Source organism: Engraulis encrasicolus, chromosome 23, assembly GCF_034702125.1.
Source record: "Engraulis encrasicolus isolate BLACKSEA-1 chromosome 23, IST_EnEncr_1.0, whole genome shotgun sequence".
NCBI classification, from domain to species: domain Eukaryota; kingdom Metazoa; phylum Chordata; class Actinopteri; order Clupeiformes; family Engraulidae; genus Engraulis; species Engraulis encrasicolus.
In genome coordinates, this window is record NC_085879.1 from 4,365,372 (window position 1) to 4,485,935 (window position 120,564).

Here is a 120,564-nt window from a genome sequence, read left to right on the forward strand (position 1 = left end):
AGCATAGTTGCAGTACCTTTTTTGACCATTTCCTACACAGTGTACCTTTAAGGACCCAGATACAGGGTTCCCACACCTTTTTCATTAACAAATTCAAGCACTTTTCAAGCACCTTCAAGCACCACATTTTCAGTTTTCCAGCACCTTTAATAGGTCATGAGAAGGGGATGTTGGGGTCCTTCCCCAGAAAATTTTGCGTTTTTAAGATGCAATTTCCTGCATTTTAATCAATTTTAGGGTGTCGAATGGCAAATCCCGTCTGACATCTCAGTCCCTCAGATTTTTGATGTACCTGAACAATTTATTTATATTATTTGGCTTACTGAGTTTGACTTGACACAATTTTCAAGCATTTTCAAGCACAACACCAAACATTTAAGCATTTTCACAACCTTGAAAACACTTAATTGAAATTCAAGCATTTTCAAGGAATTCAAGCACCAGTGGGAACCCTGCAGATAGCAAGTGACGCCTCATGGTGTGACCAGGTCCAGATTTACATATTTGCCACCAGCATTTTGGTAGCATTTGGTTTGTTTTCCACACATGCCATATTTCTAAACATTCATTCGTTAAAACAGCATTGCACCGGTAACATAAACACACATAAAAACACATATGGCCGTTTTTGAAGTTTAATGTTTTGGCAAACGTACAAATGCATAGATGTTTCTATAGACTCTCCAGGGGAGTAGGGCTGGGTATCGCAGCCATGTTTCTGTATCGATTCGATTTCGATTCTTAGGTCTTTGAATCGATTAATCACGTTTCAATTCAATTGGATTCATTCCAAACCGATTCAATCCGTTCCCTTCTTGGTGCAAGGATATCCCCCAAAAGATGCTGCTGCCTATTTTTTATATAAAAATGTCAAAGGGCTTTCTAATAAGAAGGCCTAGGCCTAATTGACTATACCATATCATCTCCATCTGAGCACGCCTATGGTTCAGGATCAGGGAGATCTAAAGAAGTTGCTGGACGACAATATGAATGAAATGAGTGACTTGAAAGTATGTGTAGTAAAGTGGCAAGGACAGGGAAAGTTTTAAATGTTAATTTACAAAGTTCACCTTGCATTGAGAACCAACTACGCCACCCAGGGGAAATATTAGGAATTAGAGAAGACCTCCCTCCAGGATTACCTACACCTGCACTGCAAAAATGAAATCTTAGCACACTTATTTTTTCCTATATTCAATCTAAGTCAAAATCACCTTATAACTAGTATTATTGAACTAGAACTTCGACGATTTAGCTTAGTTGTAAGTGTAGTTTCAATTTTAGTTTAGTTTCAATTTAGTTTTAAGACATTTGTTCATTGACAAATGATCAGATTCACTCATTTTTTCACTCATTGCTTATAACAAGTAAAAATAAGTCATAATAGCACGTAATATTTTTTTTCTTTCTCGAATAACTCATTTTTCAAAAGCATTCTTTGATCATATAATTTCTTGACACCGCCTAAAACCTTGACACAGAACTGTATGTGCTGGTTTTGTTGATGCTCTTCTGACTTAGCTACACTGTATTGTTGTTCATCTTAATTTATTTTTCTATTATTTTTTTGTTACTTGTTATACTTAGGTAAGAGCGCAGTACCTTACTACTGTACATGTTTTTTTGTCATGAATAGGACAGTGAGATACATAGTTTTGATTCCTGTATGTGTCTAATGCATGTAAAGAAATGAACAATAAAGAACTTCGAATGTTAAAACCATAGCTTGTATTAGTTTTGAAGACATGTGTACAGTACAGAAATAGGAAAAATGCATACAAAGCCATGACATAAAATATTGCTCTAAACACAATGAAGCATAAATACAAAAAAAATTACACACAGAAAAATACAATGCAAAAAGTATCCTCAATGTACTCCACTTCTTTTCAGGAAATGGACTACACCTTTAGAGTTCGTCAAAAGGTTCCTCTGGGCAAAGGGTAGAAATGCAGGATCGCAGCTGTTCCACTGGGGCCTAGAAAAAAATGAGGCAGATATGTGAACAAAACAAACTCATGAAATAGGAAAGTCACTTGCAAATATTTTGTGCAACCAACAACGCAAAACCAAATACTTTTGACAGCTTAGAACAATATTGTACCACATTACACCTCTCCTTCAGTTAAATAATTGAGTTATTCCTTTCTCCAGTACTTGCTGTCGTTCTCTGAGTCTGGCAGTGCAAATTTTACCTTCAAGCTACCAATTAACATTGAATCCTATGGGTCCTGCTAGAGGAGAGAGGTAAACTTAATAATTTAACTCAAGGGGATTGTTAAAAAAAGGGCACTGTACTGCTTTAATTACACTATGTCCCTTCAGTCTCCCGGGTTCCAGTGGTGCACCTAAAGCAACCCTGCCCTGTGGCCAAAAGACACCATAGGGTCCCCACTCTCAGTCAGATGTAAAATCCCATCAGTATTCCTCCACCTTCCTTGGCCTACCGTAATATCTGATTTACATTACTTCCTGAAAAAAGAAATTTGTCCAACATAACAACCGGGAACATTTAACAACCCAAACCATTTAAACCAGCCAAACTAATCCTAACGTTCTCCACTGTTTCCAAGTCGTAATGACATGCATGAGTCGATCATAAATCATCAAAGTGAACTTATTAAAAGCACATGTTCTTATAATTTAGCATGAGACATATACACCAATGCACTATTCTGGCTTTGATCAAAAGATATCCCCCCCGCTTTCCCTGAATGGAAGACTGGGATTCAACAGGAATGCACAGGCAGGCCTCCACACCAGGGGGAGACAAAATCACTCTTCATAAGAACCAACTCAGAAAAACATTCAAACATACTTTAGGGTTCACTAAATGGGACTCGGGACCCCTAGGGGGGTTGCAGAGTCTAGAGAAGTAACTCTGCAAATAATCAACTCCACTGGTTAAGAGCTAACATAACTTTATACATTGGTTAGTAACGCAATTCACTTGTATGGTTAACTTCTCTGGAGTAAAAAAAATCAAGTAACTAACAACAAAAATGTTGTTTCGAATATGGGGGGTGGGGGGGGGTGTTTGGTTGTGGAAATATTGTAGGTCCAAAATAGGGTTGCAGCAGAGAAAATTTGGGATCCACTGCTTTAAGCAATGCTGTACGAGGAGTGACCACCTGCGTACAGATTCAAGCAGTGCAAACACAGATGCTGCAGACATATGAAAGAATCTTACTTAAAACGGTGGCCCTGATAATGAGCATAGATCATAGATAACATGAGAAGTGTCTTGGCCAGATGCATCAATACATGATACAATAGCTGCTCTGTAAACCTGAGGGAGGCACTACAGACAGTAGTGCATACAACAGGGCATTTGTGGATGCCAACTACCCTCCATATCAGATCTAATGCACAGGAATTTGAGAAAGTTTGGACACCCCTTTGGTCGGTGCCCAAACTTCAGGTTATCTCTTGTTAAGTTTTTGAAGCAGCAACTTTATTTTAACATATACTGTAGGCATGTACATAATTATGGGCACCCCAAAGACGTTACTCCCGATCTAATGCAGATCAAATGGCCTGTGGACACTTGCTACAGAGGAAGACAAGTCCCAACAGTTTGTTAGTACTGAATGGTTGCCAATTATTCTATCCGGAACACCTCCAATTCAATCTGCCTTGTACAGACAGGCTGTTTCAAATGATTTTTTATAAAGTTTTCAATAATGTTAATGTCTCAAAGTCACAAAAGATGGGAAGAGTCCTGCGTTGACAGTGTGCGCTCCCGCCTCACAGTGACAACTTGGAATTAAGGATTGCACTGGCTGTGTGTGCCTGCATGTGTGTGTACGAGTGTCTCTCTGCTGCTGGATACCAGATATACAGCTCCAGGCCACTTTATTAGAATAGCATGAAAAAATTGATTTATTTCCCTAATTCCATCAATAATGTTAAACTGTCATGGATTATAGATTCATGGCCCAGTTTTTTAACTATTCCAATCATTAAATTGTTTATTTTTACATATTTTGGTCTTCTAGCTCAAAAAAACCCCATGAATTGGGGAATTCGCATCATTAGAATATTTGTCTTCATCAAAATTCGTTTCACATCAGTGCACATCAAATCAGTTGAAATTTGGTACTTTCTACATAACATGCATTGTTCAATACTTGGTTAGGACTCTCTCTGTCTTAATAACGGCCATGATGCGTTTAACATTGAAGTCAATGGCAGAAACAGTGCATGGGAGTAATGGAAGGCCAGATATCCTTGATGCTTTGCCGTCAGCTGTTCTTGTTTGTTGACCTGGTGTCCCACACTTCACTCTTCAATATACCCGTAGATACCCATGCTACGTTTTGGTGTTAACTCACCAGTTTAATTCTAACTCACCAGAAATAAAACCCCATTCATTTTCAATGGGGTTTCATTTCTGGTGATTTTGAATTAAACTGGTGAATTAGCGACAAAACGTGGCATGGAAATCTACAGGGTATACTGAAGAGTGAAGTGTGGGACACCAGGTCAGCAAGCAAGAACAGCTGACAGCAAAGCATCAAGGATATCTGGCCTTCCATTACTCCCATGCACTGTTTCTGCCATTGACTTCAATGTTAAACGCATCATGGCCGTTATTAAGACAGAGAGTCCTAACCAAGTATGTAGAAAGTATCAAATTTCAACTGATTTGATGTGCACTGATGTGAAACGAATTTTGATAAAGAAAATTGTGATTTTATTACAATATTCTAATGATGCGAATTCCCCAATTCATGGGTTTTTTAAGCTGGAAGGCCAAATTATGTAAAAAGAAAAGCTTTAATGATTGGAATAGTTAAACAACTGGGCCATGCATCTACAATCCCTGACAGTTTAACATTATTGATGGAATTATGGAAATAAATCAACTTTTTCATGCTATTGTAATAAAGTGGCCTGGAGCTGTAGATGAATTTCTCACATTTGCAAACATTCTGCTGCGTGCAGAGACAAGAACTCCAAAATGCTAAGCGGGTAGGTGTTTAACATTGGAAGTACCATTGGAGATCTGCACAGTGTGTGATAAAAACCTGTGTCGGTAAGAACCTGTTGTCTTGTGGTGGTTTTATCTGCTTGTGTGGATTCTGTACTATTGATGACACCGTTTAGGAGAAGACACAGGTATTCTCATGTCACTCAGAATTGTAGTATGCTCCCTAAATAACACTATATTGACAATAATTGTGTAGCCAAGCGGTAGCCACTGGTTACAAGGTAGGGATGTACTGTACCATGACCCCTATAAGAATACATGTAACATGCCATGCGTAGTAAGTGTGTTTGCTATCTTTAAAAAACTGCTTACCTCTGGTACAAAAGGCATTTTGTATGAGAATGAAGTCCAGTTATTATTACTTTTGTTCTATACTCGTAAGCCCCTTTGGTCCTCACCTTCCACTTCTGCACTTGAGTAGCGATTAACTGTTCCGCGTTTGCGATGGCACTTCGGCCTTCTTGCACCGTCCTCGCCAACTCCTCATTCTCCTTCGTCAGCTTTTCCAGTTTCCTTCTCATGACGAGCTCCTGCTTTCTGTAATAAGGCATCAGGAAACTACTGATGTCCTGCTCTGGCAGGCCACTTGGACGCCTGGAACAAACCAAAAGGTCAGTGAGAATCCCCAATTATATGTCCACTGCACACTGGGTTACAACAACGATGCACAACTGGAGGACTGAACAGTATCTGCACACCTTTCCCCACATAGTTCACACCCTGCCATGTTCACTAAACATGTGAAGGTCACTAATTATTTCTTCACAATCATGTTCCTCACAGGAAATGAGCCAAAGCTAGTGAATCTCAATGTGAAAGAATAATAATTCATACAATTTTTCCCCAAGTAGAAAACTGAAAACGGGTCTAAAAAACCCAAACACCTTACATAAATCTTAATTAAAAATATATATAATCCCATGAGTCTGAATGCTGAGTAAAGCATCGATGGGTTAATTACATGTAACTTTTCATTAGCCAGTTCAGCAGGGCTCACCAGGCAGTTTCTGTGTTATCTTTGGCCGCTTCACAGAGTCTGTCCAACTCCTCCAGTTTACACTGCAGTTCACACTCCTCAATCACGATATTGATGTCCTTCTGTTCTTGGACACACACACACACACACACACACACACACACACACACACACACACACACACACACACACACACACACACACACACACACACACACACACACACACACACACAAATAAACAGTATAAAGAATCTGACAAACATCACACTTGACATGCAGGACGGTCCTAAAATTCATACGTACATAAAAATCTTAATTACTGTTGATGTATCTTCGGTATAGTACATATACCAGAGTTTTATAAAGTAGAAGTAGAAGTACTCTTACAAATGTAATTATAACACAAGTGGTATGATATTACAAAGTTGAAACCATGTAATATCATACCACTAATGTTATAATTAAGTCTGTAAAAGTACAACTTACATACAACTATGGTAAATACTGTATATTAAGAATTGAAAATCTGAATCAAATATCTGTTAACCTTATGAACTACATGTTTTCTGTTGTACATGTGAATAGCCCTTGCCTTGACACACGAGTACTTCACACAAACCTGGATATGCTCCTGAAGACTGGCAATAAACTGATGGTGGATTTGTTTTGTCGTTTGTGGGTTGTCCTTGTAGAAAGGATGGAATGACTGTGCAAATCTGTGGAAACTTGATAGCAGATCGGAAATAAATGAGGAGCGAGTTAATACACAGTGTTCCAAGTTATTGGCTACATTTTTCACTAATTTTCCTAAATAGTCAATACAAACATCATATTTTTCATCAACCATTAATAGTACAAATTAAATGTTTTTGCATAGTTAAATATCGGCAGCACAGCTTCACAACTTTCAATGAGCAGCATAGTACAACATAGTAGCCCTACATACACCTACTCTGGCCACCATCACAGTGTTTTTATAGGATGGTGACCAGAGTAGCTTGTGTAGTACTATGTAGTGCTATGGTACTCATTGAAACAGTGCTGCCTATTGCCAAATGTAATCTTTTCATGAATATTAAATGAGTTTTGATAAATACTAAATAATAAACTAATATTTCATAGTATGCCCAAAGTACAGTAAGTTTTGCAGCTACTAATGTCTATTTCTTAACACTGAAAATGGCATACATGGAGAAGATCCATTTTTCATGGATAAAAAGTGCCATTTTCCTGTTCATAATGAATACTTAGAAGAATGTATGGTGTTGGGGAGTACCAACCCATGAAAAACATGTTTGAATGGGCAGCATGAACTCAGGAAAGAAAATCAAGAAAGAAGGAAATATTGCATTACAGTACATGCATTGTAGGACAGTGCAATATTTTGGGCAGTATGCCTTATTAGCGTCCAAAAAAGCAATTTATTGCAGTACTGTGATTTACTTTAGTACATGCATATCGTAACCCATGCTATTTAATTGAAGGGCCTTTTCAGATACCAATAACCGGTGTCACAGACCCCGTATGGTAGGTATATGGCCTAATTGAGGGGCACTTTGTCAATACCAAGGAGGATAGATTTCCAGTCTGTGGTTTGTTTGTCTGTCTGTTTCATACAAGTGGAGGTTTGGGCTCCAGGGCCTCCTTTGCTTTTGGCCCTGGGCCCAACCCAGGGCCCGTTAGGCCTGTGCAGTAACCCGTCCCTGTGTAAACAACGTCTGGGAATCTCAATGAGAGAGAATTTGGGATGTGCTGGGAAAGGCTTGCACTCTGTTCAAACTCCACCACCATCATCAATATGACATCTTGGCGAGAACTTGATGTAACGCTGGGTGAAACTAAATCCAGACACTGCAAATGTATTAAAACAATGCGACACCCAAAGCCAACACCAAATGTGCGCCGTAATAAAGGTAACAGACGGTAAAACATTAGTGTGTGTAACCTTTCTTTGGTGCGACTTTTTTGGCCAGACAGTGAACAGTATAATACTCAAGTAGATGACAAATGAAATATACCTGGCGTCCGCTATCAGTCGTTGCAAACTTTTTTCCATGGCTTTGTTGAAAATCTTCAGTCTCTTTCCCTGCGACACCGACGCGTTGTTGTCAGTAGCATTCGCTGAATCCATGCTGCTAGCCTGGTCCCTTGTGCTGTCTTCTGTTTGTATATTTTGTACCGCATTATCATCCATGCTTAGAGCATCACACACAAAGTCCTTCTGCAAAGTCCAAAGTTAGTGAACAACTCTAGTAATGAATCAGGCAAAAGTTGCACAGCTCCACCATTAAACCCTCTCGCGCCAAAACAAAACTTGCGCTCCTCCGTTCTACGGCGAGTCTTGAGGTCCAAACTACAACATTTGCCGGAGGCCTGTGCCTGTGCGTGCGCATCGCGCACAGCTGACAGATTGACAGCAACTGCTCAGCCGAGTTGTCCAACGAGAGGGTCCACACTTGTGCCACTCATTCCAAATCCAAACTTGGAGACACGACAGCTGTGCCATGTGCCATTACCCTCGAGCCCTCAGCTTGAGTGTTTCTTTTCGACAAAGTACTGCGTTTCAGCCTTTCATTTCACCATGGGAATAATAACGGGGGTGTTTAGTTTCTTCTATCACTTACCACGGATTTATAAATGGCTTCTGCAGCCATATTATATCACATCATTTTTCTTATCAGTTGCCTTTCTCTTCACAAGGAAATGCCCAGGTCTGTGCGAAAACCTAACTTCGACACGAGAAGACGGGGACTCGTGCGCATTGGACTGGGTCAGTACAAGTTCGGTTCCACCAATGATAGACTCATGTCGCTGTTTTAATGACAAATACCACACTTTGTGACTTTGATCCAGTTCCGATACAGTTTCCTCGGTATAATAACATTGTTTTGTTTTCAGAGAGAGGTGGAGATCTTGATGTTTCTCAGTGCCATCATCATGATGAAGAATCGCAGAGCATGTGAGTGTGCCTGGCTGCCTGCATGTGAGTGTCAGTGGGTCTTGAACCAGAACAGTATAGGAAAGAAGATCAATCTATCTTTTGGGTATCTATTCGATACTGGATATAATGAGATAAAGACTACAATTTCTGATCACCTCATCACAAGTTATGTCTGAATGTGTCCTTTATTCAATAGCCTATCAATAGGCCTATGCAATAAAGTGCTATTCAGCTTCAACTCATTTGGGAAGGCTGTCCACAAAGTTGAGGAGTGTGTTGGAGGATTTTTCAATTGGTTGAAAAAGCCTGGCTCTCAGTCTCCGCTCTAATTCATCCCGGTGTTCTATTGGGTTCAGATTAGGACTCTGTGCAAGTCAGTCAAGTTCATCCATACCATTCTCTTGACACTTGTTAGAGTACCGTAAATTCATGTGTGAGTGAATACAAATTAGTGTATACTTTTGGCAATATAGTGCATGTTTTTTAAAAAGTATTGTCTATATTGTCCGGATGATCATGAAGACATCACCAAAAGTTTGAAGAGAATGTACACATACATCACAAGTTCTGGGCCTTTCCGTATTGAATATTGACCCAGTTCCAACACAGTTTTAATCTAGGGGTGTAATATTTATGCTGTTTGCTGTATTATTACATTTGTGTTGCAGTTACCATCGAACAGCACATTGGCAATGTTCTACTCTTCAGTAAAGTGGCAAACATCATCCTATTCTTCAGAGTGGATCTTCGTCTTGGACTAGTTTACATTGCCCTCTGTGTTGGTGAGAACTTTCCCAACTTTCTTTTTTTTTCTTCCAAACCAAGCCTATCAAAAGTTGCTTGAAAAGAAAAAAACTTTTCAAGTGGACATAATTAATGGTCATAATAATAGACATTTTTAACTATACTTTTTGGAGTGCCTTGGTGAAGAAAAGTTTTTTTTTCTTTTCAAGCAACTTTTGGACATTGAACCTTGAACCAAAGAGCACCCACAAGAATACTTTTTTCATCTTTCTAAAGGGACTGAGCACGTGTCCAAACAAGGCCTATCAAAATTTAGAAATGAGCATGATGTATACTTTCCATCACAGTCATCCTAATATGAACATCTATCTCTCAACAGTCTTCATGATAACCTGCACGGCTCCAGTTTATATGGGGCCAGAGTACATCACATACTTCACTGACAAGACAATTGAGGTAAGGGCACCACAATATGTAGACCTACAGATTGGTGAGTACAGTATGTAACAGAGGTCATCGCTTGTTCACCACTTGAACCAGCGACCTACCAGTCAACGCTCCGGTTCGGGTATGGGAGGCACAGCACGGTACCGCTAAGCTTAAGGTCCAGACTGAAAGCTCAGCAGTACCAATACTGTATGAGGCTTTGAGAGGGATGTTTACTAATGTTCTACACCAAACTCTGCCAGTTGGCATCTGTTCCATATAAACTTTTAAAAATGTTCCATTCAAGGGTTAACTTGGGATATTATGAGGAGGGCTGTGGTCTGGGGATGTGTTGAACAAGTTTTTTAGATTGCTGACAAGTGTGAAAAACATATTTACTGCTGTTGATTCCTCATAAAGCAGCATGACCTTGCATTTGTGTGCTGGGGCTCAGCTCCAGCCCAGTTTCACCCCTGAGTCCACTGATGTGCTTCTGAAACCAACCTGTCACTCCATTAGGAAGAGCTGCAGCGCGACAGCCGAATTAGATGGATTGTGGAGTTCTATGCCAACTGGTCTCCTGATTGTCAGTCTTTTGCCCCTGTCTTTGCAGAACTCTCGCTGAAGTAAGTAACACAACAGAACACATACACATGCAATGAATGCATCATTTTTGACTCTGAGCAGAATTTTACTTCATTGGTTTTCTAGTTCTAGGCATGCATGGATGTACAGTAAATGTGATTTCCCCCCCCCTCTCACAGATATCACAGTACTTTTCTGAGATTTGCGAAGATTGATGTTGGCCGGTTTGCAGAGATGGCTGAGAAGTAAGTTAGTAGCATGTATGATTATGCGTGTGTAATCAGTGTGCAATACAGTCTAAATAATGTGCTAGGAAACAATGTGCTTGTCATGTTGTGAATGTTGATCGGTTTGCAGAGGTGGCTGAGAAGTAAGAGGGTGAAAGACGTTTTCTGAGCTCAGATGTCAAGTGGAGTAACAGCAATTAATGCCCATAAATTAATTAGTAATTGGTGGTTCATGTTTCAATGAATATGCTTCCTAGATAGTAGGGGTGGTACGGTCCACAAAATTCGCGGTTCGGTCCATATCACGGTATGAAGGTCACGGTTTTCGGTTCTCTACGGTTCTCGTTTTTTTGTGTTGTTGTTTTTCTATTCATAATAAATGGTGCACTGGGAATATTAAACCATATTTATACAATTGCTATTATAAAGTGATGATGTCAAAGTTGAATTTGACCTTTTATATGTGTCTGAGAACCGCCTCTTGTGCTAACCTGTGCTTGCACTTAAGCTGTCGTCAGCTGATATCCTACATGTGGTTTTGTGTAGGCTTATAATGTGAAATGGTATTATATGCTAATGTTTTAATCAGAGAGACTGGATAAGATACTCCTAGGATCTCTGTTTTACATATTTTTATGTGCAGTACATGAACTGCGGTTTGCCACGGATTGCACGGTTCGGTTCGGTATGTATATGGATTGTACAGTTTCGGTTTTCGGTGCGGTTTGTGCCATCCCTACTAGATAGTCCACTAAAAACAAACAAACAAATAAATCCATACAATACTGAAGTGGCACTGGCTGTTGTTGCGCCGCCCTGACATGTGCTACTGCTGAAACGTCACTGACCCAAGTCAGGAGCATGTACTGTATGATTATGTGTGTACAATCAGTGTGCAATACAGTCTAAATAATGTGTAAACCAGTGGTTCCCAAACTGGGGTCAGGACGGCTAGGGGCGTCGCGGAGATAGGCCTACAGCAGGCAGGTCGCAAACAGAATGGATTTTTAAAAAATATAAAAACGGGGGAAAACACTGGTTAATAGTAAACGTAACTCCAAAAATTAGTAATAGTATTCACTTATAAGACCACGTTTTTACTATTCCTGTGAAAATCAAATAAGAGTTTAGCAATACAGTAGTAACAGATAGTAAAAGACAAATACTGGCGTTTAGAAACTGAGGTCATGAAAATATTCTAAGGTCCAAAAGGGGTTCCTGGCAGAAAAAGTTTGGGAACAACTGGTGTAAACAATGTGCTAGTCTTGTTGTGAACTTTGACCTGCTTTATGTCCACAGATATCAGGTGAAGTCTTCCGCTCTCTCCAAGCAGCTGCCCTCTCTCATCATGTACCAAGCCGGTCGCGAGGTCATGCGGCGTCCTGTGGTGGACAGCAAAGGGAGAGCCGTGTCCTGGAGCTTTACAGAGGTAGGGGAGGCCAGTGGGTTTCAAAGGAGATGCTAGGGGGCCACAGCAGGTTGGCAGGGAAAGTACAACACAACAAAATAAATAACTGAACTGAATAATTTACATAAAATAAACCGAGGAAAACAATATTCTTATTGTACTTAACAGTGTTATAATAATCTATTGTATCTCTGAACATTACACTATTATCGTTATTATTTTATACACAGTGGGATACTGCCTCACAGGCATAGACTATGGTTGTGAAAGAGGTGCACAGAAATAGTGTGGCCTTGGCTGGAAGGTACCGATATGTGGGGGGCCTTGTCATGGTAAAGTTTGGGAACCCCAAGGTTAGGCTACGATGTCTTGTAGCCCTTCCATGCAGATGGGATCAACGGCGATCCCCTTAACTAGTTACTAAAAATGCTTAACTACATCATACCACATAGGACTAACTATGGCATAACAGAGAGTGTAAAGTAACAGACTATGACATGGTCATTACCATTTTGGTGATAAGGTTATAATAGAGGCTCTGCATGAAAGGGTTAATTGCCCCAAAGGGACTATATGTGGAAAATATCCTAAATAAGATGGGTAATGTCATGAGATTCTGAAACGTTTATCAGGGTTTTGTGCACTGCTGGGCGGTAAAAGCCCATGTCTCTAAATTGGTATTCTCAAAATGGTTCCTGAAATACCTGAATGACAACTAGAAACAATCTGTTGTATGTCATAAACATACTCTGGCCTAAACTTGACATATTAACTTAAGACTTGTGATACACTCATCTCTTTATCTGGATTTCAACCTCGATGTGCAGGATAACATCATCCGTGAGTTCAACCTGAATGAACTCTACCAAAGATCCAAGAAGCTCAACAAGGGTAAAGAGGAGAACTCTGCAGAGGCGGAGGAGAAAGTTCCGGACCAGCCAGAGCCAACCGCAGAGCAGCAAGAGGATTCTGATTCCGAAACCAAAAAGGACAAATAAACAGAATAGAATAACCAACATTTTGGACTTTGAGGCCTGTACAATTGTTGAATGGTATCAGTATACATACAGAGCCAGTGGTATGATGGCTCCACTTCAATGGTTCAATATGTACCTCCCTTCATGGCCACATTACATCAAACAGGAACAACTTTCAAAAGAGGTCATGAACAGCTACAGATGTGTGGTAAAATGTAGAATAGATTAAATATAGATCTACAAAGGCATAACAAGGACCGTGCCGAGTTTTGGGTGAGTAGAGTAGTTTTGATGCTCCATTGGAAGAAAGTCTTCACGAGATCATTTAAAAGTCAGGTGTGCAATTTCTCTCCCATCCACAAATATCCTCTTTTTCATGAATATTTGCAACCACCATTAATTTCCAAAAAAGTCAAAGTACCCTGGAGCTTGTCAAGTGAGGATGGATGACCTTACTCTTGCAACTGGTATTTTCCTTCAGCAGAAAAGGACAATGATGTAGGACACACTAGATAAACCAATGTGTGGATGCACCTTAAGAGCATTTTTGTTTGAGTTAACACAATAAAACTCATTATTATATGTATTTTTGCTGCTTTTATATCAGATTACTTAACATAAATCCGAATTGTAATGCCAAGCACACAGACAACACCAACAAGTGACTGCTACAACTGCATATCGTCTTAATTTTTTAATCTATACATGTAATATTATATTTTATATCTTTTGATCAGTTTTTGACTCTGTTCAAATCAGCTGTTTGAAAACAGACCAACTTTTAAAGCAATAACAAATAAACATGTCTTGTGTTGACATACTCCAACTACAAATGCAGAGTCTGTCTACCCTGGGCTTAAAAAAAAAGAACAAACACCATGATATGTTCCAAATAATAAAAAAAACACACAATCTCTCATCAAGAATATGTCGTAGTCTTTATTTCTTTGTTGCCTCATGGGAAAAAAACCTTCAAGGTCAGTAAAGGGACAAAAAAAGTTGAGGAGGGATGGGGGTGTGGAGTCTCTTTATCCAAAAGCCTCTAAGTCCATGATGTGCATCCGCGACAATTTAAACCAGACCAGTGATCATTACAGCATAATTATGTTATTAAAACAAACCTATCATCAAATAAAAAAATGTATTTCTCGCTCACACACACACATGGCCATTCTCACTCACACATGGTCACAACGGTCTGGATGATTACATGGAATGTTTTTTTGTATGTTTTTTTTTAAATAGTATTCCTCTGTTCATAACATCAAAAAAGTGCATTGGTCTGTTATAACACCTTGCCAATAGTATTCAAACTCTCTAATATTTGTTCACAGCCCAAAGAACACTTATAAGGCATTATAAGGCCAGAATGGAGGTGGTATTAAGCTACTGTGATTTTAAAAAGGTACAGTTTTAAAAACCATGTTGATCTTTGTTAAGATTTTCTGAAGTTTAAATATCTCATACTTTCTGAGCCAGTCAAACCATAGCTAAAAAGATCTGTCACTTAACTTGATCAACACATAATGAACTCAAAATAAAATTTAAAAAGCTGAGTTTGCAAAGGATGAAAGCCTCTGCAAAGCATGTCGACTTGGAAATGACAACTGTGTCAACATTTACGACCTACACAAAAGGTGTCGCACATTCCACCCAAAATGGTTCTGCAGGCTCCTCAGTAAACATTCTGATTGCATTGCCCAAAAAGCCACACAGGCAAACACAGACAAACACAGACTTGCACACACACACTGTGCAAAACAGAACCCTTTTTATATATATCCGCGTACCACACAATGTGGACATAATGTCCGCCATGTGCATCAACCTCATGCTTGCATCAACTGTAACAGGGTCGCGCGAAGAAAATCAAGATGAAACAAATTTAGGGGGGCAGGGAGAAGCCACCTCAAGTGTACAACACTCACCCCATCCCATCAGTTCAAACTCACAGACATGGACAGTGTCAGATCACACCACTGCACTATACTACAAAAGAACCACTTAAAAGGCCGTTGAGACAAAAAACATTAAAACAAAGCATTAATCCTATGATGATACAGCAATAAAAAAATACATCGAAAAAGTGCACAGCAACATCATATAACCTACAGCAACATTCTATGCCTACTCATTTTTGATTTCCTGTCCGGTCAGCCAACCCAACATGGCTCTCATGACAATTCCTTACAGCAAGGAAGAATAAAATCATGGCTTTGATTAGGCAACGCCACCAAAGGTTTGCCTCTGAGACGAGAGGTGATCCATCACAATTGACACTGGCAGAACAGGAGAGGCTGGACAAGCCAGGGGTTTCTGTGACACTACTGCAATAGTTTTTGAAGGAGAAAGCCAACGCACACCAGAAGTTTTGAGGTGCAGGTAGCAAGTACTTGTTCACTTCAGAGGGGAAGATACTGCACACTCTTGTTCATACAATGCTGAATTTGATTAAACAAACAACGTTTCGGCAAGTGTGGCCTTTCTCAAGTTTTTAAACTTAAATAAAATTCAGCATTGGATGGACAAGAGTGTGCGGTATCTTCCCCTCTACTGCAATAGTTCCCCAACGGAGGATGTGGATGGGGGTGTGGCATGGCATGTATGTGGCTGATGGGCTGGTCCCCATTAAAGGTGCACTGTGTAATATTATTTCCAGAATCAATGCTGCCCATTGACAAGTCTCCTTTTTCATAAATACTTACCACCACCATTGACATTCTAAGTATTCATTATGACTGGGAAAATAGCACTTTTCATATATGATAAGGTGGATATTCTCCATGCTGACCATTTCCAATTTCCAGAAAGTAATTTTAGCTTCAAAACTTGCTGTACTTTTAGTCATACTAGTAAATATTAGTTTATTATTTAGTAAAATAATAATGAAAAGATCAAATTTGGCAATAGGCAGCAGATTCAATGAGCAGCATAGTTGCAATACCTACTCTGGCTGTCATCCAACAGTGCATCTTTAAGCTCCATTTCTTTTTATCCTTTCAAGATTCTCTGAAATGAACAAGGCAAAGCAAATGAGTGTCTTCCCTCACATACCACAACAGTACCACCAGCATGTTCACACACCCACTCAGACTCATGGGCATATTGCGAAACGGTGCTTTAGTTCCTAACCCAGATAGGTTAACCCCGAGTGTTGTGAACCTTCTAATAGAAGAGACTCTTAGTTTTTTGCTTTTATTCAATAATAAACACTAAGGCATCTTCCATTACAAGAGTTATCACTTGCTCAGATTTAAAAGGTGCACTGTATAATATGTTCAGTAGTTTATTTCCAGAATTCATGTCGCCATTCACAAATGTTACCCTTTTCAAGAATATTTACCACCACCGTCAAATTTTAAGTATTCAATGTGATGAATGGGAAAATTGCACTTTTCATACATGAAAAGGTGGATCTTCTCCATGTCTGCCATTTTGAATTTCCAGAAATAGACATTTTTAGCTGCAAAACTTACTGTACTTTGGTCATACTAGTAAATATTAGTTTATTACTTGGTAAATATATATGAAAAGATCAAATTTGGCAATAGACAAGCAGAGTTTAAATTAGCAGCATAGCTGCAATGCCTTCTCAGGCCACAATCCTACACAGTGCACCTTTAACCTACCAAGGTAAGAGACTAACCTGATTTCTGGAAAACCCCAGATAATAACAGTGGGATGCAGAGGCTGGGGACTACACTGGTGATTAATCAGAGAGAGACAGGACAGGGGCATTTAACTCATTTAGGACAACGCACAGAATATTAACCCCTGAAATGCCAAGCATGCACCACATTTTGCATTATTTGTTCTCAAAATAGATCTTGTAAAATAGCTTGAAACTTTGAATAGACTTTTCCCATTTTTTATCAATTAGATAAAATCAAACGTTGAATTTATGAGAAAAGCACACCGAAGGCAACACAGCCACCTATCATCATGCATAACTCCTGGAGCAAATCCTGATGCTGTTACAAGAGAGTGGCAATATTCCAAAAAAGCCCTTCTCCATAAACTAGTGTTATTTACAGGCATTTTGGATATATGGATGAGACACCTTCAAACATTTAGGGCCAACGAATGAGTAGTGTACACAGTCCTCACTCAACCACACTGCTGATGTCATTGAGAGCAACGCAATTGTTCTTAATTTTGAAATAAGACAACAGGTGCAAACACTTCTTCCAAATTCTCTCAGTGGGACATTTTGCATAAAATCTCCATGACAACACATTAAGATACATTCTGACAAGCTCTTTTTTTGTGCTGTGGAGCCATGGATAGTTATCAGTCCCATTGACCTCATGTGCTGTCCGTCAAAATCCAGATCCCTGATCAGACCTAACTCTTTGGCTGAGATGTTAGTTAGACAGGGTGCACACGCAAGAGGCTGATACAGCCATCCATCAAACAATATGGAAAAAACACAATTGCACTCTTAACCATTTACTACCTTTCCTGATTCAACTGCCACACATACAGTAAGTAACTCTTTAGATAGATATATATATTTGTAATATTTGTATAAAAAGAACATTTGAAGACAAAAACAAAAAAAATAAGGTAAAGCAAAAAAGCAAACAAACAAAATAATATTAATAAAACAATCTAAAAACAACAATTTAAAGGAGCCCAGAGGCCATAAACATCAACAGCCATTCAGTGTTCAGTACCTTGAACTGTGTGTCGAGGCTTATGAGAGAGACGGACCTGTGCCAACAAGAGGTCCAGTGAGTGAATACATCCAGCCATGTTGTCCTCCTGTGATTCCATATGCTAGTCCACATGGCCTGGTGGTTATCATTATCATTTATCATCAGCCTCCCACCACTCAGCCCCATTGTGGACCCAAAAAAAGTTTCAATTCATAACTATACACCACAGGAGAAGTTAAATCGTCTACTGGCTGTGGGGGAAATCCGCTTTTATGACCATGACTTTGGGAGTTTATCTCCAACCCCCAGCAGCATGGGAGTCTTTGCTCGCCTGTTGTCCCTGCTTGTGTTCTTCACAAGCATTTGTATCAGTTCAGCAGGGCGTCTCCAGTGGGAAGCGTTCGTAAGATGAGTGGGCGTCATAAACCGCGTTGTATGGTCGCCGGTCCCGCTCGACCAGCGAGACGCCGCTACACCGATATCTCAAAGGTTGCTCCCCCGATGCCAGTCAAGCTGTTCACTTCGTCCCCTGTTTGAGAAGAGGGTTTAAACGATGAGAGAGCGGTGTGATTGGCCGTGCTGGGTCGGGTGGTGGTGGAGCTGGTTGGGTGGGTGAGAGACAAGACGGTTGGGAGGGTTACTACATTAAAGCAACAATCCACTATTTTTTTGGGAAATGTGCCAATTATACACATCCATCAAGTTAAATGACAGAGTTTTACCTTTCTCCTGTTTATCCAGCCTAGGGGTGGGCGATTTGGCGATATTATATCGTGAATCGCGATATTGAGTAAAATATCGTCTCGAATCTGCCAAAGTGGAGAAATCGTATAGATCGTCTTGCAGTGAGGATGTTTATTATCAGTATCAGAGTGACATTTTCTCACTTGTGTTGTTGTCTTCACTTTATTCTTTACATTATTGTATTCCAATTGTACACTTTATGAGAGTATCATCAGTGTGTTAACATTTTATTGACTGCAAATTACAAATTGCAAGTATATGAAAGTTATTTTTTGTTGTTTTTATTTTTTTGGATGGAAGATCGTGATAAAAAATCGAAATCGTGATTTCATGTTAAAAAATCGTGATACAACATTTTTGCCATATCGCCCACCCCTAATCCAGCCCTTCTCAGAGTATGCCAGTATTACTCACACATTTCTGGAAAGGCTTTTTGCCTTTATCATGAAGGTGGTGACAGGAAGTAAGTGGGAGAGAGAGATGGGGCAGGGTTGGGATATGACGCAGGCCGGACTCGAACCCGGGTCGACTGAATATGGTGCGATGTCTTTGCGCGCTGCGCCACAGCACCCCCAGCTAGTATGAATCATTAAATTGGTTTGGCAATGATGCATGCTAGCTTGAAACTGACAGTTATATGACCAGACTCACAGACCGACTGGAAGAACAGTAGAAAAGGTAGAACTCAGCTCATTTAACTTAAGGGGAGGTGTCAAATTAGCATATTTCCACAAATGGTGGGGTGTGGCTTTAAACAAAACCACTGTACCTGCTGTAATCACAGTGAGAAAAAAGTGCATCTCGCCAACACGCACACACGCACACACACACGCACACGCACACACACACACACACACACACACACACACACACACACACACACCTTTATACATAACCCATGCACGTCCTTCCTTCAGAGACACAGTCATTCGAATGACGACATACATTCACAAGAAGAGCACAGACATACAGTACATACACACCCTTACACAGCCAGTGCATGCTACGGAAAGAGGGAATAAAGCACAAGAGGTGAAAAGGAAAGAGACAAACAAAATCCACTACAGGTACAACTAATAAAAACGGACTAACAGGCTTTTAATGCCCAAGTTTTCCCCACATAACGGGCTGTGCCTGGCCCCGAGATAGGTGAGCTGCTCTGGATTAAACTAGCAGTCCCAAGCCGTTAGGAGAAACAAAATCATGGCTGTTTTTTAAGGCTGCGTTTTCAATAGTTATGTTCCAAATGAAGCTTGTCACTTTATATGATTATGTAGTGTGTTCAAACAGGAGTTAGAACAAGACACCATGAGCGGCAGAGAGAGAGAAAGCAGGAGATGGGGAGAGAGAGAGAGAGCTCCCAGAGTAGAGGAGGAAGAGAGGAAAAGAAAAGAGAAAAGAGAAGACTTAGTTAGCTTGCTAGGCGCTACTCACTTTGCCACTTGTGCCCCTCCCGCCACCGCTGTCAGCGGAGGGTGGCGCTGGCCTGCGGCTGCTCCAGCCGTGTACGATAGCGATTTGCCTAGCGCAGACGGCAGGCCAGAGCCTGGCGGAGGAGAGCCGAGGGAGCGAGCGCGAGGAGAGTGGGACGAAGAAGGCTGCGGGGCTGGGGGGAAGGAGGCCAGGGCCTCGGGGGACGAGGGCGGAGGGCTGGAGGCCCGGAGCAACGAGCGGCGGGACGAGCAGCTGAGGCGGGCGGGGCAGGCCCGGTGGAGAGAGCCTTCCCGCTGCTGAGCGGACAGGAAGGGGGAGGAGTATCCCAGCATGGGCGGTGGCTCCTGGGGCTCGCGGGGTGCCGAGGTCTGGCTGAGCACACCTGGCGGAGGATGGGGCTTGGGAGGGGAGAGCTCGGGAGCGGCCGACTCAAACTCGGGGCTCTCGGACGGCGTGAGCAGGCTGTCGTAGGACAGGCTGCCGTTGCGCGTCTGGTTGGCCAGGCTCTTATAGCTGGTGGAGGTGGTGGTGCCCTCTGAGAGCAGCGGGCCCAGCACGTTGTGGGTGGTGTAGGCCGAACGCATGCTGGAGGAGCGGGACGCGCCCGCCGACTGCAGCAGCGTGTCCGTGAAGGACGACGGGTAGGAGCGCCCGCCCAGAGTGGAAGCCCCGCCCAGCCCCCCCGGGCCTGCGCTGCCCGCCCCAACCCCCAGCGCACGTCCCCCCGCCCCCACGCCCATCCCCATGCCCACCCCCACCCGGGTCGTAAGACTGGGGTCAGACACACAGCCGTCCCCACGACTCATCTACGAGAGACAGACATAAGACAAGAAGATACAGAGGGCAGACTGAGTGGACAGGCTAGGCAGGCAGCTGTGAGGTCCCACAGAGGAGGAGGAGGAGGAGGAGGAGGAGGAGGAGGAGGAGGAGGAGGAGGAGGAGGAGGAGGATGAAACCAGAGCGGAAGAGGAAGCACAAGGGGGCGACAGTATTTAGTAAGGAAACAGTTAATCAGTCAAAGGGACCACTTCACTTCTTTTCTGGAATTGGCTCATTTTCCAACTCTTCACAACAGGTTCAGATAAGCCAATCTGGAAATAGAATCCGTTGATCAGCAGCTAGATTCAGAGATCCTACAGCCAGATTTAGGGAGCAGCTAGGTGGATTGAAAAAACTGCAGTTGGAAATTGAGCTAAAATCTCCACACCAAGTGAAATGTTCCCATGAAGACAGGCAGGCAGGAGAGGGTGGGGTGGGGAAGCACGTGTCTACCATGTCAGAGCACCCCAAACAGAAACACTGGCACTCATACATCAAGACACGCACAGATCGATCAGATACAGAACATCCACACATGGACAAGTGGTTCCAGACAGACAAAAATAGACATACACAGAAATTCCCAACTCTAGGACTTACTCATCGACACACTGCCAGTAAATAATGAAGAAACAAGAAACAAAGATAGACTTTAACAATCGGCTCTACGACCAATGCAAGAGCTTCATATACCTGTCCCTATGTATTCACAAGGCGATAGGGAGGTCTCCTACTTTTTTCTGGGGACCCTTTTTTAAATCTAATCTAAACCTAGCCTTCAATGTCATGAACCTGTTGTGAAATGTTGGTGTTAAGTTCTTGTCTTGTCATTTCAAAGATAATGTGACTTCCCTAATATTAGTGCCAGATTCATGCAAATCGTGTCGGTCGGGCCCCAAAGTGTCTAAATTTTCCCATTCAAATAGTTTACTTGAAAGCAAGCAGTTTTCACCTACAAAAAGCTGAGGGTCCGAGTCCGTAGGTCTAATATAATCTATTTTGTGGCTGTGCAAATAACATTTTAAAAATCCTCTAAAATGTCAAAAATAGCGTGGCATTCAATATGTTACATTCAAAGTACCGGTTAGGGCAGTACAGCTAATAAAACATTCATAATGCTAGATAGCATCTGTTATCAACAAAGCCTTGAAAGAACACTAGATCATGTGAAGACACGAAGATCATGTGAAGGTGATGTCAATCACAGACAAGAGCCTTACCCCGCAAACAAAATCATGGATAGTGCCTGTGTCTGTCCCTTGATGCATTGGTGCAATACAGTACAGATTTTGACCAAATCTTGTGTATTAAAACTCATAAAATAAACTATAACCAACACTAAACCATGTCAGAAAATCTCCCTGAAATTGCAGGTTTATAATGTTGATTTCGGAATTAATCTGGGTGAATCCAGACAGTATAAGCCTTTTTAGTAGTATTTGTTCAGACATTTTTTAGTAGTATTTTTTTTTGACATGAGTGAAAATAAGTTGTAAATGTGTTAGTTTCCAAACCAAACTGAATAAACCCTGAACGTTCTCGGTCAGTATGTGCATTTCTTGTGAGTTTTTAACAAAAATATCTTATTTGTTGGTTTTAAGATGTGCTCCACATACACAAAATACATTGGCATACAAGTTGGGTTTCACTAATCTGTTAAAACACAGCATACTGACATCAATGATGAGAAGGTTGCCATGTTTCTGGAGGACCAGAAGGAGGGATTTGCCGCATACTGTAGTGTCATCACATTTCAACACAACAAAACGAAAGCGTAGTATACTGGAGACTTAAGGATGTGTGCTCAGTACTTAAGTGAGTTTTACTGCGTTCACCTTGTGGCCTGTGGTGGTGTGGTTCCTCGCCGGGCTGCCCCTCACCGGCCGGTACTTGTTCATGGAAGGTGTGGGTGGGGCTTTGTTCAACAAGGTGCTCTCTGGTTGGAGGATGAGAGCAAGTTTCAGAATGGTGGACAAACTGGCAGACCGTGTGGTGGGAGAACATAAGACGCTGGTACATGGTTTTTCTCTCTCTAGGGGTTAGGGTTAGCTCACCTACTCTCTGTGTGTGTGCGTGTGTGTGTGTGTGTGTGTGTGTGTGTGTGTGTGTGTGTGTGTGTGTGTGTGTGTGTGTGTGTGTGTGTGTGTGTGTGTGTGTGTACACATGTGCTTCAGACCTCTGCATTTCGAATGGTTTATATTTCACTTAAGTGTATTTCAGCCTTTTAGTCAGTGCAGCTTGTCCCCTTTCTTCAGAGCGTCAGGGGGAATGCCCAGCGTGCCTCATCTTCCTGGGTTTAGTTACACTACAGTGAGCCCAGTCAAAGCCCAGTGTACAGTTTCCTGGTGTGTGCATCACTCAGGGTCTCTACAAACAGGGCAAGCCAGCCCGGAACACTACACGTTACTTTCCCATGTCACTCCTAGTGTAAGCAATGAATCATGTGGCCCTGTGACAGTAAGTCCATGGTTAACAGCTGATTATAATTGTGGTAGGTCGGAGGAATTGGACCGGGGTATTATTAAATAAGCTAGTTGTTCAAGCCTTCATAGATAGCCCTGACATTCAAAACATGATACATGGTGACTTAAAATGCGTACAAAACCATTGATTAAATACATTTTAGAAAGACCTAGCACAAGAGATGTAGCCAAACAAATGGCACATCAGCCAATGCTACATGTTGACAACTAGCCGATAGCTGTAATCATTTGAGAAGTAAAAATCCAAATTTTGTCAGTTAAAAAAATGATGGAAGAGGGGTAACACAACTTATTTGCTTTAACAGGTCGGAGAATAGTTACATTTATAAAAATATATAGTGACTGCTTGTTTTCATCAAAATGTGGGTGATTACAATGATGTACAACATTCATGCAGGTTGTTTAACAGCTGCATGTTAGGCCATACAAGAGGACCACTGAAATGCAGTATGTGTTGTCTAGCAACCAAGGACGCCACCTGGAACTATTATCCAGAGCAGAGGAAGGAGGAGCAAAAAAAAACAAAACAATGAAGTAAAAGTGCAGACATACCTTTAAATCTATTAACTAATTTTGTTGGTGAAGGAGCTGTCGTATAAAAGCAATATAACTCTTGTGGTTGTGAGGTTGTTTGTGGAATATCCTCATGGGTGTGGTTACCTATGGCACTCAGCCCCTTTGTAAATGCAGCGAATCCCACCCATGAGGAGTCTTTAGAGGTCCGTGTCACTTACCCTCTGTGTGTGTGAGGGACAGTCCCGTGTAGTGGAGGTCTGGCGGTGGAGGAGGGGGTGGCTCCGCATCCGTAGACTGACTCTCAAGCAGCTCCAGACTGCTTTTGGACTGAGGAGCAAACGAGCAGATTGCATGTTTTAGTCTATGACACCAGATCCAACTTATACCTGCTACGAAAGCTTTGAAGCAAAGGCATCTGATGTCACCAGAAAAACGCCCATTACAAGCACATACAAGGCAATGCTCTCATTGCAGTAAGCATACTACACAATGCTAGTGTTTCTGAAAGAACTCAGCCAGCACCGTAAACACATACGTTATGGATGCCGTTATCCAGCGCTTTATCGGTCTCATCCTGAGGCGACGGTCGTAGAAACGGCGGCTGGATTTGGAGAGAAACAGACTTCCGCGAGCGACCCATGTACCTGTGCACAGCACGAGTGAGTGGAGAAAAGTTGGATTGAAATACATACCAGGAATGCTTGAAAACAAATTTGCTTGAAAATCAAGCAAAAATAATGCGGTCTGATCAAAGACTACATGTTACATGTTTTAATTCAGAACATTGGGGGAAATAGTATAGTTCATCAAGCTTGGAAAACAGAATTATGCAATTTAAAAAAAGTGACATAAATAATGTGGGGGAGTGTAAAGTGAAGAAGTGACATTGGCCAGGGGGGCAGAGATGTTAACTGACCTGGGAGCTTGGGAACTGCACAGCACATGAGACACGTTTCTCAGACAGCCTTTGCTGAAGGGATTCACTCCTCCCTTAAACTTCCCAGTCACCTGTGAGCGAATCATTGACAGCAGACAGAGATCGATTTGACTCACGCAGGTTAAAGTCACAATAAATCAGACAATAATTTTCCTTGACTTGAGGTGGACTAATAGGTTCACACAAAAATGTCTGCAAAAACTCTGGCGACTTGTCATTATACAAAAGACAAAACACACCTGTTGCAAGGCATATTCTGCCTCATTTTTTTTGTCAGGGTATTGGTGAACACCACTGACCGCTTGGTGAGGTTTACGTCTTTGTTAACAAAAGTTTAATGTGTTTTTTAAAATATAGTTCCAGTGCATCGTGCTTCGCTGATGCCCTGCATCCATGGGAAAAAAAAACAAACATTTTCCCCACTCTCAGACTAAGCACAACAACGTGTGGGGGATTACAAACGGGAAAAAAAAAATCACCTCTGAATTGTGCTTTTGCAAGATACTGAAAATAACTTCCATCATCAATGACGTCTTTACTCACAAAAACAGAGGACGTGAGGTTAGATATTGAGTTGCACCACAAATTTTCTTGGAAAAGCAGCATGTGTCAACAAACATCAATCTTAACCGTTGCATTTCATCATAATCTGAAAACAAGACCAAGCGTAAAACACATTTCCTCTTCAAGTTAACGGTACAATGTGTGCAGGTGTAAACAGCTAACTATACATTGCACAAGCATAGGAGAGCATACCATCAACCCCCGCACGCACACACGCACGCACGCACGCACACGCGCACACACACACACACACACGCACGCACACGCGCACACACACACCACACACACACACCTGTTCATTGGTAGTTCGTCCACGTGCTACCAGAACAATGTGAAATCCTGTGAGCCCGGCGACAGGAACAAAGAAGAGACCAGCCACACACATGACTGCTATACTGGGACACATAGGTAAGGAATACAAACACAGGATATTTTCACACCCTCCTTCCAGGGCTTGACATTAACTTTTTTTGCTTAGTGGCCTATGTGGCTAGTGGTGTTCCTGAGCCGCTAGCCAGTCAGAGTTTCTACTAGTCACAGTTTTGTTGCATTCTTTCTTCATCAATACGTCTAAGTTCTGAAGACGACGAACTAAAAGAAGATCAATGCTATGAACATAGTGATAATATTTTAGATAAATAGACTCCGAGTATGATCTTTCTCGAACTTCAATATAACCAACTGACATAGAGGGGCAAATAATAGGATAAACTGTGATACGTCTTACCCGAGAAAAAGTTGCCTGCCAATATGGCTTACTAGCCACAGCCAAGTTTTACCAATTTTTGGTCGGTTGGCTGGTGCCAATGTCAAGCCCTGCCTCCTTAATCAAAGACATGACTACCAAAGGGATGCCAAGGTTGTAGGACTCAATGACTGTTAAAAACTTTACAGACAATGTTACACACAATATACCGGTATATGAGACAGTATGAAGTGAAAAGTGAATCATTAGCATCATACATTTAAGCACACACCCATCGATGAAAAGCCTGGTTGAAACCCCTATAAAAAGTTGATTTATATCATGTTTTCATGGCTGTTATAAAGTTAAAGCTTTAAAAACACTATCCTTACTGGCTATTTTGACACTGCACAGGTACGAACGATACTTCAATGTTGGTGCAGGAAGAACAAACCTGCGAGATTATTGAAACACAGCTTGTTCAGTTCGGCATATGAGTGGTTGGTGACGATGTAGCAGACGGGATGTTTGCTGACAGTCACCTTACTGATTCTGTCGTTTGTTCGAACATTTTTTTAAGTGCTTGGTCTCTTCCACTAGAAACAGTTTCTGTTGCACCTAAGTTGAATGTCTTGATCAGTTTGATGGCCATTTTGGAAACAAAGGATACGAGATGGCTGAATGCAGCGTGTCCAGCTGATGTGTGTGATGCAGGATGTACAGCAGGCTGAATCCAAACACGCCCATGATGTGAACGGTGAGAGACAGCAGAAACAGGAAGAAGTAACGGTAGTTCCGCCTCCCGATGCAGTTGTTAACCCAGGGGCAATGATGGTCAAAGTCCTAAACATAAACAACAATAAAAAATACATACCGGTAATTAAATTAATGAGTACAAATAAGCACTCTTAAAGAACTTATGTCATGAGGTCAGTGACATTCTACCAAAATGCTTGTAGTCTGAGGATTTGGGATTTTTATTAAGTCATCCATGTAAGAGTTATCAGTGATGAACAGATATTTTTTTTAAAAATAAGGAGTGCCTTGGTCAGAGTTCTTTTTGTGTCTTTGTTTTTCCTTTTTGTCTTGGCGGTAATGTACAGACTCAGTTTGTTTTGTTGCCTATCCATGTTGTTGGAACAACAGTCTGCCTTGGCTGTAATGTGCATTCCGGGGCTGGAAGAGTTTGAACGAACAGCATAAAAATCCAGCCTGGATCATTTCCAAACACCTCCCAATCTCTCCCCCACTACTGCCCAGTATTGATGTTTTCAACCCATTGATGCCTAAAGCACCTGCAAATAAACACCTGCTAAATTCCTAAGCCTTATTTGGGAAAACGTGCTCTCAGCCTATAAAGACCTAAATATCTCTTAAAACATAAAATAAGCCGTTTCAGGCAACCGAGTCAATGTTGTGTTACATAGTATCCAGCATCAATGGGCTGGATCTAATATGTGTGTGTGTGTGTGTGTGTGTGTGTGTGTGTGTGTGTGTGTGTGTGTGTGTGTTCTAACCTCGACACAGTTGTCACAGACGGAGCAGTGGGAGCAGCGAGGGGGCCGGTAGAAGCGGCAGGTGGAGCACCACTTCATGCGCACCTGGATGCCGCGCACGTCCACCGTCTTGTAGAGCGGCGCACGGAAGTCATCCTCCTTGTCTTCATCCTCCTCCGCTAAAAACACACAGACACACACACACACCCCAACATGATGTTTCAACAGCACAGAGAAGTGTTTGCAAGTATAATTTCAGTTATTTTCGATCAAGACAGAAAAAAACAAACACACGCACGCACGCACAGACATTGATGGAAGACATGCATTTATTGGAGGCATTCTGTACCTCTGGGGAAGACGCCAGGGTCCATGAATGTGGCCATATAGAAGTTGGAGAGGGTGAAGAGGAAGAGCAGCGCATTGTAAAGAGGGATAGCAGACGAGTAACCCTCAGACAACCAAGGACACCTGGAGAGAGAGAGAGAGAGAGAGCACATATTCATGATGAGAGTCAACAGAGATCAGTACTAACCGTCTGCACATGACTATGAAGTTATGTTTACTGTTCACAGACTTACGTGAAACACAGAAATAGAGTTGTTGAGCCCACCAAAAACGCGGTCGCCGCAGACACGGGCACGTAGCGACTGGGTCGGAACGGACGGGACGGGGAGGTAGGGGCTCCGAGGGCCCCACCCATGCTCAGACCAGCCGGCATTGAGACACAACAAGAGGTAGTGCAAAAACAAAAAAGGCTAGAAAGAGAAATATGGTGGCAGGGTGTGTTATGTGTAAAGGTGAGGGTTTTTTTTTTTTTTTAAAAAGGCAACAGACTTTTAATCTCTCTTTTGGTTGAACTGGCAGACTGTTGCCATGATGGAAGTCAAGGGCAAAGAAGACAAAAGGGGTTGGGGACACAAAGACACAGGTGGAAGTTATCAGGAACAACACAGAAGGATCAGCTAGTATGTTTAGGGGAAAACAAGTGGAAAAGAACATAAATCCGTACAGTGTATTTAGAGAAAACAGTAACAGTAAGGTTCTCGCACTGGATCACGATGTGTGAGAGTCAGTTAGAGACATGCATTGTGGCGCTATTATACAGCAAAAAAGATAAATGCTATGTGTGACAAAGAAACAAAACAAAATTAGCTGCAACTTCAATTCAACATAATTCAGCATGGCTTTGTTTCTAGCTTGGTATCTGTACAAAAGATGAACATTACTGGCAAGCACTGCAGTTAAACACTCAGTAACAAGTACACCGATGCAAGTCTGGCTGCTAATTTCCATGCATTTATATACTAGCACACATCCAACAAAAGAGCCTTACAAAATAACACAGATACATATATTAAAACAACTATAAAACAGAAATAAAAAAGAAACTTAAAAAAAAAAGTTATTTAGCGCTCGAATTAGAGTGCAGTGTCTGTGGCAAAAGAGACAGTACTGTGTTGTTAGGCATTCCAGTCGTGAATATCCTCCTCCTCTTCCTCAGAACTCCGTGCTGAGTGGCGTCCGAGTGCATACGGGTCTCCCTCGCCGACCCGGCCAGTCACCGACCCCTGGCCACGCTCCCACGGCCCGGACCATTTTAAAACGGCATCGCATCCCATCGGGGCCCTTTACGCTCGCGGGAAAACTTAACAGGTCACCGGCGGCTGGGAATCACCTAGTTGACATGAAGGACATCTTTTTTTGTCCTTGTCGTTGCTGCGTTGGCAAGGGAGTTGGGGGGTTCCTGTTCTGCAAAACATTACACACGGAACAAAATAAAATGCAGGGCATAGCCATAATAAACGCATTATACATACAGTATTTCTGAAGGTTCCAGGTTGGTTGGAGGACAGCATCAGGGCTTGACATTATTTTTTTTCTGATTGGATAGGTATGCGCTTGAGTAAAACAAACATTGTTGTTTCATTCTATTAACTACCTACAACATTTCCTCTTGTCATGGTCATTTAGAGCATTTATTTGCAAAAAATCACAAATGACAAAATAGGCAACAAGATACTATTCACTTCTAAACAACATAAAAGTAATGTTTAAACTTGGGAAGGGTTCAGAAATTAATATTTGGTGGAATAACCCTGGAGTTTGATTACGTGCATCTTTCATGCATCTTGGCATGCTCTCCACCAGTCTTTCGCATCGTTCTTGGATGACTAAATTCCCCTCCCGGCGCAGAAAAGTCAAGTTGCTCAGTTTTGTTTGATGGCTTGTGGCCATCCCTCTTCCTCTTGACCACATTTCAGTTTTAAATGGCACTGAGGCCTGGGCGGCCATCACAGGGTCTTGATCTGGTGGTTCTCCATCCTCACTATTGACAAAGCTGGGTGGCTTGGAGCATTGTCCCACTGAAAATGACAATCCTCAGCGGTGTGGGACATTGTCAAGAGTAAGGGAAGAAAGTTTTACAGTATCCCATGATTACGTTGTATGTGGCTTCAGTAACACACCTTTTGCAAAGACGAAGCTGACCGATTTCAGCCTCGCTGAAGCACCCTGAGATCATCACTTATTTCCTGGCAACTTTCACAGCAGGTGCAAGACACTGAGGTTTGTAGACCTCTCCTAAATATTGGATTGACCAGTTCTTGGATTAGATGTGAAATTTGGCCAAGGATTGGTGATGATCAGAGTGCTTCTGCAAGGCTTGAATCGGTCAGATTCATCTTTGTAGACAATGCGTCACTGAAGCCACATACGAAGTTATCTTGGGCCAAATTGTTTCCTTCTGTTCTGACAATGTTATCGAACAGGACTGTTTTTAGAGAAGGACAATGCGCCAGCCACTCAGTTTGGCCAATGAAGCTGTGGATGGAGGACCACCAGATCGGTACCCTGACATGACCACCCCAAACCCCCTTGAAAACCTCTAGAATGTGATCAAGAGGAAGCTGGATGGTCACAAGCCATCAACCCAAGCTCAGCAACTTGAATTATTGCACCAGGCCGAGAACAGTCATTCAAGAACAATGTGAAAGACTGATGGGAAGCATACCAAACAGCATGACAGCTATGACTGAAAATCATCTTGTTTTCTTTGCCTTTTTCGAGATCTGGAAATATTGCATAGTGTTATTTTGACCATTTTAAATTTTCTGCAAATAAATGCTCTAAATTACAATATTTTCAATCAAGATTTGGAGGAAATGTAGAAATGGAACTCAAACACATACCTATCCATAGAAAAATCAGAAAAAACTGAACATTTCGAAGCGGTCTCAGTTTTTCCCATGGCAGTATATCCTCAGAAGATGTTATTGCTAAAGCAAGATGATGAGCGCATAACTTTCTACAGGGAAATCAATCAAACAAATAGAAACTGACCAGTGAGCCTTTTCTTGAACTTGATACAAACAATTGATACACAAGGGGGAAACAACAGAATAAGCTTATAGGCTACTCTGATGTCAAAATAAGGAATAAGCTACCCGACAAATTGGCGAGTGACACTGCAATTATTCCTACCACAGCCAAGTTTTACCAGCATTCGGCTAGTTGGCAGGTGCCAATGTAAAGCCCTGGGCAGCATGTAGTAAAATATTTTGAAGGGAAGAACCTACTCTGTGTCAAACAATCACATATTCAATGGTTTCAACTGACCAGTTAAAAAAAGAGAGACAGGCTGCCTTCAATTCTCAACACTCAAACACTGACTTCTCAGATGACATAGGCATGTGATACCTGTTGTTGTTGTAGAACTACATGGTTGGAGAACGGCTATGGCCAGGGGTTCAGCACTCAGTAATGATACAACTGGTTGTAGTGCACTACCTTCTTAGCGGCAACGCCTGGCAGAATACAATTAGAGTTCTGATGTATAACTACAGATAGAACTGAGTGCCTGGGTGCGTGCAAACTGTAATGTCGAGTCTGTGTTGTAACCTGTCCACTAGCTGATGTGGTTTCCACAAACAGTGACTCACGCGGAAAAGGGTGTGACAGTAACGAACCACTTTTGCGCACACGCACACACACATGATATATTCAGTCTCTCAAAACACAAACATGACAGCTAGCTCTAATGGCCTATCCATCAGACAGAACTACTCTGACTCTACATACTACAGAAAACCAAACCAACATACAGCAGTATACCATACCTTTGTCGACCCCCTAGTTTGCGTAACGAACTGCCCCTTGTGCAAACCAGTCGCCTCTATACTGAAGATTAGCCGGGAGTCTGGTTATTTCCTACTCTTATTCAGATGGACGAAATCCTGTTGTCAATGGGCGCTAATCCTGACGTGCCTCTTTGCAGGTGCTTGTCTGACTGAATGACACCGGGGGGGCAAGGGCAAATCCCACCTCTCACATTCCTTGAACCAATTATGTCCGCAATTATTGCATGACAATTCTCAGGCTGTAATGGGCAGAGATGTAACCCATGCATCTGTGAAAATGTCAATTTGGCATTACATCTCTACAACGTCTAAGTGGCAGAGAAAGCACATCAATTAATCCTAGCTGGCTAGCTAACATTCAGCACCAACTTCGCTAACCTGAACATTTGCTAGGAATGGCCCAGTGGCTAGCGATCAGCTAAACTTCACTTATTTAGCTCCCACAAAACGTCCAAATTAGAGTCAGTACCGTCGCAGATACTTATAAAACCCCTCTTTTGTGTCACCTCAATAGCTTACTTATTGAATCGATACACCCCAATTAAGACATACGAAGACAGCAAAGGCAGACTTGCTAATCAACCTGACATTAGCCTCCATTACTGGGGTCTGGATGTTTCCCATCTGGCGCGACTTGCTCCAATATTGCCATAGTCAACACAGACGTCAGTTGTTATAACATAATGAACAGACGTAAATTGACATTGGAGCTAAAGTAGAGATTAATCGAAAGTCGCGCTTCGTCGAATCGCAATGGTTAACCATCCAATACTTTAGCCAAATCCAGCAATTCCATTAGTGACAAAAACATTACCTGGCACTCACCGCAGGTGTGCGGGTCTGGGAACACACGCGATGTTGCTGTTTGTCTATGCAGTTCCGCTAGTTAGCTAGCTAACGGCTAGATGTCCGAACTAGTTGAGCTCGCTGCTCTTTTAATTTAAAGGCCAACTTCCGATAAAACTCAGTTTTACTCACTCCTTTCGAAGATCGGACGGTCACCCCAAGTTAAACTCACTTGCAAGGCTCTCATAGCGGTGCGTCAACTCTCCTGGCTGTGTTTCCCGGTGTTTCCCAATTTACATCAATAATGCAGAGAAACGAGCGAATCACGAAAGCCTTTCTGTGTTTCGTCACGTCGAAAGAAGGCGTTGCCCACAAAGGTTTATATCGACCCATTTATCTAAAAACATGTCGAGTAATTTTTTTCTGCTTGTTTTCAAAACAAGCAACGTCTGGTGGTCCGAAACATAGCTTAGCTTAGCTATCAGCTGGTTGCTACTCTCAGGTACACACACAGCACAAAGCCTCATACATAAAGCCTGCTCACTCCGGTTGCTCCGTGCCTACAGCTCGCCTAGGGGTCGCTGTCGAAAGAGCACAGCCCTGAATGGAGCCTGCACGCCTCCGTTGGCGCCCCTATAGTGCAGTACCACCCGGAGAAGTGGCGACTCTGTTTCCCATTACATTCTCTCCCAAGGCTGGAGGACTGAGCCAATCAGAGACGCGTTTCTTTGAGAGCAGGAGGAGTGAGCCAATCAGAGACGCATTTCCACGAGAAACACGGAACACTCTCTCGTTTCTCCACAAGCCACCTTGCCAGCTTGCAAAAACGTCTTGAAACAAAGCAACCAGAACGTTTTTTAAAACAGGACCAACGCGTAACACATTCAATAACAATTGGGAACACGGCAATATTAATTAAATTACGTTGAGAGGCGATCTTTAAACAAAACTGCCACTTCATCATGGTTCACCCACAAACTATCCTGTGAGTGACTTCATCGTGTAGTTTCCGCAAGTAACTTCTGAGGGATGAAACGGCAAGTCCCCTGCTGTGAAGTGTGTGGCAAGTCACACCCTGACAAAACAGATCCTTCAGATAAACGACTTGCAAGCGAATTCCTGTTTTCGCTGTTGTCACAGACTCATCAACTCACGAGGGCAGCAGACTAAAGATTCTGCCTATATTTCACTGACCGGTCCAGAGGTATGTTATTTGAAGAAATAATCCAACTAGGTTCATTTCCTTTGATATGGCCTAAGAAGTCCTTAAACACTGTTACAGTATTGTGAAATTAAAAACACTGCTCCCCAGGGCGGTCATGAGCACACAACTGGACAATCTAACACCCTTTCCGGTTTTAATTTCGTCCCTGATGGAGTTGCGCAGACAAATGTTTGCGGATAATGCGCCCATGCGGTCGATAAAGGTAATGTTTTTGTTAAAGACTTGCACCATAATATAGTGAACAATCCAAGTTGCTACACAATTCTTCAAAAGTACAACCCAAAATACAGTGGTAGTAGTACAGTAGTAAAATATTTTATTAGAAAAAAATGAGTAACAATTATCAATCTAAAACAAATTATGTACATGTTTAATGGAAAATGTATAGCCTCACTGCCAGCATTGGCAGATCAAACATTTAACCTAAATTCAACTGAAGCAATGCATTTAGCAGCTTTTAAATGTACATGTTCAATCCCAATGGGGATGTGTTGTGTTTACACTTCACTGATTGTCTCTCGTCTGCTTCTTATCTACTTCAGGTCAATGAAGCGGATGTCCATGATCAGCAGCGTGTGCCTGGGCAGAGGTCGAGGTGCCGGTGACAGGACTGTCATCACTTGGGCCTGCGTGTCCACTGCCGTCACCACTATGAAGCCACACACAGGGTTCTCCAGCACCCCCCGGCCCCGCGCTGATCCCCCGTCTCCCGTATCATCCTCCGCACAGCTCACACTCAGAACGTGGTGCGTCAGGTCCCGGCCCGGGCTCACCGGGACCAGCTTGAGCTGTGTGTCGTCCTGGGACATGCCCAGTGGCAGGCACGAGTCTGGGATAGACGGCGCGCCGATCTTGTAGATGCGCACGTCCGAGAACCGGACGTCGAACGCGTGGGGGAAGAATGTGTTGCCGCGGAAGCCGTAGAAGTACTCACGGATCTTCTCGTCGCGAGACTCACGGCGGCAGTCTTTGGAGCGCTCCACCACGCCGCCGGACTTGGGCAGCAGCACCACGCGCACAAAGTGGGGCAAGTCGCGCTTCAGCTCATTATACAGCCTCTCCTGGTCCAGCACCAACACCACGTCCACCTAGACAAGGTTGGGAAGATAGGTTTGCACAAGAAACCCCTTGTAAATAGATGGCTTTGTTTACAATATTCATATGTAACAAAATATATATATACAGCCCCAGGAAAAAGTTTGTACACCCTTTGAAATTTCTTACCTTTCTGTCAAAATTGGTCATAAAACATGGTCTGATCTTCCCGGAAATCACAAGAAGGAACAACCAGAGTCTGCTTTAACTAATTCAACCCAAATATTTACAAGTTTTCATATTTTCATTGGCCATAAGATGTAAACATTCACAGGACAGCAAGGCATAAGTAAGTACACCCTTGCATTTAATCGGTTTTAACCCTAAGTTAGTCACAATAACCTCAACCAGATGTTTCCTGTAGTTGCAGATCAGATGAACAAAACAATCTGGATGTATCTGGTCTCCCTCTTCTTTAGAAAACTGCCTCTCGTAAGCAAGGTTTGTGGGATGTCTGGAGTGCATAGCTTTCTTGAGTTCATGCCATATAATCTCATTTTTTTGTCAGGGCTTTGACTGGGCTATTCCAGAATGTGTATTTCATTATTATGAAGCCATTCTAAAGTCGATTTGCTTCTAAAGTATGGGTTTTTGTCACATTTCAGCACCCATCCTCTTGTGTGCTTCAACTGTGTGACAGACTACCTCACTTTTTTCTGCAAAATATCTTGATAAACTTCTGAGTTCATTGTTCCACTGATAATAACAAACTGAAAAGGGCCTGAAGCAGCAAGGTAGCCGCATATAATGATGCTCCCGCCACCATACTCAAAGGTGGAGATGATGTTTTGGTGAAGGTGTGGTTCTCCAGTTCTCCTCCAAACATGACATTGTGTGTTCCCCTGAACAATTCAACTTTGGTTTCAACGTTGGTCTACAGAATATTTTGCAGTAATTCTATGAAGCATATAAATGCTTTTTCACAAACCTCAAAGGTGCAGCAATATTTTTTTGGACAGAAACCCCATTAATTTTAGATTGGCAGAATGAATCCCATTTTTAGCTATTCTTGGTTACATCTCCTCTTCTGAGTATGGTGGCGGGAGCATCATTATATGCGGCTACCTTGCTGCCTCAAGCCCTTGACAGTTTGCTATTATCAGTGGAACAATGAACTCAAATTTATTGTGATATTTTACAGAAAAAATGTGAGGAAGTCTGTCGCACAGTTGAAGCACACAAGAGTATGGGTCCTGAAATGTGACAACAACCCATACTTTAGAAGCAAATCGACCTTGGAATGGCTTCATTATAATGAAATACACATTCTGAAATAGCCCAGTCAAAGCCCTGACAAAAAACAATTGAGATTATATGGCATGAAGTCAAGAAAGCTATGCACTCCAGACATCCCACAAACCTTGCTGACGAGAGGCAGTTCTCTAAAGAAGAGGGAGACAAGATACAAACAGATTGTTTTGTTAATCTGATCTGTAACTACAGGACAAGTCTGGTTGATGATATTGCAACTAACTGAGGGTTAAAACCTACTTAATGCAAGGGTGTACTTACTTATGCCCTGCTCTCCTGTGAATGTTATGGCCTTATGACCAATAAAAATATGATAACATGTAAATGTTTGGGTGGAATTAATTAAAGCATACTCTGATTGTTCCTTCTCGAGATTTCCGGGAAGATCAGACCATGTTTTATGATCAATTTTGACAGAAATGTAAGAAATTTCAAAGGGTGTACAAACTTTTTTCCTGGGACTGTGTATATATATATATATATATATATATATATATATATATATATTTCCGTAAGTAACTGTAAATTGAATTGCTTTTCTTGTTGTAACTGCAACTGATTGCAGTTCCATATTTATTTTGTAGTTAAATTACACAATCCAGTGACAATTAGTTACTCCCCAACACTGCACCTGGAAGGCTGACGCGCAGTGCACCAGGGCCTGGTAGCCTGAGCCCTTCACCCAGCCGCAGGTGTTGATGATGCAGCCTCCCACGCTGGCTTTCCTGTTCACCTCACAACGCTGGGAGAAGACGTCGGCCAGGGTTGACGTCAGCTGCAAGACATTACGTTACATTACACTTAGCAGGCAATTTTATCCAAATCATCGTCTTACTTTTATTTAGGTACAGGGCACTGGCACCTGCCAACCAGTCAAATGCTGATAAAACTTGGCTGTGGCTAGTAATGATTCCAGTGTCACTAGCCACTTTGGCAGGTAGTTTACCCATGGACAAGATGCACAGTACTAGTATTTTGTTGTTTTTGCATCATAAACTTTTTGTATTTGTATTTTCATGCAAGACACCATGTTAAAGGTACACTTTTCTTCTTAGCTTAAATATAGACTGTCATGGTAGAAAAGTGATAAGTGTGGCTACTAGAAAGGTTGAAAGGCTAGTGACTCTGTAAAGCCACTAGCCACACAGTCCCAGTGAGCACAAAAGTTAATGTCAAGCCCTGGGGCAGGGATTCGAACCTGCAACCCTCTAATCCTACACTGTGTAACACAAATGTTGGCAAATTAGCAGCATCTTCCGTCAATGCATCAACACATATTGACACTTGCTATATTAGGAAAAAACAGAATAATTTATGAAACGGGTCATCTGAAAGTAAGCACTTCAAAACCTAATAGGTAATTTTAAAGCTAGGTGATTTTAGATAGAGAGGTTTAAGTGAATGTGGAACCTACTTTGTTATAGAGTTTGATGTTAGTTCCTGGGGTGGTGGAGCCGAAGTGATAGACGAGTGGAGCCTGGACTGAGAAGCCCTCCTCCACATCAGCTGGACGCTCAATGCACAAGGCTGACATTGTTCCTGGAACTGACACCTTCAACAGCAACAAGAAATATTGGTTAATCGTAGGTGGCGAAAAAAATGTACACACTTTAAATTATTGTTAAGTAGGTGTTCATAAAAGCAATTAAATTAAAATACATCAGTTAACTGTTTTGTCACCGCCTGCTAAATCTGGTCCAGGCACTGCTGAGTGCCAACATTTTTTGTGCATTCATTTTCAATGGCTGCATTCACTTTCAGTGACATTTCAGGTCTCCCAGAGAAGCCATTATACATTATACAGTTTGAGAATAGGTGGTCTCAAAACAGTAATTTTAGGTCATTCAATTCTATTTCATTTTGCAAACTACCTGATTGATTTATTAACACCTACTTTATAACAATTTAAAGTCTACACATACATTTTAAGTACATTTGGATGCCCTGTATTGAACATCCCACAAATATGTTCATGATCTGTTTGACACATTGACAGTAAATAGAATGGACGCCAAATCAACGCTATGTGCCATTCAACGCTTTGAAGCCAGATTTGGGAACATTCCAACTTACATTCCACCTTAGCAACGCCAAACGCAGGTGCTGATTGGACAACAACAAGACTTCTAACGGTCAATCAAACCATGTTCTGATGCTCATTGGTCAATTTAACTTTTAATATCTCTCTAAAATAAAACATCACCACAAAAAATCACCACCCTGGTAAGTTGGAGAGCAAGGGGACCTACTAGTTGAGCGAAAAATGATCCCCCTGGAGTGGCATTTAAGGGAGATACAGGGTTTTATGTCTCTCATAGGAATGAATGGGATTTGGCCATTTTTTGGTCTTTTTGGGTCCAACCTTGGCTCCAACTTGGCTTCAACAATGAAATAGAATTTTGGCCTCCATTCTATTTACTCTCAATGGTTTGACAGCTCAATTCCTGCTCGAGCTAATATTTGCTGCAGTTGTCATGGGAACTTTTTTGCAGTTCAGTGGTCAACTGTACTTTGAGCCACATAATGACTATTTCCGACCAATAGACTAGTTTGAATATTTTTCTAAACCGTGATATACTCACACCACTTTGACCGACATCCAGTTCAACCAACGTCGGCCTTCTTCCAAGTCGTACAGCATAGTTCAGAAGCAGGCGGCACACTGTTGACTTCCCCACATCAGTAGGGCCAACCACCATAACCTACATAATCATGCAACACAAGTACATGCTGTCAAGGATGCGTATAAAGAAATAAAATAATAATAATTAAAGTATCAAAATTTCATAAAACAGCAGAGTATTTTTGGCTTCATTGTTATGTGTTAAGAAATCCTACACAGTGTCCATTCCACCAGCAAACTTTAATACTGTACATTTAGTTCATCCGACCCTCTTCAGGTAAACCAGGTCAGATGACCGAAACATTGCATAAAAGTTTGCTGGACGAATGGACAGTGTGCAGGATTTCTTAACACTTGAATGACATGCAATTACAATGATACGCACCTATTCAAGGTAAGGGGTGACCCATACTGACAAAGACTATCACAACAGTGCACAAATGAGTATAGTGGGTGCCTCGTGGAAACGAGAGAAATGGACGGATGTCCGACTTAGTGAATTCATTAAATGGGGAGACCCAGACTGACCCGTGGTCCTCTTTCATTCTCTCGCTCGGCTTGTTGCCTCATCTGTTCCAAAGCAGCATGGGTGTTGAGGTACAGGAGCATAGGAGTGTCTTTGGAAACATAAGCAACCTGAAGGAAACATAAAGACAATAATAGTAGTAGTAGTAGTAACGACACTTGTAGAGCACAATTCATACAAGACATGCAGCTCAGTATGCTTAACAGTTAGATTAATAGCAATATTAAAGACCCATAATAGTGCACATGACTCATCTTGAGAGCAAGATATATGGATTTATTATTCAAGACAGGTAGGCACAGACATGCGGGAAGAAGTCCATTAAAATGACACTACACTCACAAACTTCTAAGACTGTATTCTTTATAAAATAGGCAATTGCATTGAAATGTTGTCCAACACTTCCAGTGACTAACGACCTTTGTAAGTTTAACATGACGGTTTATTCAAGACAGGTGGGAACTACTTGACAGATGTCACGGTTCAAATGACCCTAGGTTGAATCTACTCCAAACCATCTCTTTAAGTCAAGAGTCAAAATGATAAAATTACTTAAGGAGTCATGTGTTAACTTACCTCAGTCTTTCCTGAGAGGGAGACGCTACAGCCCTGCCATGTGAATACAGCGATTTTTGAGCCAGGACCAAATGTGTATTTTTTATTCTTGTTGAGTTCTGAGCCGAATATTTCCGCTAGCCCAGAGAGAAGTTCTAGCTGTACCCTTTCCCCAGCTTCTACTTCAAAACGAAGTTCCGTCTCTTTCTCCAAGTCGAAACGAGTTCCCGAGGGCGCAGTCGCCCCACTGGAAGCTGCTCCGTCCTCGGCTGATTTTTCAAGACCTTCCGTAGTCATGGCTGCGAATAGAGAGAGAAGTTCGTTGTGCTTACCACTTTCCTACTCAAATTATCAGAGCCAAAAGTAACGATTAGTTGGACATGCAATACAGTTCTCCTGTGTGCTGTTGCAGGTCAGAACATAATACCAAAGTTCTCTTCCCTAATAAAATCTCTGATAATACACCCAATACAAGTACCGAGGTACAATCGGCGGTCTTGTTAACCACATCTAAGAGCTTGTCTAGCCTACACTCAAGCAGGTGAGGACAATACAGACACTTAAACAGCTCGGTAAATATGTCATACGAAATCTGGAAGGAAATGTCTAATCTAAAATGTGTTTACATATTTAAAATTTCACTTACTTTACTTTTCACAGTGACAAATGTCAACGTGCCACTCAGACAATACAAAACACAAACCGCACTTCCGGCCACTGTTGATGATGTCACGGGCCTCATTCTGCGCACATCCCCTGGCACATCCAGACCATTTTATTTTACATTTAGGCTATATTTCAGGGAAACTTCACAATATGTGTGTGCAAAATGACATTAAAATGAAGACACCAACACTTTGATGGGTTTGAGCAGATGCAGAGGACCTTTGTTACTTTCAGACTGCCATTTACTCAATTTTTGTACCCAAAGTGAATGTGCTGTAGGCAAGGCTATCTGACCTAACAAAATACATTTGAGAGATCAGTGTTTCCTCTAAAGCTTTCCTGTAGAAATTTGAGCTCTCTTACAAACACACACACACACACACACCTTTGCTTTATTTTATTAGCCACTTAGAACACTGCATTCCTTTCTATTTCTACACTTCCTTGCAATGTGTCCTTGTGTTTTTTCTAGTCACTGAATTCTACTGAGTCATCAATAGTGCCTTCATTTAATCATGGACTATTCAAACAGAAGCATCCTAACACGGATAAGGTGACTCACTGTTGAGCAATAATACATTTGGATGCTTCAACTATTCTAACTACTCTGTGCTTACTTTACGTTCCACATCTTATATTGTCCTACAGCCATCTGTACCACTCATATAATATACACCGTATACTGTTGGAAGTTGCTGCAAGTTATGGGCTATACTGGGAAGAAAAGAGCAACGGTGAAGCCATTTTGCACACTATAAAAATATACTAAAATGACCACTCGTGTATATATCACTCAAACTTAAGAATGTATTTATTTATAAAAGAGGTAAGTTTCATGAAACACAGTCCAACACTTCCACGGACAACATTTATGAGGTAAACAATAGTTTAAGAGTTACATAATGGTTTGAACATAATGGTTTAAAGTTGCACTACACAGCATCAAATAACACAATCTCTTACAAAACACAGCACTGTATAGCATATAACACAGTCAGCAAGGAGCCATGGCACCAAATGATCATACTGACAGGTTCCAAACACTGCAGCAAGGCCATCAGGGGAGAGACTGAAAAGATCCTTTGGTCCGTCCCAATCATTATGCATGCAGTTGCTCAGATCCTACCGACAGTATCTGCAAATATACAAAAATAATAATAGACACTGAGTCAATCAGGTTCAAAGAAGGTGTAATGAAGAGCTTTGTTGCAAAACGAAGCAAGTGCCATTTTTTGACTAACATTTCATTATCAGAAATGACTGTTCAGATATCCCATCATCTATGTGTGACTTCTTGCCATTCGATATTTTGAGATCACACTCGATTTCCAACAATGTTCCAAAAAGGATATAGGTCAATTTTGCGACAAAGCTCTTAAAATGTTCTTCTGTGCATTGGTAAATTAATAATTCTAATTGACGAACCTCACTGGTGATTATTTACTGTCCATCTCCTTACTCAAGGCAGACAGCACCTCTGCAGGGTCAGGGAACTTGAGTTTACGAGGAGGGCCCTTCTTAATTCCCGACCACAGACAGGTCTCTGAAAAGATAGAGGCAGAGGGAAAGATTTTGTAGATACTCAAATGAATGAATGAATGAATGAAACCTTTGTCAGGAAGGGAATTTGTCTTGCGTTCAGGAGCCATAGAACAAACACATTGACATACAGACCATCACAACAATACACAGGCATGTCTAAAATCCTACAATAATGGCAATGAAGTAATAAAAGTATCATCTATAAAAATGCATGTAATACAGTACACATAACCAGGGCTCTAAATTAACACACGCCAACACGCCAAACACGGGTGAAAATTATTTTTGGCTAGTAGAAAAAAATACCTACCCGCCAATTTGGCTAGTAGGCCTAGCGCTCGAGTAGGCTACAGTAACTTATGAACGGTAAACCGCTGCTCTGACGAACGTTATACGGCGAGATTTCCTACATTACCCACGGACACTAGCGTCACGACGTAGCCTCCCACCGTGGGCTTTCCAGTGCATCGAGCGTCAACTCCATGCTGTTGCGCGCGCCAGGAGTGAAAACATTTCAGACGACCAGCCTTCTGTCAGCTAAGCTGCGCTGACAGGCAGCTCTCCTCCTATGCTCTCGTCGCTTTCGCTACAACCTTTTTAACGTCACTACTGTTATTATTACTATATGAACCTTGCTTTAACAGGCTGCATTTTTGAAGCAGCGAGGCCCTGACCGTTTCAATAACAGGATTTACGCAGATTATGCATAGCGCTACTTCTGTTGTGTAGACTATGTTTTGTGCGAGTGATGAGAATGTGGCGGGGGTTAGAGCAAGGTTCTGTGTGTTGGTGAATGCTAGTAGAAATTGTAAATAGTGACGTTAAAAATGAGTGGTTGTGGAACGAAATAGCGACCAGGGCAGAGGAGGAGAGCCGACTGTCAGAGTAGTGTGACCGTAGTGGTCAGTTCAGTTGTCTTCTGAAATGTTCAGAGTCCTGGCGCAACTAAGTTGGAAAGCCCACGCCATCGGAAAGAAAAAAAAGCAACCAACGACGAAGCTGTGGAAGTAACAAAGGAAGCGAAGATTCCCGAGATATCATTTACTTTTAATTAAACTAGGCTTCTTGTCATTTTGTTGCGCATGGTAGAGAAGAGCTCCTCCTCTCTCCTCTCCTTTTCCTCTCATCTCTTCTCCTTCCTTTGGGTGTGCGTATGTGAGGTTTTGTAGTGTTTGGCTGTGTGCTTGGTTACTGTATGTTAAAGGTCTGTTATGTGAGTGGCTTGTGTGATGTGATTCAGCTGTTTTCAGATGAATTGAACAAAAATTAATCAAATTAATTAGGATAAGTAATGAAAGTAAAAAATAAAGCATAAGTTAAAAAATAACGAAAAAATATATAGCCTATAATATGCTTATTATGTAGGCATAGCCTATAGTAGTCTATGCAGGCCTATAGTGTATCTGTGTTGTAGAAACAGTTGGACAAAATGACCATTTAATTAGAAAAAAAATAACTAGCCTAATGCATAGTTTATTTTGGCGAGATTAAAAAAAATGGCTAGTTGAACTTCTATTTGGCTGGTAAGAAAAAATGTCCGCTAGCCAAATTGGCTGGTGGTGGAAAAAGTTAATTTAGAGCCCTGGGCACATAACCTATATGCATTTATTTCATGGTTGAATGCTTCCAGGCACAATAGATGTTAAGCCTCTTCGTTCTACAGTAAGGCTGGCTGTACAAGATTCCTGAGAGGAGAGTTCAGAGAATAGCTTGTAGGATGGATCAATTACCAGATCTGAGATATTGCACTCTGTCTGTTTTTAAAATAATAATCAAAGATCGATTTGTCCCCTCTATTGTCCCTTACTTATGGATGAGGGTATGAGACTGGATGATGTTAAAATCTGATAAAAAGTCAGAATTTGGACATGGATGATAGCAAATCCAGGTGCTTGCAATTTCCACTGAACTTTGTACTAACTGTCTTCCACATGCCTTCCCTCTGTGTGTGAAGTGCAGTGTGCCCATTTGATTTACAGTTTCAAGCAGGTCATAACTGTACAGTGTCCTTGAGAGTTTTGAAAGGCGCTTTCAAATAAAATGCATTATTATTATTATTATTATAACAATCCACTACAAACACTAAATTATTGCCACAGAGGTTAAAGCTACTTGCTAAGAATAGCCGGTTTCAGTGTTTTTTCCCCCCTGTAGTAGCAGAATATCAGCAATGCCTTTGAACATCACTCAAGGGGTCATCGGCCTCTAAGCTTTGTTTATTCACCTCATACGGAATATTTAGGTGAACTCTTACCATTGCCAGCGTCTACCAGGGTGACCTCAAAACTGTTTCGTCGAGGTTTCTGGGGGTTCAGTACCACACACAAGTCTGGGTGTGCTTCCTGGATTGCAGACTTCACTGCAGCGGCATTTCGCCCATACACTTGTCAGCTTTTGCTGAAAGACAAGAGAACACATCCAGATATATCGTTAATAGCAAAATCAAGTTTACAATTGTATTAATGCTATTGATTGGCAATGGGCAAAGTTAAAGTGAATGTTGTGTGTAAACACTGTAATGCAAAAGTGCATAATAAGTACAAATAGATTGTGTCTTTACTGCAACAAGTGCAGTGGTGCTTTCTTTAAGGTGCTTCAATGAAATTTCATTGTGTAGAAATCCACTGACTAAAACGTTTGCACAGAACTCTACCATAGCCTATATATATATATATAGGGCCACACATTTTGCAGACAAATTCATAACAACATGGGCCTGTATGCATGTGTGTTTGTACTATTTTTTCCACCAAGTTAATCAGCTTAGCATTTCAAGCTCACCAATGCTCAATGACGACTCTGCAACCCTCCTCCTCCACCACCTCCAGTTCTTCTTTTCCTTTCTTGTCGACCACAGCAGCAATAGGCGCAGTTTCTTCACTGTCGGCCTTGCGCTTCGAAGCACGGGCTTTTACAGTCGCAAGGCATAACAGTTAACAACATAGTAGTTAACTCATATCATCAAACATAATTGTTGGAATATGAGTGCCAGGTTTGACTGTTTGGGTGTTTTGCTGTAGGCCAAAACATGGTGGCATGTAAATACTCGGTAAATCTCGTCACAACAAAACATTAAGGCACAGTACAACAAACTTTCACCTTGGATTTTCGTATTGCATATTAACACTTTTTAAAAACCCCACCTGATTTTGGTCGCGAGGCCATTGTCAGTATTGCCTTTGTAAATTTTGAACCAACACCACTGTAACACCAGCACTCAATCTAGAAAGCTTCCATTCGGCCACTTTCTGAATTTATGTCCTCGGTTGTTGTGCCATGTGATGACCCTGGTTGGAGTTTTCGCGCGCTGTATACGAAGGCTTCACTTTTGAGACATCGCCACCTACCAACCTGGAGCACCAACGCCCATAGGGCCTAATGATTTTTTTTTTGTTCGCAATCGCCTCTCAAGAGTGAATTTGCGAAAATGTAGGCCTATGCACAGTGAGTAGGCTAGGCCTATAAGAGGTTGGGTCATTGTGTAGTTCTTGTATGACAGTCAAGTCCTAATATCATGATATGACCAGAAAGTTCAATGGCTCTAAAAGAAAGTAGAATGTGAGCCCCCCCCCCCCCCCCCCCCCCCAAACGTAGGGACACCCTGGACCACAGGACCTAAACCGAGACCTACAGTACTCACAAAGTTGGGGATACTCGGGGTCTGTGTGTTGTGGATGTAATGCAAAGTGTTTATTTCACTTCAGAGATGTTTTGGGATGAAAAGGCAAGTGTTTTGGGCGATTATGTTTTCTATGCAATGCTCTTAATGTGTACAGCGTGCTCTAAATATCAGTGCCAAGACCCATGCCTAGTTCATTTTAAGATGCTGAAATTGTTTATTCTAGATGGCTAGGCCACTCTTACCTCATAGACATCAAACCATCACCATCCCCCAAATTCACCTGCACTCCCCCAACTTTCTTTTCATAGATGATATTGCTCCACCACATCTTGCCAGAATCGTGTCATAGCTGGACTTCAGGAAATGAGAGTGGTATGGCCAGCGATGTCCCCTGACCTGGATCCCATAGAGCAGTGATTCTCAAACTGTGGGCCGGGGCCATGAAGGTATTCCCAGTGGGCCTAAAAATAATTTTCTAAAAATCTAATTTTTGGGTGTGTTGCTATTGATTTATTTGGGTTTTATTGTTTATGGGGTCATAGGTTGTTCCCAAACAACATTTTTGAAAATTTCAAGTGGGCCCCACGTTGGAAAAGATTAGGAACACTTGCCATTGGGTACATCTGGGACATCTGGGACTGTCATACTCCACCCCAACAAGACCTGCGGAATACTGGAACACATTGAAATAGGCCTATTGGAACACATTGGAATACTGGAATACATTCAGAACAGCATTATGAGGCGCATGAGCATGTGAGGTCGCTGACCTGTCAGTGGCAAATCGTGGAAACATCCTGACTTTCTCCATTTTTTGTTATTTGGGTGTATCTTTATTGACTAAAATTCAGAGAAATCAATATTAAATTAATGAAAATATGGGTTTATTATTATTCATTAGTAATATCAAAGGGAACATTTTCTTGTTTATTAAAAAAAAATCAGGCCATAAAGGAGAAGCACCTTGCAGGCCTACACCTGCAAAATGAAGTAGTATTGTCACAAACATATCCAAGTTGTAAAAGGAACAGTTTAAAATCATGTACAGGTCATACTCTGGAGTGAAATTGCAGCTTTTAGACCCGAACAGTTCCAAGCGACAAAATAAAGCTTGTATTAACTTGTGTACAAAATGCATGCGTGTTAAGTGCATGATGATCTGTGGGTCTCAATCTGGGAGGAGGAGAGCGAGAACAGTCAGGAGTTTCAGACATCAGGGCTAATTATTTATCCTGCACCAAGAACAAAACGGCTCCAAAGTTCAAATTAAATTAACCAAATGAAACTCTCAAAGTTCACCGTTATCCAAACAAGATGACTTAACACCTGAAGTAATTTGACAAACAAAGCAGCTTTGATTTTTTTTGTTTCATTTATTATTGGCATACACTACATTTTACGAAATTTCTCAATGGAATCTAAAGTGCCTTGTTGATTTGTTCATGATGTCTGCTGTGGACGACTGTGCTATTCCTCTTCAAGATGAAGCGTTCAATCTCAGCCAAAAGTGGAGTTGTTATACGCCACATTCTCCCCTTTCATGTCAGTAAAGTTGATGTAGATCCTGGAAAAAAAACCAATTCAAATTAAAAGTGTAGCAGCACGCTGTAGCAATACAGAAAAAAACCCTTGTGCGATCTAACAATGAATGCAGTCTCTATGTACTTATACATGTGACAAAAGGATGAGGCACTACTGAAGGACCTTATTAAAATAGAAAGCGATATAACATAAAAGAAAAACTTCAGGGCCTTCTCGTGTCCGCTAGTGGAAAGTGGAGATCCCTCATCTACTTTCTTTCAGTTAATTTATTTATTAAATTTGACCTTATTTATCCAGGGGGTGCCATTGAGATATTGCACCTCAGCTATCAAGGAGTCCTTGCCAAGTTAGCACTTGAAGACTGATCATTATGAGAAGAATTAGGCTTGAGTTGCGGTCGCCCCTGAGGAAATTGGGTCCATATTCATTGATGAGATTATCGAAAAACAGGTGATGGAAAATTAACTGTGATGGGTGGTTTTGTAAACTCTGGAGGTGAGTAAATAAATCCTATACCACCAGAGAAAATCTGATGCTCATAGTTCAAACTTTATAATACGCCCTGCCTGGTTAACAAAAAGGGGATATAATAATTCACATGTGTGGAGACAGCACAGTCATAGTGCATTATGGAATTATATTCATGCATAGCTCCAGTGCAGAGCTGCATGGTGTAAGAGGCCTGCCAAACAATCAACCTAGGCAGGGATTCACAAACTTTACCATGACAAAGCAATGACCTTACATTGGCCAAGCCACATTATTTTTTCTTTGCACCCCCGGCCTTTCACAATCATAACTCTAGAGATGGAGTAGGGTAAAACAACACTTTCCTAATTGCTGAAGGCAAGTATAGATTTCATTGGCATGGCCTCACACAACAACGTTTAGCAGTCTTATACATGTGTATGCCATGCCTACCTGTCAGGAGAGATGCCCAGGTGTTTGTTGAGCATGCCGCACAGTAACTGGGAGTACTGTTTGTTCTGAGCGCCTCCGATTTTACCGATGCTGATCAAGGAGCACAGGGCGCACGGATCCGACTTCCCACCGAACATCATCATCTGATCCGCGTTAATGTGTACAGCGATATACTGTGAATGAGCACAAGCAGGACAAATATAAGCTAAGGGACATAGCAAAGAAGCGTTCAAGTTGAGCGCAATGCATCAGAGCCATAGATATACAGGCTCTGCAATGCATCACAAGAACAAGTGTATTGATCTCTACGCTAGTTCGGGTTCATGAGGACACGGGCCTATCATTACATATTTACAGGCTTGGTGGCTAGCTGCATCGAAAGTAAATTCAGCTTCATAAACTCACCTGTGCAGGTTTCCCCATTGCTTTGGACAGTTCGTTAGTAGCTTCTGTCAAGAGAGCTTCTGGAACAGAACTTCTTGCAACATTGGTGTTCACCACGAACATCGGCATGATTGCGTTTAAACAGAGAGATTACTTCTGCAGAATGTATGCCTGACAGACTGCACGGATGCACAGTAGAGAAGATCCGTTTTGAGTTAAATCGCGCATGCGCCTTTTGAACCTACTCTGATGTTGGGCGCGTTCGTGAAGGTGCATGCAGAAGCAGTATGCGCTGCGCGCAAGCTGACATTCTGGTTAGAATTTTCGGCTCCTGCGCGCTGCGCAGCGGATTTGCGAGATGGTGAATGTACAAACCCCAACTCCGGGGAAGTTGGGACGTTTGGTAAGCTGTGAATAAAATCCAGAGATGCTATCCTTTTCAAAACATTCAATCCATTCATTTAATGGAGAATTGTGAAAAGACAACATATTAAGTGTTAAAACCGAGAAAAAAAATATTGTTCCCAGGTAGCAAAAACCGTTAAGAACAGTCGGCCCGATCTTGGCAGAATGTCGGCACTGTCGGCTGAGAGTCGGCTCGGCTGGAACACTGGTTACCGTGACTCAGCCAACACTTCATAGAACACTGAAAATAACTGTCACTTCTTGCAGTAACTGAGCCAACACTCTGCCGACACTGAAAATAACTGTCAGTCTCAGGCAGTAACTGAGCCAACACTGAGCCGACACTGTCGGCATATAATAGGACCATTATTGGGCTGCGGCAAAGCCAGAATTGGGCCGACTGTTATCACTCGCGAAAAAAGGATCGGGCCAACAATGGGCCAGATAAACTTTGCTACCTGGGTTTTGGGGGACATAGCACTAATTTATCATTTGATTACTGCAACACGTCTCAAATAAGTTGGGACGGGGATCAGTGAAATGTAATAAACATCCAAATAAGATAAGACAACAAAGAAGAACATTTCAAAATGAATTGTACTGTTGGACAATATGAGTGTCCAGGTATGAGACCATCACAGAGACGCTGAGTCACTCAGAATTAAAGATGCAGAGGGAATAATTACCATAGTTATTACATACATTTTTGAATTCCCTTTGATTTACCATTATTAATATTGAGTGAATATAATAATTAATATCATTGTATATGTTCATGACATCATGAAATACATATTGGCTGTAGTCTCACTCTAGCACTCCAAGAATTACAGCTATTGAAAATTGACCATATTAAGATCGCTCCATGTGTGCAAATGATAGAGGGGTTTAACATTCTCCTATGCACCCGAGCTCACTTGAAATAGACCCAGAAGACATGGGAAACTGTCCTTTGATTACAGAAGTCAGAATAAGTTGCAGAAGTCAATTCGTTTTGAAAGAAAGGGTCTTGCACACCCTGTGCTACAATGAAAATGGACCTTCCAACTTGTGTTAGTGCTAACTTCAAAAGTCAGCCTCCATGATGGCATGGGGGTGCAGTGGTGCATTGGTTAAGTTATTCTCACTCATCTGTAGAGTTAAATACAGTGCTGAATGATATAAATGGGTTTTAAACAGCATAAAACGCCACCCATGCATTATATTTTGAAGGGGGATCTTCAATTACAGCCACATAGCAAGGACAGATTACAGTCTCTACTATGTTTTAACAGTTAAACTCCATCATAAGGACCAGCAGGTGATAAAATGGCAGGCTTTTGGTCAAATACCTGTCACACTGTAAGCACTACAGAAAGGAAAATATTGCAAAACATGACGAGGAATACATCCACAATTTAAGCTAGTGAAATCACGTCCAAGATAGGAATTTAAACTGTTTTTTATATAAAATGTTCTCGTCAGTTAATGTAATTAACTGTTAAGTGTTGTCTTATGTTTTGTTTTTAGTCTTTCTCGACATTTGCTGCCTTTTATTGTCCCTGTCCCAACTCTTTTGAGATGTGTTGTTTTTACATATTCATGTATAACCCCCAAAACAATAATTTTGGTCAGTTTTGATGGCTGATATGTTTTCTTTGTGCCGTTCTACATCTAATGTAAGAATCAGACGTTTTGAAAATGGCAGTATTTTGTTATTATTCACAATTTACCTTGTGTCCCAACTTCTGGAGTTGGGGTTTGTATGTAGGCTATTATTGAAACAAAAACTGTTTATTATGAACTGCGCTGCATGGGATTTTTTAGATCAGAAATTGTGTGTTCACACACTCACCCCGCAGCAGGAAGTCACTCTGATTGTCCACCCAAGGATGCATTCCATTGTCCAAACTCCCATCCTCCCTTGTGCTTGTGGTCTTGTGATGACGTCACAAGACGTCATTGATGATAGAACTTCTATCATAAAAGTTTAATGCAATATCTCTCAAAATCATAATTCAAAGATAATTTTCTCTTTTGCAATTTGGGATGTTGAGTATGGAAAAGTCCCCCAGCAGTTTTTATGCCTGTAGGCTAATGGCGAGGAAACTTTTTGTGTTATCCACGGAGGAGGGGCGTCAACGGTGTGTAAGGCCAGCAGAGGATGGGAGTTTGGATAATGGAAATGAATCCAGGTGATCCAGGGGAAAAAAGGTTGCCCACCCCCTTACAAACACCTTCAGACAGAGGTGGTCTGCAAGTTATCCTTATAGTGCTGGCATTGGTTTGGGACAATATTATCCAGTTGCTCGAATTTAGATTAGTTATAAGCTGCTGGCAGCCTTGTTTGACTGCCCCAACTCAATAGGCCTACACTGCTAAAAAAAACAAAACCCAACAACATTCGTGTGACTGATAAACTTGGTAGATGAAATCAGTCTGCCCAGTTAGGAAGCAGCATTGATTCCATGTTGCCTACTTTTGGGCGAATGTAACAGGGAACAGTAATGAACGCCATCCCCATCGAGATCCATCGACTCCTTAAGAAGCAGCTGAAGACCCACCTTTGCCTACTCCTAGCTGCCCAGGCGTCACAGCGTCCCAGTTGCTGCAGCGTCCTTACTCTGTTCACAACCAGCCCTGGCAGGGGGTTCCCCCTAGGTGGCCGCTGGTCTCTGCCAGAGGTTTCTTCCTGACTATGTATGTTTTTTCTCAGACCTCATTGAGCTTTTCCCCCCTATAAGTATAAACCATGAATCAAGTGAAAAGGGAGTTTTTCCTCACCCCTGTTGCCACCAGGGGCCACATCTGATCGCCCAAATTCAGTGTGACTCTATCCATCACGGACCCAGCCACTGTGGACCTATGCCAAAATCCTGGGCCCAACCTATGTGGACCTTAAGCCTCTACAATCTCTATCTATGTCTCCTTCGTTTGTCCTCTTGCTATTCTCTTCTTGCTATTCTTTTTGAAACGTGTTCAAAAAATGAGTCTGCTGTTTGGTGTCCACCGACCATTTCGCTACTTTCATCCTATCTGGATGTTTTTCTGGTCACATTTTCATTCTGAAAGTGTGCCACCCCTGGAGGTACCATGAGGTGGTGTCTATCACACAATGAAGTCTCTCAAGTGCTGCTCAGCCAAGATGTCACATCATTACGAGGGGTGAGAAGGTTTGCTGTGTCCCCCAGCTCAGTGTTGAAAACTTACAGGTGATACCTGGGGGGGGGGGGGGGGGGACACAGCCATACACCAGGTGATGTGGAGGTTCCATGGGAGGATTTACAACCCAGCAGCAGGATCGCCATCTCCTTGTTCCAGGTTGCACAGGAAACACTCCCAGGGCCCTGCAAAATGAACTTGTCAAGCGACTGTAATTTATGTTTCTGCCCAAATGGTCAGGAACAGACTCCATGAGGTGGGTCGGGCCCAACATCCTTACATTTGTGGCTTATGGTTACAGCCAGTTGCGGTGGAGCGTCATTTGGATATGAGAGAACATCAAAATTGGCATGCTCACCACTGCCCAATGTTTTTCACAGATGGGAGCAGGTCCACACTGAGCACATGTAACCTGTCTGGAGTCTGGAGGAGAATGTCATGCTGCCTACAGCATCATTTGTGAAGAGCACAGAATGACAATGGCGAATGCCAATTTTGATATTCTCTGGCATAGACAAATCACGCTCCACATTAATCGCCTGTAATAATAGGCCTCAAGTGCGGATATCAGGCTTTCATATGCCCCTCATGGAGCCTGTTCCTGGTAACTTGAACAAAAACATGCACCTTAGTAGCCAACAAAGCTCATTTTATAGGGCTCTGGCACTACTCCTCCTTTGCCACCTGGCACAAAAACAGTAGTGATACCGCTACTGGGGTGTAAACTCTCCAATAGCACCCTACATGTGAAAGCTATGAAGGCCCAACTGGGAAACTTCAACTCCCATGGTCATTGTGACACAGCACTCCACAGCACAGAAGTCTTCTCTGCACACAACAAAATTGCATTTATTACTCACCCGTGCAAGGGGGCATCCCTCAATGGCGCCCCAAGGGAGCAGTGGGGCGGGACGGTCACAGCAAACCTTCTGGCCACACCTCACATTGATGTGACTTCTTGGATGAGCATCACTACCTGAGGGACTTCAGCCTGAAGGTACCTCCAGGGGAAGGACACTGTCAGAATCCAAAAAGTGAGCAAAACAGGCAAAAAGAATGAAAACGGAGAAATAGACTGTGGACATGCGCTAAAAGAATAACTTTTACAAATTTTATTATAACATGTTTTGGACATTGCCTCTCAATTTAACCTGTTGCCTGTTACATTTGCACAAGAGTATACAAAAATGATTCATAATCAGTGCTGTTTCCTAACTGGACAGGCTGTTTTTACAGAAGTATAATTAACTTGGAATAGCAATGCATTATTTTGGTGTCACCTTTATTGTTTCAGCAGTGTACACAACTGTCCTCTTTGTTCCCCTGTCAGCTTCCCTGAATCTAGGCCTATTTTTTGGGAGTGCATTTGAGTGCAGTCCTCTTTTTGATGCAGCTGAAATACAATAATTGCTGAAGCTTCCTGGGGCTTAAATCACCAGCTTGCCCATTGTGTTTCTAAGAAAGGCGCGTATGTATGTATGTATGTATGTATGTATGTATGTATGTATGTATGTATGTATGTATGTATGTATGTATGTATGTATGTATGTATGTATGTCAGCTATTTAGCTTTAACACCTTTATTACTCCCAGAGTGAGAGAGACAGGAAATGTTTGGGGAGAGAGAGAGATAGGGAAGGATCAGGAAAAGACCTCAGGACGGAGTCAGCGAAACCAGAGGCATGACCAAATTCTCAAGACCATCTCTGAAACCATCAGCACAGGCATGGGCACAACAGTTTTGCAAGGGAGGAGCAGTTGTTGGCTGACCTACCTAGAACAGGGCAGGGTGGGGAACCTTTTTCATTCGAGGGGTCATTTCAAATTCCTCCTAGGGCCATAAAGTCCTCCAAGGGCTGTACTATGAAGAGAAACCAGGATTTCTCTTCAGGCCTATATTGAAGGCAGCTACCTTTAAAAACAGACCCCACCTTCTCTAGGTCCCCATATGACGTGACTGTAATGCAAATGTAATTTCTAAGACTCCTTTACAAAACATGTCATATTTCATGTGAAGGTGCATAACATGAAAATTATATCGGGGGCCCTCGAGACATAGGTTCCCAACCCCTGACCTAGAACATCAACTCAATTTCCCCAGCCAACCACCCTCTTCCTGATACTGTCCTGATATCAGAGGCCACCAAGCAACTTTCAGTGCTGGAGCTGACGGTGTGGGAAAACTGCCTCAAAGAAACCGTGGATAGGGACCATGTCCATGGTGGTATTACACTTTAGTTAACGGACATTAACATTGAGAGGTAGATCTCCAAGTTTGCGGGGCAGGTCAGTCAGTGACTGCCAGTGTAACGGAGGCTAACTAGCACAGAGTTGACGTGGAACGTTGGTAAACCTCCCTCCGATAGCCTCATACAGTCTCGTGCCGTTGGGCCGAGAGACTAGTCTCTTGGCCCAGCGGTATCGTACTGTGTCTCCCATTGCCGAACCGTTGTAGTTGACGAGGTCGCACGCTCGATCCCCGAGGGGGGTGAACAGGTGCAAGATGACCTCCGTCACAGTGGTGCCGTGACCCGGATGGGAGTGAGGTTTAAGGGGGAGAGTGTAACAGAGGCTAACTAGCACAGAGTTGGCGTGGAACGTTGGTAAACCTCCCTCCGATAGCCTCATAAACAGGTGCAAGATGACCTCCGTCACACCAGCAGTCAGGATGGAGGGTGATACAGGCCTACCCACAGAGGTTTTGCAGCCTTGATTGATTCTAGGAACATAGAGCGATGTGTCCAAACTCAATGATGCATCAGCAGATGTATTAAAATCCTGAAAAGCATTAGGTTTACTATCCACATTCAAACCAGTAGGCCTAGGCACAAAAGAGAGAGAGAGAGAGAGAGAGAGAGAGAGAGAGAGAGAGAGAGAGAGAGAGAGAGAGAGAGAGAGAGAGAGAGAGAGAGAGAGAGAGAGAGAGAGAGAGAGAGAGAGAGAGATTAGGGGCAAAATCAAGAAATAAAAGTTACAAAGTGGGAGGCCTGCAGATATTTTGAATTGATTGTAAGACATCCTTCACCTTAGGGTAGGGTAAGTCTATGTTAGGCTATGGATCCTCCTAGTTGGAGCAGTATCAAAACTGCAGTTTTTACTACATTGTTGTGGCAGAATAGGCCTGCAGCATTATTTCTATTGAAGTAGGTCTATTCTGGACATGGGCATTCTATATCAAATAGCCTACTGCTGTGCGTTGTGTTTTGTGCACAAAAGCGGCATTCCCACTGAACAAAGCAACGGTAGTGGTGTAGCAAATTGCTTTCCCACAAGAAATACAGTAGTAAAATAAAAGTTTAAATGTAGGCCCCTACACAAACGTTTTTAAAAACGCGCTTTTTTGCCCCTGTCTTCTCTGTGCGATGCGCGTGTCGTCCTACAATTACGGTAGCACTTACGCATGCTCACTATTCAACATCCGGAAGCGAGAGTGTTGCGGAGAACGATAAGTGCCTAGAAGGAGAAATCCTTTTAAAAACGAAAATATGTCTTAGATTGTTAAGTATTGTCGCTCTAACGCAGTAATATACCATCTGGGAAAAGCAACTTAACTCGGAGTAAACAATCGGAGCTTTTCGGCATCGCATGATACACATAACGGACAACCACTTGAGCTTCAAGGGTCTTGAGATCTGGAGTATCCAACCAACGTCCGCCTGAACAGCTGTTGTCTGAGCTGTCCTCTTTATCCATCGTTTGCCAGTGTTTTATTCAACAATTTTAAAATAATTTTCAATATAAAATATATACTTCCATGACATTTATCTATCGAGCGTAACGAGGTATCGTATCGCGTAAGGTCAATGGACGTGTGCTTCACTAAGGCTAGACTTGTTTATCGAGCTACATGGTATTTGCTTAGCCTTACAGTTAAATCACGCTTTATGGTGTTATATTGTTTTGATATGGATTAGACTAGCTCTATGTGTGAACTAAGGGATAATACTTTTGACCACTAAGGTATATTTATGACCATTTGAGGAATAAGGGTCGTGATTCGTTGGTACAATTGTCAACGCGACTGTATGATATCGGAGGCTATTGTTTTCTTTAATCGCTCTATTCCATAGCCGGTGTCCTTAGCGCGTTTAAATTTCTACATTTCTCCAAACAATTGGTTTATATTACAACCGGACAATGGCCGACTCTTTGAAGACCTTCCAGGTGCATCTCACAGCCGTCATGGACAGTTTGGTCCGCGCGTCGGTGTGTGAGATAACCAAACTGTTCCAGGACACCGTCAACGACTACTTGGTGGAAATCTCTTTGAACAGGAAAGAGACTGAAGCTCTGAAACTAAGATTGCGACTAACTGAGAACAAGCTTAGGAACGAGCGCAAGTATGGCCTCAGTTGGGCGAGTCGGCGGGCCGGAGTCCTGGCTTCGGATGAGACGGGTGGAGGAGGACGAAAAAAACGCAAAGGGGACACAGCCAGTAAGCTCAAGTTCTCTTTTGTATTACAACATTTTTAATGTATTTTCACTGTTGGTCAATTTTCAAAACTCTTCACTACAGTGTGTAATGATTACTCCAGGAATTGTGAGCTGAGTGCACAAGACCTGTGTCGAAATGTAGTAGAGCGTAGTCAAGGCCTATTTCTTTCTCCCATTTTTTTCTCTCCTCGCTCGTTCTCCTGATCTCCTCCTCACCACTCCTGCATTTTCTCCCCTCCCCCAGGAGGAAAAGCAGCGAAGGAGTGGAGCAGGAGAGCGTGGGAGGAGGGGGTTGGAGAAGCGAGAGAGCAGGAGGAGGCGGGAGCGGAGGCGGGGGGCAGGGACGTGTACCTCGTTCATCTGCCCGAAGGAGAAGCGGAGGAGAGGGAGGAGAGAAGACGCGCCTCTGGGGAGGGAAAGGAGCCAGCCAACATCAAAGAGGAGGTGAGGAGCCAATCGGATGGCTAGAAACTGGAGTGCACAGGGAGGGAGGGCGAGGAGGAGGAGGAGAAGCACAAGCACAAGCAGGAGAAGGAGAACCAAATGAGAGGGAGCGAAAGAGAGACACAGCACACCACAGTGTAGCTGCAGTACTCCATCTTCTCATGCATCATACTTGTGCATGTGAATATTTTGGGATGTCATTCATCAGTGTAATCTTTCTGTACATGTGTTTTCCCCCTCTTTTTATATTTGTACGTTATCAGTCTGGAGAGAATGAGTCAAGGTACAGGCCAGACTCTCTCAGGCTGATCAAGGAGGCTCTGCAGATGGAGCCAGCTGATCCCAAGACTAGCAGTGCCCCTCACAGCCACACCAATGGTAAGACATCAATATGGAGGACAAGGATGCTGAAAGAAGAGAGCTTGTAAATGACCATAATAACAATAACAACAACAAAATAGTAGTTGTAATAACAACAGTAATAATAATAGTAATAATAACAATAATAATAATAGTAATAATAATACCAAATTATTATTCATAATAACAACAATATTTACTACTAATAGTTATATTGTTGTTGTTATTATTGTTATGTAAGCGATTTTACCTTTACTGGGGCAGCACATTTCATTTAAAGATGTAGCACAACCTTCAGTTGTAAGGTCAAGTACCTCCAGAAAAAAACACAAGGGTGACGTTTTGAACCTACCCACAAATACCTTCTAAAGCTTTTACCTACACATGCAAGCATCCATTTACATTGTAGATAAATGTGTCAATTGGTGTTATAGGCTACTAGTTCAGTCTAACTATGCGCTTTGCCGCAAACAAGAATAGTGTTTTTTATAATCTGGGCCACTTTTTTTATTCACAAGATTGTTGAAAACATCATTGGCATACATGTAATCTGTTGGTTGGCAATGGCATTTAATGTATGCCCTGCATATATTCTGTATTTTAACTTAACTTGTGGGGACTTTTCCAAACTTTTGAAACTTCCATCTTGTCTCCGTAGTAGATTTAGACCCTGCCTCTGGCTCGGTGGGCTTGGCCTCAGATGACCGTAGCCCGTCCGGCCTATCAGGTGCCCAGGAGGACTGGCACGGCGAGCCGGCCTGCGCTGACGGAGCGGAGGAGGGAGGGGCCAGCGTGGACGAGCTGAGCGGCCTGGAGACGGCACTAAGGGCCGAGCGGGAGCGCGAGAAGGCCCGCTCAGGCCTCAGCAGCCCCACCGGTCAGCACATGGCCATGTCCGGCACGCGCAGCGACCTGGACTACGTCATGAGCCCCAAGTACATCGGGCTGGACGGGCTGTGCAGCTCCACGCAGCACCCCATGTCCCCGCACCGGGCTGCCGGGCCCGCTTCCACCGGCTGGACCAAGAGAGGCAGCCGAGAGCCGGTCAACAGCTCGCCGCCGCTCCTGGACGAGGGCGAAGGACTACAGCTCCCATCGGCCACCGGCAGCATGGAGGAGGAGTCCAACGGCGAGGCCGGCGACTTCCTGCACTTCTGCACGCAGTGCGGCGGCGGCTTCAACACCACGGAGGACCTGGAGGAGCACGCCTGCCCAGCGGCCGGCAGCGCCGACGAGGACCTGCCCTTCCAGTGCGCGGCGTGCGGCTGCGGCTTCACGCACGCCTGGGGCCTGAAGAACCACGAGTGCGTGCCCAGCGGCGAGCGCCCACACCGTTGCGAGCTGTGCGGTAAGCGGTTCATGCACTCGCGCTCGCTGGAGCGCCACCAGCTGGTGCACACGGGCGAGCGGCCGCACCGCTGCCCCCAGTGCGGCCGCAGCTTCAGTCGCCTTGGCAACCTGGAGCGGCACCAGCGCATCCACACGGGCGAGCGGCCGTACGAGTGCGGCGCCTGCGGCAAGCGCTTCAGCCGCGTGGAGTACCTGAAGCGCCACCAGCACATCCACAGCGGTGACCGTGAGCGGGCCGAGGGCCAGGGCCTCCACCAGTGCGCCCACTGTGGCAAGACGTGCGCCGACGCCGAGCAGCTGAAAAATCACCAGTGCTTCTACAACATGTAGAGCGGAAGCCGGAATCAAGTCCACTCTTGTTTAGGAAAAAAAAGAAGGAAAGCGGGAGAGAAAGAGATGCATAACCTCAGACATGAAAATAAAAAGACCACCTGCATTCTGCATTAGCAGTTACACTCCCAGACACCAAGTCGCTCCCTCTCTCTCTTTCTCTCTCACACACACACACACACACACACACACACACACACACACACACACACACACACACACACACACACTGAACAGACAAAGATGACCAACGCTGTCAAGACAATTCAGTAAACAAGTAAACAATCTCCTGACCACAGCCTACAAAAACCAGAATGGTAAAACATGACAGACTGTTGTTTTCTTGTATGTAACATGCAACTTGATTTTAAACCTGTATACGCTCCATGTAGGACAACATAGTTCTGCCATATCATAGCATCTTGAGAGAGGCGGAAACTAAAAACCATTCCCCCCTTGAAATAATTCATCGGTCTAGTTAAAAAAAAGATGAAAACATTAGAATGTGTTTTGTGTTGGAAAGATCCTGTATGATGAAGTTTAAACATTTTTGCAAAATATTTCTCTTCTCATAGGCTCTGCATACTTTCATAAGAAGTTATAATGATAATCGGGGCTCTAAATTAACACCAGTCAACCGGCCAAATGCTGTCTAGTAGAAAAGACCAACTTACTACCCACTTTGACCCATTAGTAAAGTGCGTGTGTTTGGCTAGTAAGATTAAAATCTACTAGCCATTTTGGCTGGTGATGGAAAAAAGTTAATTTAGGGCCCTTATGATGATGGTTTTTCAGTTCTCTGTTTGAAGGCTCATAACCAGTGTAAATGGACGTGCTATTCATGCTCAACCTGTGTCATGTCTTTCATCTGTCCACTAGAAGGCAAGCAGAGCTTTATGGGGAGGCGACAAACTTCCTCTTTTGTACAAGTTTACATAATGTACTATGTGACAATAATAAATGAACACACATTAAAATAAATGGGATGTTTATTTTGTATTTATGTAGTTTTGCTAATGTAGCTGGAGGTCTAGCACCTGTATGACGCAAGTTAAAAACTACAACATTTCCTGACATAATTTGTATTGCCTATCCAGGTTTTAGAAAAACCAGCTGGTAACCTGACTTTGAATTAATCAATTGGCTCCAGAAATCATATGAAAGCCACATACACACACACATATACAACCCTCATGATATTGAATACACTGAAATAAATTTGTTTTGCTGAAGAAAGATTTATCGTTTACACTTTACTTGACACAGGTGTCATATGCATGACATGACATTGTCAAAACAGTGTCATGACAGTCATAGATGAGTCATAAACATGCCAACATCATAAATGGGCAGTCATAGGTAAGCGGTTAGCGTCAGACTTGTAGGCAAAGGTTGGTGGAGGGAGTAATGAACCAGTGCTCTGTCCCCCATCATCCTCCAGGATTGAGGTACCCTGAGCATGACATCGTACCGCTGCACTGCTCCCTTAGGGCGCCATTAGGGGCTGCCCCTTGCACGGGTGAGGCATAAATGCAATTTCATTGTGTGCACGTGTGCTGTGGAGTGCTGTGTCACAATGACAATGGGAGTTGAAGTTTCCTGGGTGAGTTTTCACTTAAAATGTTTTATGTCATGAAAAGTTCACATTGTTAGGGTTGTCTTTACCACAACCGGATATCACTTAATGCCAACAGTCATAAAATGTTAATGACATGGACATAATGTGTATGGCATGCCCATGACTGTGTTTACAACACTGTTATGACACTGTAATGTCATACCTATGTCGCCGGCGTCCAGTAAAGTGTTACAGATTTATCCAATTTGTCATTAAATGAAGAGGAAATGGTCAGATTTTGGCAAGTTCTGTTGCATGCAGGAAATAATGTGAAGAGTAAAGAACGGCAAATAACTCAAATACAAAAATTGATTACTAACCTCAGCAAATTAAGTGGTAGTGCTGTGAGAGAAAAAGGTAAGTACACCCTTTGACATGTCTTACTTTCCTGGGATTATTGGTCCTAAAAATCCAATCTTTACGAAAATCACAAAAATGAAAGTGTCTGCTCTATTACCACTCAAACAATTACGTTATGTTTTTGATGATCATAACATGTAAACATTCTCAAGAGAGGCGATGACTAAGTAAGTACAGGACAGCTTTGGTCGTTCAGGAGCTGGACTGTAGATCACAGGGTTGCAGGTTCAGTCCCCACCCTTACCACATTAACCCCACATTGCTCCAGGGACTGTAACCAATACCCTGTAAATAACAGTAAGTCGCTTTGGATAAACGTGTCAGTTTAGTGTAATGTAATGTAGTAAAGTACACCCTTGGATAAGGATCCTTCAAAAGCTAATTAGATAAGTTCAGATAGACAAAACTATTACACAATTTGAGAGATTTCCAATCCAGTCGCTCAGGTGTCAAGATGCTTTGTCCAGGAAAACACACCAGGGACCTCATTGATAACACTTTGCGTAAAACTGTCCCTAAAATATTGCATACGAACACACCTTACTTTTGGGAAAGACTTTTTCCAATGCACAAAAATATGAGTAGCTTCAAGTAGCTTGAAGACCTCAACTTGCACATTCTGCAAAAAAAGAAAATCACAAAGAATGGGAAAAATATCTGAAATAGTGATTTTCTCTGTTTGAAATCCAATCCAAGTTTGAGTTACCGCCAATTGTGTTACGCATGGCACAGCTGAGGAGTTGCATTTTCAGTAACTTTTTAAAAATCCTGTCAATTGTGTTACATTGCCTGTTAACTTTTTTTTGTTTTTTTGTGCTATAAATCTCTAATGTGTTGCTTAAACTGTAAAAAAAACAATATTGGGGGTTATCTCTGGAGAGGCAAGTCTTTTAGGAGGGGAAACAACTTCAAATTCGACATAACAGGGATTTATGTTGAGAACAGTGTCATTCTGCATCACAGTTTATCACATAATCCCATTTATCAAGCTCATAATTCATATTTTCTATAGCAGTTGTACAGATTAAATAAAAAAATAATATACATTGAAATCATATACATCATTGAAAAATATATAGGCCTATAAAGATTCACCCCTTAGCGCAGCACTATGGCTCTCTGTAATGTCATCGCAATGTTGTTATGATGTAGTTAAGCATTTTCAGCAAGTGAATAGGGTCGCCGGCAACCCCAGCTGCAGTAAGAGGCTACGCTTGGCAATTAGACTGTTTGGAAACGTAAGGTTGTACACCATGGAAATCTATAGGTTATTTATTGACAAAGAATACTGATATTTTGAGATTTTGCTTTACATGAAATGTACCCCTAATAATAAAATGACTCAGGCACTTGTGTATCAGATTTGGTATTTGGTGTTCTAGCGATCAATGGGGCTGTTGAGCCTGCATGGCAATAGGCTGTTACATAACTCATATGTTCAAAAACACAACCTAAATGTTCAACTTCAGTTCCAACTCTTTATGGCCTGCATCTTTTCAGATCACTTTGAACTGAGGTGTAGACTTTTGCATGGAGGTGTGACCTTAAAGTAAACCTCAGTCGGAGGTGAAGTTCTAACTTCTAAGATGTCTTCAGGTTTATTTGACTTGAGTTGGTCTGTGTGTACCGACAGGGGTGTGTGCCTTAAGATAAAGCCCACTACCCCACGTTCTTCTCCAAAACAAGAGCCTAGATGCCATAAGTGACTGCCATAAGTTTATAAGAATTATTCCAACGAACATTGCTTATAAGAATGACTTGTGAGTAAACGCTGGATTTGAGGGTCATCAAGTGATTTTGTGGAACATTATTGAAATTAAGAGCAAATGTCAGCAATTGGTCAAATGTCGTAGGTGAGCTACTGAATCAGCGAAAATCAGACCTACTTTTGAAGTTTTTTAGAATAATCAATTTGGGGGCAAAAATGTTTGTAGTCAAATAATTCTGCTGTCTATTAGATGCTACCTGCACCTGCAAATAGGCTATGGATGCCACAACCACAGTGATGCAGCTTTGGCCTAGTCGGTCAAAAGGTCACTGCTGTCTGTAAGGGCATTGCCACTTGTTCTCCAGTTACTCTGTCTAAAAGTCTGCTGAATGTAATGTATCATTATAATGTCCTGTGTTGATCAGCCTGATCATTTGTGATTGTTGTATGATAGTCTATAGTTGTTTGCAAATAATCTGCCAATCTACAGTAGGCCTACATCAGAAGTTATAGGTCTATGTACATCACAAGTGTCACTCACCGTGCAATACAGCATGATTTGCATGAACTGCAAACGTTTTAAAATTAAACACACCTTGGCCTTTTTCTTTTCATAATCACTGGAGAGCCCGAGATGCGTGCGTTTTTTGAAAATTGACTGTACACACCAAGCTACCGGGTATGTGATTTCCACAGCCTGCTTTGAGAAGGACAGGTGGAATTTTGATGTATAGTTCTGACATGAAATTCAGTGAAGTGGGGAGGGGACGACTAGGCCATGGCCACTTCGTCAACACTTGTGATGTTGACGCACGTTCAGTCACGCTTTTAGGAGTTCTTGGTGCCTTTTCACATGGACTTGCACGGACTCCGCCTAGGAGGCGGACTGAAGAAGTCATCCTTGTCCAAGCGTAGTTTGGTGTCATTTCTCGGGCCAGCATGGATACGGAAGGGTATGCGCTCGAGGAGCTTCACAAAGAACTGACATGTCCCGTGTGCCTGGACTTGTTCCGCGAGCCTGTTATCCTGGAATGTGGCCACCACTTCTGCCGGTTGTGCATTGGGAAATTTTGGGAGGCAAAGTCTGAGGACGAATCGACTTGTCCCCAGTGCCGCAAGACATGCTCCAAAACATTGAAACCAAACTCGCTACTTTGTAACGTTGTAAACAGTGTGCGTCGTGCCAGAATGGTGGATGCGGAGTGTCAGCGAGCACCGTCACCTGAGCCGGCCACTTCCAGCTGTGCTGTTGGTGAGGAGTGCGAAAGTAGAAGTCTTCCTTCCGATATGTGTGTTCAGCACGAAGAGAGACTAAAGCTGTTCTGTGAAGATGACCAGGTGGCTATTTGTCTCGTGTGTGGGATGTCTCGCGACCATAAAACGCACAGCGTTATCCCCATTAACGAGGCATTTGAAAATTACAAGGTAAGCGAGCATAACGCATCTCATGTAGCGCGCACAATTTACTGCTGTCTACTGTCAAACTTTTCAACAGTAGGCTATTGCTACTGCATTTTGCAGCTGGCACAATAGTGCTGTGAAAGTAGTTGGGCGCGAAAAATGTTGCACTTCAATATAGCATTCAGTGATTTGGCACACAAACATAGAGTCCTGTTGAGCAGTTTTTTCCCACAAGGGAAACACTTCTGAAACCTATTTACACATTGGGTATAGGCCAAGACCTAGGTCATTCAAACATACTATTTAAGTGTGTAGACTTTTGGGCGTGGTAGTCTAACCTGTGGAGTCAGAAGGCTAGAACTCTAGACATTCCGTAATCATTGCATAAGCAAGTCATCCGTCCTCAACTCCTTGATTACTCGTTGACTCCGTCCTTGCGCCCCCCCTCCATGGAGAAAGCCTAGAAGGAATCAAGGGAAGATGGTGGAACTGAACCTCACATCAAATATAAAATGGCTTATAGTGAGTGACATTGATACAGTTCACATAGGCTACTAAACCCCAAATATTACCCCCAAAAGGTAGAGCTGTTTTGTAAGGTGTCTGCTGATGTTGCACAACAGAGAAGGCCTTTGCCCCAGTTTGCTGGCTGAGTAAAGGAAGGATGCTCCTTCAGTTAAATACCAGTCAAGGGTGAACAGCTAATTCCCATATACTGACATTTGTTATGCCAGAAGCCGAGGGTTTACAGAGGAGATGCAAGCTCAGCAAGATGTTGCATTCCCAGCAGAAGTTGAAACGCTTGTCCAAAGTGTACCAAGTTAGGCAAATGTCATCAAGCAGTGGAATTTGACTTCTGGCTATAATGACAAACTCGTGTCCTCCTTGGCTTGTTAATTGGTTAAAGCAGAGAAGCTCTGGCTGTATCCTTGAGAATCCCTCATTGGAACGGCAAATGGAGGTGATGCTGGAAAAAGTATAGGCCTACACATTTATTACACATCTTTTGAACTTGAGTCACTTCACTATGTGCCCTCATGCTGTAGGCTATGTGCGTGCATAGTGTACATACCAGCGCAAAGGTGATCAAAGAAATGGTTGACTTCACACGGTAGCTGGTTCAGGCTGTCCCCTTTTTGATGTACTTGGAGGTATACTCTGTTGGCCTATACATTAGCATTAGGGGTGTGAAAAATAATCGTCATATCGATGCATCGCGATACTTACTCTCACGATACAATGCATCGATTCATGACAAGGTATCGTGATACTTATTTTCTCAATATACTGCATGGATTCATGACAATTGATTATTTGATAACAATAAAATTCGATTTGCCACGAGTTATTTTGTTCAGTAGAGAATAGGTAATATTTCTGTTGTGATGTAAGCTCTCTCCCAGATGATAGAATGCTTAAATAGAATGAACTGACTTAAGAAAGCTACACAGCAACTGACAAATAAGCTGTATTTTACACATTTACTGAAGTAAATATCGCAATGCATCACAGTAGTACATGAATCGCAATGCATCGTGATAGAATCGCATCGTGGCATGTGTATCGTGATGCGGATCGAATCGTGAACCCTTTGCCAATACCCACCCCTAATTAGCATACCTCATTAATTTGGGACAGAAGCAATTAATATATATATATATGTCAAGTAGGTGTACACAAAAAGCAGAGGAAAGACCAAAAAAAGAAAATTGTTTACCATCAAATCGGTCTCCTCCAATTCCTAAATGAAGGTGATTTGGGAAGCACAGGTGCATACGTTTAAATGTGTTTTCCTCAGAGGTCATCACAAAGTAATATTATGTCCCCTGTTTCAGACTCTGAAAGGATAATACCATTCAAAAGTTTGGGGTCACCCTAATTTATCCAGCTATTTTTTGCAATTCAAGTTGTTGACGTCTATTGAGTAGCTTGGCATAGTACAAAGGTGCTGAACTAGCCTGGGCGAATAGCCGACTGTTGACTCCGATGGAGTACAGAGGATGGCGTCGCGAGGCTAGTGCTGAACAGCCAAATATGTAAAAAGGTTTGATTACCCATCAGATTGGTTGAACTGGACAGAAGAGTGAAATCTAATCAACCTGTTCCACACATTTATTAGGAACATGTGGTTTAATCAATTTTTCTACAGACATTTCTTTACCACTGGAAAGGCCAATATCTGCCTGCCCTTTCCAATGGTATGTTTATGACATTTGTTCCTACAGAATTTACAAGATGTGTCTGCTCTTGTGACTTTATTACTTTATATGACATGGTCACATTGGTGATGTTGCCCATTCTTTCAGGGAAATCTGACACAATATCTAGTCATCATGCAAAACTTGAAAAGTGAAGTGAAGTGAAAGCCCAACTGGGAAACTCTAACTTGTCATTGTGACAGCACTCCACAGCACACAAGTGGATACTTCACACTGCACACAGCGAAATTGCATTTATGCCTCACCCGTGCAAGGGGGCAGCCCCCAATGGCGCACGAAAGGGAGCAGTGCGGCAGGACAGTACCATGCTCAGGGTACCTCAGGCATTGAGGAGGATGGGGGAGAGCACTGGTTAATTACCCCCCCCCCACCAACCTGGCGAACGGTAGTCCAACCGACAACTGACGAGTCTGACGACCTAACCACTTAACCATCACTGTCCTATGTTCAGTTTCTAACCGTTTGCTCCCATCAACAACATTCCTGCACATCACAATGATCACATAACACAGACATTATACAGCAATGCTTATTGGGTGAAGTAGTTCAAACTGTCATTCTATGGATCGCCAAGTTCATGGATTTTATACTTTCTTACACAAACTCAGGGATTACAATGTTCCTGTTTTTTTTAGGAAAAGTTGTGTCTGGCTCTTCAAAAAGCGGTGGACCAGAAGGAGGATGCATCTGCTTATCAAAGTCAGACTGATGAGAAGATTTTGGTGCTCAAGGTAAGATTCACATTGTCTTTCAGAGTGCTAACATATTAAGGCTTAATGGGTCCATTTTTCGGGATTTTTCATAAAAAAAGGGGCAAACACAGGTCAATAATAACCATGATTTCATAAATTGGTTAATAACAAAACTCACTTATATGAATAATAAATGTGTTAACTTTTATTGTGAATCTGACTCAAATGTAGCAATATTAGCAAATAGTGTTTCTTGTTTGGAATATGGAGGATGGAGGTCGCAAAAATATTTGTAGGTCCAAAAGGGTGTCTTGGGAGGAAAAGTTTGGGAACTGGTATAGGACATTGGCGTCATGCATCACTGCACCATTTTTCTTTGCATTACATTACATTACATTACACTTTGCTGACGCTTTTATCCAAGGGTAGCCTATTTGTTACAGTCCCTGGAGCAGTGTGACGTTAGGTGATTTGCCCAAGGGCATCTCAGCCATGGAGTGAGTTAGGCAATGGAAGGGTGAGATTCAAACCTGCAACCCTCTGATTTAAAGCCCATCTCCTTACAGCTAAGCCACAGCTGCCTTTTTGCACTTTGACCTTGCTTGGTATTTAAATGTGTTATATGATTAATCAAAATGAGGATAATCATTTTTTATTACCTCAGCCAAGGAGGTTATGTTTTCGGTCGTGTTGGTTTGTCGTTCTGTCTGTTTGACTGTCTGCAGGACAACTGATAAAGTTATGAACGGATTTTGATGACATTTTGTGAAGTTATTGGTAATGACAAAAGGAAGAAGTGATTCAATTTTGGTGGTGATCCGGCTCACGATTTGGATGAAGGATTTTTAAAAAAGATTCTTCACCATTGCAGGATAGGGCGAATTATGCCATTCCAGTCTCTAACTCCACAAAAACAAGGCAGAAAGACTTGGAAAAAATAGGGTGTAACAGTCAAATGTTCTATAGTTTGATAGAGGCTTCCTCGGTGGAGGTCTGCACTCTCTGAGTGCATTTGTAGTGTCAAGTATTTATTCATGCACTTCTCAGAAGTTTCAACACAATTGTTTTTTTTCTCTGCAGGGCCAAGCAGGAGACTTGGATCAGCAGATCAGCTCTGAGTTCAAGGAACTCCACGGCTTCCTGTCACAACTTGAGGAGGAAATGAAAGCCGGTCTGAGACTCGCCAAGGAGAAGAAAATGGGACAGCTGAACAACTTGCTCACCAGAACAACTGAGCAGATAAGCCAATTAGACCTCACTGCCCAGACCATACACACCAAACTCAACGAGGAAGAGGACCCCGAAGTACTCACTGTAAGCCAACCCAAAACAGTGAATTAATATCAAAATGATTTTTCACTTATTTGTGTGTCTAGCTACAGTATCTTCCCCTCTGGAAAAGACTTGTTAGTGATTACAGTCTTTAATTAACCCCTAACCTTACTGTCACCAAGATTGTAATGACTAAGTCTTAATCTGTCACTTTAAGGCCCTCAGTAATGTCATAGCAATGTTGTTATGATGTAGTTGAGTATTTTCAGCAGTAAGTGAACAGGCCCGTCGTCAGGCCCATCCGCACAAAGATGCTAGAAATTGGGGTGTTAGTGGAGTGCTATGTAAAGAAGATGAATAAAAATGACAAATAAAAAGTCAAAAAGCGTTGAATTGCAAGGAGAGAGTAAAAGTACAGGAATGAGATTGAAATTGTGATCCCTTGTGTCCATCACCACTAAGTGACCAATGTTTTCTTTTTTTGTCAGGGAATCAAAGGCTTCATTGAGAGGTGAGTAGACCTGCAGGAATTTCCCTTTTTTGCCCTTGTACAATTCAGTTGTATTTGCAGCACTGCAATGGATCTCAAGTATGTCTGTAATGCCTACACCATGGATACAATGTGTGTGTAGGCAGATTGCACATAAGCACATGATGTTCATGATGTGCTGATACTTATGTTTTGCTGTTCCTTCCTCCTCGTGGTGAGTGTGGAGTGCATGTTTGTGAGGCCCAAGCATGACGTGGGGGTGGAGCTGCAGGAGGGGGAGTTCTTAGGCCCACTGCAGTATAGAGTCTGGAAGAAGATGAAATCCACCTTGAAGACAGGTAAACAGACACACACACACACACACACACACACACACACACACACACACACACACACACACACACACACACACACACACACAGAAAGAAGAACACGTGGAAAGCATGCCACCAGCTGCCGAGGTACATGAGTGGTAAATGTAATATAATGTAATGTAATGTAATGTAATGTAATGTAGTGTAGTGCTATGACTAATATGTGTTCAATTTTGCTTAACAGAGTCTATTGGGGTGGGCATGTTTTTGCCAACTGCCTGCTGCTTTATGCATCCTAAATGAAAGTGAAAATGAAACACAAGAGCTTCTTCGACTGTACGTCTTAAGTGTGAAATGAAAGTGTGAATGAACGTGTGTAAATTCATTGCATACAAACTGCAGTAGAAACGATCAGTGCACAAGGGTGATACACATATATTTTAGTGATGTTAAGCAAGCCTAATCTCGTGTGTGAGTTGAACGTAGTGTATATTTTCATAATCTCTCCCTCTCAGAACTAGAGTCGGTAGTCCTGGATCCTTCTACTGCCTACCCTCGCCTTCACGTCTCCCCATGTGGACGGAGTGTCAGCGTCGGTGACATCCAGTCCGATTTGCCCAACAACCCCGAGCGCTTCACCCTCTACAACATCGTGCTGGGAAAAGAGGCCTTCTCCCAGGGCCGCCACTACTGGGAGGTGGGTGCTGTGCACATTCCACATTGCACATTCCACACTGCACATTCCACATTGCACATTCCACATTGCACTGTGATGAAGGGCTAAAGCTGGGCATACACTGTGGTGCGCTCTTTTCAGTCGCCGGTGTTCAGCTCCTGCTCGTACTGTAAAAGTGAATCGCAGGGTCTAAAAGGTCACATCTCACTACTCACATCCTCACACTATATGACCCGAGGGTCAGATGCGAGCAGAGTGTTCACACTGTGCGACATGACAGACTTGTTTACCAGAACTGCACACACACATGCATACGCACATGCAATTACATACAGTACATGAGCATTCAGAAACACACATGGACACTAGGAGTTTTATTTGTCACATGCTTACAACTCCAAACATAAAACATGCAGTGAAATGAGCGCTTGCACTGTGCTTTAGGTGTGTGTGGCGGGCAAGACAGCCTGGGGTCTCGGCGTGGCGGCTGCCTCGGTCAACCGTAAGGAGGAGATCAGCCTGTGCCCGGAGGACGGCTTTTGGACGCTGGTGATGCGGAATGGCGGTGAGTACGAGGCGTGCACGAGCGCCGACGAGTGCCTCCTGTCCCCCAGCCGCAAGCCAGACTGTGTGGGCATCTACCTGGACTATGAGCGCGGCCTGGTGGTGTTTTACGACGCCGGAGACATGAGTCACCTGTTCACCTTTAGCGACGCCCGCTTCACGGAGCCCGTCTACCCCTACTTTAACCCCTGGCCTGTCATCAATGGACGCAACCGCGAGCCCCTCACAATATGCACCCCTCATCTTTGATGGCTGACAGACAAGTCTGAAAATGAACTTTTTTCATCACCAGTCAAAATGGTTTACAGATGTTAATCTTACTAGCCAAACATACACTCACGTATGGGTCAGAGTGGCTAGTAAGTTTTCTTTTCTGCCAGCCAAACTGAATTTTCACAAGCACTTGGCCGGTTGGCTGGTGTTAAATTACACAGCTCACAGATAAAACAAGGACTCAAAACATTCATCAAGCTGAAGAGGTTGTCCGCTTTCTTCATTAGCAAGAGTAACCAGAACATAAAATTGTAACTGTTGAACTATGTCGAAATAACTCAAAGGTTCTTCCAAGATGGTTTGCTGTTGCTAAATTATTAGTACGAACATGTGCATGAGATTTTACAGTCATGGGCAATCTCTTATATGCTAGGCCTCATTATGTGGCACATTGACAGTGTTCTGAAACTTGAGATAATACAGTTTTGGAAGTGAAGAGAGTGTCTTTTAAGGCAATCATATTGTGGGGTGTGGTGCCGCATCGTGAAGAGGACCCTTATCATACAGTATACATGGTGAACAGGGTTCGAATCTGGCCTGGTTCATATCCCAGCCCTACTCCATCTCTCTCTCCCGCTGCTTTGCTGCCACATCTTCACTATCGTAATAAAGACAGAAAAATGCGGAAAAAAAGACAACCATATCATGTTCTGCACAATACATAAATAAAAAAGTTTACACACATTGTTACTGTTTTTGCAACTTCTGCTGCTGCTGGTACAATAAGGTTGTTTTTAAAAAATAAATGTACTTTATTTTAATTCCATTCAAGCTTTTGTGAGCATCGAGTTTTTTTCTCATTCTTTTTAAAAAAAAGTTTTTTTTATGCTTTTATTTGATAGGGAATTTTCATGCCTTCATTTGATAGTGAAGAAATGTCATTGCTTGGGAGAGAGAGATGGGGGGAGGATGGGGAAGACACCTCAGGCTGGAATTGAACCCAGGTACCATGTGGTGGCCACAACTGCCTTTTTATTGCATTCTTGGACAGGGATTTTTGCCCCATCAATGCCTAACGTTTACACCAAATTACAAAATACAGGTCATATGTCCTTGTTAACGCAGAGCTGGAAACATTATTTTTAGTATACCGTATACCCAGTATGACCAAATCATCACTTGACAGTATGCGGTATACCACAACTAATGTCATCTGCATCAGCTGTGGTATACCGCATAGTGTGAAGTGGTGATGGGTCATACTGGGTATACGGTATACTGAAAATAATGTGCTCATGGTGCTACACAAAATCCGAGTTGCATGTGTTACATGTTTTATATTTTAACGCATTACAAGAGGCTTACATCAAAATACATTTTCCTTTTGTGTAACCGTAAAAGTAAAGTGTGTCCGATGATGAAGATATTTGATCAATGTATTTGAGAGATTTTACAACCTTGTCGGCAAAGATATCCGAGTCACAAATTTGCATTCAAATCTAGTAAATTATCTTTTGAGAATGTTTTATTAACAACAGGATAAGAAATTAAGAATATTGTTGAAGAACCCCATGGTGTTTGTGATCAACAAAATACTATGATTGTGCAGTACTATGATTGATGAACTCAAAGAAGTATGGGGAAAGATAATGTCACAGGAGATCAATGCAACTGGTTCTCAGGCATCACATGGGTGACAAAATCAAATGACTCCAACAGACAGTTACAGTAAGAGCCAATAGAGTACAGTAAAGCCACTGGAAAATTACAGGAAAAGTTCATGGATCTGTTCACCATAACCTACAAAAGAAATAGTTGAAGGGAAGACAGGCAGTTTTTGATTTGTTGTGGTTAGTGTCAGGTCAGAATTGTAGAGCTCTGCTAATGATTTAATCATGTAAATAGTGATTTGATCATTTATTCATTTATTAGTTGTATGTGTTGGACAAATAAAACTGTTATATTCAAGACTTGGACACCATGCTCTCCGATTCTCAAAAAATACAGAATGGATTATTTACTAGACTTTATCTGACATTATCTGATTTAGTCTGATGAAGAGCGAAAGCTCGAAAACGCTCACTTGAGAAAAATAAAAAAGCAAGCAGTGTGCGGACATTCTTCTTTATTTTTACAATATTTTGGCCTTTTATCATGCACCTGCGTCTTGGATGTGCGCACCACTAACCTACTGACATATAATGTCAATGACCAATGCCTGCTCTCTTCCTAGTTGTATTTAAAAGCTGCGTGTTAACATGGCAAAACGTATTATTTTCTTTGTACGTTTCCTGCTTGTTTTTAAGCTGCATCAGCCAGTATAACAGTAGCCCCTCTATCACAGCCAGATTTTAAACTGCCATCGGCCATGTTTACTAGAGGCTTTTAATTCCGCATCAATAATTCAGAATTAAATAGTTCAGTCGTATTTACATTGCACTTTCATTTAATTCCAAATTGTTAAAGTGTGTACATTTTGTCTTCAAAGTGGAATTAAGCTGTATTCAGAATTAAATTGAGTTAATTTTGAGTTAATTTCCCATGCAAATGTGGTCATTGCTGAAAGCACAATTATAGCTGCCTGTCTGAATTTCCCATCTGAATATGTAACTTTTCGAAGACTCCATTTAAATTTTCAGTTCCAAAAAAGTGTTCTCCATTTTTTGGGGGGTTAGTTAAACTTACCTTGTTCACTTGACCACCAGATGGTGCAAGAGTCACTCTCATCGCTGCCAACTGGAAGTCAGAGTAGTAAACAGTAAGATCCCGCAAAACTAGCAGGGTCTGGGTGGATCTAATTATTACGCACACTCTTCAAGACCGGTTTGATGGCAATAGCTTACTGCTTTAATCTCTCTTCTTGTGACGTGATTTCCTTTTCCACCCACCCAAACACACACACACACACACACACACACACACACACACACACACACACACACACACACACACACACACACACACACACACACACATTACTAGTATTAATTTCTCGTTCATTTCCCTAACATTTAATGATGTTTCATCTCTGTGTCTTTGTATTCCTCATGTCTATTCTCATGTCCCTATGTCCACCCTCCTCTCCTCTCGCTCTGTAATCTTTCTGTTGTGTGGGATTAGGAAGGAAGTAAATTGTGTTTTGAATATTGACTTCCAATCCCTTGGAGACTAGCGGTTGCAGTGTCTTGCTTAAACACTTCTGTCCCACACATCAGGCCAAACACTGTCTACACACATTTTCACAAGTCCTGTCATCCTAGCAGCCATCCTAATACACACACACACACACACACACACACACACACACACACACACACACACACACACACACACACACACACACACACACACACACACACAGAATGACATACATGCTTGCGCGTGCACACACACACACACACACACACACAGCGATACATGCGATCTCTCTCTCTTACACACTCTCTCTCTCTCTCTCTCTATCTCTCTCTCTCTTACACACACACACACACTCTCTTTCTCTCTCTCTCTCTTTCTCTCTCTCTCTCTCACACACACACACACACAGAGTCAAGAGCATATGCCACAGTGGCACATATGCCACATGCACGCAACATCCCTCATGAATGCACATGCGCAGACATGCACACAGCACGAGGCACATCCGCATACTTTATCCACAGTTTATCCCTTGCACGCAATTCATGACCACTCACAGCAGGAAATCAATTATCAATGACCAGCGTGTACTTTACACACTCCAATTTCTCCTTATAGTGTCAGAGACTTATACAGCCTCTCATAGTATGTCTGTCATGTCTTATGTATTGTGTACACTGTCAAAAATATCCCAAGTTTACCAACTGCCTTGAAGTTCATTTAAATCCATACATTGTGTGAAGCTTTGAATCGCAGCTTTGGTTCCAACAACACACACAACTCAACACAACTTACAAAAATGATTTGAATTAACTTGGAATTCTGAGGCAGCTGGTAAACGTGCAATTTCAAGTTAAACCATGCTGTTTTTTTACAGTGTATAGCAGAATTAATTAACTATATAAATTATCATGACTTATCACTGATATTATTTTTCAGTGTAGTGTGTATTGCACACTGTGGATCCATCTATTCTGCTTGGCACCTTAATTTCCTACGGGATTAATAAATGTCACTCTACTCTTTAATCTACTCTACTAAACACCCCCCACTCCCACCCCCTCTCCTTCTCCCTGTTCCTCCCGCTATCTCTTGTCATTCTTCCTCTTTCAAGGGGTAATGAGATATCATTGTGAGGTGAACGACATGTCGTAACACAAGACCTTAGTCTTCCATTACTGCTTTATCACCCGTCAACTGCACACATCTCTCTGTCTGCGTCTGCCACTCTCCTTGCCCTTTCCTATTATTCATCCGTCCATGTTATTTAACTCAGTCATGCATACCGGCATGACTTAATGGAGGTGCTGTGTGGCCAACCTTTAGTTATTTTCTTGGACAACACGTGCCCATAACTTTCGATGGGACGACGGGAGGATGTCAGAGTCCTGGAATGTGAGATGTATAGCAAACGAATAGATACTTAACCTGGTCTTATACTGGGCCCTTGCCTCTTTGCATCTCGTTTTGTTCTCTCTGTGACTCTGTTTCCCTCTTTCTCTTTCTCTCAGCCTTTTCTACCTTTGAGTCTCTCTCTCTCTCTCTCTCTCTCTCTCTCTCTCTCTCTCTCTCTCTCTCTCTCTCTCTCTCTCTCTCTCTCTCTCTCTCTCTCTCTCTCTCTCTCTCCCCAAGTCTGACTGTCTCTGTCCTCTGCTGTCCTTTGACCCTGGGGGTTAGTCTGCCTACTTTAAATACCCTCCAGCATCTCTAATGTCCATCTGGGTTTTTCCAGAGACAGATCTTTTTCTCCGCCTCTGAACCACAACAGCATCTTATCCATCTTATTAAGGTTTGATGAGTGGCAAGATGTTTTTGTCGGTTGGCTGACATCCTTCCATATCGATGAGGTATTTAAGTATGTCATAGGCCATTCAAAGTGTGATACCATAACATCCGAGATGCTACATACTACGTGTATGCTGATGAGGGGTCTTGTCATATAATATATAGCCTACTGTATATAAACCTAACACCTGCCATTATATTAGCACATTACATGTTTTGGTCCACATAGGCTACAAGCACTAATGCTAGCAAAATCTCAGAGGGATTTTATTTCTATAATAGTTCAAGATCTATTTGCAGGCCCCTATTACATAATATTTGATGTAAACTATCAGATATGTAGGCCTAAATTATAATGTAAATCACTACTCACAATATATTCTATTATTATTCTTATTTTTTACTTATTATTTTTTAATTATTATTTTTTGTTGTTGTTCTTAATCCCATTAGTGTTTTTTGCTGAGCTGAAATTGAGCCGTATAGTGTTTTCTTATTTATTTAGAACAGTGTCAATTGCATGAAGGAAAAGTTGTCTAAAGCCTAAACAGTTAGTAATGCAAGCAGTCATGTGAGGTTGTTTGGGAGTTCTCTGTTGCTTATTGTGTATTTATTAGTATGTCTGCCATGATTTCAGTTGCCCAAATGGTTGGTGCCCTCTCATTCACTATGTTTACATGAAGTTTTTAATTCCGAATAACTAATAATTCAGAATTACATAGTTCCGTCGAGTTCCCTTTGATCTTTAATTTAATTCTGAATTGTGAAGTGTTTACATGACGTTTTCAAAGTGGAATTAAGCTTTATTCAGAATCAAAGTGAGATAATTCAGAATTAAACGTCCCATGTAAACGTAGCCAATATCTAGTAAAGTCTACCCTTGACATGTCTCAGTGACATGTTCAAAACCTTGGTTTTAAAATGATTCCAATTTTAACATACAGTTGTTTTGTTGACATTACCCTCCCTTAATTTATCAGTAAGAATATGGCATTTTTTGTTTGCCTTCGTACAAGATCCTAGCCTGTGACCTGGGGGCATGGTTTGTTTACATAACATGTTAACATAGCCAAATATCATCCCGAAAGTTATGCAACATCAGCAGGCACATAACAACATATCACTAATGGAATGAATGAATGAATGAACGAATAGTAGAATTGTCTATGTGTAGAATTTCAAATTAAATATGACTAAATCATCACTCCTCACTAAAACTGCTAGTCAGCCATGGAGGGATTTCCTCTTGTAGTTGTTTTACTTGGTTTTGCCAACTTTGGCAATGCCTACTGTGCCAGGGGGTGCCAGAGGTAAACTGATCTGAACAGCCACCTTATGTGAACTCGCCGCTGACTGGCCAGAGATTAAATTCGACATTCACCTGACATTTACCCCCATGTTGCAGGGTTAGCAGGTTTTAACATCTTCTGTTTCACGCCCCAAAGTTAACCTCCAGAATTTTGGATCACATTTGGCATCACAGATTAGTGGAGTGGGGGAAAAAAGTAATACCAGGATAGCGAGGCAGATTTGGTTGGCGTAATTCAATGAGATTAGACATGGCGTATATGACACTCTGATATCACTATGAGTGATACAGCATTATTTTTCATAACTGGATTGAACCTGATGATGTGTGTAATGCCAGTGTGAGAATCTGCAGCATGGCTGTATATCCTAAATGTTCTGTTGCTCAGCAAATGTAACAGAGTTGGACATGTACTTTGCAAAATATAAAACATTCACCAGTCCCTTAAAAATGTGATGGCCCATGATGGGAGCTAGTCAAATAACTTAGCCAAGTATCACAATTAAAAAACTCTTCTAAATCTCTTGAGCTTGACAGTGTAGAGAGTCATGTCATAGGTCATCATTTGCCGTGTATTGCGATTGGAGAAAAGCATCAATTTTTAGTTGAATGGTTACTCACATTCTGACTTAAATATGAATATAGGGCCTACAGTGTACATATAGGCCTACACATCCTATTCATACACATGTAGTAGTAAAATATTCCGTCTGACACTCACCAGACCTCTTTCAAATTTTCAGAGAATTGAGAGCAAAAGCAAACTCTTGAAAGGCTGTTAATCCAATTGTCTGGAAATGTAGTGTATTCCATGTGCAGACAATCTCTAATTGCGTTAAATCTTTTCAAAAGCTTTGCACTCCAAGGCTGCACTGAATATGACACTGAATAGTGCTGCCTGAAAATATGTGAACCCCTTGAGCAGTTGAGATGTTTCTGCTGTTTACCTTATTTTCTTATTGTTTCATTGTTTCTTAATATATGAAATGTCAAACATGTCTCATCAATTGCGTGTACTTTTTTTAGCGGAACTTGTTTAATTAGCCCAAACACTACAAGAAAATGAAATGATGGTATGTACAAAAGTGGGCGAACTCCCAGAAGCATTGGTTAAGTCAAGCAGGTAACAGACTCGGGTGACACACATGTGAGTGCTTAAATTAGTCATTTCAGCAGACCAATGAAATAAGACATCATTGGGAAAGGAAGAGGGCTGAACTCATTAAAAGAGAGAGGAAACAAACCAAACTAACTTGGTCCCATACACATCAACAATGCCACAAGGAAAGGAAATATCCGAGGACAAGAAAATGGAATGAAGCGAGGACATGAAAAAACGAATTTTGACATTCCAATTTCTAACTCCACAAAAAGAAGGCAGAAAGACCTGAAAAAATAGGGTGTAACATGATCAAATGTAAAATAATCAAACAGCTTCCTTGGTGGAAGTCTGCACTCTCTGAGTGCATTTCTAGTTATTACCTCCGACAAGGAGGTTATGTTTGGTTAGATTTGTCTTTCTGTTTGTTTGTTTGTATGTTTGTTTGTCTGTCTGTCAGCAGGATAACTCAAAGAGTTATGAACGGATTTTGATTAAACTTTGTGGAGTTGTTAGAAATGGCAAAAGGAATTAAAATGTGATTAAAAGTGATGAAATTTTGGTGGTGATCCGGGATTAAATTTTGGTGGTGATCCGATCATGATCCAGAACCAGGATTTAAAATTAAAAAAAGATTCTTCACCACTGTGGTATAGGACAAATTTTGACATTCCAGTTCCTAACTCCACAAAAACAAGACAGAAAGAACTGAAAAAAATAGGGTATAACACAGTCCAATGTTCCAACAGCTTCATTGGTGGAGGTCTTCACTCTCTGAGTATATTTCTAGTTTCCAGATGTTTAAGGCCAAGCCCATATGCAGACAGCATTATTTTAGTGTTATGTTCATCTGTCCTGTGCATGGCCCAGGATAGCAGCAATGCATTTTTATACACTGTCAAGAGTTGTCCATAATCTTGCTTACAACACATTTGCCGGCAAACACGACCTTGAATGCAATGTCTTTAAAAGTCTCACTGTATTTCTGTAACATCCAACAAACAACTAGCAACGACACATTTTTAATCCCTGGAGATGTGTCTTTTTTTCTTTTTTTATTGTTCACCTGCACTTTTCCAAAAATAACTCCCCAGGCTCTGACCGCAAGTCCAAAAAAAGAGGAGAGGAGGACGGAGCGGGCGAGGAGGAGAGGAGAGGACGTATAGAGTATCACCTGTGGAAGAGGGAGATAGGGAGAGGAACCCTATACCTCTTGCCACTGATTCGTCTACAGGATAAAACACACACGCATACATACACACCTGGGAGAGAGAGAGGCAGGAAGCACAGAGAGAGCACCACAGGAGGACAGCCAAGGCAAAACAAACCCAGGCTGTACACACAAACAGAAACCAGAGAGAAGGGGGAGAAGAAGAGAGCGATAAGGCAAAGGAAGAAGAGGTGGAATACCGCAACAGGCACAGAAGACGATGGGTTAAGGGGAACGGGGACAATGCAAAGAAGATCCAAGATGTGCCAGGAGAAGATGTTTGGATGTTTGAGATAGGACTGGTCAGACAGACAACTTCATTAAACAAGGCTACAGCCTGACCTTGTCTTACCTCCCAGCTTATCTCACAGACAGTTCAAGAGGGAAAATACACTAAAAGGAAAGATTTCAGGGCTTTTTTTAAAAAAGTGAAAAGGTGGATCACACTCAGGTTCTTATTTTCTTCTTTTTTTATTTTCTATTTTTACATAGCAGCAGAAAACAGACAAACATTTCGGCTGTTGCCTTCGTCAGTGTCAAGGGTTTTTTTTTAACAACAGGGAAGATAAGTTAGAGAGGGATAAGGGGTAGAAACATTGGGGAGGAATAAGGGGAAGAGGAGGAGGGGGGATAACAGACAGCACGTGGAAGAGAGCGGATGTGAGAGAGAGGGAGAGAGAGAGCTTGGCAGCATGTTCATGCTCATTCGCGAGGGCAATGATGGCGCTGGTGGCGGTGGGCCGGGAGCGAGAGGAGGAGGTGTGCCGGAGAAATCTGCTAAACAGGTGGGAGTGTCTCTGAGCCCTGAGCCCTGGGCTGGCTATCTGGCTATCTGCCTGCATGCTTGCATGCGTGTGTTTGTTTTGCATTTCTGCATCTGTCAGTGGGCATGTGAATGAGCTGAGCAGCTCCCTGACAGCCCTGATTACCGCAGGAGTCGGAAGAGATTGGTGAGTTTTTAAATTATTTTAAGACTTTTGGTGCGTGTGTGTGTGTGTATTTTTGTGTATTTTCTCTGGCCATTCTTTCAATGTGTGTGTGTGTGTAGTTTTGTGTATTTTCTCTGGGCATTCTTTCAATGTGTGTGTGCATGCGTGTGTGTGTGTATAATTTTTTGTGTATTTTCTCTCAATGTGCATTTTTAAATGAGGGAAAGGAAAAATCCGTCAGTGAGAGGTCCCCTTTAAAAAGGGAAATGCCCAGGTGTCAAGTTCTGTGTGCACGTTTGTGCCTGTGACGATATCACACAGTTCTGTTTAAAATGTCCATGCTGTTTTAAACCACATGTAATTCGGCTGTTAAGTGAGTTTTTGAAAGGTAAACTGTGAATGCTTAAGTACAAATCACAGTTACCTTGTGTGTCTGAATTTTACACATCAAAATATAATTCACAAAAATGGCATATTTAATTATACCAAAATATATTTATATAGTTAACTCATTGTATTTATCTATTTATCATTTATTGAGTGTGTGCCAACTTTGAGTTGCTTATATGTCAAAATATGAATTAATGGGCAGTCATGGGTAAGAAGTCCAAGGATAAGTGGTTCCACTCCTGAAGTAATCACCCAGTGTACCCCATCCTCTTCCAAGAGGTACCCTGAGCATGGTGCAGTCTCCCCTTGGCATAATTGCGGCATAAATGCAATTTCATTGTGTACACTCTATGCTGTGGTGTGCTGTGAGGGTCACAATGGCAGTAGAACTTTCAGTGTGGGACGTGGTCAATTCATAGTCTCTTTTAGGCACCTGATCTTAAACAATATTTAACCCCTTTGTGCAGAGCCTGTCTTATAATACTGTCACCAAAATTGTAATGACCAAGTCTTAATCTTTTATTTAAGGCTCTCTATAATGTCATAGCAATGTTGTTATGCAGTTGAGTCTTTTCAGCAATGAGTGAACAGGCCTGCCGGCGGGCCTATCTGCACAAAGAGGCTACTAAATAAAAGCCTTCCTCTTCTGGTTCTCTGTGTCATAGCAGGTATCTCTTTATTTATGCAAGTATGGCTGTTTGATAAGCCTCCTGCAAATTGTAGCCTGCCCCTATTTGTAGCTTTGTCCAAACTAAATGTTGTTAATGGTAGCCCAAAAGCAAATACATGCAATGCAATCATTTTCATTTCACAATCACAATTAAGCAATGTAGCGAAGAGGAGTGGAGTTTACCCGCCAGAACTCGAACCCAGGCCTTGCGGGGTACCACACTGTGGCTTTGACCACGACCCAATAAGAACCATACTGATTGGCATGACAGTCAGAGCACACCCACAAACCCTAGTGATGCCCGCTCCATCACACACAATCATAATCAGTATGAAACAATTTGCAGTCATCCTCCACAAGTATTTGTTTCAAGTGCAAGTTCTGAGCCAGCAAGGGAAGGTTCAGAGTGGAGAGGCTAATAAAAAAAATATATCTTTTTCGACTTTATTTGATATGACATTGTGAGAGGTGGACAGGAAGCGAATTGGGAGAGAGACAGGGAGGGGTCGGCAAAGGACCCGGGCCGGGAATCGAACCCGGGTCAGCCGCATGGCAGGCGAGTGCCCTACCAGTTGGCCACGGCAGGGCCGGAGAGGCTAATTAAATTAAGCGCGCCTCACCTTACTGTTCAACTACTCATAACATTTGCTGAGGAGTTGGCAGCCTCATTTTTCCGAGAACTCTATCAGCCACCTGACCCTGTCAGCCCTTACCCATCCCTCTCTCTCTCTCTCTCTCCCTCACTCCGTCTCCGTCTCTCCTTTGTCTGGGCCGCTCACTCATAGGTGCAAGCTGCCATCAAAAGAAAGCTAGAGAAGCAGAAGAGGCGGGAGTCGATTGGCACCGTGGGCGCCGATGCGTTCCTAAACACCGCCCTGTCGGCCCGGGAGAGACGGCTCAACCAGGTGTTCGCACCCGCCAGACCGAGGGAAGACGAGGAAGAGGTCGCCGAGGAGGAGGAGGTGGAAGAGGAATTTGAGGAAGAAGTGCTGACAGAGGGAGAGGAGGTGGAAGGAGAGGAGATGATGCAGGAAGAGGGAGCAGGGGACGTGCCTGAGGAGCAGGAGCAGGGGGAGAGCGGGGAGCACCTGGCGCCCATCGTGGACTCCGTTTATGGCCAGGTGAGCCAGCATCTTGTTTCACTTTTCCTGCTCTATTCTGAGGGGGGGAAAGGTGCTCACCATAACCACAGGAGACTTGGCTGGGAACTTTAGGTTATATCCCACTGCACATATTGATCATCCATTTACATTAAGTCATGATCAACTTCTTTTGGCTTTTTGTGTCTGAAGAAGGGTGAAACCCATAACCAAATTGTTAATGACCATGTCTTAATGTGTTACTTAAGACTGTCTTTAATGTCATGTCAGTGTTGTTATGATGTACTTAAATGAGCTTTTTCAGCAAAAAGTGAGTCATATCGCCGGCTCATCCCATCTGAAAGAGCTAGCAGGCCAGTAAATGTAAATTAGGTCTAGTGGGTCCAAGTGTTAATTCAACACCTAGAGATTGGGATCAACTACAAGACTGTTAAAGTGTTGAAATCACACGGCAAAATATGCTGTGTGTAATGATTGGTAATCACTATATTACTTTACATAAAGGATTTGTCACTATTATATATTGCAGTATCGAATGTGGCAACGCCTGTGCAGAGGTGCGTTTCTCGAAAGCATAGTTCTCAGCCAGTTAGCAACTTCAGTAGTTGTCAAGGGGAAATTGCATTGCAAACAACAAAGTAGCTAATGTAGTTAGCAACTATGGTTTCCAGAAATGCACCCCTGGTTTGAATCTGTGGTGAGTCGAGAACAACTTACATACAGTACATGGCTTACGGGCTGCCTCAGTGTTAACCTCCAAAAAGAAAGAAAAAAAAACAAAACAAGCGATTTGGTAGTGGTAGCAGGAGCCTGTTACATCATGATGAACTTGGCCAAAACTTCATTAGGGGAGTGATCCTCCCTTTAGCAGATAAATCCCGTAAATCCTCCAGTCATAGTTTCAACTTCCTAAAGCCTCCAATGTTAAAATGATGCAAGGCCCTCATTACCTAACATGGCTTCTGGAGGTGAGGTGTGCTATAACTATTTATGCGCCTCTGTCCACACAACAGAAAATCACCTTCCGCATTAAATGTTGTCTACGCAAGGACTTTAAAGAGGGACAGCACACAGCTCATCATGTTTAGTTGGGTGGATTGTGATTTTACATTGTTACATTTTCTATATACAGTATATATTTATATTTTAGCACATTTGTTTTCTTTGAAAAAAACATTTTGATGCCTTGAGTAAAATGTATCAGTTTAAGCTCGATTTTCCCGACTAATAATGGAATTGGACGATTAGTTTTCCTGGTATGGTAATGGAGGTAGTGAAGCCTTAAACTCCTTGATACTCTGAATAATTCACCTGATCAGTAACTGATACTTTGCCTTCTTGGCCCCTTCCCTTCTTGGCGCTCTTTAAGACGTACTGTTTCAATAGATCAAAAAACAGTATTAATAATGCTCTCTCTTATATACAGTATATAGATTAAAAACTAAAACTACACAACCATAAACAATATATATCACAGATATACTGTATACCATACCCATCAAGAAAAGTCACTGAAAAAACACCAAGCACTAAGCGACGTTGTGAAATATCAGCCATGGCTGGGTGACAGCTTCAGCCCAGATCTAATGTCATAGTATTAATTAATAATTTCATCTTTTGTTAAAAAAATAACCCAAATGTCACCAGTATAAATAAGATGATACCATAAATGTATACATTCACCTACGGAGAAAAGTCACTGAAGAAAAGAACATGACGCACTAAGAGACAACGTCAAAGATCAGCCGCTACTGGATGTAGTAACTCCCAAGGCCTCTTATGACTCCCTCTCGCAGCTTTAGACAGACTCAGCCTCAGCCCAGATCCAATATCACAGTATTAATTAATCATTTCATCTTTTGTTTTAATAAAAACAAAACAACATCAAAAGAATAACATCCTACATAACACATTGTCACAAATGCATACATTCACCTACACAAACAAGTTACTTTAAAAAAGAAAAAAAACACCAAACACAGAGACAATGACAAGAGCAGAGACAACGTCAAAGATCATCCATGGCCGGGTGTCAAGTCCAAGGCCTCATCTGACTCGCTCTCCTCTCCCTAGACAGCCTCAGCCCAGCTCCAATATCAGCCGGTGTTGTGTTGCATTGCATTGCCGTGCAGCACGGGGGCTAATCTTACATCAAGGCTGAATCATCAGAGATTAAAATACTGATAGCCAAACCCACAAGGGTTTCCACAAGAAACCTCATCGCCGGGCCACTTACCTGAAGACGAGGCATCCCATGGCCATCACTAATTCAGCAGCTTAAACAGCCACACTAAAGCAAGCGGCTAAATTGAACCCGTGTTAGAATTAAATGTCAGGTAAACAAATTCTGCAGGCGAGGAAAACATCTTCAAAAATGTGAGATCCTAAATCTAGCTATTGCTGCTTAATTTATAAAATGGAATCTATCAATTTCACATCCATATGATAGCACGAACACACTGATGAATGCTCCATAGTACTGAAATAAATGATAGAAGTCCGCAACACTGTTAATGCTCCCGGTGATTTATTTGCACGACGTTTCGGACCTTCGTCCAACATTGTTGCGGACTTCTATCATTTATTTCAGTTACTCTATTTTGTCCAGCACCTGTGCCACTGATGTGTGCGCATTCTCCACCTTCTTGCTCCATAGTACTGCCTTTTAATGACGTGAAAAATACATGCATACAGAATTTTGACCAGAAAAGTCAAATGGTATTGATTTACAGTGTCGGCAGTTTGCTTGTCACATATAAAACTGTCAGTCTCTGAGTAGCTATTTTAACACTGCCATCTGCTGTGTGGTTGCAGTATCTGCATTCTAACTATTCCCTGTCTGTCTTATGTTGCCCACATAACATACATAACATGTAAACTTCATTTGCAAAAAAAAAAACACTCGACACACTCACTTTGAAAAAAAAACTCCACACACTTACTTTGAGCCACAGATCACAACAAAAACCAGGCCATGTGTACAGTGTGAGAGTATGTGCATCTGTGTATGTTTGTAGATTAAGGAGGATTACAGGCACTCAGGGCAGGTGGTATCTATAAACAAGGGTCATGCCTCATGCTGCCCTGGCCAAAAGTGGTCACACCGATCATGCTTATACATATTCTGCAGCCGCCTACTCTTCCGTCTTCTGCATCCTCTCTGCACCCCCTGTTGTGCTGTCCTATCTCCACTTCCCATCTCAATCTCCTTATCTCTGCTCTCCCGTCTCCTCCCTTCCCTCTCACCCTCTTTAATCTAAGATGTGGGGATTAAAAAAAGCTTCTTGTTTCAATTCTCTCTCTCCCTCTGACTTGGTCCGTCCAATCCTAGCCATGGCCACTCATTTCAAGTCACTCATGGGAGAGACAACCGCAGAGTGAGAAGGAGAGCATGTGAGCTATTGAGTGTGTGTGTGTGTGTGTGTGTGTGTGTGTGTGTGTGTGTGTGTGTGTGTGTGTGTGTGTGTGTGTGTGTGTGTGTGTGTGTGTGTGTGTTTGAGTGTGTGTGTGTGTGTAAGTTAGTGAAAGCCAGAGAGAGAGAGAGAGAGAGAGAGAGAGAGAGAGAGAGAGAGAGAGAGAGAGAGAGAGAGAGAGAGAGATTACATACTGTGGCAAAAAGGCATCGTTGAATAAGGACACAGGGTGACAAGTGCTTGCGAGAGCTGTGCTGCAGCCAGTAGAGAGAGAGGGTCAGGTCCAACACATTTGGCATTTGTTGTATGTCAAAAAAAATAGGTCACATGCCTTTAATTAGCGGTAATTGATTGGTGGAGGGGCTGAGAGGGAATGGCTCCAGTCAATAGACATTTGTTTTGGCCACTTTGGTCTGTTTGCTCTGATCAGTAGATGTGTTTGGGTGGACCCCATTAGTCCTGGTGCGTAGGGTCTCTAGCCCTGCACCGGTGAGTGCTAGTGCATTGGGGTGTCCTCTGGAGTACGAGCTGTGGCACAAAACTACGAGTTAGTTGAGGAGAATAAGGGAAGAAGAAAAGGGAGGAAGGTCAGGCTGGAGTTTCCCATAGGACGTGGGGCATGGGTAACTGTACAAAGCCCTCAATGAAAGACACAATTAAGAAGGTAAGAAGAACATCAATGTTTGTGTTGTTCAATTTTTTCAGTCCGTACTTTTTGGTGTGTATAGTCAGATGTTTTCACACCAGAGATTTGTTAAACACACACGGTATGTGAATTGTATCGTGAAAGAATGGACTGAATTTCTACATGTATGGGTCTCTGTTACGTTCACCACTGACCATATATTTATTTGAATACATGATCAACATGTTTATGACCATGTACTTGGTTACACCAGAGATGAGCCAAGTTTGTTTGTCAGTCTGTGTCATTTTATACTGCCCTTAAAGAGTGTGATCAGTGATTACGTAGCCTAGAGCTTTTGCAGAATTTGAAGTTCTCAGGATTTTTAACACCCATACCCGATCGAATACAGGAAGAGGATTTACTATTTCTGAACAAACTCTTTTGGAGCTGGAAGAAAGTCCTTGCTCCTCAAAGGGTTTCCTCCTGGCCTTGGCTGGGTGTTCAAGTGGAGGAATGATCATTCTCACGCAACATCAATAGTAAAAAAGTTTGAGGAAAGGCTGCACCCACGACCTGAATCTCATTATTTATTGTACCCTACCACCATGTCCACAAGCAGACATGTCTCACTTAGGACAAAACGTGTCAGCTTGTGGACATGGTGGTACCATAAATAATGAGATTCGGCTTGTGAGTGCGTCTTTTCCTCCATTTTAACTTGACCGGTTGTTGTTTGACTCACTGCTTGCTGGTTGCAATACAGACGTCAGTGGAGGGCAGCAGATTCCCTGGGGAGTCTCTTGTTGAGGCTCCGGCGATGCCCGGCCATGTCAGGGAGTTTAAAGAACCTGTCTGTGCCCTGGTGCAAAACTGCACCATGCTGCACAACCTCGTAGGACCAGCGTGTATCTTTCTAAGGGAGGGATTCGCCGAGACTCAGCTTGTATGTACTCGCCCCATTCCCATGGCCCTGTTTGGGAACCACTGCTGTGTTATGCACTGCCAGTGAGATCCCAGTACCATCCTGCATATACAGCACATCTGTCATTCTACATCTTACTTCACCTCATCTGTGTTCACAAGACATGGTTCTTCAAATGAATTCCAAGGGTTCTTTTCCATTATCCCAACTCGCACCCTCCCTTGTGTTTGTGGCCTCGTGAAGACATCGCAAAACGTCATTGACGACAGAAGTTTAATTCAATATCTCCCAAATGCACAATTCAAATGTCATTTTCTCATTTGCAGTCGGGATGTTGAATGAGGAGTAGTTCCCCAAAAGTTGCTGTGGCTTGTCCGACAGCGGAGGAACTTTATTGCTTTCCCCATGGAGACGGGGTATCAGCGAAGCACCAGGCCAGAAGCACAGGTCGAGGCCGGGAGTTAGGATATTGAGAAGAACCCCAAGTGTTTCCACTTTTTGCCTGGTGTATCTGTGGATTTCTATCCAAAGTCCCTCCTGTCCGCGACCCCTAGCAGTACTTCCAAGGCCCCGTCAAGGGGTCCTTACCCCCAGTTTGGGAACCACTGGTCTAAGTGTTCAGCCTGTTCCATTACCATTGTGCTGTGTTGGCATCAGGTGGTCTACCCATGTGATATGTGTATGTGTGATTTTGTGTTCTGCTTAAAGTTAAAGTTCCACTCCATACATAATCCTGGCCACAAGTCACTGCAGAAGTGTCAACAATCAATTTCCATGGCGCTGCCTTCAATACACAACATCATGGATCTTCCAAATTTCAATGTCTTCTTCATACATTGGATAGAAGTCATCTCTATGCTTCTGATTATGTATATACAGTACATTTGGAAACAGTTACTGGAGTTGAACTTTAAATGACTCACAAGCAAAAGTGCTCATTTATACAGTTCCAATGAATTGCACGGACACTTTATTAACCCTGTCTTTCCATCTGTTTTACCTACTGAAGGACAGAGAATTACGGCCAGAAGAAATAGAAGGTAAACCAGAACATCTCCATACTACATGTCATATTCTTTCACCCCCTAAAATATCAGGGCTTACACTACAGTGGACTGTGTGTGTGTGTGTGTGTGTGTGTGTGTGTGTGTGTGTGTGTGTGTGTGTGTGTGTGTGTGTGTGTGTGTGTGTGTGTGTGTGTGTGTGTGTGTGTGTGTGTGTGTGTGTGTGCGTGTGTGTGTGTGTGTGTGTGTTTTCAGAACTGAGGGAGGCCTTTGCGGAGTTTGATAAGAAGAACAGCGGCTATGTGAAGTGTAGGGACCTGGGCGAGTGCATGAGGACCATGGGCTACATGCCCACTGAGATGGAGCTCATCGAACTCAGCCAACAGATCAGTGAGTGATATTTCTTCATACAGTACATTACATTACGCTTAGCCGACGCTTTATCCAAAGCAAACTGAGTTATTTACAGGTTATTGTTTGCAGTCCTTTGCTCACGGCACTTCGGCTACAGTATGTACTGTATGTAGGTAGGGCTGTAGGGTGGGATTCGAACCTGCAACTGTAACCAAGGTCATCTTGCACTAGTTCGCCACTTGGGGCTGGAACCTTTGACCTTCCAGTTCACGCTCCAGTTTGGCATGGGAGGCACAGTACGCTAAAGAGCTAAAGGTCCAGACAGATAGCTCAGTGCTAACGTATCTGAATGAGGCTGCATGTTTACTAAAGTTCTAGCACTGAACTCTGCAAGTTGGCATCCATTCCAATCACCTCCATGAACCTCACTCCTATCCCGGGTTTTGGCACCAGTGTAACCAAGGTTATCTTGCACTAGTTGGCCAATTGGGGTCCAGGCTGATAACTCAGCACCACTGTACCTGTATGAGGGAGGTTTACTAACATTCTACCGCTGAACTCTGCTAGTTGACATCCATTACGCAACCCTCTAATCTCCTGTTTCTCAACTGGGGCTCTAGAGCCCCCCAGGGGATGTTAGGGAGCCCTCGGGGGCGTTGAGACGGATACAGCTGAGAGGGGGAATGCTCCTTTGTAATGGGTAATGGTGGGGGGGTGAGGGGTATTAGTCAATTTTATTTTTAAATACTAAAGGAGTGGGTGTTGGCAAGCTCATGATGAGGTCAAGAGGGTGTTGGCAGGTTTATGACGAGGTCAAGGGGGCACTTGTTCAAAAAAGATTGAGAGCCACTGGCCTAATCTATAAAGCCCATCTCCTTAACCATTAGGCCATAGCTGCCGTAAATACTCTACGTCATGCTACTCCACTCTACACTTCCATTATTGGCCAGGAGACAGCTCTAATAGTGGCTGGCCGCTCTCACTGTTGTTCAATAAAGACCCGGACTATTATTAGAACCTGCATTTTAAATGTCTAATTGAATGCCGAATACAGATGAGATTTTGGCTCATTGCAAGCCATTAGAGCACTACATTCAACTACCTTTATTGCTCATTCTCCACATGTAGGGCAGGGACATTGCAACCTGAATACTTACAAAATCTTGTTTCCCTCACCCTACTGGTAGTCTGCTTTGCTCAACTAGAAATGCAGTAGAAATGTAATATATTTCATATAATATATATATATATATATATATATATATATATACAGTGCCCTCCATAATTATTGGCACCCCTGGTTGAGATGTTAAAAGCCTTAAAATAAATTCAGTGTTTATTGCAGAACAATACTGTCACACTGAAAATTTTAGGAAAATGTAGCCTTCAACTCAAATGAATTGTAGGAAAATAAAAAAAATCCCTGACTAAAAAATAATTATTTTTCATTAAATCACCTGTTCCACAATTATTGGCACCCTTAACAATTCCCAGGAAATAAATATAATTGAAGCATTTCTGTCATTTCTACAATAGTTTACAAAGTTTACCAGAGTATGTAGGAACATTTAATTAGTAATTCATCACTTCCTGTTTCCCTGGGGTATAACTATGACGTGACACCGAGGCCATTTCTCTTATCCACTCTTAAACATGGGAAAGACAAAGGAACACAGCATACAAGTGAGGCAGATGTGCGTCGACCTTCACAGGTCAGGCAGAGGCTACAAGAAGATTGCCACTCAACTGCAGCTGCCCATATCTACTGTGAGAGGAATAATTAAGAAGTTCAAAACAACTGGAACAGTGGTAAACAAGCCTGGACGAGGACCCAAGTTTATTTTGCCACCACGCACAGTGAGGAGGATGGTAAGAGAAATCAAAATATCTCCAAAGCTCACTGTTACAGAATTACAACAAATGGTAGCATCCTGGGGTCACAAAGTCTCCAAATCAACCATCAGGCGCTGTCTACACGCCAACAAGCTGTTTGGGAGGCATGCACGGAGAAAACCTTTCCTCACCCACAATCATAAACGCAAACGTCTGGAGTTCGCCCAGCGGTATTGGGGCTTCAACTGGGACCGTGTGCTTTGGTCAGATGAGACCAAGATTGAGCTTTTTGGCAACAAACACTCTAAGTGGGTCTGGCGTGCCACGAAAGATGCGCATGCTGAAAAGCACCTCATACCCACTGTGAAGTATGGGGGTGGGTCAGTGATGCTGTGGGGCTGTTTCGCTTCCAAAGGCCCTGGGAAGCTTGTTAGGGTGCATGGCATCATGAATGCTTTGAAATACCAGGACATTTTAAATCAAAATCTGTTGCCCTCTGCCAAAAAGCTGAAGATGGGTCGTCACTGGGTCTTTCAGCAAGACAATGACCCTAAACATATGGCCAAATCTACACAGAAATGGTTAACCAGACACAAAATCAAGCTCCTCCCATGGCCATCTCAGTCCCCAGACCTCAACCCCATTGAGAACCTGTGGGGTGAGCTGAAGAGGAGAGTACAGAGGAGATGACCCAGGTCTCTGGATGATTTAGAGAGATTCTGCAAAGAGGAATGGCTGAAGATCCCTCTTTCTGTCTTTTCCCATCTTGTGAAACATTATAGGAGAAGATTAGGTGCTGTTTTGTTGGCAAAAGGGGGTTGTACAAAATATTAACAACAGGGGTGCTAATAATTGTGACACACATTATTTGATGTCAAATAATTATTTCTTTATGTGGGATTTTTTCCCCACTGAATAAATGCACTTGTATTGAAGGTTGGATTTTTCTCTTTTTTTCCATTAAGGTCCCATATTATTTAGAGAAAAATAATAATAATTGGAAGCTAAAAAACACATCTCAACCAGGGGTGCCAATAATAATGGAGGGCACTGTATATATATATATATATGTAAATGTTGTATGAAGTGCACTACAGAGAGTGAGTGACAAGCTTTTGACTTAATTATGACAGTGTACATTTCAGACACAGTTGTAGTGTCCTCGAGTGCACTTGATGACAGAGCTTGGCTTCATGTTGATGTTTGCAGCTGGAGGCAAGATTGACTTTGATGACTTTGTTGAGCTGATGGGCCCTAAGATGCTTGCTGAGACAGCAGATATGATCGGAGTCAAGGAGCTCAGAGATGCCTTCAAAGAGGTAATACCAAACATCTCCCAGTAGAGTAGCATACCCCAAATCCCGCCTAGCCAATGCCCCACCACAAACACCACCCACCACAAACATTACACACCCACATAAAGTACACTAGTTGACACACCCAACCACACATGCAGTCAAAGTCTATTTTATGGTCAATTTCCTATGTACAGTGTATGTAAAAGGCATTTCACAGAAGACTGAAACCAGACTCCAATGTGCAATTAAAACTAAACATACAGATACAGAAACCAACAATAAGAACACAGGAGTGTAGGCTACACTAATGCGTCTTCCACTTCTCTCCCTCTGTTAGTTCGACTCCAATGGTGATGGGAAGATCAGCATCACAGAGCTGAGAGAGGCCATGAAGAAGTTGATGGGAGAGACGCTGAACCCGCGCGATATTGATGAAATCCTACGAGACGGGGACCTGAATGGAGATGGACTCGTGGATTTTGAGGGTACGCCAAATGCCATTGTCATTATAACAATGATGATACACTACATTACCAAGCGTATTCGCTCAGCATCTAAGCATGCAGACTGTTTTACAAACATTTGTGACAGAATTTCCGTCACTCCTTAATATTTCATATTCAACTGACTGCTTTATTGTCAGAACATGGAAGAGTTTGGGAACAACAGCAACTCATAGGCCACGTAAAGTGACAGAGAGGGGTCAGCATAAGCTGAGGTGTAGCAAAGAGGTCGTCAACTTTCTGCAGTCAGTATCTACAGAACTCCAAATTTCATGTGACCTTCAGATTAGCATAAATACAGTACGCAGAGAGTTTCATGTAATGGGTTTCCATGGCCGAGTAGCTGCATCCAAACCCTACATCACCAAGTGCAATGCAAAGTGTGAGATGCAGTGGGGTAAAGCACTCCTCTAATGGAGCAGTGGAGGTGCATTCTCTGGAGTGAGGGATCAATCTGATGGATGAGTCTGGGTTTGGAGGTCACCAACATTTCGGACTGCATTGTGTTGAGGATAAAATTTGGTGGAGGAGGAATTATGGTGTGGGGTTGTTCTAGTGGGGTGTTCCAGTAAAAGGAACTTTGAATGCTTCAGAATGCCAGACATGGACAGTTCCATGCTCCCAACCTTGTGGGAACAGTTTGCCGGGGCCTCTTCCTCTTCCAAAATGAATGTGCACCAGTGCACAAAGCAAGGTCAATAATAACATGGATGATTGTGTCTGGTATGGATGAACTTGACTGGCCTACAGCCCTAACCCAAACCCATTAGACCATCTTTGGGATGAATTAAAGTGGAGACTGAGAGACAGGTCGATCTTGACCAATATCAATGCGCTTTTAGATTAAGAATGGCCAGAAACTTCTGTGAACACACTCCTCAGCCTTGTGAGCAGCCTTCCAAGATTTGAAGATTCCGAGAGTTGAAGCTGTTATAGCTGCGATAGGTGGACCTTCACATATTGAACCCTATGGGTTAGGGCTGGGATGGCATTTAAGTTCATATACTAGGCAGGTGATCTTTTGATAACATGGGGCAAAGTGCTACCAATTTAACAGGCATCAAGATCTGCCCAGATTAATAGCTGGACATACATACCTCCAGTTCTGAGCATAGGAGAGGACGGAGGGGAAGTACGTAGATTTATCACTATTTAATCATTTTGAGAAGAAATCACTTGACTGGATTGTTATTTTAATTCTGTCAGACAGGCCACTTGAAAGTACTCCATGAACATGTCATCTATTCTACTGTAAAGTGAAAGTACTAGCTTGCTCACACAATTCACCTGTTCTTTCTGCTTTCAGAATTTGTTCGGATGATGTCTCGTTGACTGTATCAGTCTGTATCAATATTATTTTCCCTGTATAACCATCGCTGATGGGACGTGTCTTAATAAGTGGACAAGGATTTTTTTTATCCTCAACCTTTGGTCTCCGCATCAGCACTTTACCAAACTGTTATCCTGGAAGAACAAGGAAGGAGCGTGGACACTGATAGTTCTTAATTGCTTGCACATTCTACTGTACATGTATAAATAAAATGCTGGTCATAAGTGATGTCTCTGACTTGTGGTTAACAATGAGTATGAATGAACATCAACAGCTAAGGTCATCACTCCATCCAGTTATACGCACCAACAGTTTTCAATCTACTTATTCACAAACTCATTGTATACGCGGATGCGTTTTATCTCCACATGGTGAATGTCATTTTCCTCATAATTCCTCATCATTAATGAAATGAGATGCCCACGTTCATACAAAAAGGCCCATTTGATCACAATGAAAAACAGTAGTATTTGTAAGACTTAGTGAATTACTGGTGATATGCCACTAGGGGGATACTGTGCAAACAGAACTCTACAGTGTTGGAGGATTTCTAAAAAAAAGCAATGTACTTAACATTTTACGGATTCAGAATAGGGTCCTACGGGTCAGTCAAGTAAACTAATGGGGCAAGTGTAAGATAAAACTGAGGAAGAGAGAGAGACACTGCATAACTTGTCATACCGACATGCCTCGTGAAAAATCTGGAACATCTTATTTAGTACAGGTTAACCGTTACACCAAACTAAACAAATTAAAGTTAACTTGACAGTACAGGCCCCAATTCTCATTCTCAGGACCCTTTGGCCATCATTACACACTCCAAGGTCACACATTGGCAGGAGACTTCTGTCGGCCTCATGTGATGATAAATGAGGCCTACAACTCTTTGTCTGGCAATCTAGGAGTCATAATCAATCATCATAATCCTATCAAGTCCCTTTAATTACAAAGTATACGAAAACTGACCAAGCTTTTGGGAAGTTTTTTTTTATTCAACATACATAGTATATAAACAAACCCGTCAACACAGAAAACAAAAACGGTACTTACAACAATTAAAATGATTACAGCACAAAAATTATTACAACACATAAAACTCACGTCTTAATTATGAATTATTTACTAATATTTATTAATAATTAATAATTTATTGTTGAGCACACTCGTTCTCCATGGTTTTCATGGAGCTAACATGGATGGGTGTACACTTGGATCTCTTCCTCCCCTCGTAACACCAGCTCTCCTCCTTCTGCTCCGTGTCATCCGTTTCAATACTGTTTTCTGATGGAGACCTACAGATAAATAGAAAAACATGTTTGGCTTCAGAGATTATAATGATTTCCTGCTATGCCCTTCCACTTCGTCCACGTTTATCTTGTAGCTAGATGGCTGGCTGGTCTTCAGAACAGAGTGTTGCAGGTTCAACACCCGCTCAAGTAGATTCAAGATTTAGTTTGTCACGGGCTTTCTTGTGCTGGAACAACTGGCAGAATAATGAAGGTTTCTACAGTATAGTAATGACAAATAAATAATTATAAAAATTAGTAAGAAAAGTAGGAAGCTGTCCCACCCTCCTCCATGGCCAAAGTGCCCTTGCAGTAGTCACCTTATTCTGTAACCGCTGTAATACTGTAACCAACACCCTGCAATAACTGTATGTCCTTTTGGGAAAAAAGCTTCAGCTAAATGTAATGTAATGATACAACGGAACCGCTTTTGTTTTTTTCTCTTTGCCTTTTATTTAGGACAGGACAGGACATGAGTGGTAGAGAGAGGGGGGGAAGGATCTGCAAAGGACCGGAATTCCGGATTAGGAACCCAGGTCGCCGGCATAACAGTAAAGTGTCTTAGCTCATTGAGCCATGTGCCCCCAAACAGCTCGTATTTAATGCTTCAGCCACCATGCTCTAGTAGGCAGCCAAATCAAATTCAGTTAAATGCTTCAAGGGGTCAGTGAGTTTTTCTAGGGGCCGCTGGACCACAAAGGTCGAAGGCCTACATGTAAAATGAATGCACATGGACATCGGAGTGCAGTGTGGATTGTCCTTTACCAGTAAGAAGGGCAACACAGTCATTGCACCAGACAGTATCATGTTATAACACACATGTCTGACGCCAAGGTACGATTCCAAACAGCGGTTAGGCCTGTCATGATAAATTCAATGGCAATAAATTGTCCAAGATTCTATTGCAAATAACGTTCTGTCATTTTCAACTAAAATATATTCGTGGCATTACTCTACAATGCAAGTCCAATATGTAAATGTAACACTGAAAGGCACTTGAAATGTCCAAACCAAATAATCAGTTCAACTGACCTGGGTTGTTTTGGAATGGTGACGGGTGGCTCTTCTGAGATGCGGACACACTTGGTCTCTCGGGGCTGTGTGGGCTGCTGTGGGTTCGCTACGGTTGTCTCCTGGGGGGACGGACGGCTGGAGGGGGCTGAGGCCGAGGCCTTTGGACAACTGGCCATCTCCGCTTCCTTGGCTGGGGGAGCGGGGACCTCCAAGTTTGGCTCCTGGTTCTCGAGAGGGACGTCAACTGGCAACTTTTCACGTGTCCGCTTCTGAACACGGCCTTTACCGACCTCTGAAAACACACATTATCCCACTTTGAATTCCCAAAAAGCTACCTCAGCAAAGCTACAAAGAAGCAACAGCTAAATAACCTCTGACAAAAATACATTATCCCACTTTATTAAACTGTTGCTTCTGTGTAATATTGCTGAAGTAGTTGTGAATTAAGGATCAATGACAAAACCTATGCTTAACTACAGTGGATGAGGATTTGACTTTTAAACCTGCCATTCACTCGTACTGTGTGAGCAGGAGATGAATACACGTGACTGAAAATATCGCACAGTGTTTGTCTGGCTTAAGTTGCTAACTTGGACAGCAATGACAGTGTCTAGAAATGCACCCTTGCATAACAAGTTGATTTTGACATCATTGTTGGTAGTGTATGAAGTGTGAAGATAAAACAAAATAAAAAGCAAGTGTAGAAGAACATTCACCATTTGGCTCGTATTTCAGCCGTAGTTCCTCCACTTTGACCTGCAGCTTGATGTTGTCCCCCTGGCTCTGCTTGAGGGCCTGCTGGGTGCCAAACAGCTTCCTCTCCATGTCCATCACCCGCTGGCTCTCAGAGAACGCCTTCATCATCTGGAGGGACAGGTCCTTCTTCAGCTGCTCATTTTCCTTACTGAGAAGAACGAATACAATCAATATGATGATGAATGATGATGATTGAATGCCAAAAACGTACTAGTGTGTTTCGAATCACATGCGTTGACTGCCAAAACTGTACTGCAACCCCTGCCAAGAAAGTATGGAATCACCTGTCTTGGAGAATGTTTTGTGTCTGGGATCAGTTATTTTTGTACAACATTAAAACGACTGAAAGAACAAAGATAGGCGATTACATACAAACCCCAACTCCGGTGAAGTTGGGACGTTTGGTAAACAGTGAATAAAATCAAAATGCTATCATTTTCAAAACATTTTCCCAACTTATTTGAGACGTGTTGCATTTATCAAATTAGAAATGAGTGCATATGTCCCCCAAAACAATATTTTTTCTCGGTTTTAACACTTAATATGTTGTCTTTTCACTATTCTCCATCTAATGAATAGATTGAATGTTTTGAAAATGATAGCATTTAGATTTTATTCACTGTTTACCAAACGTCCCAACTTCACTGGAGTTGGGGTTTGTACTTTTCGCCAGGGGTTGTAATACCGTAACAAATGGTTTAACAAACAAGGTCAAGCATGGTCTGGATTTCTGGAGTTCTTGCCAAAATTGCAAAACAGCTTGGCAGTCAACGTGTAAGGGCCAAAACACACCAAGGCGGAACGGAACGGTCGCAGGACGGACGCGGTCTTTCTGCTTAGTTTTGGCCGGCGTGTTTTTCTCTGCCTTTCACACTGACAGCGTCGGCGTGCGCGGCCAGTCCTGTTCAAAACCCTCCCCACAGCTAAAGCTAGCATGCTACTTTGCCATTCATTTGAATGAGACACCGCCGGTCGCCGGCGTGAAAAATACGCTCGAGTTCTATTTTCCAAATGCAGCGCGGCGCGGAGCCGGCTCCCGCGCCGCTGACGCTCGACTACCGCCGGTTGGTGTGTAAGGACAGATAGGTTTCAATGTATTTTCACCGACGCCGGTAAAAAACGCGGCCGTTCCGCGACGCTTTACCGCCTTGGTGTGTAAGACCCCTAATGTAATAATATTGTCCATATGCTACTTAAATGCGTCTTCAATGCAGACTATAACAGATCATCATCATCATCATCATCCAGACATGCACACCCTCACAACCCTCTTTCAGTTTTGATGTCATCCATTCTGAGAGACATACTGTATGGTTGATTTTGAAGATATCAATATTTGCTACACTTACGCAGAGTTGGACAGTTTCATTTGAAGAAGGTCTGTGTAGTATGTCTGATCCTGTGTGTCACCAGGTAAGCAGAGGGCATTCACAGCATTCATGTGCTGGAAAACAAAACAAAGCACACACAAATTATAACACACCGTTTTCCCACAAGTCACACTGTGTATGCTATACTTATGACTGTGAAATATTTTCAGTAGTTTATTTCCAGAATTCATGCTACCCACATATACAATTATACATTTTTCATGAATACTTACCACCACCATGAATTTCAAAGTATATTCATCATGACAAATGTTACTTTCAATACATGTAAATTAACATTTTAGCTGCAAAGCATACTGTACTTTGTCATACTAGTAAATAGTTTATTATTTAGTAAATATTCATGAAAAGGTCAAATTGGCAGCACAGTTTCAATGAGCAGCATACAATAGGCACCTACCCTGGCCACCATCCTACAGGGCACCTTTAAAACCTACACAATGACTAATGTAATGACATATTTGAGAAATAACCAACTTGTATGTAATCACTTGCTACTTTTAAACTCAGTCCTTAAAAAGACAAATGATTGCTGTATGCCACCTGATACTTTTCTCTGTCCGCTAATGTAGCATGTAAAACAGTAGATTGCTGGCAAATAAACAATACAAATAAGTAGCCCTCCACCTCCCAAAAAAATGCAATCCAACCTGATCAGATTCCAGCTGTCGCACTTTGGTCAAGAGGGCCTCAATCTCGGCGTTCTTCTGTGAGAGTAACGACTGCATGCGCTCCAGCTGCTCTGAGTCTGCTCCCGATCCCTGCAGCTGCATCAGAGCTGCGATCTGAACCTGAAGAGACATCATCAAGCCGCAATGTTATTACTTTTTAAAAAAGGGATTTGAGTCATTATTCATTACATGACAGTGGAGAGTATGACAGGAAGAGGGTGGGAGAGATAGATGGGGCAGGGCTGGCAAAGAACCCAGGCTAGACTCCAACTTGGCTCGCCATGGGCATGCAGCATGCAAGCCCACTTAGATAAAGTACCTTAACCATACAATCTAAAACAAGCAGTTACAACACCGATGAAAAGAAACATTACACAACTTATAATCAATCAACGTCAAGTTTTAACACAAGGCTTTTAAAAGTACTATACCTTCATGCGATGCATCTGTTGTTTGGAGAAAGCGTGCTGTTGCTGCAGAGACTGGTACTGCACTTTCATGCCAATCATCTGCCTCTCCATCTCAGCCCGCTTGTCTTCAACCTGAGGGATGGGCAAGACAGGCATCAGTCAGAGTTCTTATTGTCATTGAACGCAAAGAAATTGTATATGGAGCAACAATGCTGTAGTTTCAAGTAGTAACCCAAGTACATAATCAAAGCCACCCCATTTCTCCCCCTCAAAGACACACACCCACACACACACCCATGCACACACACACACACGCACACACACACATACATACACACACACCCATGCACCCACGTACGCGCGCGCACACACACACACACACACACATACGCACGCACGCACACACACACATCAACAATTCAATAGGGCAGTAAGACACAAGTAGATGGCATAATGTTAACATATGACACTAGTACATGTCAATAGTCAAATGTCAGTCAGTAAGGGAAGGTAAAGTTTGTTTATTTATTGATTTATCCTACAGTCTACTGTTCCGTACCTCGGCAAATAGTGAGTTGCCTCTGCTGTTGGGATCTTGCTCCTTCTGAAGCAGCTGGTCCAGCTGGATCTGCAGCTCCTGGTTGGTTTCACGCGCTTTCTAATGGAAAGAGACAATTTACGATGAATGGTTATTTAGCAGGAGACGGATATGGAGAAGATCTACCTTTTCATGTGCAGTATGAAAAGTGCAATTTTCTCAGTCATAATGAAGACTTAGAATATGATGATGGTGGTAAGTATGTGTATGTATTTGTGTAACATTTTTCAATGGTCAGCATGAATTCTGGAAAGAAACTGCTAAAAGTATTACACAGTGCACCTTTTAAGTCATTTCGGAGAAAAGTGCCAACTAAGTGTAAGGTAATATATTACATATGATATGACTACAGTTCAGTAGAGTACCTCCAGGCTGTTGTAGCAGGAGACGGCCTCCTTCTCCCTCTCCTCCTTCTCCTCTGTGAGCCGCTCCAGTTGTCTCTGCAGGTTGCTGAGGGCCAGCTGCTGCTGCTGATCACGGTACTGGGCCTCCTGCAGCTCCTGACGCAGATCCGCCTGCAACACACCCGCAAAAAAAGACAAAGTCACACTTTATTCACCATGTGGCACAATAATGGCAAAAAGCCAAAAGTTTCTATGTTTATTTGTGTACAAAGTGGTAGTCTAGGCACACTACAAACTTATGACGGTCCTCTGAGTCAAGAAACTGTAAGGTAAATTGGTAAGACACAAGATGCTGGAAGAGACAATAAACATTTTCACTAGATTTAGATTTAGATAGATAAGTTTTGCTTCGCCATCAGCCTGCCGAACAGGGACGAAGCTGCAGCTGCTGTTGTGTGCTGGGCTTGCAAAACTCCAGCTGCATATCAGCCTGCAAAGCAAGGGCTTTAGGCTTTTCTGCCTTTATTCAGATAGGATAGTGTGAGAAAGACAGAAAATGAGTAGGAGAGAGGGTGGGAGGGGTCGCTGGAGAAATGGTACGGCACCTTGGCCCAGTGAGCCACTGGTGTTTTACAGTAGTACCAAAGATTTAAGATAAGAGATAAATCAAAGGGATAAATCAAACCCCGTCTACCCAATTCAAAGGAATGTGCTCAAGTTCGGTCTCCTAAGGGGGTGTTGTCCCCTCTTTCTGTGGTGTTTGGTGACGACTTGCATAAGATATGCGCTACCGCCATCTACAGTGCTAAGGAAACTCCATTTATTCTCAACCTAGACTCTCCTAAAGGAAGCGTTCACCTGATGCCACATGGATCCTAGAAAAGATCTTGATTCATCTCTACATTCTCCGATGTCTCTGGTAGTGCTATTGAGCAGTGTCTTACCATGGCGGACTCCATGTCCATGCGCTGGAGTTGCAGCTCCATGATCTCGGAGGACATGGTCTCGTGGGCGCGCTCCGTCATGGCCCGCAGCTCCTCCGTCTTGCTGCTGAGCGTCTCCCCCTGCACCTCCAGCTTGTGTCTCAGCTGCTTCTCCGCCAGCTGCGCCTCCTCCAGCTCCACCTTCGTGCGCTCCAGCTGAGAAGAGACAGAGGACACTCTGTAAGGCCTGCTGTTGCTCTCCACGCCATCGGTGTGTTCGTTCGGTTACTACGCGAAGTAACACACCAAATGTGACAATAGCGACAACAGCTCAATTGACAGTCGACTGTATAGAGGAGCTGGCAACTAAAGAGACAAAAGCGATTTGGGCAACAAGAGGCAATTTGCTGAACTTCATCAAATGTTATGATGATGAGCTATGATGCGATTCAATGACGTTGCACCTTGATGAAGGACATTGAGTCCGAAACGTCGTGCCAATAAATCTACTGGGAGCATTTACAGTGTTGCGGACCTTTATTTTCTTTTCAGTTATCTTACGTTTGGTCCAGCACCTGTGCCACTGATGTGCGCGCATTCTTTGACTTTGCGATTCAATGACGGCCATCGGGACCAATCGGAATGTTGGAATGCTGCGCAAACTCCATTGGCTTGGGTCCATAGAACATTGTGGGGCTTTCTTTGACCATTTAAATCAAGAGTACTCTCTTAAGGACACTCACACAGTTTTACGTGAACATGCTCTTAGGCCAGGGATGTCAAACTCAGGCCTGGGGGCCAAATCTGGCCCGCGGGGTCATTTTATTTGGGTCGCAAGGTTATTTCAAATGTGTATTACAGTTACCCCACATAATAAGTAGGAATACAAGTTGATTGAGGCCAATGTAACATCTCCTGTTCATACAACAGAATACGTTCAGTCACATTTAAGGTTCCATATATGAGCGCTTGTGAAATTTGCCTTTGAGTATTAAGTGCATGCGAAAGAAGTGAAAGTGAAAGTGAAAGCCCATTGGGAAACTCCAACTCCCATTGTCATTGTGACACAGCACTCCACAGCACACAAGTGAACACTGCACACTGCACACAACGAAATTGCATTTTATGCCTCATCCGTGCAAGGGGGCAGCCCTCAGTGGCGCCCCATGGGGAGCAGTGCGGTGGGACGGTACCATGCTCAGGGTACCTCAGTCATGGAGGAAGATGGGGGAGAGCACTGGTTGATTACTCCCCCCACCAACCTGGCGGGTCGGGAGTCGAACCGGCAACCTCTGGGATGCAAGTCTGACGCCCTAACCGCTCACCCATGACTGGCATGCATGAAAATTACAAAAATGGACAATTGTGAAGGCAAAGGCAGACCTTGTTTTTATAATCGCCGAGTTCGTGGGCGTGGTTCCTTCCTAACTCAGCTTCTTGCTGCTCCAAGAGATGTCGCTGGTGCTTCTTCACTTCTTCGAATTCAGACTGCACGCTGTTCAACATGGACGTCTTCAACTCCACCTCCCGCTGCAGCGAATACTTCTCCTGTTCCAAAGCCTGCAGAATAGCACGGGGAAAAAACAGTCAGTCAGTCACTTTCTTACCATACTAGGAATGCAAATTATCGATTAATTACCGGTAATTGATTGTTGCCAGTTGATTGACCTTATCAATCGACTTACGAATAATCGTTTCCCCCCCCCAAAGCTCAATGTCCCCCCCCCCAAAAAAACAATTACATCAAAAAATAAAAATGAGATAAAATAATGCTGAATTTAAACTTCCATCCAAAGGTGATTTACATGTTCCCACTCTTCACACCCCTCTTCACAAGCTCTTTGTCATTTCCATTTCACTGGGTCTCTAGCCAGTCAAGTTGGCGATTTGGCAAGTGAATTTTTATTTCAGTCAAACAATGAATTGTTGACATCCCTATACCATACAATTACACAATAATCCGTACATTATAATAGAATGCTTTATAGAAGAAACTGGCACCAAAATCAAAATAACATACTTGTTTAGGTTGAAAGGTTTGTGTCAATTCATATGCCTAATTATGCTTCCAATTCACAAATCTTTGGCTGCAAATCCGTACTTTGGTCAGACCGGACCAATCAGACTTCATGAAAAACACCCTTTCTTTTGAATAGACAGCATACATTTTGGAGAAGAAAAAACCCAAATCATTGCCTGGCTACCACGAGACCTAATCACAAATGACATGGGATTTCCCAGGCTACCTACTGGACCTACAAATGCACTCAAAACACTGAGGGATTTGTAGCCATGGAAACTGACAGATGTTGACAACATCAATGAAAATGTACCATAAGTGGTCCTCAATCACAGACACACTATTCAACCCCCCCAAAATAAAGGTGACAGCCAGGTGATACATTACACATTTAGAGGTATTACGTACAAATTACACATTTGTAAAGGGACATCTGTAAAGGATATTCAAAGGAATGCTTGAACACAAACAATGTTTTGAAACGCGCATGTTTTCAGCTTTAATAGACCAACGTTTAGAGTTGTTTCAGTAGTTGCGGATATAATTTCCCACGACTCAGCATCCGTGTCAAACTAGTCTACTGACCTCCATGGCGTTGGCCATTTCTTTCCGCTGCTCGTCCAACTGCATCTGCAGGTTGAGCTGGTCGTCCATCAGCTGAAGGCCATACTGGGCGGCCTTCTGACAGGCCTCCTCTTTCTCCTTCAGTTTGCGCCGAAGAACCTCCAGCTCGCTGGACGCCATTCTGTTCCAAAGCGTGGCACGAGTAAAAAGTCTGAGAAGAGAGAACAGTTGAGAGAGTGGAGGGTGAACTCGAACAACAGACCTTTTGTCAAATCTTTGGGGTAGTCCATGTCCATCCATCACGTAATTTGATCTGACAAAAAGAAGGAGCTACAAATACAACTGGTTATCAATTCTGCATCCCCTTCGTCTTCGACCTTCAGCCTTCACTCTATCAAAGACCTTGCAAATGCCTCCTAGAAAAACGAATGTGGCTGCCTCAAATACATTGAATATTCTCTTTTATCTCTTTGCCTTAATCTAGGTCTGTGGTCTGACCCAATGACTGGATGGCCCAGTGAGAGTAGCTCTAAATAAAAAAAAATCTTCGCTGGCCCAAACAAACAAACATCCTTGTCAAGCCGACACAGGCTGGCTGGCTGGCTGGCTGCTTGTTACTCGTTCAAATAAGTGGACAAGCCATGTTAAAAAATGTAACCAAAGAGCACAAACTATAAAGTTAATACAGCGGAATTTGTTGAGAAGTAAGCTGAAGAGTAACTTACCTATTTGGAAAGAATTTTCGAAGTCTGTGTCTAGATTGACAGAAACCAAAACATCCAACAAATTTTGAATTTTACCTCCCCCAAAATGTCGCGAGAGGAGGCGCGAACTCGACTGGTTTGGGAGGGACCATAGAACGTTGTGGAGCTTACTTTGACCAATTAAATGAAAAGTACTCCAGGAAGTGTACACTCTTCGGCGTGCGATTGGCCGATTTGCTCTACCCACAGATACCGTGGCACTACCGCTGTACGCACATCATGGCACATACCGTGTGCTTGTCAGGAATTATCAAGCCACCTAGGTTGAAGAACTAATTATTTATTTTATATTAGGCTACTGGTGTACAATGATTTTTAAAGTACGCCTACATGCATAGGTATAATTTGTCTATTGCTGTTACGCTATTCTATTACTGCAAGGGCAACTTGTAGGCTGTGTGAAGCTCTGCTGATTTCTGACTTCCATAATTGATTTTCTACTAAAGCACGATCCAGAAACAATATGCCATCGTTGCGTAGTTCTAGTTGTGGTAAGCCCTTACTGCTGGAAATGGTCCTCCTGATGACTCTTGGTATATTCGTCGCTGGCTTCACTGAGAAAGTGAGTAAAGCAAGCAGTACCACATCATCTTCATTTGCCAAAGATCATATTTGCCCTTTCATGTCAAGTTCATCCTTTCAGATGGATGTCTACTCACTGAATATGGTCATTTCTGTTAATGCCAAAGTCACCTCTGTCACTTTGATGCTGCTATAATAACCACCTAATTCTAAAGAACTGTTGTGTATCGTATGTGTAGCCTACGTGTGACTGTGACAAGCACACATTTTTGGGTAGGCCCTATAGCTTTGGTTACCCAAGTCTGTCTGGTATGTATTGTGTACCTGCTGTGGGACTTGCACAAGTTTTGTTTATATTTACTGTTGTGTAAATGTGTGCATTGTATGGAGCAGCTCTCGGCTACTTACAATGACAGTAAATCTATTCTATTCTATTCTATTCTATTCTATTCTATTCTATTCTATTTCTTTGCATTTCTTTGCTTCATCTTCTTTAACCATATGTTGGTCAATGCTGTCACTGCTTTGCCACTATGCATTGCGCCATTTGTCTGTTGGAAAGCTGTCAATTATGCTGCTAACATGCTTTATTGTTGTTGTCTTTTATTTATTTTCTTTGTACTGTTTTAACCAGGCATTGTACATTGTTTAAATGTGTTTTATAATAAAATGTACTTTCCTTACTTTTTTTTTTTCTGCAGTCACATTCAGCTTTGTCAGTTGTGGAAGACTCAGGACCGGTCAGTGTTGACGACGAGGAAGCGCATGTGGAAGAGTTAGACGAGGCGGATTTGGACGTCTTCCAGCCCACCAGCCAATGGCAGACTCTCAAGCCAGGTATGTCTATTTTCAGTGGTTGGAAAACTTTGCAATACGGTGAAAGTATCTGCTTTGTTGAAAACAACAATGTTATGGAGTGTTCCATTCCCATTCAGGTCAGGCGGTTCCAGCCGGGTCCCACGTCAGGCTGAACCTTCAGACCGGCCAGAGAGAGGCGAAGCTGGGAGAGGAGCAGCAGGCCAGGTACCTCAGGGAGGGGCAGAGGTACGTATGGGTCCTCCATTAATGAATGTGCTTAATGAGTCTGATTAGGACGATACACTCAACTCACGATCGACTTTTGTTTCAATACACCGGTTCAAACGGTTCAAATCACTTATGTTACTTTATGCACTCAAGTCTTGATGGAGGGCGACTGCAGACTGCAACTGGAGTGGATTGGCAGGTTGCTGCTGTAACAGTGTATTCACATTAGACCCGGTCAAAACCGGACAGCAGATGCGACGCCACAACAAGATTTGCTTGGCTTAAAGGCTCTGCAACCAACGTGGGCAGAAATATCTAACGTGGATTGAACATCCATATAAAATTGAACATCCGCATCGAATAGACATCCACATTGGACATCCGACTGGATATGCATAGCCAATTGGATATCCGCATCCGATTGGACATCCGCATGGGACATCCCAAATCGAACATCCGATCAGACATCCACATCCGCATTGGACACCCATAACATCTCATTAAAAAAATCTGATTTCGTTATTTGTGCAGCCACAAACGGATCCCACAGTAGCAGCCCCAGGAACAGAGGTGTCAAAAGTAAAAGTAAAAATAAATTCATGGTGTATTTACAGCACAAGCACATGATATTATGTAGCTGTTACACCAGTTACTCCAATGTACCTAATGAGGTAGATAGACTGCGTAGTTCATGAAAAACACAAAAACCTAACAAGAACCCACCACAAATCAGCGCAGAGGCAACTGATCATAAGAGAAGTTCCCAGGTCTTCTGGTTACTCGGATAAGTGGCCTGTGTTGGAATGAAACTTTTACTCAACCTTTTTTACTTTTCCTGTTTATATCTCTGCCCCAGTAATAAGGTGGATAATGGAGATGTTCTTTTCCCAGGGTGGTGAACACTGAGGCCCCGTCCTTTACTGCGGAGGAGCTCAAGGAAGCGTTGAAGATGTTCAAAGAAGGAGTGGAAGATCCCAGGGACACGCAGGCACAGCAAGTATGACTTTCATAATTTGTAGTCTCAATTTGTCGTTTTTAATTCCTTTTCTTCAATGAACACCAGCCTCTGTAGTGATTCATATTTTCATATGCACTAAACCCTGCTCTTATACTACAATCAACAACAAAGAAACAAACAAATGCTCTTATGCAGTAACTCCGCTTCGTCTTCATACTCTGTATTTCCCATGTACGTATGGTATGCAACTGATTATGTCCTCGTTTGTAAGTCATTTTGGATTAAACCATCTGCCAAATGTATTGTAATATAACTAGTGAATATGTGATTGCACAGGATGAGGACCTGAAGGCTCGCTTTCGACCCCTGGGGGAGTTAAAGAAAGATCTGGAGGCGCTGAACATGGTGGTGGAGACTGATGTTCAAATCATGCGGCGGCTCATCGACCAGTTCAACAGCTCCAACGCTACTGTGGCTCAGAGGGTGAAAGCACTTTTGGAACTCGAATACCTCGTGCACCAGGTGAGTTCCAGTTTTACCTTCTCAGAAGATTTAATGACATTACTGGTATTACAAGATTGTATGTCAGTTCCACATTCCACAGAAATGTAGGTACAGTAAGTTTTTGCAGCTAAGAATGTCTATTTCTGGAAATTCAACATAGCGGACATGAAGAAGATGAAATGTATGAAAAATGCAAAATTTCTTGAAATAATTTGATGATGGTGGTAAGTATTCATTAAAAAAGGCAACATTTGTGAGTGGGGCCGCATGGATTCTAGAAAGAAACTGCAGCAAAAAAAAATGACACAGTGCACCTTTAAGAAAGCTTGTTTTTGCAGGTGGACAATGCACAGAACCTGGTGTCCATGGGAGGAATGACACTGGTGATTAATTGTCTAAATGGTTCAGATGTAGAACTGCGAGAGATTGCTGCATTTGTGCTAGGCTCGGCTGTCTCTAGGTGAGTAAACTCAAGGTGGCTTAAGTTGCTTATTCTTTTTTGTATAAGATCCAGTACATGCATCTAGTTAACATAACCCTTCTGGAGTTACAGCTAAACTAGTTAAAGTGGTTCAAGTTTATTTTAAAGAGAGACGATAGGCTACACTTTCTTGACCGCTTCTGTGATCTCTGGGCAGAAAACCATACTGTACTTGTAACTAAACCATTACTTTGGAGGTCTTTGTGCACAATGGTAATATACTGTATATTGAAGTGTATGTATGTAAAATAATGAGCTAATTGACCTGGATGCTGACCTTGTTCATCTTATTTAGAGCTATAGATACAGTTGGGACATGTTCTCTTGATCTTGCCGTGTATGTGGTTCGCAGGGTTTCATGCTAGCGTTAAAAGTTCAGAACAATCCCAACTCTGCCATATGTTGATTTTAAACATGGCTAGGTTACACAAGTACTTCTACAAAATCAAATTCTATTCTAAGGAAAAGGGGGGTAAATCACAGCACACTGGTCTTCTTTGCTGGAAGTTTATTTGGTGAACAAAGCGTTTCACTGCTGCTTCATCAGGTTCACTCATATTCTATTCTATTCTATTCTATTCTATTCTATTCTATTCTATTCTATTCTAGTAACCCGTCGGTGCAGGTGGAGGCTGTTGGGGGTGGAGCACTACAGAAGCTGCTGACCATACTGGCTATTCCTCACCCCATACCAGTCAAGAAGAAGGTATGGCATTTGCCTCTGGCTCACTGACTAATGTAGGCAAACGGGTCTTTTTATAAGTCATCCAGTGCCTCAATGGACAACACAATCTCAGATTTTGCTCGAAATTCGAAGTTTGAAAATTCGACAAGTTGATGTACACTCACCGGCCACTCCATTAGGAACACCTCTCTAGTTCTGGGTTAGACCCCCTTTTGCCTTCAGAACTGCCTGAACTGGCTGCAACAATACTCGGGTAGGCTGTGGCCTTCCAACAAAGATAAATTGGTAGTAATTGGCGCAAATTGTGCTAAGAAAATATCCTTATGCCATTATATCCCCAGCTTGAAAGTAAACGTTGATGTAAGGCAGGGTTGACCCATGTTTTCATGTTGTTGACGCCAAGTTCTGACCATTCCACCTGAGTGTTGCAGTAGATATCAAGACTTATCAGACCAGGCAACATTTTTCCGATCTTCCAGTGTCGTTTATGGTTAGCCTGTCCAAATTGTTGCCTCATTTTCCTGTTCTTAGCTGACAGGAGTGGCACCAAATGTGTTTTTCTGATGCTGTAGACCATTTGCCTCAAGATTTGATGTGCTGTGTAATCAGGGATTCTCTTATGCATGCCTTGGTTGTAATGAGTGGGCATTTGACTTAATGTTGCCTTTGTATCAGCTCAAACCAGTCTGGCCATTTTCCTCTGACCTCTGCCATCAACAAGGCATTTTTGCCCACAGAAACGTTGCTCACTGTATTTTTTTTCTTTTTCGTACCATTCTTCGTAAACCCTACAGATGGTTGTGTGTGAATATCCCAGTAGATCAGTATTTTCTGAATTACTCAAATCAAGGCCTTTCAGCTTGACAGCCATGCCTTGTTCAAAGTCATTTAAATAACCTTTCTTCCACATTATGATGCTCGGTTTGAACTGCATCAGATCATCTGGACCATGTCTACATGCACAAATTCATTGAATTGCCACCATGTGATTGGCTGATCAGAAATTTGCCTCAATGAGCAGTTGTAACAGTTGTTCCTAATGTAGTGGCCGGTGAGTGTATATTTGTACTTTCTGTCTTGTGTGGATTTGGACACGTGTCTTACTTAGAATTTGATGGTGGTGCTAAGTATTCGTGAAAAGGTGACATTTTTGAATGGGCAGCATGAATTAAAAAAAAAAAATACTAAAAACATTACACAGTGCACATTTATATCAAGTCATCAGTTTCCTTTTGATTCAGACATGTACATTTTCTTGTAAATCCTTTACCTGACATGTTTCGATGGTGTAACTTCCATCTTCATCAGAGGGTCACATGGATGTTGATGTGTGACATGCTTTAAAATCAGTTGATGTTATGGAGGTGTGACCTTCCTGTCAATATTGTGAGTTACACCATCAAACCATGTCAGGTAAATGATAAAACTTGTACAAAAGAAAACTAATGACATGTAAGGTAATTTAGTCGCTCCACTATCAAATTCTAAGTACCGGTATTCATTATGACTGGGAAAATGGCACTTTTCACATGAAAAGGTGGACCTTTTCCAAATAGAATCAGAATCAGAAATATAATCAGCTGCAAAACTTACTGTACTTTGGTCATACTAGTAAATATTAGTTTATTACTCAGTAAATATTCATGAAAAGATCAAATTTGGCAATAGGCAGCACAGTTTCAATGAGCAGCATAGTTGCAGGAATACATACTCTAGCCACAATCCCAACAGTGCACCTTTAATAAGAAGACATAATGAATGTAATGCTATCTTACAACATGTCAATATCTTTGTAACTTGTGCCTGATTTTCACGGTTCGACTTGTCATGCCAGGCGCTGTTTGCCGTCGCCGCGCTGCTGCGTAACTTCCCGCATGCACAAATCCGTTTCCTGAAACTTGGTGGAATGCAGGTGCTTGCAGACCTCTTCCAGACAGCCGGCGGAGAAGGCCTTCGCATAAAGATCATCACACTCATCTATGACATGATCGTTGAGAAGGTGAGATGGGGGCGGTCAAATACACTGCCCTACAAAGCCAAAGTGCACTGCATTAACTATGCCAACATTGAAACTGAGAAAAAGGCCTTCAAAGCCTTGGTATTAGGTTGGACATTGTAGTTACTGCAAATTTGACAATCTCTAAAATGGGACCCATTTGGACCATAAGGTTTTGTCACAAGATAAAGGAGGTGTAATGAAGACCATTTTCAGTCTAAACTCAGTTTTGACAAAGTACGTACGTAGTTACTGCACATTGACTTTGTAGGGTAGTACACACTGCAAGTGTTAATCCCTTAGCGCAGCACTATGGCTCTCTGTAATGTCACAGCAATGTTGTTATGATGTAGTTAAGCATGTTCAGCAAGTGAAAAGGGTCGCCGGTGACCCCTGCTGCAATAAGAGGGTCTACATAGCCTTGTGATGATGAAGATGGGTGGGTATAGATACTCTAACTGTATACAGTGCGTGTGTATGTTTTACCTGTTATTCTGAAAAATGTTTTGATATCCAAAAAACATCAAGCCATACAAAAAGAACCCTGTACAAATTAATTTGGATGAATATGTCAATAAGTACTGTATATGATCGTAGATGTCAGCCACTTTCAGTCACCCACAATGAAGTTCAGTCCTTCCGGGATTTTGCAGACTAATTTTGAGATAGCTGTGGCCTTTTTTAAGCGGGCTTGCGGAGCAAGGACTTTGCGGAGCAAGGCCCGATTATAGTAATCCTTAAGTCCTGTTTAATTATTGGTTCTCTTGTGTAGGGCTAGTAGCTCTTCAATGCAATGTGATATAGTCTTGCTGGAATGTGCTGGATTAGAGATATGGAGGTTGAGAGTTCGAATCCCACTTGAAGCGATGCTGATTTTCAAAATTATATCATATGCAGTGTTCCTTAGCCAAGTTAAAATACCATGTATGTCATTTAGCATCAATGGCAAATGTGCTGAATTACAGATATGGAGGTTGGGGGTTCGAACCCCAGTCAAAGCCATGTTGATTTTCAAAATTATATCATATGCAGTGTTCCTTGGCCAACTTAAAATGCCATGTATGTCATTTAGCATCAATGGCAAATGTGCTAAATTACAGATATGGAGGTTGGGGGTTCGAACCCCAGTCCAAGCCATGTTGATTTTCAAAATGATATCATATGCAGTGTTCCTTAGCCAACTTCAAATATCATGTATCGTATGTCATTTAATATCAATGGCAAAGGGGCTGGATTACAGATATGGAGGTTGTGAGTTTGAATCCCGCTCGAAGCCATGTTGATTTTCAAAATTATATCATATGCAGTGTTCCTTAGCCAAGTTAAAATACCATGTATGTCATTTAGTATATCCCCAAAACGCAGAGCTACAACACTTTCAAGATGGCTGAATCCAAGATGGCTGAATTGTTTGGCCCATAACTTCTGACTGGGTGGATGGATTTTTTCCAAGATTTCTTTTAGCTTTGTTTTCTCAATACTACTTTGTTTCATCTCTGCCCCAAAAGGCAAGCCCGCTTCCAGCATTTTCTGTGAGAATGCAATCTGGTTAAACTTGAGATAGCTGTGGCTTTTCTAAATTGTCATGATAAGAATTGCAGGCTTCTCTGGCAGTGTCTCAAGGCTGTGTTCTTGAGAGTAACCCTGGCAATGTTAAGTCAACAAATGTTTTGACATTCCATGTCGTGGCAACAAATCTTTTGATAGTCCATGTCTGGGCTTGTACTGTAAAACTCCCAAACCTTGAGTAAACTTTAGAAACCTGCATTCTCCATAGCTTTCTTTGAATTTGCACATTATTGCCTAAATGTTTTTAAAAAAAACATGTTGATGTCACAGTGTATGAAAGTGCTCACTTTTATGCAGTGCACCATATAAGACTTGGATAGTCTACATGTGAATAATTTTCCTGTTTTTGATGACAGACTTGAATGGTGTTAACTGTCTTCAGTGACTGTCTATGTGTGGATGTAATACCTAAATGTGCTTATAGAAACAATCCTCCTTCACACAATTTGTCCCTTCCAGGAGCTCATGTTGCAAAGTGGTTTGGACCAGATTCCCGACTCCTCCCATCAGGAGCGCGTGCGCCAGTACTCGCAGGTGACGCTGCTGCCCGTCCTGGCGGAGCAGGGCTGGTGCCAGCTGGTGCCCGAGGTGCTGGCCGCTGTGGACCACGACTGGAGGGAGAAGGTTCTGAGGACCCTGCTGGCCATGATGCCACGTTGCCAGGAGGAGTTCCGGCTGAACCGCGCCCTGGGTCACTCCCTGGGGGACCTCCAGAGGCAGTACCAGGAGCTGGCTGACAACGAGCGCGAACTGGGAGAGGAGGAAGGCTACTTTGGGGAAATCCTGACGCTAGTGGACACTGTCATGCTGAAAGTACGATGACCCCCCTAATAAAGCGGGAAAAGTGGTTGTTGACATTGATTGACATCATTTGGACCTTGCGGCCATAGTTGCCATGCTTTTGTTTCAGAATAAGCTTCTGGGAAGTTTTACACATTCTTTACACATACCCTGGGACAACAGTGAAGACCTTTGCCTTTAGTTGTGTCTTTCGTAAAAACACAAACGGAGGTTTTTCCTTTGAAAATGAATCTTTCCAGAAGCTTCAGCAAAAGACTTGAGACTTGAATGTTTTTTTTTTCTTACCTTGACACTGCTGTGCACAGCCTTAACTTATTCATGCCAGCCCTTGGCAGTATGTTTATGTGGATTTGGCGATGGTGTGAAAGAAGATTTTGGAAAACGGAGGGAAGACAAATGTTTGTTTATCAAAATACCTGGCTATGTGTAAACAGCGTATTAGATCGTTCTATCCATTGCATGGCAAACACATTATCAAAGACAACAGTCATCAACCTCACTTCTTAAATGTGAATGAACACCAGTGTCTGAGACAATGTTGGACAATGAAATGCAAAGTGAAGTGAATGTGCATTTTGACAGAGAAAGAATTCTCATTTATTGTTATTATCTTGCCTACAGGCCTTACACTGACAGTAAAGGAAATCAAGGTCAGACATTACAGAGGGAAATGAATGATGCATGTTACTTAGTAAATAGCTTTGAAGTTATTTGCTTCATTGTATATAACACATACGTTCAGGCATGCACAGTGCGGCTACATAGTAAGATAAGAAGTGAAAGGACTGTAGCAGACAGAAGATGACGTGAGGTTGAGCTCCTCGTACAGCGTTGTCCCTCATTGGGGTTTACACTCTCCCTTGTGTGCGATGCGGACACTTGTCTTCTCAAACCTGCGCAGAAGACAGACAGTGAGAGAGTGGTCACACAAATTCAAACTCAAACTCAAATTCAAACATATCGATCCATAATTAGATAGCTGTTTGCTTCTGTTACCCACACCCTGATGAAGGCAGCAGGGCCGATAAGCGTTGGTGATTTTGAATGCACTACTAGCCCACTGAATAAAGATAGTTTTGGACTTTTTAAAGTGCCTGGACCAAGGATTTTTCCTCCCTTTTTGTTGAACATTGCACCCTCCAAGAGCACCGGTTGTTTTTTGAGGAATAGTAGCAGTGCTCTACCTACTCTTCTGCTGATATCTGTTGAGTATGTTCAGAAACCTCACAAAGAACAACATATAATACTAAACAAAAGAAATGAGAACATTTAAGGTCAATGACGAACATTGTGAAAATTCTTTCTCTCTCTCTCTCTCTCTCTCTCTCTCTCTCTCTCTCTCTCTCTCTCTCTCTCTCTCTCTCTCTCTCTCTCTCTCTCTCTCACACACACACACACACACACACAACAATTCTCTTGACTATTTGTGGTGTATTACAAAACAAGCTAATTGTCATGGTGAGTCACTCATCACCAGCTATTGTGGGTGGCTGTTACTTTTGAAATAGCTCTTCTTAAACACCTTCTCAAAATGCCACACTGTACAATTTGAGAACTGCTTCCAACGTCTTGTCATTTTTAGAGATGAAAAGAAGTAAATAATATCCATATAAAATCCAAATATCCAAATAAAATCCAAAATAAATTTAATAAAACATGTTGAGAATGATTTTGCAATATTTCATCATATATATGGTTGCTACTCATTAATCCAACATCCTTCACCTGCATTTCACTCAAATTGACTGACGCCAAAATGCACAATCTGGAACGAAGTCACGGCCGGAACTCAATATTTATTTTTTAAAAATGCACAGTTAAATTTCACACACACTCTTTCCCAACAGCCATAGTACTTTAAATGTGCCTGCACATGTTGTGTTGCATATGAGTGTGTGCTGTTTCATCAGCCTGGGCCCACTCATTCCTGTGACACCAAATTTCATGTTCAAGTCTTGTTACCTACACATTAATAGTGTATGTGGGGCAATATATTTGAAATGATCTTGTGGGCCAAATAAAATGACTCCATGGGCCATCTTGAGTTTGACATCCCTGCCGCACGAGTTTTAGAAGATCCTCCCGACTAGTCCCTCACCATGACTGGAACAAATCTTTTAACCCCACAACTTTTAGACATTTTTGTGTGGAGTGCACAAATAAATAACCTAAAGATGATAAAAATGATCTAAACAGCGTGTTTCCTTAGCCTCAAAACACAATTGGAGTTTTCTCTTAATACCAATCAAATCTGTAATCACTGAATCGTTTGTGTGTGTATGTGTGTGTGTGTGTGTGTGTGTGTGTGTGTGTGTGTGTGTGTGTGAGACAATAAAGCTAACAGTGTTTTGCTGTAAACATGTCTTTGCCACAGAAACTAGCCAAGTCATATCAGTTAATCCAGAGGCCTTACTTGTTTTCCATGCACAGCATACACTCTGTGCTGTACGTGTGGCCGTTGTCTCCACACACAGGGTTGTACTCCCGTGTGCAGACCTCATGGAAGTCATCGCAGTTGGGCTGTCCAGGACAAACACAATAATAATAATAATTAAAAACATAAAAATAAATAAATAATAATTAAAAAATAAACAATAGCTGTGTTTGAATAGCAGCTCAATGTGCTCAACAGTTAAGACAACACAATACAAGGGCAGAATAATAAGTGCGTCACCAATTCCCCTATTTGCATGGCAGATACCGAAAGCATGAACATCACTAAACACAGAGCAATATTTACAGGACAATGCACCAGCTGAGATGTGAGGTTTTAACATTTAGTGTTAAGAAAACGGTGTAAATGGTCTTACCTTTCTGGGCTCTGCAACCTCAGTGTCAGCCATAATAACTGTTAAGACAGAAAAAGAGAACCTCCATTATCTCTCTTCAGGAAAGGTTTACTAGAAATTGAGTTGTGTTTATCACTAATGGCATCATGGAATGCTGTTGAACAACTGGTGTGCCTACATCTTTCTGCTACATTGTTTGAGAATAATTCCGTGACATAACCCCTGGTCATGTTGTCTTTCACAGTATTGTCAGCTGCCTTTGTATTTTGTTGTTGTTACCTTTGTGAAAAAAAGACCTAATATGAATATGTGTGAATTGTATGTTAAAGTTGAGTAAATGGCATGAAAATGGCTTCCTGTGAAACAATCCCCACGAATAATCAAAGTAGCCTAGCAATGTCCCATATTGACGTAATCTTTTAGATAGGACAGCCAGTTCAGCCAGCCACATATTTGTCTTTGTCCACAGTGATATGAGATATTGTCTGGGTTTGTGTTGTGGGTCAAGAGGGGATTTCTGGACAAATGCTTTTAATGGGGGCAGCGTATCATCTTGCCAACCTTAGTTAAAATCCCTGTTCCTGCCCATCCTTGTAATCAGAAAAGTAGGCCACTTAAACTCACAAATTCATGACAAACAAACTTAACAGTTAATTTAAACATTTAAACACCTCACTTCTAACTTGTATTCACATACATACACCATGTATATTTTTTATATTTCCTGTAAGCTCTTCCCACATTTCAAACATGGCCTTAAATGATTATTGTTATTACATTGATGTGAAATCAGCATTGAACTAATGTGAAGGGACTGGTTGGTTCTTACCTGGCAGTATCAGGCCAAGACAGATCAGGGCTACCAGCTTCATCATGATGTGTTGTCTTCCAGGCGGTGGTGGTACAGGTACTGTGAGAATCAGCAGGTGTGTCTGTGTGAGTGTCAATGGCTTCCTGAATTCTGTTTAAAATAGTCTGAAGTCCAGTTGTTGCTCCACCCACCAGCACCTCTTTAGAAAAACTTGTTTGGCAACATCAGCCCACAGCATAGAATTTCAACCAAACACAAGTTGGCCCTACGCATAATGACTAGGACTAAGCTTATGAACCGCAGCACAATTTACAGATCATGTGTGGAAAAAACATCTGATATGTGGAAGATGGCCTTCGTATGGAGAACAACAACCTACTAGACAAGATAAACAAAGTAAACAAAGCAACTATTAAAGAGACATGCTGTAATTCATATTTCACTTTTCATTATACTCGACATCACTTGGCTGTTTTGGAAATAATGATCCTGTTTGTCCTGAATTTCTGAAAAGGAAGTTAAGTCTTTCTCTTTTCCAGGAAATAAGTACCTGTAGGCCTACATTTTTTTGTATGCTGAATATAATGATGTCTTTGTACAAAGCCACAGGGGATGAGGTCTGTCCGTCAACATTATGCACATTGTTGTAGGCCCTTAAAATCATTTCAGGTCCAGGAAGCATTTCCAGCAAGACGGTGGCTTGCTTGTTTACTCAGGTTTCCTCTGAGGTCACTTTTCCCACGGCCTCTACACTGGTTTCGCCTAGGCTATATGTTAAAGAATGATATCACTATCAGCTCCTCACCATGCTTTTAACTTTCTTTTTTTAAATGTGAAGCTTTGTCTCAATCTATCAATGTTGATATTCTTTTATATGGTCAGTTGCATCACTTTCTAAAGCTTGAAGTTTTAGTTTTTCACTAAAATGAATACTGTAATTATGCTACTGATATGTCTATTATACTTTAGTTAAATTCTGTGAGATATTTTATTTGATTCCGATTTATTTTGAATCATGGAGCAAAACTGCACAAGGATCCATGGCCTTTTTGGTGACCGTAGTGAAGAATGGAAAACAAAATAGTCTTCTTCAAAAAGTTACTCAACTCCAAACTGCTTCAGGTCAGGACGAACAGATTTGTACATTGAGTTTACCTGCCTGTTAATCCTAAGGGAATGTGGAAAAATCATATCAAGGGCTTTCCTCATGTTAAAACAGGGATCAGGGATGGACATTGGCAACACACACACACACACACACACACACACACACACACACACACACACACACACACACACACACACACACACACACACACACACACACACACACACACACACACACAGGAATTGTAATACATTATGAGTTACAAATTAGCACTACGAGAAGTTTAATCATCAGCAGTAATGACCCTTTTATAACATTTTCTTTCTATCATTATGAAGTCTTGTTTGGGTGTGTGTGTGTGCGAGAGAGAGAGATCACTTGTTTGTGTCACTAAATAACAGCCTACTACACAGCCTACTACACATCACTTTTGCCTCTTTTCCACTGGCGTTTTTCTGGCAGGCCTACAGCTTGACACGGCTCGGCCGCCACTTTTTGCTTTACGATAAACTAAAACTGTGAGTAGTCATGGTGCAGGCAAAATTCAATGGCATTGCCTTGACACAATTCAAGTTTATGATCATTTGAATTCTGTAATTAACTATTCCTTCTAGCTAAAGTCTCGGGATCATAGGATAATATTAATACGTTTAAGGTGGACGGGGGAAAGAGTTCCTTGTTGAAGACCTACCAGTATCTTGTTATTGTTAATATAAGCACTAACCTTATAAGCTTGAATGGGGAAGCACGTCAAGGGACAGGGGTGTCGTACCGGGGTTGTTAAGTGTGACTGAGTTACCAGGGCCCGGACAGTGGGGGGCCCGCACAGTGTCTGATTCATGTAGATGGGTGGTTGACGTTTAAGGGCGTAACGCAAAAAAAAAAAACTTTTTTCTAATTCCTGAAAAAAAACTATGGGAAAAATTGGAAAAAAATAGAAAAAAAATAAAGCTCATAGTGGTCCTTGGAATTTCGCCTAATTTTTGCCATTTTTGGGAAAATGTGGCCTGCGGTGTGACATCCTTGGTTCTGTAAGATACAATAAAATTATTAATATTCTGCACAAACATATCCCCCATGCTCTTTGTACTATTGTTCCTTTAACCCCCACCCCACACACACACTACTACCCACCCGCACCCCGACCCCCACCCACACACGCCTATGCATTGTACAGGCAGATTACTGTGATTTCACTGCATGGTTTCACTGTATTACTTGTAATATTTGTGTGAATGTGACAAATAAATCTCCTGGTATCCTTATATCCTTGCATGATACATGAAAAACAAGTAAGGATTGAGTAACACATTGCATACGCATGTCACACCGCATGAAATTCACTGCATTGTGGCCATTTTAATCCTTATGTATACATGACTGACCTCTGAGATCATGCTAACTATATAATGATATTGTGTTTAATCTTAATATGTAATATGTAATATATAAAGAGCAGTCACACCACAGGACACCATAAAATGAACCTAAGCATTGCGTGACAGAAACATTGCAATATGTAGACATATTAAGAGGTGAAGTCACCTTAAACTTCCAGACCACTCTCCAATAGCTAAGGTACTGACTGGTTAGGAGCCTGTCTTTAAGACCCTTGTAGTTGGCCTTGCAGCTGCCCGTTCACCAACATTGACATACATGTCACCCCACAGGACGCAATTTGTGTTACGAAATGGAACTTGTAGTTAGTATTACGGTCTTGATTTTTTTTCACTTTCACTTATCTTAATATCAAGTTAATATTTATGCAATCATGCCAAATGCTTCATACATTATTCAAAATGCTGTTGGTTAATTTATATATATATATATATATATATATATATATATATATATATATATATATATATATATATATATATATATATATATATTATATTATATTCCAGGTTTCATTAATGTTACAGTCACACCGCAGGATATTTGACATATAAACCTTTACATAAATCTTAACAAAAATGTTTCTTCTCATCTAAGACTAATATGAAACATAATGTACCATATCTTCTTTATTGACATTTGTTTTTAAGAGGAAAAATAAAAGTTTTGTAGGTTTTTAACCAATGTTACGAGAAAACAAGGTGTCACGTCTCCCACCCAGATATATGGCTGGGGGGATCCATTGGAACTGATGCACATAGGGCCCACAATTTGCTGTTGTGCCCCTGATCAGTGATGACATTGGTAGCAGCACAGGCACGTCATCAGTGTACACACTCAGGAGTACACCTCTCTATTGATTAAGAAACACACACACACACACACACACACACACACACACACACACACACACACACACACACACACACACACACACACACACACACACACACACACACACACACACTCTCTCTCTCTCTCTCTCCCTCTCTCTCTCTCTCTCTCTCTCTCTCTCTCTCTCTCTCTCTCTCTCTCTCTCTCTCTCTCTCTCTCTCTCTTCGTTCCTGCTAAAATGTGTCCTAGAAGTCATTAGATCAGGCTGAGTTTGTACCCATAACATCATGTTGTACTCATTCAAACTTCAGAATATTTCACATGTCCGGAATTTTGACCAATTTTTCACAAACTGCACCACCAAAGACCTTCAGAGTCACAAAACACCTTGCAATTTGGATGTGTGCTATCCAGGGGCGGTTCCAGACATTTATTCTTGGGGTGGCAAAGGGGTGGCGAAGTGTATTTCAGGGGGGCATGCTCCTACACTAAGGGAAAATGATAAACGCTATATAATCGACACACACACTTATGTGATACAGTGAATCCCTTAAAGTGAAACCCTGCAACCTAAAGTTCTAAGTCTGAAATGATGTCAAGCATTAGGGCTATTGGTCACAATCAGGGCTCTTAATTGGGGTGGCAAATCATATTTCTGGGGGGGCAAATGCCACCCCCTGCCACCCCTTAGAACCGCCCCTGGTGCTATCCCCCTGCTGTTCACGCTGGTGACCCACGACATGCTGTGCCAGACTTGAAATAAATCACATCATCAAATTTACAGATGACACAACAGTGGTGGGCCTCATCAAAGACAACGGTGACTCAGCATATAGAGAGAAGGTGCAGAAACTCATCAACTGAGAACAATCTGCTTCTCAACGTCAACAAAACAAAATAAATTACCGTGGACTTCAGGAAAAAACAACCAACACACATGCCA

General features: G+C 42.2%; 12 protein-coding genes across 14 annotated transcripts; 5 read left to right on the forward strand and 7 right to left on the reverse strand.

Moving 5' to 3' along the window:
* Nucleotides 1-1,708: 1,708 nt before the first annotated feature.
* On the reverse strand, nucleotides 1,709-8,306 carry si:dkey-6i22.5 (polyamine-modulated factor 1). The gene is made up of 5 exons (XM_063190667.1): nucleotides 7,990-8,306; nucleotides 6,591-6,696; nucleotides 5,991-6,091; nucleotides 5,392-5,587; nucleotides 1,709-1,978 (listed from the first exon to the last, which is right to left on the reverse strand). The coding sequence occupies exons 1-5, from the start codon at nucleotides 8,163-8,165 to the stop codon at nucleotides 1,910-1,912; spliced, it is 648 nt and encodes a 215-aa protein (XP_063046737.1). The 5' UTR covers nucleotides 8,166-8,306; the 3' UTR covers nucleotides 1,709-1,909.
* A 244-nt stretch (nucleotides 8,307-8,550) lies between these two features.
* Nucleotides 8,551-13,865, forward strand: LOC134440550 (thioredoxin-related transmembrane protein 2-B-like). The gene is made up of 8 exons (XM_063190666.1): nucleotides 8,551-8,741; nucleotides 8,870-8,930; nucleotides 9,581-9,694; nucleotides 10,036-10,112; nucleotides 10,602-10,708; nucleotides 10,847-10,912; nucleotides 12,194-12,323; nucleotides 13,130-13,865. Exons 1-8 carry the CDS (start codon nucleotides 8,553-8,555, stop codon nucleotides 13,298-13,300), a joined length of 915 nt encoding a protein of 304 aa, XP_063046736.1. The 5' UTR covers nucleotides 8,551-8,552; the 3' UTR covers nucleotides 13,301-13,865.
* Nucleotides 13,866-14,198: 333 nt separating this feature from the next.
* zdhhc5b (zinc finger DHHC-type palmitoyltransferase 5b) lies at nucleotides 14,199-32,693 on the reverse strand. Of its 2 annotated transcripts, none has more exons than XM_063190664.1 (13): nucleotides 32,569-32,693; nucleotides 29,072-29,367; nucleotides 28,197-28,373; nucleotides 27,965-28,086; nucleotides 27,637-27,794; nucleotides 26,790-26,962; nucleotides 25,727-25,829; nucleotides 24,850-24,941; nucleotides 24,469-24,577; nucleotides 24,152-24,260; nucleotides 22,770-22,870; nucleotides 20,116-20,921; nucleotides 14,199-18,466 (listed from the first exon to the last, which is right to left on the reverse strand). In XM_063190664.1, exons 3-13 carry the CDS (start codon nucleotides 28,334-28,336, stop codon nucleotides 18,421-18,423), a joined length of 1,959 nt encoding a protein of 652 aa, XP_063046734.1. In that variant the 5' UTR covers nucleotides 28,337-28,373; nucleotides 29,072-29,367; nucleotides 32,569-32,693; the 3' UTR covers nucleotides 14,199-18,420. The 2 variants fall into 2 exon arrangements, with proteins under 2 accessions (XP_063046734.1, XP_063046735.1); XM_063190665.1 differs by lacking the exon at nucleotides 32,569-32,693 and adding an exon at nucleotides 31,734-32,562.
* Nucleotides 32,694-34,080: 1,387 nt separating this feature from the next.
* On the reverse strand, nucleotides 34,081-40,493 carry clp1 (cleavage factor polyribonucleotide kinase subunit 1). The gene is made up of 7 exons (XM_063190513.1): nucleotides 40,462-40,493; nucleotides 39,837-40,114; nucleotides 39,263-39,370; nucleotides 38,694-38,813; nucleotides 37,526-37,663; nucleotides 36,743-36,886; nucleotides 34,081-34,853 (listed from the first exon to the last, which is right to left on the reverse strand). The coding sequence occupies exons 2-7, from the start codon at nucleotides 40,110-40,112 to the stop codon at nucleotides 34,299-34,301; spliced, it is 1,341 nt and encodes a 446-aa protein (XP_063046583.1). The 5' UTR covers nucleotides 40,113-40,114; nucleotides 40,462-40,493; the 3' UTR covers nucleotides 34,081-34,298.
* A 781-nt stretch (nucleotides 40,494-41,274) lies between these two features.
* Nucleotides 41,275-45,308, reverse strand: selenoh (selenoprotein H). The gene is made up of 5 exons (XM_063190169.1): nucleotides 45,167-45,308; nucleotides 44,805-44,931; nucleotides 44,278-44,420; nucleotides 41,907-42,024; nucleotides 41,275-41,616 (listed from the first exon to the last, which is right to left on the reverse strand). Exons 1-4 carry the CDS (start codon nucleotides 45,186-45,188, stop codon nucleotides 41,918-41,920), a joined length of 399 nt encoding a protein of 132 aa, XP_063046239.1. The 5' UTR covers nucleotides 45,189-45,308; the 3' UTR covers nucleotides 41,275-41,616; nucleotides 41,907-41,917.
* A 1,689-nt stretch (nucleotides 45,309-46,997) lies between these two features.
* mif (macrophage migration inhibitory factor) lies at nucleotides 46,998-48,709 on the reverse strand. Its single transcript, XM_063190170.1, has 3 exons — nucleotides 48,514-48,709; nucleotides 48,109-48,281; nucleotides 46,998-47,209 (listed from the first exon to the last, which is right to left on the reverse strand). The coding sequence occupies exons 1-3, from the start codon at nucleotides 48,619-48,621 to the stop codon at nucleotides 47,143-47,145; spliced, it is 348 nt and encodes a 115-aa protein (XP_063046240.1). The 5' UTR covers nucleotides 48,622-48,709; the 3' UTR covers nucleotides 46,998-47,142.
* Nucleotides 48,710-55,380: 6,671 nt separating this feature from the next.
* On the forward strand, nucleotides 55,381-59,955 carry si:dkeyp-121d2.7 (zinc finger protein 316). 2 transcript variants are annotated; one of them, XM_063190172.1, is made up of 4 exons: nucleotides 55,381-56,473; nucleotides 56,717-56,916; nucleotides 57,180-57,294; nucleotides 57,938-59,955. In XM_063190172.1, exons 1-4 carry the CDS (start codon nucleotides 56,176-56,178, stop codon nucleotides 58,954-58,956), a joined length of 1,632 nt encoding a protein of 543 aa, XP_063046242.1. In that variant the 5' UTR covers nucleotides 55,381-56,175; the 3' UTR covers nucleotides 58,957-59,955. The 2 variants fall into 2 exon arrangements, with proteins under 2 accessions (XP_063046242.1, XP_063046241.1); XM_063190171.1 differs by having other exon boundaries at nucleotides 55,382-56,473; nucleotides 57,935-59,955.
* A 3,625-nt stretch (nucleotides 59,956-63,580) lies between these two features.
* LOC134439537 (zinc-binding protein A33-like) lies at nucleotides 63,581-71,216 on the forward strand. The gene is made up of 7 exons (XM_063189436.1): nucleotides 63,581-64,067; nucleotides 66,898-66,993; nucleotides 68,035-68,268; nucleotides 68,715-68,737; nucleotides 68,936-69,054; nucleotides 69,546-69,727; nucleotides 70,151-71,216. The coding sequence occupies exons 1-7, from the start codon at nucleotides 63,582-63,584 to the stop codon at nucleotides 70,517-70,519; spliced, it is 1,509 nt and encodes a 502-aa protein (XP_063045506.1). The 5' UTR covers nucleotide 63,581; the 3' UTR covers nucleotides 70,520-71,216.
* Nucleotides 71,217-79,716: 8,500 nt separating this feature from the next.
* Nucleotides 79,717-93,626, forward strand: LOC134440690 (calcium-binding protein 2-like). The gene is made up of 7 exons (XM_063190820.1): nucleotides 79,717-79,809; nucleotides 81,799-82,134; nucleotides 85,131-85,179; nucleotides 88,336-88,470; nucleotides 91,477-91,586; nucleotides 91,903-92,050; nucleotides 93,375-93,626. Exons 1-7 carry the CDS (start codon nucleotides 79,717-79,719, stop codon nucleotides 93,398-93,400), a joined length of 897 nt encoding a protein of 298 aa, XP_063046890.1. The 3' UTR covers nucleotides 93,401-93,626.
* Nucleotides 93,627-94,375: 749 nt separating this feature from the next.
* spdl1 (spindle apparatus coiled-coil protein 1) lies at nucleotides 94,376-104,214 on the reverse strand. Its single transcript, XM_063190582.1, has 12 exons — nucleotides 104,101-104,214; nucleotides 103,397-103,586; nucleotides 102,175-102,351; nucleotides 100,813-101,007; nucleotides 99,890-100,039; nucleotides 99,486-99,584; nucleotides 98,948-99,058; nucleotides 98,496-98,636; nucleotides 97,804-97,898; nucleotides 96,415-96,602; nucleotides 95,717-95,990; nucleotides 94,376-94,690 (listed from the first exon to the last, which is right to left on the reverse strand). Exons 2-12 carry the CDS (start codon nucleotides 103,553-103,555, stop codon nucleotides 94,546-94,548), a joined length of 1,734 nt encoding a protein of 577 aa, XP_063046652.1. The 5' UTR covers nucleotides 103,556-103,586; nucleotides 104,101-104,214; the 3' UTR covers nucleotides 94,376-94,545.
* Nucleotides 104,215-104,323: 109 nt separating this feature from the next.
* Nucleotides 104,324-113,148, forward strand: sil1 (SIL1 nucleotide exchange factor). The gene is made up of 9 exons (XM_063190583.1): nucleotides 104,324-104,701; nucleotides 105,363-105,498; nucleotides 105,597-105,705; nucleotides 106,579-106,684; nucleotides 106,982-107,167; nucleotides 107,488-107,609; nucleotides 108,240-108,336; nucleotides 110,150-110,314; nucleotides 112,340-113,148. The coding sequence occupies exons 1-9, from the start codon at nucleotides 104,603-104,605 to the stop codon at nucleotides 112,700-112,702; spliced, it is 1,383 nt and encodes a 460-aa protein (XP_063046653.1). The 5' UTR covers nucleotides 104,324-104,602; the 3' UTR covers nucleotides 112,703-113,148.
* A 102-nt stretch (nucleotides 113,149-113,250) lies between these two features.
* Nucleotides 113,251-116,424, reverse strand: si:ch211-195b11.3 (uncharacterized protein LOC100334344 homolog). Its single transcript, XM_063190584.1, has 4 exons — nucleotides 116,300-116,424; nucleotides 115,492-115,529; nucleotides 115,095-115,201; nucleotides 113,251-113,574 (listed from the first exon to the last, which is right to left on the reverse strand). Exons 1-4 carry the CDS (start codon nucleotides 116,343-116,345, stop codon nucleotides 113,520-113,522), a joined length of 246 nt encoding a protein of 81 aa, XP_063046654.1. The 5' UTR covers nucleotides 116,346-116,424; the 3' UTR covers nucleotides 113,251-113,519.
* Nucleotides 116,425-120,564: the final 4,140 nt, after the last annotated feature.

What these genes read in the sequence shown, in the direction of transcription:
- sil1 (XM_063190583.1), top strand. Translation starts at nt 104,603, where the DNA reads ATGCCATCGTTGCGTAGTTCTAGTTGTGGTAAGCCCTTACTGCTGGAA. An exon ending in CTAGGCTCGGCTGTCTCTAG is followed by an intron (nt 107,610 to 108,239) that starts GTGAGTAAACTC and finishes ATTCTATTCTAG; the next exon opens with TAACCCGTCGGTGCAGGTGG. An exon ending in ATGACATGATCGTTGAGAAG is followed by an intron (nt 110,315 to 112,339) that starts GTGAGATGGGGG and finishes TGTCCCTTCCAG; the next exon opens with GAGCTCATGTTGCAAAGTGG.
- clp1 (XM_063190513.1), bottom strand. Translation starts at nt 40,112, where the DNA reads ATGACTACGGAAGGTCTTGAAAAATCAGCCGAGGACGGAGCAGCTTCC. An exon ending in CCCTCTCAGGAAAGACTGAG is followed by an intron (nt 39,371 to 39,836) that starts GTAAGTTAACAC and finishes TGTTTCCTTCAG; the next exon opens with GTTGCTTATGTTTCCAAAGA. An exon ending in ACTGCGCGTCAGCCTTCCAG is followed by an intron (nt 34,854 to 36,742) that starts GTGCAGTGTTGG and finishes AACCTTGTCTAG; the next exon opens with GTGGACGTGGTGTTGGTGCT.
- si:dkeyp-121d2.7 (XM_063190171.1), top strand. Translation starts at nt 56,176, where the DNA reads ATGGCCGACTCTTTGAAGACCTTCCAGGTGCATCTCACAGCCGTCATG. An exon ending in CAGCCAACATCAAAGAGGAG is followed by an intron (nt 56,917 to 57,179) that starts GTGAGGAGCCAA and finishes GTACGTTATCAG; the next exon opens with TCTGGAGAGAATGAGTCAAG. An exon ending in CCCTCACAGCCACACCAATG is followed by an intron (nt 57,295 to 57,934) that starts GTAAGACATCAA and finishes TTGTCTCCGTAG; the next exon opens with TAGATTTAGACCCTGCCTCT.
- zdhhc5b (XM_063190664.1), bottom strand. Translation starts at nt 28,336, where the DNA reads ATGCCGGCTGGTCTGAGCATGGGTGGGGCCCTCGGAGCCCCTACCTCC. An exon ending in CCCTGGCGTCTTCCCCAGAG is followed by an intron (nt 27,795 to 27,964) that starts GTACAGAATGCC and finishes GTGTGTTTTTAG; the next exon opens with CGGAGGAGGATGAAGACAAG. An exon ending in ACGCTGCATTCAGCCATCTC is followed by an intron (nt 25,830 to 26,789) that starts GTATCCTTTGTT and finishes TATGTGTCCCAG; the next exon opens with TATAGCAGTCATGTGTGTGG.
- mif (XM_063190170.1), bottom strand. Translation starts at nt 48,621, where the DNA reads ATGCCGATGTTCGTGGTGAACACCAATGTTGCAAGAAGTTCTGTTCCA. An exon ending in CAATGGGGAAACCTGCACAG is followed by an intron (nt 48,282 to 48,513) that starts GTGAGTTTATGA and finishes GCTCATTCACAG; the next exon opens with TATATCGCTGTACACATTAA. An exon ending in CTGGGCATCTCTCCTGACAG is followed by an intron (nt 47,210 to 48,108) that starts GTAGGCATGGCA and finishes TTTTTTTTCCAG; the next exon opens with GATCTACATCAACTTTACTG.
- si:dkey-6i22.5 (XM_063190667.1), bottom strand. Translation starts at nt 8,165, where the DNA reads ATGGATGATAATGCGGTACAAAATATACAAACAGAAGACAGCACAAGG. An exon ending in GTCTTCAGGAGCATATCCAG is followed by an intron (nt 6,092 to 6,590) that starts GTTTGTGTGAAG and finishes GTCCAAGAACAG; the next exon opens with AAGGACATCAATATCGTGAT. An exon ending in CTCAAGTGCAGAAGTGGAAG is followed by an intron (nt 1,979 to 5,391) that starts GTGAGGACCAAA and finishes ATTTTTTTCTAG; the next exon opens with GCCCCAGTGGAACAGCTGCG.
- spdl1 (XM_063190582.1), bottom strand. Translation starts at nt 103,555, where the DNA reads ATGGCGTCCAGCGAGCTGGAGGTTCTTCGGCGCAAACTGAAGGAGAAA. An exon ending in GCAACTCACTATTTGCCGAG is followed by an intron (nt 99,059 to 99,485) that starts GTACGGAACAGT and finishes CCCATCCCTCAG; the next exon opens with GTTGAAGACAAGCGGGCTGA. An exon ending in AACAGATGCATCGCATGAAG is followed by an intron (nt 98,637 to 98,947) that starts GTATAGTACTTT and finishes ATGTCTCTTCAG; the next exon opens with GTTCAGATCGCAGCTCTGAT.
- LOC134440550 (XM_063190666.1), top strand. Translation starts at nt 8,553, where the DNA reads ATGGGAATAATAACGGGGGTGTTTAGTTTCTTCTATCACTTACCACGG. An exon ending in ACTCGTGCGCATTGGACTGG is followed by an intron (nt 8,742 to 8,869) that starts GTCAGTACAAGT and finishes TTTTGTTTTCAG; the next exon opens with AGAGAGGTGGAGATCTTGAT. An exon ending in TCACTGACAAGACAATTGAG is followed by an intron (nt 10,113 to 10,601) that starts GTAAGGGCACCA and finishes TCACTCCATTAG; the next exon opens with GAAGAGCTGCAGCGCGACAG.
- LOC134439537 (XM_063189436.1), top strand. Translation starts at nt 63,582, where the DNA reads ATGGATACGGAAGGGTATGCGCTCGAGGAGCTTCACAAAGAACTGACA. An exon ending in AGAAGATTTTGGTGCTCAAG is followed by an intron (nt 66,994 to 68,034) that starts GTAAGATTCACA and finishes TTTTCTCTGCAG; the next exon opens with GGCCAAGCAGGAGACTTGGA. An exon ending in GAAATCCACCTTGAAGACAG is followed by an intron (nt 69,055 to 69,545) that starts GTAAACAGACAC and finishes TCTCCCTCTCAG; the next exon opens with AACTAGAGTCGGTAGTCCTG.
- si:ch211-195b11.3 (XM_063190584.1), bottom strand. Translation starts at nt 116,345, where the DNA reads ATGATGAAGCTGGTAGCCCTGATCTGTCTTGGCCTGATACTGCCAG. An exon ending in TCTTGGCCTGATACTGCCAG is followed by an intron (nt 115,530 to 116,299) that starts GTAAGAACCAAC and finishes CTGTCTTAACAG; the next exon opens with TTATTATGGCTGACACTGAG. An exon ending in ATGCTGTGCATGGAAAACAA is followed by an intron (nt 113,575 to 115,094) that starts GTAAGGCCTCTG and finishes TCTTCTGCGCAG; the next exon opens with GTTTGAGAAGACAAGTGTCC.
- LOC134440690 (XM_063190820.1), top strand. Translation starts at nt 79,717, where the DNA reads ATGTTCATGCTCATTCGCGAGGGCAATGATGGCGCTGGTGGCGGTGGG. An exon ending in CGGAGAAATCTGCTAAACAG is followed by an intron (nt 79,810 to 81,798) that starts GTGGGAGTGTCT and finishes GCTCACTCATAG; the next exon opens with GTGCAAGCTGCCATCAAAAG. An exon ending in CGAACTCAGCCAACAGATCA is followed by an intron (nt 88,471 to 91,476) that starts GTGAGTGATATT and finishes TGATGTTTGCAG; the next exon opens with CTGGAGGCAAGATTGACTTT.